Here is a 144,179-nt window from a genome sequence, read left to right as displayed (position 1 = left end):
TGACATGCAAGGGGTAGACACATGCCTTACAGACACCACACACATAACCATTAACATTTAGTAGAAACACATGTCTAAAATAAGGAAAGACAACTGATGAGAGCTGTTATGTCTGCTTGTCAATCCTCCATGCCATGAGCGCCTCCAGAACCTTTGTAGCAACTGAAATATCTGCGGCAACAGCACAACGCCTTATGTACCTAGCCATGTTCCAAACTAGAGGACGATTAAAGGAAAATAGCCACCCTAAAATGGATGTCCAAAGCAACCTTTCCATACAAAGACAACTATATCAATACACTGCCCATGATGAATAACTACTGGCAGCTAGCTGAAAGTCTGCAATACATTACAGAAGGACCAGAGAAAGGAGAGACAAAAACTATAACGCTGAACTATCTACCAGGTAAATGGAGAGCAAGAGAGATAGGAGGAGAATCAGGGTGCTGGGAAAGACCACATATTAATCTACGGACAAGTATACACAACTGAAGGATAGGTGGATGGAGTGGTAGGAAGCAAAGCAGTAACACTTGCAAAAGTAGCAGTGAACAAGGTACAGGAGGAAAATGAGAAATGCCTCAAAGAATGGGACAAGAGAACTAAACATGGGTGGACAATGAAGCAGGTCCCATATCAATAATTCCGTTAACAACGCCAGCTCTCTGCTTCCAAAATAATGGCGAAGATGAAGTAGGAGAAAACGTTTGATGCAAATTGATAGACAATACCAGAAATGGGGATAGGGACAATTGTCTTAATGGACCATTATTGGGCCTGCGGGACAAAGGCATACGACAATTTGCCCCAAACTGTGGAGGGATATGCCCACTAGCACACATTAACATGCCCTCCCTAGTAGTGCCACGAAAAGATCTGCAACTAGGAGAGTTCCCAAAAATGCAATACGAGGAAAAAGAGATCAATAGCACTCAACTTGACAGCCCAGAAGATGATGACAATGCTAAAACGCTCAATAGGGTAAAAAAAGAAGGAAACTACCTTTGGGGACAGCCTGAAGAAGCACTGGACGAAGTACCAGCCTCCCATAGTCTATTCAGCAGAGCACAGATGTTTTTCGCAGCATTCATCCCCAGAGTACAGGCGTATGCAAATGCAAAATGGTTGCAGATCACCAGGTGGGAACTCATGGCCACCATCAACTCAACAGTGAAGGGATTCAATGCAATAAAAGAAGAGCTCCGAGCAATAAGGTTAGTGGCACTACAGAACAGATTTGTCTTGGACCTCCCGACAGCTATGGAAGGAGGAGTTTGCGCAAAAATAGGAAGTTCCTGTTGCATGTGCATTCCCGCCAACAAATAAGATAACAGAACATTATCAGACGCAGTGACCCAATTGGCCCACCTGCATGCAAAGATGGAAGCAGAAGCACAAGGAACAGGGAAAGACAAAAGCTGGTTTGCATATCTGTGGTCCTGGATGGCCTCCTGGCTGGCAGATAGTATGAATGTACTGGCTGAAGCATTGATACTAGGTTTGGCATCACTGTTTGGGATAAAGATGTGCATTGCAAGATGCAAGAACACAGCAGCAGAAGTAGTTGGGATACAACTACTGATGGAACTAGAATAGAGAGCAAACGGACGACATCAGGGAAAGAGGCTGAGGAAGCAGATTGCAGCGTCTGATACCTTTCCGCCTGGAATGAAGGTGGAAAACCCCCAAAAAGTACATCAGGACATGGGTATACTGTAAGCCGGAAGAAGGATGAGTCTACATGTCTTGGTCATTTGAAGATCATGTGAACTGCTATGGACCTCTGCCCAAAATAACAAAAGTATGGCGCCTGGTGGACGAAGGAGAAGATAATGGTGAGGTGGTCGACAAGTCGAGCAGAGGGGGGATTGAAGAGGGGAAGCGAACATGCCCCCAGTCCTAAAAGACCCTCCAGCAAGAAGAAACGACAAGACAATATGGGCACTGATCATACAAACTTACCAGTCTGCTCCCAGAATGGAAAACTACCATGGACGATACTCACCCAGCAGACCCTATAACCCTGCAGTGGTGCAGATCCTCCCCAGGCTGAATGAAGAGACTCAAGACAGAGTTGGGGATGACTATATGGACGGAATTGACTAAACGCTGAGAAGCCAAGTTACTTTTGATTAGAGACCTCACGACGACTTATCCATGTTAGACATGAAGCATACGTGCCATCTGCACATCACAGACATGCACACACACCCAACTACACAAAGAATATGGATATGCAGCCCTATAGTTAGAGGACCGTGGCATATACATACTGCATGTTTATTATTTTGTCATTAGGCCTGCTACAGCACTGCAGTAATGCAAGAAGCAAGAAAAGTTTGTATATAAACTTGCTGATGCTCATATACAAATAACCCCATGGTATGGCATGAGCACTCAAGGGACCCGCCAGCCATAACTTACTTATCGACGAATTAGAGCATATGCACAGCCAAAGCCGGACCATGGCCCACTAACTCGAGTAGACCACGATCGGCCTAGACGCGGGACACAAAGCCTCACAGGATCATGCACAGCAAGACTACAGCAACAGCAGAGAAGCCACTGCCAAGGTCGTAATGTTGCAAGTGGTATTCTTTCTGAATTTTAGTAACACCAGCCACAGGAAAAGTGAGCAGAATAAATTGAATATCCTAGACTTGCAATGACGGTGTCCAGGCACGTGATCAGACCATGGTGATGCGCTGCCAAAAGTACAGCCTGAGAAGGGCCACCAGTTCCCCCTGTCCAGACCATAACTACAACAATAGTTACAGCGTAACACTGCATTGGGAACCGGAGCGTGCTCAGCATGGCTATGGGCTACACACCGTATGATGCTGACACATAGTTACTCTTTACTGATAAACAGTATTGTTCACAGGTGTTTGCAGCCTGAGAGCAGAATTAGTCCAAGGCTTGGGATTTATCCAATCAGGGCAAAGAACCTTCGGGGTGGATGAGGGTCGCCAATCAATCATAGGGTCCAGTCACTAACTAATTTGAAGTAACAATTTTAGGGGGAACGGCTACACATACCACCCAACACTGTTTGGGCCAATAACCAAATCCATCCGTATGTCTATAGGGGACCTACTAATCGACTGCCTATCGAGAGCTAGGATAGGTTTTTGAGACGTTTCCCAGTGATGACGCCAATCACGACGTCACATTTTCATAAAACTGGCCTGCAAGCCAAGGTCCATTGAGAGATTTGTGGATGCCCTTCCATGTATGTGATCCCTGTTGCATGTTTTGTACAATAAACCGCAGTTAACCTTGCCTCTTGTGTGGCCCTGGAGTTCTTGATTAGGACTGAGGGAAGGAATTCGGCCTTCCACAGACTCGCTCCAGCGGGCCCTCAAAGCCGCTTGGCTGGACCAGGGGTCCACCCCTAACGCCCTTCAACAGGAAGAAGAATCTGTAACAATATGTCTGTCGGTCATATGAACTTGCATCCATTCCCACTGCTCCCACAATGGATAATTATCATGAGAGATACCTTCCAAGCAGACCCTACAATCCAGCAGCAGTGCAAATCTTACTCAGACTGATCGAGGCGTCAAGACGGAGTTGGAGACTGTTACAATGACAGACTCGACTAAGCACTAAGAAACCAAGCCACTTGTCAGACACACTCACACTGAAACCCCCCTCCCCATATAGTTAGAGGACAGTGACATACATGCTGTCTGCACGTTTATTATTTTGCCATTAGGCCAGCTACAGCACTGCATTAATGCAAGAAGAGTTAGTGTAAAAGCTTGCAGATACTCATATGCAAATAACCCCATTGTGTGGCATGAACACTCAAGAGACCCGACAGCCATAACATGCTAACCAACAGACTAGAAGACGTGTACAGTGGAAACAAGACTACGGTTTAGGAAATCTAGCAGGCCGCAATCGGCTCAGGTAGGTGACTCCAAGCCTCTCAGAATTATGTGCAACCCGAACTACTGTGGCGGGAGCGAAGCCGACACCAAGGTCACAATGTTGCAAGTGATACTCCTCACACTGAACCTGAGTAACACCGGCTGCAGGAGAGGTGAGCTCTCTGACAAAATACAGAATCATTCAAAAGGTCCTGGGCTCATAGACATGGTCTTCAAGCACGTGATCTGGACGAGATGAGGGGCTGCCAAGAGTGGGGCCTGAGAAGAGCAACCTGTTCAGCTGTCCAGAAAATTTCTGCAACAAAGTTGTTAGTCACGTTACTGTTCTACATTGGGAACCGGAGTGCACTCATTGCAGCTATGGGCTACACACCATCATGATTCCGACACAGTTGCACCTTGCAGATACATAATTGCACGAGGCACCATTCACAGGTGTTCCGCGGGCTGGGAACAGAGTTTGTCCCAGGCTTGGGGCCTCACAGCTCACCCAATCACAAACACGGACCCTAGGGGTGGACAGTGGGGGTCACCGACCAATCATGGGCTTGCTCACTAACACATTTAGTCTAACAACTTTTTGGGGATGGCCAAGCATACCACCTGACACTACATTGTCCAATACCACCACCTCCATAAGTTTCTATATGGGACCTACTACTCAACAGCCTATCCCAAGTGAAGATTTTTTTAGATGGTTCCAGAGAATAACGCTAATCGCGATTGTGATGTCAGATGCCATCTAAACTGGCCTGCGAGCCAGGGTCCGGAGAGATGCATGGACATTCTTCCATGTAAGTGATCACTGTGGTGCTTTGGCTATAATAAACCGCAGTAATTCCTTGCCTCTTGTGTGGGGCTGATGTTAATTGGACAAAGGGAAGGAGTTAGACCTTCCACAGGCTCCCACCTGGGGCCTCCCAGAGCGGCTTGGCCGGACCAAGGGGCCCGCCCCTTGCACCTTGTATATACATTGTTCAGTTCTGCAGTTATGGCAGATCTCCCGATGTTGCAGGGGTAGGTTCCAGGTCTTTGCTCTTGATCTAATGGAAATGTACTTTTGGTCCTAGACTGCTATGTTTCTCAGTTGCTTATATACAATTAGGGGAGCTTCCCTCAACATATCTTTCAACTCATCATCCCTGGGTGCTATACAGTTTATTACAACCAAAGGAAATTATACTTTGTCTGCATCGTAGCAAGTTGTCTTTGGGTATTTTTAACAGTGAAATTCCCTGTCAATTTGTCTGGCTGAGTGACTTTCTGCAAGAAGGATGTGCAGTGTGGGGCAAGCAGGTTGTCCCTGGTCGTCTTGTTGGAGCATATGTGTTGGTATCGGATGGCCTGGCTGTAGAGACAATTATGTCTTGGGTTGAAACTTGCCCTGTTCCAGTATTTGTTCCTGTCAGTAGGTTTCTTGAATACAGTGGCGGGTCCGCCATGAAAAGGTTAGCACACCGAGGGGCCTTTTTTGACACCATGGCCGTTCCAGTCTTTTGTAGGAACGGTCTTCCATTGGAGCAGAAATTGGGCAGGAGAATGAATCTCATGAGATCTGTGACGGTTGTGGCCTCGATCTTTGTGTTCGCTTTTAGCAGGAATTTCTGGTATGTAGTAAGTCCATCTTTATGTGAAATTTTGGCATAAAGTGCAGAGACATCCAATGTGGCCAGGAGTGTATCTGGTGTTTCATAGTCTCTCTTGAATCTTTGAGGAAGTAGTGTCCTGTACAAAGCTTTCTACATCCATTGTCAGAGGTTTTTGGTCAAATTCAATATATCCAGATAAGGCTTCCGTTAACTGACTTACTCCAGACATGAGCGGACGGGCTAGATTTCCTGGCTTGTCTTTTTGGTATAATTCAAAAGAGGAGGTAACCCACTATAATTACTCCACTCGCAGAGGCCCGAAAGTGGGATGCCAAGGCAACAAAGATAGGCAAACGAGTCTGCGTAGTCTAAATCTGCATATTTTGAGAACATTTAAGAAAACGAATGCAAGAACACGTGACAATCCTTTAAAACCAGTGTAATTTGTTTTGCAAAAGTTCAGTTAAAAGACAAAATATGAAACATGAAAAAAATTCAAACTAAACTAAAAAAACTCCTAGAAATACTGAAAAGACTGGACACCCAAAAGTGCCACTCTCCACAGAAATGAAGCACCACGAGTGGGTACCCTATTGATCAAGTGAAGCTACACATATATAGGAAAAACCAAATACATATGAAATCAGAAAAATACTCACCCCCCTTCAGGCTGTACTTGATTATCATCCCATGCACCAAAGTATTCTATGTACACAAAGCAAGTCGATTCTTTTTTTTCAAATGCCCATGAATGTAAGCAATCCAATATTTTCCAACACAGTGAAAGAAAACCTCTTCCTTAAAGGGAAAGCTGTAGTTCAAGACAATGCCTACTTCATGTTTCAGCTGCAACAATGGACCCCAATTTGAATACTGGCCGGCCTTCTTGAGGACAGAAGAAAACATACTCTTTGGAGAGAGCGATTTTTGTTGCCAACCTGTCAAAGAATATGATCATCATGAAAGAATATATATAAATAATGAAAACCCAATAAACAAGACACAACCCACTCATAGATAGAATGGATGGACATTCTTTGTTATGTGCTTTATTGTATTTTATGTAATTTATTTTAGATTGAACTTTTACAAAAAAAAACTGGTTCTAAATGATTCAACATGTGGCTCAACTTGTTTTTCTGAAATTTGAAGCGATTTTTGCTCAGATTAGGCAGCTTTAAACTACGCAGATTCTTTCACTTAAGTTTGTCGATTTTCGGGAGTAAAATAAACGTCCCAGGTTGGATTGTATGGCATCAGATGTTGGAAGTGTTTCTTGGTGCTGCTCAGCAGTGACTGTTTGTACTCCAAACACTGTACTGACACAAGGACTAAAACTCTGGAACAAATCATCAGGGTCCTGTGAATTATGTAGAGTGTGCTCGAATAATGGTTCAAAGCAATAAAACAGCAACAATGGGGATCCTGGCCGTATTCGCTCAAGTGCTTTCATTCCCAATCCAGGAACACAAGAGGTCCTTGTTCTCATTCTCCAAACACAGGGGAGGCTAGCGCGCACACACACCTACAGAAGTCCCTTCACCAAGAGTGAGGTCCTAGAAACTGGTGTAACTGGCAGGTCTTCCTTCAGCATCAGGTCACCTCCCCCCACACCTCCGCATGCCCACCTGCCAATGTGACCTGGGGATAGTTGTGGAGCAGAGCAGAGCTTGCCTCGGCTTTGGGCACAGTCTTCAGCTCACTGGCAGAGGATTCTGGAAGGTCAACTCTACCAACAAACGGCCCAATGAATTCTTCCTTAAGTGTTGTCCAAAAGTGAATCCAAGGAGTTATGAGAAACCATTCCTTTAGGCAAATCCAACATGTTAGGACTAAAGCAAGCCTGCTTTGAGGTAGTCCAAACACGGTCCTTCAGACATGGTCTTTGCCTTGGGACATCATACCCAAAATGTATTGTGCTAGAGGAAGTGGGAGGTGTAGAAATAAACAAAATGATGGAACCTTCCTTCAACTACACTGAGCTTCCTCACTACACTACCCTTCCCCACACAGCACCCTGGGGAGAGGCTAGTCCTTTAGGGACTGGTGTGCTCTGCGATTCCAGTTTCATAGGACCACTTCCGCCGATAGGATTTTGCCAAAGAAAGGGGTTATCAGACATCACAAAGGATCAACGGTGAGGCTCAGGATGTCTGACGAGAATAGGCATAACCGTTCCACAGCTGAGCCGGGCACACAATGTAAACACATGATGCCAATTCGATGTGGATTTAATAATTAAAATATACTGGACACCATAACTTAAAACTCAAGCATGAGTTACATTTAAAGTTCACAAAAGCCGCAAGGTTTTAAAATCTCAGTTGTGTGTTCTGGGACAACGGTTTATTAAAGCAACTCCCATGCTGGTCGTGCAGGCACCATTGACATCCAAACCAGTTGTGTGCCACTGGAGAGAAGGCACTGCATCAGATACAGATTCAGCAGGACAGAGGTGTACACTGCTTTTTCATGAAGATTATGAAAAGAGGGGCCTGGTTAGCAGATGACCAGTTGAGATGTAATTGCTCACACTTGATTAATACAAATTAAAATGAAAGCCAGTGCTTCCACACAATTGCCAGATGCCAACTCCTCAAAGTGATCCAGAGGCATGATCATCCTCCTTCGTTCTGTAGGAGTTGGTGAAACAGTTTAGAAAACCAAAGTCATTTACAGTAATGCCTGTGCAGTATAACCACTCTTCATGACTTTTGTATGCAGCAAATTTAAACACATGCGTACTCTCCAACATACAGTTAGCAGAGAGCTCTCTTGGTTACTGAATTCAGATTGAAGTTTCTCATCCATTCCTAATGTTTACCACTCCTTTTGCTGGGGAAGGTGGCTAGTCAGTGGGCGAATGCCAGGAAAAATTGATTCTCACACCCATGATGGGATTTTAAGGCATAGGCGGTTTTCAAACATCCAGCACTGGATGCGTTACAAACGTGATTCTTTGGGTGTCAAAACACTTTACAGTTTGAACATAATCTTTAATACAGAAAGACTAAACCTTTGTGCATTATCCAGTGAGACAGTGATGTGCACACCATTTTATCCAATTATTCATTAAATCGAATATACTCCCGCACGCCCCCCCCTTGATCAAGAGCTACTTTCACAAAGATGCTCATTTTGATAAAGATTACGCCCCACTGCTGTAACCTCTAGCTGCTTCCATTTTCCCCCATTGTATTCATTCTATGGTGCATCTATCTCCTGAACCAAGTGTGCACACATTTACCTGATTCTACCAACACCCCTCTAGTCCATTCCACACTACAAACCAGGTAGTGTGGTAAATCGGACATTTTCAAGCCTTGTGCCATCTGAATCGATCTGGAACCAGGTCACACAAAAGCTGCATATAATGATTGGTGAGCCAAGGTTAGAGGGCAAATCCATAAGATACTCTAGTCATTGTTTTCACCAGAAAGGAACTTTCCATATTACACACAGAATTTCCAGTTTTGAAATAGGACATTTTAGGCACTGGTCTGTCAACCATATTAAGCCGCTTGAGTAGCCCATGATGCTTAACTAGGTCAGTGGACAATAAGTAGCATTATATGTCTGCAGTGCAGTCTAAAGCCATGAAGAATTTCTGTAGATTGGTAACAAGTTATTTTAAATTTAGGTTGCGTTTCACTGTACACCTAGATTGTGTGGTCGGTTCTATGTCATTTCATCGCCAGTCATTTTAACGACTGTTGCTTTTACGAATACATTCTGGCAAACAAAGTCAATGACATTTTTATTTTTGGGGTATTCTCCCCCAAGCCACCACCCCACCTATTTTTAGGTATTCTCATTGCCCGCCCCTTATCCCCCCAAAATTGATGACTTTCCGTAAAGGTGTACTCGTAAAAAAGGCAGTCATTAATGACTGTCAATGAAACAACGGTATACAATGTGATCACATGTTCTACCCCATGATGCAGCCTATGAAAGAAGTTATAGCAAGAAGGCTGTGGCTTGTAGGAGAATTACTGCAAGCTCGAGGCTGATGCAAATGTCAATGTATTTATCAATATGCAATTGGTGTCATTTGAACAGTAAATTAGGTATTCATTGATAATTGTTAAAGCATATTGCATAGGATATTGCTACTGAAAAGAATTCACTTTTGTGGTGCCTCCGGTTTCTTGCAACAACAAAAATATGTACTACTTGACTGCAATTCTACATATTTCAGTTGCCCTCTGTAGGGGGAGCAAGCTGCTCCATGCATGCCAAGTGTTTTAAGCCTTCAGCTGGGGCAGGTGGTTTATGGCTTTCAACATGTCTGGACGATTTCTTACATGAGGACGTGCTTCTTGGGTTGGGTAATGGTCAGATCACTTCATTCTCTTGTTTATATGGTTTATGAGTTATGATTTGAATGAGGGTGAAGGCCATATAAGCGAGGCCCCTAAAAAGGTCAAGCCATGTACACTTCATCATTCTACTCCACAATAGCCTCCATTGTGTAATCTAGTTTAATGCACAAGTCCCAAGGGCAGGTTAACATTACATAAAGGATACTGTGAGGAGGCAGGAATGAGGCAGTACACATTTGTGGCTACAAACCTTGTGGAAAAAGCCTCCGTTACTGATGCAGGAGGCATTTTCCTACCTTAAACCAAAACGAATGGGTCAGTCCTAATCTGGCCCTCACATTTTAAAGTAACTTCAAGGTGGAAAGGGTACAGCCTCTTGTTTTCTTAGTGTTGAAATAAAGTTTAAGTTCAAATCCAACAAAGGTTTTCACAGGCCGGATATTACCTTCCTTCAGAGGAAATCACTCCCCTCCAAGCTCCCACTTCCTCTCCAATCCTTAAGGTATATCTCTTATGGACTTTCCATCACGTACTTAATTCACAATTACAATTGTCTTTGAGATTACTCTTACAACTCTTTATTCAAGCTCATGAACTTTCCTCGAGAGATATTACTTTACATCCACACTATCTTCACCTGGTATACTCCCCTGCCAGAACTTTGTTACACAACACTTTAATTGACTTATTTAGTTAGGACTTAATAGCCCATTCACAATTAGCTTTAACTTCCTTTCTCACTGCATTTGTGAAACGGCATAGCCTGCTGGACCATCGAGTATACCTTTTGTGATGTGGCTCTTCGGCAGTGTCGGGCTTTCAGAACTTTCTGTGTAGCATTTATGAATAATGGTTTCTATACATACACCAGCAAACCTTTTACTTTCCCTGTGCTTATCAGTTGCCTTTGGCGTTGCTATGATTCTCCAATGTGGCTCGGCGTGCGTCCCAATAGGTGCAGTCCTGCTACTGTGCCTCCCTCTTCAGTGCACAGTACGTTCTTTCTCTGGGTGAACTAGCAGCATCAGTTTCTCACCTTCCTGCCATCAAGTTCACTCCCCACAGTCTGCCACAGAGTACCTATCCTCAGCATGGCCCTCTGTTTCGCTACATGCTGTATGGCAGACCCGTGTCTCCAGCACTCTTCTTCTCACTATCAGCTGAGTGTTATTTTCCAACAACTAAATCATTGCATTGGCTGCACAGTCCTAGTAATCAAACCCTTTTTCTTTCTCAGTCAGTGGTTTTTCCTCTTTAATGGATTGAGGAAGTGAAAAAACCAAGCTCCATTAGGAGTGATGGTCACTGCTGGCAACCTCTTCCTAGCCAGTATGTGGCTCCCCAAGGGATGTTGGGAGCATATCTACCAGGGAGTTGGGGAGGAGTATGGAATGTGCTGGGAACAGCGGAAACATCCCTAAAAGGGAGGAATGCATGTGGTTTCCTCCAAGAATGTCATCCCATCTCAGAGATTCACCTCCCCCTGGTGGTCCTCCATCATATAAACTCCCCCAGGATCAAGTTCAGCTGCCGTTCCCTGGCCACATGGGGAGGGGTTGACTCCCATCAGATACATCACAATACCCTTACCAACATTCCAATTCATACTTTGTTCTCATGAGCTGCCCAACCCCCTTGGCAGGAAACTAAATGACCAGGCTCCCTAGTGACTAAACCTTAATTGTCTTTAGGAATTCATAGTGAACATGAACTGGCAGAACAAAACATGCTAAACGCCAGGCGTTTTCTTTAGTACCCACTCTTCAGCCATCGGCACTACTGAAGATTAACGCAGTTCCACATGGCTTCTAAGTTAGTTACTTCATAGCATTGTCCTTCATTGTGGGCACCACCTCATACACCCCTAGCAAACCCCTACCAATCACTTCCCCATACTTTTATCCAGCCACATTATGCCTCCTGCTCCCGAAAGACTCCCCTATACCGCCACAACGTAATTTCAGTGAAGTACATTACAAATGAATTTACTTTCTTGAAACAGGCCAACGGCTCAGTCCAGGTCCCCCAATTGGCTTGCTTCTGGAAACTACAAATGCCTGTTCTGTTGCTACCTAGTTCAGAGTCCATACTTTAAATTGCTTGGAGAAGATGCAACCGTTTTGTGTTCAATGCAAATAAAATCAGTTAGGGTGTACGTTGTAATCCACCCACTCAAGATTGCGAGATGTTTCCACACATGGTCCAACATAAAAACAACAAGCTAGTCATGAATACTGAGCAGGACCAACCTAGAGAAGGGGAGGATCCTGTGACAAAATCACCCCCCAGAAAGAGAGACAGTTCCTAAGAATGAAGAAGGCCCATGTTAAAAAAAAAATTGAAAGTAATTCCAAAAAACAAAGTCACGCCCATCGAAGTCTGATGAGCAATCTGATGAACTTGTCAAGGTCAACGGGACGCCAAGAAAAAATGGCGACGAAACTTGCGATGGTACCAACACAAAAAAACAGCTGGCCAAACTGACTACCAGACGTATAATAAAATAAAAAGAAATCACAAGCGGAAAACACTCCACCCACAGAAACTTTGAAAGACTTTTTTTGGGAAACGCCATAAAAGAAAATACGAAAACATCTGTGAAATCAGCGAGATGCTAGAAATAATGATCTGTTCAGAGGTTCCATCGGGGCACACAAACAACAAACCTACGGTCCCTTTTGCCTCTGACCCTTCCTGTCAAAAGGACACAACTCAGCCTGAGGTCACTTCCTCACCTGAAGAGACGGATAGTCCCTTGTCCAGGTCACGCAATTACAATGAAGATGCCTCAGCCGATAGTTCGACTTTACCCCCAGTCGATAACAGCTCGGCTAGTCTGGAAAACACGCACCCCGACACAGCCAACACTCATGAGGAGCTACATGTGGAACTTGGCACCCGCAAGGACCAAAAGGATCCAGGAAAAGACGTAACCATGCCTAGTACGCCGGCATGGCCAAAATCCAACAAAAAAGACTCTCGCCCTTCAATGGCATCAACTCCTTTTAAGGACAGAAGACAGTGAACTGCTAGAAGCCACTTCTGCCGAATCACCTAAAAAACGTTGGACATCTGACAATCATGTCAGCAGTGACTTTGGCTCTTGCACCTTTTGGAAAACTGTATGAGGCCATCAATGATACTTTAAAAGTCCATAGTTCTCTCTCAGCAATGATGCACTCCAAATTGCTATACTTGGAGGGCTACATTGCTGCCTCAGAAAAAGACAGTCAGAGAACAAAACACGCCAAACTGCCAGGGGTGTAGGGAGGAAATTGTACCCAAAAACGTGGCAGCTACTACAGACGCAGCGTGTCAAACCCAAACTATGGAGACCACATTTGGTCAATTACCCTCCAAATCACCCGATGGTCAAGAGAAGCGGGCAAATAAAATCAAGCTCCTCCTCGAAAATCACTGCGCCACCTCCCAAGACAAGCAGTGACACAGAACAATAACAAGGCAAGCGCCCAAATTGTTGTTCCATCGTCTAACCCAACCCTAACTAAATCAAAACATGTCCTGCTCCTCTCCACAAGATGCGGCTGCAACCCAAAAATTAAACAATAGGCCCACAGGGTATAAAACAAGTGAGGGGCAGCGGCTGCCGCTTGACGGGGGGTAAGAAGCTCCATAACTGTGTATGCGAAGACAGTGATCAAATACTCTCGATTAGTTGGAAAAACCGCAGAAGAAGGGAACGGATTCTGCGACAAACAAAGACTGCTCCATATTTGCTGACCGCAAACCAACTAGCGTTTCAACAGCCAGCAGTATAAAGCAACTAGTCTTCTGCTTTCCAGTCGCAGACAGGGATTTGGCGCCTCAAGTAGGCAGAAAGGAGGAGCAGAACAGCGCAACAAGGACAACTGTAAGCCCAAACAGTAAAACCCCTAAAGAAACGGAGGAAGGCTAGACAGCAATCTGCATCGATCTAGAGACATCATGCTCTTCAAACATTTCTAAATCCACTGAGGACCTCCTGATGGAGGAAGCTCTACAAAATCTGAGCCAACATGGTAAAAACAAACAAACTCAACGTTGACGCCACAGAACCAGGAACAACCCAGAATGGCCATTTGGTTAAACCCCAACCAAACACAGACAATCGAATTAGACTACCCAGCATTTCTTTCATTGGAGGACTGCTGTAAGAAGGTTTCTCGACTTGAAAAATGGAGTACAGACTAGAGGTGTATGAAGAAAAACACCAAACTTAGCAAAGACCACCGAAGGTACCACTTATCCAGAACAACTTACTCCCCAAATAACAGAGGAGGGAAGAAACCAAGCAGCCCAACAGAAATGAGGAAAAAACCATGTCAAGAGACGTCCAATGCTAATTGGAGGAGAGGCAAGAATTCACAAGATCAAATGGGTCCGGCAAGGAAATACGAGGTGTTTACGTCTCCAAATCTAGAACTCACTCACTGAAGTAGAAGACTCCTGCATTCAAACTCGAACAAATTCACACCAGCCGAGACCAGATTGTCCTAAACAGAAGAACTGTGATGGAACTGTTACACCGTATCCCGAAACTTCGATCAATCGATTCAAGTGACCTGCAAATAGTAGAACCTTTCCACAGAGGTCGTCAGGCAAACACCTACCTTTACATCACCTCCGGGTCTGTTAAACAGGCGGGACGCCTTGAAACACTTGCTAAAGTTAGGATACGACCTAAAAGAAATTGAAGCTGACGAGTATGAGCAATCCCCGAAAAAATGCAGAACGTACTCAAGTTCAGAGAAAATGAACAAAAATTCCATACATCTAAGACTTTCAGAGGCCAAAACACAGAACTTTCCTACTGGACGGCGTCAAAATGGTCCCGCTACCGGAAACTCGTCAGAGAGGCAAAGCAGACATGACAGAGAACTGAGGCTCCCATTATTATAAAAAATGTAAGAGCCTCTACTATTGCGAACCATGAAGACTGCCAAGAAGAGGGGTAACGAAATATGAAAGACACCCCAGCGGCCCACTAACTTCACTTAAAAGAACCTGCACACAGCATACCGAAAGATCAAAAGCAGCTCACGGATAGGGAAAAACTTAATCCCCTTCAAAACTTGTGGGCTTGGCTCCCGAAATCCCTGGCTCTCCAAAGAAAGTAGCAATCCAAGCACCTGCAGAACCGATCCAAAGAACCGACACGACCTACATCAGATTATCGTGAAGTTGGGCTCGTGTAACACTCGAGGATCCGCTCATCTGACTGTACCAAGCGATGTCGACCTGGCTCTGACATTCTGTGTCTCCAGGAGACATGGCTAACTACCAAGCCCGCTCTGGATGGTACGAACTTGTCCGGGCCCCGGCAAAAAAAGGACCAAAAGGTAGACCAGCCTCGGGACTACTAATAGCAATCCAAATTGGAAAGGGGTGTAAATTGTCAAAAATTCTAACTACTTCTTTATTCATGTTAATAGTCCAGGTTAAACGGACCTACTGGAATGAGGCATTGAAGAAATCAGTGACAACTTCAGCTATTATCAACGTCTACTGGAACCCAGATGCCATCTCAGATCAAGGCTTGCTGGACTCGCTAGAGAAGGAAATCGACAGAGCTTACATCGTCCACTCTGAAACCTGCCTATACATTTGTGGCGACCTAAATGCAGTTTGCACTACGAAGGCCCGCAATTCAATAAAAACCAAGGCGAAATTGCGGGGCGAAAAATGGTCTACCTTGATATACTCGAAAGAACTCACCAACCTGGACACCATCTTTCCGAGCCCAACCCGTAATTCCAACTTGGGAAGGCCACACCTCATCGGCAACAAGAGATTACATCTTTGTTTCATCGGTCCTACTGACCATGATTACATCCTTTACAGTCATCAAAACCACAGCAAGTGACCATAACCTATTGTGCACATCATGGCCAATCACCCACACCGAAAAGGCAACGTTCAACTCAAATGTGGAAGTAAATCTGAAAGGCAATCGTCAGTCCTTGACTCTAGAAAAATCAACACCCTAACAAACAAATACGGTTAGCTTGAGAATCAAGGAGATGATTGCAACCTACCGGACTACGGCGCCCTCCTCAACATCTTCAAAAAACACAGAAGTGTGTAACATCTACTGAAAAACCAGTCCACAACTACGACCTGGTCTTGGTAGCTAGAAGAGGCACTCTAAGGAAACTTCAAAGAGCATTCAAAGGAGACAGCTCTGAGGTAAACTAGCATGGCTGTGCGAAAAGAAGAACCACAAATCGTGGCTAAAAAACTATCGCCTCTCCTTGTACCAAAGTGACTCGGAGATGTTGAGGCTTGTGTGTGGCAAAAAGTCCCGAAAATTCTGGGCACTGATCAATTCAATGGAAAGTACTACCACAGACTCACTAATTAACAGTATTGGAGCAGATACCTGGAAAACCCACTTCGAAAAGCTCTTTTATGATCCAACCATACCATCTACTTCCATATAGGACCATAGTGCCCAGCCCTTGATCGAGCGTCACGATAAGGAAGATATCGCGGACATCCTGAAAAAACAAAAAAAACCAAGGGCCACGGGACCGGACGGCCTGCCAAATATGCACCTAAAACAGCATCCTGAAAAGCTTGGGCGAGCTTTATTAGTGAAGTCTTTCGAAGATCAACATTAGCAAAGGCACTACCCACATCTTGGACCACCGCGGTAGTAGTGCGGATCTACAAGAGGAAAGAGGCGACCCTACTAACTGTAGACCGATCGCTCTTTTAAATGTGATAAGCAAAGTTTATGGATCTCTCCTTCTGCTTCATTTTCAAAGTTGGGCGAGTGAGGCACCCTGCAAGAACCCGTTCCAATCAGGCTTTAAAAAAACGTGGGGACCAATATCAACATGTTAACATTGAGTGTCCTAAAAAGAAAGTCATCAGCAGGGGGCCTAGACTATACATGGCCTTTATTGACTTAAGTCAAGCATTTGACCAAGTAGACAGGCAAAGACTTTGGAACAAGCTGAGAAAGTGGAATTGGCCAGCAGCCTTACTACAGCCACTCATCGCTCTCCATACGAACACCAGAATACAAGTGAGGCTTGACCAGCAAGGAACCCTTTCTGAAGATATTACGACCAACCGCGGGGTCAAGCAAGGATGTCCATTGGCCCCGGCGCTCTTTCTGAGCTTTATAGGAGACTATAAGGACACAGAGCATTTGGTTAGAGCCTTTCCGCCACATCTGGGAAACACAAACATTTATAGAATTTTGTATGGAGATGACGTAATCCTGGTCGACCAAACAGCAATAGGGCTACAGCGCCACCTTAACAATTTTGCGAAATTCATCTCTGAAAACTGCCTGGAAATCAACAAGGCCAAAACAAAAATCTTGTTTTTTGGAAAGGGGAGAAAAAAAAGCGATAATTATGTCTGTAATCTTGGAGGTGAACGTATTGAGAAGGTCGCCGAGTTCAAATACCTAGGCATAATGATAGACAATACTACACATGAAGATGCTATGCAAAAACAGCTGTTGCTCAAAGTAAAGAGCCTAATCTCGCAGGTTAAAGCGATAGGAAGTTTGGTCGTTTTTCTATAACTCCCATTGTGGACTTCTATAAAGCTAAAGTCGTTCCTCCGTTGGTTTATGGTGATGAAGCCATGCTAGGGATACCGAAAAAAAACCTGGCTTAAATTGGAAAGTCACTACTGGAGAGAAGTGCTGAATCTACCCAGTTTGACGCCAATTGTCCTTATTAGACGAGAGATGAGCCAACTCTCACTATTAGCAATATTGGAGAGAAACACAATGATGTGGTTTAGAAAAATCCTTTTAGAAACCCGCCCAAAGCTACTTGAAGCGGTAAACAATGAGGTTGAGGGTGGCCGATGTATTGCCCTAAATCAGTGGTTTGAGGAACAAGAACTAAAACTGATCATGTGCTCCAAAAAAACAGCTAATGGAGAATCCAACGAAAATCCACAAAAAGCTAAATGATCTGGACTGGGCCACCACCTGTGATAAAGCTGCATCATATAAATTGGCTGTTCACCTGCCGCCTATGCACTATAAACCCCATGTTCTACAACCGTTTGTCGAAAAATACCCAAACCGGAAGATGAGGAATACTTTTCTAAAAGCTTGCCTAAATTTGCTATATACGAACAAAATCATGAAGATCTGCGGCTTGGCGTCCTCAAACAAATGCAGATTCTGTAAAGATCCAGCTACAATCGAATCAGTGAGACAACTCCTATCATGTTCGGGAGTCTAGTCCATCAGAAAACCATACTTGAACCCAGCCTTGGATACAGCCTACATCTTTGACGAAGACGTCTGGTGGTCAAGATTAATTGGGGGGATGAACCACCTGGATAACTGCTACAGTGAACATTCTGGACTTGATTCTGGCAAACAGACAAACAGAAAACTTTAGGATCAATGGACATGACAGACCATGAAATACAAAACTTAAAAACCTTTGGGTTAAACAAAGTATAATAAAAAAATTAAAAAAATTGTCACCAAAAATGAGGGGCTAGGCTACATCTTTGAAGTTTAGGCAGAGCCAATATAAGCCTCCACCCAGACTTTCCTACCATTTATCCATGGCTTTGGTGTACCCTCAACAGGGTGAGCACAATACATGCCAGCATGTTAAAATTAATGCTTGCCATGAGGTTTACCAACATACTTCTGAATAGTAGAGCAACACTGACGCCTCATTCTGCAGTCTCCAGTCCAAATCTAAGGTCACTGCAAAGAACTTCAAAGCCACATCAAGGAGATTGGACCTCAGTGAATATAGGTCTTTCTATAATTGAGGACACCTTGCCAAGATCTTCACAGAAGCAATAGTAGTGTTACACATCACTCCTAGGCCAACAGGTTTACCAAAACCAGACCACTAATGGTTCTACTGGACAAATCCTACTGCATGTTTAGACCCAATTGCTAAGAGCATACAAGTGGCACACACAACTCAAGTACTTCCATCACTCATCCCCAGCACATTGCACTATAAAACCACAGGAGTGAATCCTGGTTATGCATATTACAGGCCAACATGCATCTTCCTTCCAATAAGAAGAACATGTAATAGCTTTTGCATTTCAAACTTAACGCCACCAATGTATTAAAGGCAGCACTTACAGTTTTGCAACAAACCAACCTAAAGCCATTTAGAAATGGCTTCCATAATCTAGCTGTAGTCAGTCAACGATTCACTGACTTTCAAATACTGTTGCAAAAAGCCACTCACTCAAGGCGTAGAAGACCTGTAGTAAGAACATTATTTCTGAATAAACGCTATCCCAACATACTGCTTTGAAAGTGAATGTGTTTCCAATGACTGCTCCTTCTACTTACATTTGCTAGTACAGCACTGTCTATATTTGGGCTAGTTCACCATAGTTTAAGCAAACTTTAATCACAACCACAGCCTTTGCAATCTAGAGCCAGTCACTATAGATACGGTAACAGGGCCAGTAAGCAGAAACCGAAAGATTCCTAGCCCAATTCACAGTTGTAATGAACTTCAAGCTACTAGAGACTAAATCCTTACTACCATGGGATCCCATTTGCAAACTGTACACCCTCAAGACTAGCTGTGGTACTGGGTTTTGCTACCAGTGCCAATGCAAACAAGGCCCTGACAAAATCACCTTGCACCGAAAGGAACAGCAGAATCTCACTTACTGCTAAGGGATAAGGCAGTACTTACCCTGGGTACGTTTTCTAGCAAAGGATGTTTAGGTCACAATAAAAACTACTCGGTATAAACCAAACTAGCTACCATACAACAAGAACATTTCTCACAGAATAAGAGTTTTTGCAACCCAGGCATTAGGTCTACGTTGTAAGGGTTATCTTCTGCCATATTCCAGTACAGTTACACTGAACCCCCATTCTTCAGATGAACACCCAACTGCTTGGCACAGTTTGGGCAGTGCCTGTGCAATGCAATCAGGACGGACTAGAGTGAAGATTATAGGGTCAAGCATAGGATGGCCAACCAGAACCTGTGAACCCATGTAATTGAAGAGGGAGTCCGGATCCTGCCACCACCCCCTTCAAGTTCAGGATAGAAGGCCAGAAAACACTGCATCACCCATTCTATGTCAGACAAATCCCAAGTGCACCTATGATTGATTAATACAGAGTGGTATCCCTCAGCCAACCATACAGACCAGGTACAGTATTGTAACACTCACCTGATTCCCGCAGCTGCGCCGGTCTATTTCATGATCCACATAATTGCCGATGGCACCGCTGTCGACGTAAGCTTCAATCGCATGTAATCGATCCGGATGTTCAGGGCTAATGAGGACCATAGGTATCACGAAATGCGAGGTCACGGAACTGGTTTTAACGCTCGGCAAGAGGACCTCTATTCTTGTCGGGCGAGGTAGTTTCCCTGCTCAGAGTTTGTGACCCTGGTAACTGCAGCTCCTACTGCCTTCTTGGCTGGTTTCACCGGACAATCTCGAAGAAAGTGCCCCGAGTTTCCGCAATAGAGGCATAATTGCAGCTGTTTTATCCTTTCCCGCTCCTTTTGTGTTAGTGGTCCTTTCAGGCCCCCTATTTGCATGGGTTCCCCGGAGTCTACTCCTTTGGTAGGAGTTGGTGGTTTGGAAAATACTCGCGCATCAAACTTGGAACGATCGGCCTTCCTGTTCTGCAGTCTGTGGTCAATTTGAACGACTAAGTCAATATAGTCCGAACAGTCTTGCGGGGGATTCACTACTTGGGCTTGTAGGGTATTTTGTGGAGATTTGGGGCCTGACGGTATTTTATTACCGCCGAAAAATAACTTAGCAATAATCACTCTTTGTATTCAGATTTGGCCATGTGCAACAATAATACAATGGACATGCATTATTTCAGCACCCAGACCTGCATATTTGGTATACGTGGTTGGTGGTATTTTGGTGAGCATAATTCCCTTGTTTTATTAGTGGCCCCAATGTCCAGAATCCCTTATCTTCGCTTAGATTTTTCGTGTGATCACTAGAGAGATCTCAGACCTGCATTCTAAGGATACCACATTTTCCAGTGATAGTGTTGGTGCGCCACCATGGGCAAACTCACTGACTTATTTACGACAGAGAGCTATATGTGGTAGTCTTGTGGTAATTTCCACTACCTTATATACGGTAGGGATCTATGTTCAGAGAGTCTCTCTTCCCGTTGGCTCATGTACCTCCAACAAGTTATACTACAGTCACTCACAATTATTCATACTGATTCTGACATGCACACATCTGTCTTAAAATGACCATTGCACTGTTTAAAAATCTCCCCACATCAACAGCACTGTAATGATAAACAGTAAGTACACCATCCGTCTGTTTTCAAATATTTTTCTGTATTATAAAAGTTGTGTTTAACACGATCTCATTCTTTACAGCAATAAAATGGCACAATCAAAGCATTTTCTATGACACACTGCAAATAGAGTGGCGGAGAACAGAACTCAAATTGCAACATTAGCACTTGATTAAGACACGCACGGGACTTTCATTTTTTTCTACTCTGACTGCATATTTTCGTGCACACACACAGCTCCCCCAGTTATGTAATTACCTTATCTGTTCAGAGGCTTCTCTTTGTGAATGTGGCTCTCTTGGATTAACTCCAGCAAAAAGGAACGCTTGCCTTCTCAAGCCGGGGTCATTGCCTGGAATTCTCAGCTTTTTCAGATAGGACTGCCTCAGCCAGTGGAAAGGTTTTTCTTTCAGCTCTCCCCAATGTCGACTGCAGCAGGACACAGGAATCTGCATTCAGTCAGGACCCCACAGCCAGGTCTTCTCCCCAGTAGTGCAGAAAGATGTCTGCCTGTCTTTTTCCCTGATACTGCCCACTAAAACTTTCCTCTCAGCCCTCTTTATGACGTGTCCCAATGAAATCCATCATCTCTCATCCTCCTACTCTTCAACAATAGCTTCGCTTATACATTTGCAATTGTTGCAAATCTGACTTCCTCCTTCCTGCAGTTACTGTGCACAAAAACACGGAGAATCAGGCAGAGAAGAGAAGAGAAAAATCTGCACACTCATTTAAATGGTTTTCAGAGTATGCCTAATTCTGCAGTAGAGAACACATTTTATTAGTGGGTTATATTAAAATAAGGTTTTATTAGTCAGGTTAATGGTTAATAGGTTAGCTGTTAATTTTCAAATGTGTCTCTAGCAATATAGGCATTTCAGGTGAAAAATAGTGTGCATTTTTAAATGAACACGTGTGCTTTTAACTGTAAAAATAGATTTGCATCTTATATGTTAAAATCGTTTTTTACTGAATAGTCTGTCTTTCCTTGTTAATCTGCTAACCCATATAGCAATGCACCGCACCCTTGTGGTGGTGGTGCTGCAAAAAAATTGTGCTACTTGTGCAGTATTGCTGTACTGTGTACTGTAACACGCCAAATATCCTTACATATACCCTCCTTTTGTTTTTAGAACTTGGCTATAATCCAAGCCAATTCCTAAAAACAACTTGTTCTATTTTTTTTTTACAATATAGCAATCCAACAAAATGAATATTCATGTGCATCAATGAAAATTTGCAATCAACATTTCATCTGAGTCCATCAGTTCATAAAATGTTCCACATTTGCCTTCTCAGTGGAAGTGGCATTACTTTAAGTTTAAATTTTCCAAGTCAATTAAAAAACAATGAAATAAAACAACTAACTAAAACAAATAAGTAATATAACAAGTTAAAATAAATAATTAAAATAATAAATACGTGGAACTTCATATGCCGGAACTTTTGCTTTGTCTCTTTTGGTATGTCCCGACCAGCGATGTTATTCGGTTCATTCGAGTACTCTTTCATCTTGGCAATCTTGAATCCACAGTATTCATCTCTTTTGGCATTCCGGTTATTTTGTCTTCACCTCCACCTGGAGGCAGGCATCTTTTGGTCTTCATCCAGGGGACTCCAGGACTCCATCGTCTCCCGTGGCCTCTGATCCCGGAACCTCCGACCAAATAATGTTAATTGTCTAAATCAAAATAGAAAATAAACAGATTAAGTACATAGCACAATACTAACTTCATCCTTTTGCCAAAAATAAAACATGCTTGGTAAAAATACTTCGTTTTTTTTTTCTTTTTTTTCTGAAATTAAACTCAAGTTAAAAGAAAACAAACACATATAAAACAGCATTCAATATTTAATACACTTTCTCTCTGCACACCAACCACGAGCTTCCATTATATTTGCATTTATTTATTTATTTATTTATTTATATTTATTTTATATTATATTCTACATATACTACAGTGTTTATGTGCCATCATAACAATCAACTTTTTTTTAACTTCTTTGTCACTGCCTCCTGATTACACCCATTTATTTTCTCAAGGGACTCTATCCGTTTCCACATGCTCAAGCTGCCTGATCTCATGTCTGGGATGGCATGGTTTGATTTGATTTACATGGACAAACTGCTCTATTGCTGTTTCACCTTCATTTTTCAAAATTTTATACACTACAGGAGAGACTTTATCTATAATTCGAAATGGCCCCTGCCAGGCTGCCAGAAATTTAGAATTTTTCTGTTTACTTTTTCCAAAATGAAACTTGTACACCTGATCCCCTACATTGTATTCCTTTACTGATGTCTTTTTGTCATAATATGACTTAGCACTTTCAGCAGCTCTTTCCAGATTTCTCTGCACAAAAGCAAATGCATGTTGCAAATGCCTCCTCAGTTCATCAATATATTCATGAACTGTGGATGCACTCACTAGAGTTTGCTCATGTGTTCTGTATAGTAGGTGTTGTGGTAACACCATTTTCCTACCTGTTAAGACCTCATGGGGGCTAACACCTGTTGCTTTGGCAGGAGTCGACCTGATTGCCATCAAAACCAATGGTAAACGCAAATCCCAGCTGGTACCTGCTTCTGCCACAAATTTCTTTAAAATATCCACAACAGACCTATTGCTTCTTTCAACTGTACCTGAAGACGCCGCCCGATATGCGATATGTAGTTTCCTTTTCACACCTAGTATTTGCCATACCTTACTCATTAGAGTACTTGTGAAATGACTTCCTCTGTCTGACTCAATTCTTTGTGGCAACCCAAACCTTGAGAACACATGGTTCACCAGCAATGTGGCTGCTGTTTGCGCACTACAATCTGGTGCGGGAATGCACTCAATCCACTTTGACATCAAACATACCACACTCAAAATATAGCGGTGTCCCCTGCTCGACCTTTTTAAAGGACCTACATAGTCTATTTGCAAATCTGACCATGGGAGAGTTAGGCCTCTTTTCATCAATGGTGCTCTATGCATTGGTGAAGCAGGTTTAAATTGGGCGCATACTAGACATCCTCTAGTATATAATTCCACATCTTGGGACATATGTGGCCAGTAAGCATAATCTTTTAGTATTTCTAATGTCTTTTGTGAACCTCTATGGCCTGCAGTTATGGCATCGTGTGCATGGTGTAGCATTAGTCCTCTGAATGAAAGGGGTACTACCCACTGTATTTGCCCTGTTATGGACTCTCTAATCATGAGCCCATCCAGTAGTCTAATTCGTGTTTTGTTCTTTAATAACACCCTCAACTCTTCTTTTCCCATACAATCATTTTCTGTTAAAGGATTTTGTTCAGGATCTATCAAATGATTATAATAGATTCCCAAAATTTGATCATTCTTTTGTGCCTCAATCAAATCTTGGTCTGGCGTGTCATGACTCCACTGCACCACCGGTTGATCTACCTCCTTTGGTGCTTTAGAACGTGTGACTGCATCAATTTGTATTTCACTCATTAAATAATCAATAGGTAGCAATTCTCCCATCACAGCCCCAATCTTAGCCAGATGGTCTGCCTTATCATTTCCCTCCTTATCCTCTCCTGGTGTTTTTAAATGCCCACGAATTTTTCTCCAGTGTATTGTTAAATTATTTTCTGACACCAATTTGTCTATGGCTTGTATCATTTTTCCATGTTTAAGTGGCTTTTTGTTGTATGTAACCATGCCTCTTGCTTTCCAACCAGGCAAATACTCCACAAAGCTATTCCGTGCATAGTCAGAATCAGTCACCAGGACAATTTCACTGAACTTTTTATCAACTGCAGTAGCAATTGCTTTATAGATGGCTGCCAATTCCGCCACCTGACTGCTCCTATCTCCAATCCTCATCCCTATACTAGGAACGCCTTCACATTTCAACCAGACATTTCCTATTCCTGCCACTAATTGTTTATTACTGTCATTTTCAATGTGAAAAGCACAACCATCCACATATACAGTTGGCAAATCCTTGCATGTTTTTTCATCAAAAGCTTTGTGTGGTGATTGTTCAAATCCCTGTAAACTAGCTTCCACATCCATTTCATTTGTTATTTGTTCAGCTGCACAGTCATGTAAGTCAGCTAACCCTTGAGCAATTGGGCTCTTTTTATTTTGTCCATATCTTACTTCTACGGGAAAACCTTGTAATGCCAGCGTCCATGAAGTGATTCTGGATTGCGCTAGATTGCCTGATCTAATTCTTTTACTCTCTAAAAATTGCAAAGGTTGATGATTTGTTTCAATAATCACCTTTTCTCCCTGAACAATGGGGCGGAAATGTTGTAGCGTCCACACAGTGGTTAATAGGGCCTTTTCGCATTCATTAAATTTCATTTCAACTTGGGAAAATGCCTTACTTGCATATGCAATGGTTTTGTGATTCAAATCGTGTTTTTGTGATAACACTGCTGACATACAATGTTCAGAAAAGCCTATTTCTATAAAGAAATCCCTGTCCTTTATGGGGTATGCTAAACATGGTGCCTTTACAAGACATTCCTTCAATCTAGCCACTGCATCAGACTGCTCTCTTTCCCATCTCCAGGGAGTATTTAGTTTAAGCAGTTTAGTCAATGGTTGAGTGATTTCTGCATAATTCTCAATGAACTTTCTGTTATAGCCTGTCATCCCTAATAAACTTTTTACTCCTTTCACATTTTTAGGATCTTTTAATCTTTGTATGGCCTCTATTTTCTTCCTTTGTGGATTTAGCCCATGTTCAGTCACTTCATGCCCTAGAAAGTTCACTTTTTTCTTGCACCATTGTGCTTTTTGCAAAGATACTTTGGCGCCTGCTTTCTGCAATTGGCCAAGCACATGTCTTATTTCATCAAAATGGCTTTTAAGGTTTTCATTTTTTATCAAGACATCATCCACATAAACTATTGTTCCTCTTTCCGCTGCATCTGGCATGGCCTTTCTCAAAAATATGCCAAATTCACTCCCACTATTGATGTACCCGAACGGAGCTCTAAGCCAGGCATATTGAGTCCTGTCAAATGTAAAGGAAAATAGGTGTTGTATCTCCTCTGCCAATGGCACACACCAATATCCAGATGTGAGATCTAACGTGGTAAATACATTTGAACCATGTATCTGAGCTAGGCCCTGATCAATGAATGGTAGTGGCCATCTAGATACTGGTACTCTTTTATTTAACTCTCTTAAGTCTGCACACAGCCGCCATTGACCATTTGGCTTTAACACACCTAAAATAGGCGTATTGGATGTGCTATGAATGGGCCTAATTATTCCCCGTGATTCCAAATTTTTAATAATCTCTGCCAATGATTCTAAACATGCCAGCGGTAGTCTATACTGGCGTACAAACACTGGATTTCTGCTACAACCTTCTGGTAGTGTGGCCACATGTAAATCAGTTAAACCACAATCATAAGCATCTTTTGCAAATACATCCTTAAACTCCATAAATATTTCCCTCAGATTGCGTCGATCCTCATCGCTGTCACATGCATCCGCTAAGGAGATCTGCTCTTCTACCATTCTGGAAAATTCTGGAAACTCTTCTGGTAAAGGAATCTCAGCGCTTTCCTCTAACTGTGTGGCTGTGTCTTTTTGTAGAGCTGCCACTTTCAAATATTTTGGCAGATCAGCTTCCACTTCAATGGGCTGATTTCCTGTTTCATTTTCATTTAAATTAAATATTATGCAATCCTCTTGATGGCAGCACACTGTCTCATTTGAATCATAAGGATACACAGAATGAATTTTAAATATTCCTTTGGGCTGAGAGTCCAGGTGTTCTGGCAACTCGCCCTTGGCATCTACATATTTTTCAGGAATTTTCCCAATCACCATGTTATTTAAATCTGCCGTATAATGTGATTTTTGTATGGCCATTCCTAATGGGGAGTTTTCCTCTAAATGAATGTCCTGACAACCTTTATTATTTACCATGATTTTTACAGATCCTTCACCAATATCTACCAATGGAATGTATTCATAATTCAGGCCTTGCTGTTTTATGGATTCATTCAGGCATACAAATGCATCAGAGCCTTTCATCTGCTGTCCATTTTTGCATTTCAGTGTTATTGCAAACTGTTTTTTAAATGCAGGAACAATAGTATTTTTCCTCATCTGTAATTCGACTGCATAAGGAACTAGTTGTGCACAATGATAAGCCCTTCTTTTGTCTTCAAATTCAGGCGCCGGCCCACCTAGGCGTGACCATATTTTTTGATTAAGGAAATCTAACACCATACACATTCTGTGCATGATGTCATTGCCCATGTAAAATTCATTTTGTGCTCCACTCACTATCCATACATTATGGTAAATTGTTTTCTGCCCAATGCTAATTTTAAGCATGCATCTGCCTGTAATTCGGTTTTCAAAGTCTGGACTGTCCAACCCAGAAACATATTGGTTTTTAATCCTAAATTTCGGGATTTCTTCCCTCTCCATAATTTTTTGCAACAATTTCTCATTAATGAAACTCCTTTCATGTTCAAGCGCTAAAGTGGCTTTTATTGTTTTAAGATAATCATTTATACCAACGTGAACCCATGGTTGCTCATCTTCCATGTGTATCTCTGCCAGAGTGGTAATGTGTTTTTCTGAATCTGTTTTAGGAACAATATTCTGTTTGCATGTATTCTCTTTTAAGTAAAAACGTAATGTGTGCTCATCTATAGCAGTCTGCCAATCTTTCCTTGGGTCCAAGTAGATTTGTACAGGTAGTTTTTCATTGTCGCTCTGATCTTTGTCTTGACACATTAATATAACAGTGACACTAGGTATGCAGCTATTCTGGAGATATACCTCCACAGCATCATTTGTTTTGGCAACGGTGTGACATTCTTTTATATTGCTGTTTTGTGATTTTAGTTTCTTAGGCCTCAATGGTTTTTTGGTTAAGGACCACAGCACTCCATTCACCCCATCTATGAGAGGAGACAATCTTTTCAGGCAATCTGTCCCCATCAGAAATGGAATTTCACAAATAGATGTGATCAATACCTCTTGTTTCATTCTGTGCTTTCCTATTTTTATGTCAACCTCAGTTACACCTATGATGGGCACCTCCTCCCCATTAAAGTTATGCACTGGGCCTTGATTTGCCTTCACTGTGATCTGACTCTGTGGAGGCCTCCCTTCATTGATACTCTTTACCAGCTCCTTGGACATAATTGTGGCCTGTGCGCCAGTGTCAATCATAGCAAAGGTGTGGCATTTTTCTTCTACAGTGATGGGTGCATAATATCTGTCCTCAACTTCCTCTAATACACATAAGAAATGTGAATTCTTACTGATTTCAGGGCTCACCTTTCTCAGGTCTTTTTCACTTTTGGCTAAGCACATTGGTAAATGAAAAGACATTTTTCCCTCCTTTTTACCCATTTCTGTGCGAGATATTTTATTCATTTCTCCATGTTCAGAGGTTTTTTGGAGTGTGGCCACCGTTCGCCCATCCATCTGGGTAACATCAGAGACCACATTACAACCTTCCAACTGAACATGTGTAACAACATCATTCAGCAATTTGTCATTTTTTAATTCTGTGCATTTGTGATCATTTAGTGTAATACCAGCCCTTTCAGCCTCTTCAAAAATATGTGGCTCAAAGAATTTTTCAGGTGATTGACTTGTACCCTCCTTGTGAGTATTTCCTTTTTCTGTCTGTGTTTGGTCATTGTTTTGCTTGCCCAGGGAAGGAGCTATGGCATCCCCACTTACTCCCTGTTCACCGGTATTCCCCATGCATGAGTCATTTTTCTTAAATCTGTCCCTTTGTTCTTTTGGAATTCCTAATGTTTCTTTTTCATTTGTGCAAATCTTTACTGTTTTATTTAGCTCTAAGTTAAACCGTACCTCTTTTTTAGAAGTATTTACACTTTCTATCACAATTTCATTTACTGGTACTTTCATTTTTAATCCATTAGTCATCTCAGAGTCGTTATGCAAAGTTATATCAGAGCAATCTGTCATTTTGGCACTGCAGTTATCATGAGTACTTAGTCACTTTTCGGAAGCCCCCCGGTCATTGCTATGGCCATCAGCCCCCTCTTTGGAAGGTTGTTTTTGCGCTGTATAGAGCTTTCCTATTTGCTCAGCTAACATTTTCACTTGGGCCTCAAGGCATTGGAACCTTTCCACCTCTCTAGGATCCTCTTTCTGTGGCCTAGGTCGATATTGGTTGTTTTCCCCCTGATTGGATCTATTCTGATACCTCTCAGGTGATTGATACCGGTTGGGATGGTTTCTGAACTCTTGATTCATTTGTGGAGGGGAGCGGGTTGCACCCATCCTTTGATTATAGTCCCCTGGTGGGGAATCATTGTACTGGCGTGGACTGTAGTTCACGTTTTGCCTCATGTCCTGTCTCTCAGATTGTGGGTACTGGCCCCTATGTTGATTTCCATTATCAGTAAATCGATCCACATATCGGGGCCTATCCTGATTACCATATATCATGGTGCTGGGATCAAATCTGCTCTGTGTCCCCAATGACTGGTAGGGACCATCATTTCTTTGATCTTGATTTTGTCTCTGGTTATTGTTCATACCTGCCATATCAGACCGGTATCTTACCCGGGGTCTATCTCCTAAATATCTAGGGCTGATGTAGCTCTCTCTATTACTAGGATCATGTGATTGGAACATTGGTACAGGAAATGGCGATCTTTGTTGATTACCCCTTTGTTCAGGTGTCACATTATTTTTACCTTGGCTTTGAGCAGACTCAAGGGACATTTTGGCTGACCTGATTTCCATTACTGTGGCTGAGGGTTCTTTAGATTTAGGCCTAGTATATTTCATTTTATCACTTTCTCTACCCTGACAATAGAGTACCTCATATAGCTTGGTGCTTTGATGTACAATCCATTCAAGGGACTTGTCACGGTCAAATTCACGGACCAATTGGGATATGATGTCTTTCTGTAGCCCATAGAAGTATGCGGTTTTAAACTCATTGGAATTTGAGTCAAAAGATACATCAAAGCGAGAGAATGCTCTTTTTAAGTCTTGTAAAAATTGGCGAGGTGATGTATTAGGTCCAGCAGTAATAGTGTACGCGACTTTCTTTGCCTCCTGCAATGACTGAAAAGGAGAAAAATGACGCCTAATTTCTTTTTCAAACTCCAGCCATGTCATATTCTGCTGTTCATTTAATCCCCTTATGATGCTGGCCGTCGGGGCATCTAAAGTTAAATGAAAATATTGTCTGTACTGTTCCTTAGGTATCTGGAGTGCTTTAAAAATGTCATGCACCGCTTCTAAGTGATCCTCAATGCAGCATTCACCTCCCTTTTTAAATGGTTTGATCAGGGCTTTAATGGATTTCATTATTTTTATGGGGCTACTTGTTGCAATGCATGGAATTGCACTATTTTGTGATTCAATCCTGTTTTCAGGTGTATGAGATTGGTGGCTGCCCCCAATGGGAGTATCAAATCCCCCAAGGGCGCTGCAACCAAGTTCAGTCACCGGCCCAGTCACTGGGGCACTAGCTCTTTGGGCAGAGCTAGAATTCACCTCCACTCCATTGAATGTGGTACCCTGCCGCCTCTCTTGGGACCTGGGAATGCACATTTGCTGTTCTAAGTCCTTACACTTTTTAAGGAGTCTAGTTGCTTCATTCTGCAAATAATTATTTTCATCGCTCATTTTATTAATCGCCTCCTGCATGTCGCACATTTGCATTTGGCATTCATTGAACTCTTTATTTCTTTTGTCTCTTTCTTGAATCATTTTAATCATTTCTTGTTCTGCACTCTGGAGATCACCTTCTTTTTCACAATGTTCTTTTTGTAAAATCTGCATTTCTGAAATAACCTCATCTTTATCCTGCCTAATGTGATCCACTAATGCTTTTAAGTGTGTCAATTCTTGCTCACTATCTTCAAATTGTTTCTTGCTTTTGGATAACTGAGTATCAAAGTCTCTGCATTTTAATTGCATGTCTTTTTGGCATACATCCAATTCTGCTCTCAACATTTCCTGATTTTTACTTGTCCCATCTAATTCAGTCTTTAACCTGTTAATTAGCTGAGTATCATTCTCTTGCATTCGCAGGGACTTGTTTAAAATAAACCATATTTTGCCGCATAGCCGTATTAAACAGTCTTTCTCTGCACTTTTATCGGCTGCATTCAATAATCTTGTAAGGCAGACCTGAATTATGCTGCCTTCTGCAAAAATATTGTCTAGTTTTTCTTTCTGCACCTCACCTTGAATGCGGTTACTCCATTCTAACGTGGTATTCGAAGACCAATTCCCATGTGCAAATAACTTTGCCTCTAAATATTGCACTAGATCTGAGAATGTGGTTTCCCTTTGTGACATTCTGAAATTCGTTTTTAATGGCACACTGCTATTATAAAATGGGTTCCCTTTAATGTGCAAATGGCAGTGTGAGACACGCTTGCCACGCCCAGTAGGTACTCTGTGATCACTTTCCCGGCCAACGCACCATAAATATGTAGGGTATTTTGTGGAGATTTGGGGCCTGACGGTATTTTATTACCGCCGAAAAATAACTTAGCAATAATCACTCTTTGTATTCAGATTTGGCCATGTGCAACAATAATACAATGGACATGCATTATTTCAGCACCCAGACCTGCATATTTGGTATACGTGGTTGGTGGTATTTTGGTGAGCATAATTCCCTTGTTTTATTAGTGGCCCCAATGTCCAGAATCCCTTATCTTCGCTTAGATATTTCGTGTGATCACTAGAGAGATCTCAGACCTGCATTCTAGGGATACCACATTTTCCAGTGATAGTGTTGGTGCGCCACCATGGGCAAACTCACTGACTTATTTACGACAGAGAGCTATATGTGGTAGTCTTGTGGTAATTTCCACTACCTTATATACGGTAGGGATCTATGTTCAGAGAGTCTCTCTTCCCGTTGGCTCATGTACCTCCAACAAGTTATACTACAGTCACTCACAATTATTCATACTGATTCTGACATGCACACATCTGTCTTAAAATGACCATTGCACTGTTTAAAAATCTCCCCACATCAACAGCACTGTAATGATAAACAGTAAGTACACCATCCGTCTGTTTTCAAATATTTTTCTGTATTATAAAAGTTGTGTTTAACACGATCTCATTCTTTACAGCAATAAAATGGCACAATCAAAGCATTTTCTATGACACACTGCAAATAGAGTGGCGGAGAACAGAACTCAAATTGCAACATTAGCACTTGATTAAGACACGCACAGGACTTTCATTTTTTTCTACACTGACTGCATATTTTCGTGCACACACACAGCTCCCCCAGTTATGTAATTACCTTATCTGTTCAGAGGCTTCTCTTTGTGAATGTGGCTCTCTTGGATTAACTCCAGCAAAAAGGAACGCTTGCCTTCTCAAGCCGGGGTCATTGCCTGGAATTCTCAGCTTTTTCAGATAGGACTGCCTCAGCCAGTGGAAAGGTTTTTCTTTCAGCTCTCCCCAATGTCGACTGCAGCAGGACACAGGAATCTGCATTCAGTCAGGACCCCACAGCCAGGTCTTCTCCCCAGTAGTGCAGAAAGATGTCTGCCTGTCTTTTTCCCTGATACTGCCCACTAAAACTTTCCTCTCAGCCCTCTTTATGACGTGTCCCAATGAAATCCATCATCTCTCATCCTCCTACTCTTCAACAATAGCTTCGCTTATACATTTGCAATTGTTGCAAATCTGACTTCCTCCTTCCTGCAGTTACTGTGCACAAAAACACGGAGAATCAGGCAGAGAAGAGAAAAATCTGCACACTCATTTAAATGGTTTTCAGAGTATGCCTAATTCTGCAGTAGAGAACACATTTTATTAGTGGGTTATATTAAAATAAGGTTTTATTAGTCAGGTTAATGGTTAATAGGTTAGCTGTTAATTTTCAAATGTGTCTCTAGCAATATAGGCATTTCAGGTGAAAAATAGTGTGCATTTTTAAATGAACACGTGTGCTTTTAACTGTAAAAATAGATTTGCATCTTATATGTTAAAATCGTTTTTTACTGAATAGTCTGTCTTTCCTTGTTAATCTGCTAACCCATATAGCAATGCACCGCACCCTTGTGGTGGTGGTGCTGCAAAAAAATTGTGCTACTTGTGCAGTATTGCTGTACTGTGTACTGTAACACGCCAAATATCCTTACAGGCTAACACATCTTTGAGCTCTCCACGTAGACCTCTATAAAACACCGTAATCCTTTTGTCCTCAGGCCATCGAGTTTCCACTATCAGTCTGTTGAAAGACGCAATATAAGCCAAAAGGTCTTGATTACCCTGTCGCAATGAAAGGTGCTCATTGTCCAAGGCCTGCCCCTGTGAATGTCTTGGAAACAGTTTTTCCATACTGAGCTGAAAAGCTTGAAAATCATGGAGAACCGGATCATCTTGGTTAACTAGAGGGATCGACCAGTCTGCCGCATTGCCACTAAGGTACGAAAGCACGAAAGCTACCTTAGCTTGATCAGTTGGAAAGGCTGCTGGCCGGCATAAGAAGTGCAACCGGCACTGATTAATAAATACTGCAAACCTCTTTGGGTCACCAGAAAATCGTTCGGGCGGAGCCAGAGGTACATTCCCAGGTAGGTTGATCTGCACTGGGTTCGTAGAGGATGTTGAAGGAAGATTTGCCCCTGATGCGGGTAACGGAGTTTGTCCGGCTTGTGACTGTAGCAATTGTCTAGCGAGATCGTCCGTTCGCTCCTTGGAAATAATCAGTTCCCTTAGAGCATTCGTTTCCTGACGGGCTGCATGCACTTCTGCTCTTAGTTCCCCAAGTAACTGGGCTAGCTGGTCGGTATCCGAGGTTTCCATAGCGCCTGGGTGGGAGTTTTGCGGTAGGCTTTGCGTTCTGTAACGCTCACCTGATTCCCACAGAGGCGCCGGTCTTGACTGGGTGAATGCCGTATCTTCAAAGGTGATGTGTAACACACGGTTGGCTCTTTGGGCTGGACCTCTGTGCACTGTATGTCTGACTCGAAGAGTAAGATGTCTGCAGATAGAAAATATGGGATTAATGAACTGGGGTTATTAGGTGCCTCTCTCCTCTTCCCTTTCTCTTCTCCTGTAGAACTCCAAAGGTTAACGCCCTCACCTTAGGTAAGTGAACGCCGAGCTCTCCATCTGCCTCGGGGCAGGGTGCCGTAACCAGTTTCTTCACTGGATAAGGGTGCAGGCCTCTTGACCTCAGAGGACTGCTGTCCGTCGTTAACTGCACAAACGGTAAGCTCTGGGCACTTCAAATGTCTTAAAAGTCTTTTGTAATGCTATCCCTTGTTTTGCAGGGTTCCGGCGATGGCGGATGGCGGGCTGATGAGAGTTGAGGATCGAACCCGCGTGAGGAATAGTAGCGCCTGGAAGCACGTAAGTAAGCGCTTGTAGCCTGCTTCACAATGCGCACTAACTGTCCCTTTTATCTTGCAGGTACAAGTTCGGAGCTTTACAGAAGCTGAAGGGTGCTGGAATACCCACTGGATTCGGCGTGGGAAGGAGTAATGGCACGTGAGTAATAAATTTGCCCAATGTCTTTAAATGCACCTTCTTTTGTCTTTCAGATGCGGGATGCAGCGCCGAAGGCCTCCGGAGCGTGCGAAGAGCTGGTAAGCTTTTGTCTTTCAGATGCCGGAATGCAGTGTGAAGACCTCCGGAGCATGCGAAGAGTAGGTAAGCCTTTGTCTTTCAGATGCCGGAATGCAGCGCGAGGCGTTGGTGACAGCCGATGGACCAGGTAAGAGATGCGCTGCCACTGAAGACCGTAGTGCTAACCTGTTCTTTCTTTGTCTTTACATGTGCTGCTGAAGACTGGATTCCAGGATGGTAAGCCTTTGTTCCCTTAGGCCCAGGATCAGAAGCAGAAGACACAATGAGCGTTCTGCTGCAGAGAATGCAGAATAACGCAAAGCAAGATTCATCCATCAGGTGTGGTTTAAATAGCCTCCTGTAGTGCTTAGGTGTCTCCTTCCACAGCCACGCCAAGGTAAGAAAAGAGTTCCTGCTTTCCAGAAGAGTTCCAGTGTTCTGAACCTAGGGAGTGGCTCCTGCCCCACCCAACAGGAAAAGTAGTCCCAAACAGAAGAGGATCAGGGGTTCAACTGGGAGGTAAGTAAGCAGCATGGTCTGCTGCAGGTAAGTCCACCCAAGCATTATGAGCCCGGCGCTTCCAGCGCTGGGACTGGGCATCTTTATGAGCCTGGTGCCACTGGCGCCAGGACAGGGTCCAAAAGGTCCCAATTGGGACTGGCTGGCACTCGGAACCGGGGTTATGGGTCTGCTTCCAAGGGAGTCGGGCAAGTCCTGATCTTTTGGAAGCAGAGCATGACAGCACCCCCCCTCAAGGCCCCTCCCAAACCGGGCTTCTCCGGGGGTTTGGGCTTGTTAGGAAATGTTCGATGAAATCTTTTGATTAGACGAGGCGCGTGGACATTCTGCAGGTTCCCAGGATCTTTCTTGGGGACCGTAGCCTTTCCAGTCAATCAGGTAAAGGAGATCTTGGAATCCAGGATGCTTTTGACTGCAAACTCGAGTTCTCCATCAACTAGAATAGGTTTTGGAGATTTAGTTAGTCGGGTTTGAGGTTGCACGGGTTTTAATAGAGAGACGTGGAAGACCGGATGTATCTTCATGTGAGGGGGCAAGTCCAACTTGACCGCTACTGGATTTACTATGGTAGTGATGGAATAGGGACCAAGGTATCTTGGGTTGAATGTGCGTGGTCCTTTTAGAGGTAGATATTTGGTGGATAACCAGACTTGATCTCCTACTTGATATTGGGGGGCTTCCTTCCGATGTTGGTCTGCTCCTTTCTTGTATTGTTCTTTAGCCCTTTGAAGGTGAGAAAAGGCTTGGGTGATTGTAGAATGCAGGTGGTCTACTGCTGGTGTTCCAAGATCTTGGAGTGGATCCAACTCCGAGGTTCGAGGGGGACTACCGTATAAATGAAAAAACGGGGTCTTCCCAGTTCCCGAGTGGACAGAGTTATTGTAGGCATATTCGGCTATCCAAAGGATATCTTGCCAAGTTTTTTCAGTTTGTTGTAGCATGCAGCGCAAATACTGTTCCAGAGTTTGATTGGTCCTCTTGGTTTGTCCGTCGGTTTGAGGGTGGTGGCTGGTCGAAAGTCTCACATCAATTTGAGCCGATCGACAGCAACTTCGCCAAAAATGAGAAATAAATTGACTACCTCGGTCCGAAATTAGAACTGAAGGAAAACCGTGCAGTCGGACGATGTTTGAGAAATTCTCGGGCCAGAGTTGCTGCTGTTGGTAAGCCTTTGAGTGGAATGAAATGCGCCATCTTGGAGAATAGGTCCACGATTACTAGGATCGTATTGTATCCGGAGCATGGAGGTAGATCGGTGATGAAGTCCATAGAAAGCGTATGCCAAGGGCGAGGCGGGATGTCAATAGGGCGTAAGAGGCCGGCTGGTTTTTCCTTTTGACTCTTGTTTTGGGCGCATACTCCACAGGACATTATAAAGTCTGATATCTTTTTTCCAAGACGGCCACCAGAAGTAGCGCTTGATCTTTTCCGAGGTCTTGGTCATACCGGGATGTCCTTCCATTAAAGAATCGTGATAACAAGAGATTACCTTTTTCTGTAAATCTGTGCTGGGCAGGTATAACCGTTCTTGGAAATATAATAGGTTGTCCTTCACCGTAAAGTCCTTTCCCTGTAGATGCCAATTCTATATGTCTGCTGGAGTTTCCAGTAGCCTGGCTTTATCCTAACTTCCTCTATGGATTGTGTGGCGATTACACCTAGAATTCTTTGTTCGGGAATGATAGGTACAGGTTTAGGATTGATCAAATGTTCTTCCACTCCCATCCGAGAAAGGGCATCAGCTTTACCGTTTTTTGTACCAGGTCGATAGGTAATTATGAAGTCAAACTCGGCAAAGAATAGTGCCCAACGGAGTTAGTTGCCTAGAGGATTGAGCTTTTGCGGTTTTCAAATATTGCAGGTTTCGGTGATCTGTAATCACAGTAACGGTGTGTCGGGCCCCCAGAAGATAATGCCTCCAAGCCTTAAAGGCGGACTTGATAGCTAGAAGTTCCTTATCAGTAAAAGTGTAATTGATTTCAGGAGGCGAGAATTTGCGGTACCAAAATGCCACGGGATGCAACTGATTGGTTACTGGGTCCTTTTGTGATAGAACTGCCCCTATGGCAAGGCTCGAAGCATCAGTTTCAACGATGTAGGGGAGTTCTGGGCGAGGATGTTTTAAGATCGGTGCAGAGATAAATCTAGTCTTCAAATTCTGGAAAGCTTGTTCCGCCTCGGTAGACCATTCAAAACGTTTGTTTTTCTTTAACAAGGCGGTGATGGGCTGGACTATTCGAGAGAATTCGGGGATAAACCTGCGGTAAAAGTTAGCGAAGCCTAACATGCTTTGAACACCTTTTACGGAGGATGGCGATGGCCATTTGAGAATTGCATCGACCTTCTTTGAATCCATACGCACTCCGCTAGGTGATATGAATCCCAAGAATTCAACTTCAGTCACGTTGAAAACACATTTTTCCAATTTAGCGAAAAGTTTGTGTTGACGCAATCTCTCGAGGACCATTTTCACGTGTTTCCGATGTTCAATTTCCGATGAAGAATAAACAAGGATGTCGTCAATGTAAACAACAACACACATCTATGAGCTCTCTGAGGACATCGTTCATAAAATATTGAAAGGCGGCCGGGGCATTGCAAAGTCCGAAGGGCATGACCTGATATTCAAATAGCCCATACTTGGTGCGGAAGGCAGTCTTCCATTCATCGCCCTCTTTTACTCGTACCAAGTGTTAGGCTCCTCTAAGATCCAGCTTTGTATATATGCATGCTTTTCTGACTTGGTCCAGGAGTTCAGGGATCAAAGGTAACGGATATCTATTCTTATCGGTGATCTGGTTCAGGGCGCGATAATCTATACAAGTTCTAAGGTCCCCTTCTTTTTTTGGAACGAAGAACAAAGCTGAGGAAGCAGGGGACTTGGAAGGACGAATAAACCCATTTGCTAGGTATTGATCCAGGTATTGTCGGAGGTGAAGATTCTCAGGCTCAGTGAGGGCATAAATTCTACTACAAGGAGGAGTAGATCCAGGTATCAGGTCTATCTGGCAGTCATAAGACCTATGAGGAGGTAGAGAGTTAGCCTGATCCTTCCGGAAAACATCTTGGAATTCTAGGTATTCAGGAGGTAACTGGGGAGCCTCCGAGGAAATTGCTGCCAGAGCAACACCAGGTCGAGGGTGACAAGTAGACACATTCTGGAAACTGAACCGTTCTTGCTCGCCAATCGATCTGAGGATTGTGCTTCTCTAACCAAGGAATTCCTAGAATAATCTGGAACTGAGGGGCCTTGATCACATCGAACACGATCTTCTCATGGTGTCCATCTTGACTTACTAGCGTCACTTCTTGGGTGGTATGCGTTACTGGTCCGGAGGCTATCTCCGTACCATCCACCGTAGTAATGACGTCCTTTACAGCCTTTGGACAAAGAGTCAGATTCATCCTCAAAACTATTTCATGATCCACATAATTGCCGATGGCACCGCTGTCGACGTAAGCTTCAATCGCATGTAATCGATCCGGATGTTCAGGGCTAATGAGGACCATAGGTATCACGAAATGCGAGGTCACGGAACTGGTTTTAACGCTCGGCAAGAGGACCTCTATTCTTGTCGGGCGAGGTAGTTTCCCTGCTCAGAGTTTGTGACCCTGGTAACTGCAGCTCCTACTGCCTTCTTGGCTGGTTTCACCGGACAATCTCGAAGAAAGTGCCCCGAGTTTCCGCAATAGAGGCATAATTGCAGCTGTTTTCTCCTTTCCCGCTCCTTTTGTGTTAGTGGTCCTTTCAGGCCCCCTATTTGCATGGGTTCCCCGGAGTCTACTCCTTTGGTAGGAGTTGGTGGTTTGCAAAATACTCGAGCATCAAACTTGGAACGATCGGCCTTCCTGTTCTGCAGTCTGTGGTCAATTTGAACGACTAAGTCAATATAGTCCGAACAGTCTTGCGGGGGATTCACTACTTGGGCAAACACATCTTTGAGCTCTCCACGTAGACCTCTATAAAACACCGTAATCCTTTTGTCCTCAGGCCATCGAGTTTCCACTATCAGTCTGTTGAAAGACGCAATATAAGCCAAAAGGTCTTGATTACCCTGTCGCAATGAAAGGAGCTCATTGTCCAAGGCCTGCCCCTGTGAATGTCTTGCAAACAGTTTTTCCATACTGAGCTGAAAAGCTTGAAAATCATGGGGAACCGGATCATCTTGATTAACTAGAGGGATCGACCAGTCTGCCGCATTGCCACTAAGGTACGAAAGCACGAAAGCTACCTTAGCTTGACCAGTTGGAAAGGCTGCTGGCCGGCATAAGAAGTGCAACTGCAAACCTCTTTGGGTCACCAGAAAATCGTTCGGGCGGAGCCAGAGGTACATTCCCAGGTAGGTTGATCTGCACTGGGTTCGTAGAGGATGTTGAAGGAAGATTTGCCCCTGATGCGGGTAACGGAGTTTGTCCGGCTTGTGACTGTAGCAATTGTCTAGCGAGATCGTCCGTTCGCTCCTTGGAAATAATCAGTTCCCTTAGAGCATTCGTTTCCTGACGGGCTGCATGCACTTCTGCTCTTAGTTCCCCAAGTAACTGGGCTAGCTGGTCGGTTTCCGAGGTTTCCATAGCGCCTGGGTGGGAGTTTTGCGGTAGGCTTTGCGTTCTGTAACGCTCACCTGATTCCCACAGAGGCGCCGGTCTTGACTGGGTGAATGCCGTATCTTCAAAGGTGATGTGTAACACACGGTTGGCTCTTTGGGCTGGACCTCTGTGCACTGCATGTCTGACTCGAAGAGTAAGATGTCTGCAGATAGAAAATATGGGATTAATGAACTGGGGTTATTGGGTGCCTCTCTCCTCTTCCCTTTCTCTTCTCCTGTAGAACCCCAAAGGTTAACGCCCTCACCTTAGGTAAGTGAACGCCGAGCTCTCCATCTGCCTCGGGGCAGGGTGCCGTAACCAGTTTCTTCACTGGATAAGGGTGCAGGCCTCTTGACCTCAGAGGACTGCTGTCCGTCGTTAACTGCACAAACGGTAAGTTCTGGGCACTTCAAATGTCAAAAGTCTTTTGTAATGCTATCTCTTGTTTTGCAGGGTTCCGGCGATGGCGGATGGCGGGCTGATGAGAGTTGAGGATCGAACCCGCGTGAGGAATAGAAGCGCCTGGAAGCACGCAAGTAAGCGCGTGTAGCCTGCTTCACGATGCGCACTAACTGTCCCTTTTATCTTGCAGGTACAAGTTCGTAGCTTTAGAGAAGCTGAAGGGTGCTGGAATACCCACTGGATTCGGCGTGGGAAGGAGTAATGGCACGTGAGTAATAAAGTTGCCCAATGTCTTTAAACGCACCTTTTGTCTTTGATGCGGGATGCAGCGCCGAAGGCCTCCGGAGCATGCGAAGAGCTGGTAAGCTTTTGTCTTTCAGATGCCGGAATGCAGTGTGAAGACCTCCGGAGCATGCGAAGAGTAGGTAAGCCTTTGTCTTTCAGATGCCGGAATGCAGCGCAAGGCGTTGGTGACAGCCGATGGACCAGGTAAGAGATGCGCTGCCACTGAAGACCGTAGTGCTAACCTGTTCTTTCTTTGTCTTTACAGGTGCTGCTGAAGACTGGATTCCAGGATGGTAAGCCTTTGTTCCCTTAGGCCCAGGATCAGAAGCAGAAGACAAGATGAGCGTTCTGCTGCAGAGAATGCAGAATAACGCTGTAGGGTGTCCTGACCCACGTTTAAGCTATCCTGCTACAACATTTGGTGCTGTGGGCTTAGGAAATTCAAGATGGCGGAAAACCCACATGTGCGCCGAAATCCAGGAAAGCTGCGCAGTTTGTGCGCCCACCAAAATGGTTGCCTCACTTGCCACCCACCAGTGCGAGAATGAAAGGCCGGGTTGCCATGAGGGAAATGGGTTGCCAAAGGAAAAACAGTAGCGCCGGTTAGCTTAAAAGCGCTTTAAAACCACCATTGGACTACCCGCACAGTAGTCTGAAACCATTGGGAATGGCAATGCTGATTGCCAAATGCAACCTAGAAGTGTGGGGAATTCATTTCTTAAATCCCAAAAATGAGTGCAGTACCAGTACTCACCACTATCCAAAAGCCGGCGTTTTAAAACCACTCTGTGTGTTTCTGAAGGCAAGTCAAAATGCCTATTTCTAACAGTGCAACATGTGCAAAATATTTACTGAACACCAGCAGACATTGGCAGAATGGAGTTTTGTGTGCCTACAGAATCTGGGAAATGAAGATCATAAGACAAGGTTTATAACAAGACTGGCTGAGCTGTGGATTGCAGCAGTTTAAGTTGCACTGGATTTAAAGACACTAAAATCGAAATGTTTAGATTAAATGAGTGACCTATGTTTGGTGTCACATGCCTTTGTAACTGTTGAAATGTCATAGTTTTGCACTTAGAATCAGCATTCTAGCTGCATGTGTAAAATTGCAAGTTAAGTTAAAAAGCAACAAAAAAACCTGCCAGTTAGCTGAAGGTCTGGCTTAAGGAACTTGATTTTGCCTAGCAACTACCCATCAGGAGTGAAACTTGAGTCACCACTGTGTTCCCAGGCCAACCTTCCTTTTGCTGCCCAAGCTAAGGATATGCCATCTATCTGATAATTGAATTATCTGTGCTCTGCAAGAGAGTGAACAAAGCCCTCTTCACTCAGGCAAAGGTTTTTATTACCGCAGTCGTAAATTGTAGCTTCCTCTTGGCAGGAGCTGGGAGGAGCACTGCCTGTGAGAGCAAGCTGGCTTGGCAGAACTGGAAAGAACCAGAAATTCAACCTTGTGCTGAGGGTAAACCACACCCCTTTGGAGCCAGAACATAACTTTAAAAAGATGAATAATTCATAGTGCGGACATGTGAAAATTTTATAAATGATACCATAATTCTTGTGATTTTTCTGCCCACAGTTTAAGACGTGGTAGGAACCGGTGGTATGCTCAGGGGGGTTTTAGCGGAAAAGTGGATATTACTCTAAATGTGTGCATGTTAAAAATCTGAAACTTCATCAGTTAATGTCCCTACCCCTGCACACATGTATGTAAAGTTGGGTCCATGTCGGAAATTGAAAAAGCAGTTAAAAAGTCAATTATGTACACTCTTTGAATGCAAGCTCCGAGAATGAGCAGATTTGGACATAGACATGGCTAAATTCAGCCACACCATGTATATGTAATTTTAAACAAATGTGTACCTGTGCAAATATGTTTTTAGGTCAGATATAGATTGTGTGTAAAGTTGACAGGGGTGGGTTCTCTGTATCATAAACAGACCTCATCCTGATGACACTTCATTTCATTCCCCCAATCAAGTAAGAAATGGAAGTTTGACCAATTAGAAGCTGAGAGAGAGGTAGGGTCAGTGATGCTAGAACACACCCACATTCTAAACACATAAAAGCAGACAGACAGGACAGATAGGACATTCAATTTCATCTGCCGCTGGAAGCCCTGCCGGAAAAATCCATACTTACCTCCATCAAACTCCAGAAAGCCAAACTAGAGACTTCAATCTATCCAGACCAGAGAGAAGGCAGTGCTGTGCCTAGCAGAGACCAGACCAGAGAGAAAGCAGTGCTGTGCCTAGCAGAGACCAGACCAGAGAGAAAGCAGTGCTGTGCCTAGCCGAGACCAGACCAGGCGCTGTGAGCAGAATCCGGAAAGACCTGACCAGACTGAAGATCGTGACCAAGTCGCTTTCCTGTTCAAAATCTCTTGTGAGTACTTAGCAAAACTCAGAACACATCTCTTAGTTTAAATTCATCTAATTCAATCTATTTAACCTAAGTAGAACTGCCTCCTATCTGTCACCTGTCAATTCTAGTAAAATTTGTCACTTGTCAAAGTGTGCGTTTAAAATTGGCAAAACCAAAAACGACCTTTACTAAATTACTCATATCTCCGCAACCGTTTGGGCTAGAGACTTGCAATAACTTTCATTTTGAAGCTGAGATCCCAGGCTTTCCTAGGACCCCAAAACGGTAGAGATAGTCCTTGCGGTTCCTTTGTAATAGCGCTCGGCGCATCCGCGAATTTTGCCGCGATTTGCAATTTCTTCACATGTAAAAAAACTGCTGCTGCCTGATTTCATTTGCCAGAAATTCGTTTAACCTGTTAACTATCCCTGCATCATTGCTAGTGTGAGCCTGGACTAATATTAACTAGATACCACTCACCCTGAACCTCTAAAAGGGAATTAAAAGCGTTTCCAGCATATTTCTCATTCATTGCCAGCACATATCAAAGCAATTTGGGCCTGTGATTTCAAAACTCCTATCTGTTTTCTGTTGTCTAAGCTTGCTGGATTGAACTGATTACATTGATTGCATTTCTGAGAACTGTGTGTTTTCCTCCCATTTCCTTGCATTGCATAAGGAGGGGGGGAGTGAATAGCCAGAGAAAAGTGATTACATTGTTTGGTTGAAATCATATTGAGTATTTTCTGTACTGCATTCATTGAATATTGCATCCACCTGAGCTTACATAAAGCATCCTCTACCACATTATACTTTTGTTCCTAATTACCAGTGTGCTACCTTATCCATTCATCTCAACTCCTTAGTAATTATAAAGAAGTGTGCTAGTGCCAGATTCTCCGTTGTAAATCTTTATCATATCAGATTAAGTGTGCTATTCAATTATTAATTTATTATAAAGTGTCATATATATATCTATTGTTTAAATCATCAAATAAACCCTTTTAACTTGCAAAACAGAACTACTTCTTGGCTCAGTGGGGTCAGGGGGATTCCAAGAGAGGGGTGTTATATAAGGGTAGTCATCCAGAACGCATGAACTGGACCTAAAGATATATCAATAAGGGTTTTCATTCAGTATTCTAGACTAGGCGTTAACTTAGCTGTAGTGCTGAATTGAATCCTCTTACAACGCAAAGCAAGATTCAATCATCGGGTGTGGTTTAAATAGCCTCCTGTAGTGCCTAGGTGTCTCCTTCCACAGCCACGCCTAGGTAAGAAAAGAGTTCCTGCTTTCCAGAAGAGTTCGTGTTCTGAACCTAGGGAGTGGCTCCTGCCCCACCCAACAGGAAAAGTAGTCCCAAACAGAAGAGGATCAGGGGTTCAACTGGCAGGTAAGTAAGCAGCATGGTCTGCTGCAGGAAAGTCCACCCAAGCATTATGAGCCCGGCGCTTCCAGCGCTGGGACTGGGCATCTTTATGAGCCTGGTGCCACTGGCGCCAGGACAGGGCCCAATTGGGACTGGCTGGCACTCGGAACCCGGGTTATGGGTCTGCTTCCAAGGGAGTCGGGCAAGTCCTGATCTTTTGGAAGCAGAGATCATGACAAGTATAGATCTATCCATGTGTGGATGAAGAGCCACAGGCCATGGTCAGAGATGCCTATTATGGACAGTCTGGACTAAAGCACCAAGAAGCCATGTTGCTAACGTTGTTAGAGACCACAACATAGCAGATAAGACATGAAGCACATGGGACACAACCAACTCTAATTACATGAACACAAGTGTACAGTACAGTTCTATAGTTAGATACATACTTTTATTATTTTGCCATTAGCCCAGTGCAGCAATGCAGAAACCACAAGAGATCCCGTGCAAAGCTTGCAGATGCTTAAATGTAAATAACCCTATGGAACAGCAGGAACTCCTGTGGGACCTGACAGACAAGTGTGAATAACCTATGGAGAATGTAGTATAGCTTGGACAAAGTAGAAACTGCACTATACGGTTGAAAATTACAGCAGGCCTCCAAGCAAAAGACAATCCAAGCGGATTCAGGCTGGACAGAGCAAGATGTGCGCGACAGAACTCAGCCAAGGTCACTAGATAATCCCCAGATGACAAGGGACCAAATACTCATAATTTCGTTGTCTCCAAACACATGATACAGCTGAAGCAGCCAATGGGTAGTGATCAGTGGTGAGACAGGAGAGCCGATCACAGGCAGCCAGAAACAGACTGCAACAAGTGTTGCACCAAACAGGAGAAGATCCTGATAAGGCAAAGGTGGTGCACACGTACCAGCACCTTGAAAAGGTACACAGCGAGAGGAGAAACATTTTGGGTCCCAGTCCTGGGGACGCCAGCTCTAACCAATCACAGTTAATACCCTAGGGGTTGGGTAGCAATGGGCAAGAACAAATGGTTAAGTCCACAACACTGCAACAAGAATTTTTGAATTGGGATAGAACAGGCCAGCCACCAGACATGGACGAACCAGTGGAATACATGTACCCATATAGGTGATGATCCCAACAGCCAATGTGGCGTTGCAATTTGGAGCAGTGCCATGGTTCTTAGACAAAAGTGGCTAGACCGCCATTTTCTGGGTGAGGATGCTGTAATGTGTGTTCTTTTATCGATCCTGTGGTTTTTGCTGTAATAAACAGTCGTTTGAACTTGCCGTTGACCAAGTCCTCCATGTATTCTGGAGCAGGTGTTGCGCCCTCCCAAGTCCATGAACTACCAGTATCCCTGGCATATCTGAAGTTCTCCCCAGCATACTAGTACTCCCAGGATGCAGTTATTCCATGTGGGCTGTTGATACAATGTCTGCAAAAGGCAGTGGTGTTCTGCCCAGCTTACAGTGCACAACAGCTAGTGGAAAATTTCAGGATGTGGGGGTTTTATCCAGAGAAGGGCATCAGGTGACTAGTAATGTTACAAGTTAGTCCTAGTTTAGTGCTCGGCAGCAGTTACATGCTTGCTGAAGGCTTGGTGTTTCGCAATAAAATTCAAATTAAAAGTATCTGGACCATGCGACACTAAAGCTAGTCCTCAGAACCATTGGAAGAAGGCAGTGTTATCAAGTCATAAAAAAGTAGGAGGTGGCTGTGCTGAAGTCAACAAAAGGTTCTAGGGTAATGTGCAATAATACACCCACCACTTATGCCAGAGACTGGCACAAATGTACTGGCCATGCTTGGCACATGGAGGTGGGGTCATCTTGCAAACACGGCTATGCAGACATGTCTGACAAATAGCAGGATATGTAATCTTGCCAATGTGGGACAGACGGTACTACAGTTTTGGCTTCCAACAAATATTGCCATCATTCTAAATGGAGCAGAGAACCTTACTGCGATTAGAGTCCAATAGAGCTAAACATGCCTATTGGAGATGGCAAAAAATAGCCCCTTCCATTGTTGCTGCCATTAGTGCATCGTCAGCATGTATCAAACATTCCTCGTTTGCCACCACGCATAAGGCAGTTCAGCGCTTTCCTGGTTCCATTGCAAAGCCTTTCTAGCTCTTCCATCTCCTCACTGGTAAAATGCATGTAACGATTCCATTAGTAAGTTAAAACTGCTCATCCTGCAGCCCACATGTGGCACACTTGGATATGTACTAAAGTTAACTAGGCAAGTGGGCGAACGACCATGTAATCACCTGCACTGGGGGGTACATGAAGTATATTGATGGGGGTTCAAAAGAGCATACTGCACATGCCAAGGCCACACCCCGAATGCCCTGAGAAGTTATTTCGAGAAAATAGGGGCCAAAGGCAACTTTGCGCTTGCAGTGTTTGTCAAGGAGTGCGATTTTATATAGTCAGCAATGTGCCAGCATATTTAGTATACACAAGTAGCAATGACTTGTCAGACCCATCCTTGTGCTCGGTTACAATTAACACCACAGAAAGCAAACCCAAAGCGTGGTATAGGATTAGAAATTGCAATAAAATACCACTCTGAAATATTCTTGCTTAGATGCTGGCAACCAGTTTTGCCCAGTATCTTCAAATGGCAGTAGTAAAGCAATTAGGCCTCAGCATTCAGTGTCAGCATTGGTTGATGCTGAGACAACTGGCTTGCCATGGCAGATGCTGTAGCCACCTGAGGCAATAAACCACAAAAGGGACAAGGATGTGTATGCGACTGCGATTGGGGCGAGGTGTCCCACAGACAATGCCATGCAACTTTAGGTGACGCGGAAATTAGTGTCAAACCCTCCTGCCCCTGGTCTATGCCGCCTGGTTGAAGTTGGTTTGCAGTGCATGCGAGAAGCTCATGGCTGCGGGGGCGGATGAGGCAGTGTTATGTCCACCCCTCTCACATAGCGAGCCGGCCCTGCGAGAGGAGACAACTCGAGTTTTGGAAGCGGATCTGAAAATGGGTGGAAGCCCACGAAAAAAAAGTGTAAACAATGGTGTTAATTTAAAAAGGTTGCCTACCTTGCAACCCTGTCCTTTTTCTCCTGCAGCGAGAGCCCGTTGGGCGTCCGTGGGCTGGATGTTTCCCCATGGGACCCGGTGTGAGCTTGGCGCATGGCGTACAGGGGGAGGCGAGCTGGCGGAAGGGACGGGATTCTGGCCAGGGGAGCAAACTGCAAACATAGAAAGAGGACTTGCAGAGCAAGTCCATTCTGAACCCACATCATATTATGCCACATCTAAACAAGGAGGAAAATGAAGATCAAATTTCTGAAAGTGGCAGAAAAAAAAGCGTTGAATTAGAGGGTGAAAAGAAGGTTTTCCTTTCCACTGAAATGAATCAGTCTGCAGTATAGACCAAGGTGAAAGAACTACAGACAAGCATTCCAGAATTGGAAGAAATAAGGCTGGAAGCTGCAGAGACAGTTGCTGGTCAGGTTATAAAGGATTTTATTGCCATAAATAGGAAACTCAGTATTCAAAAGCAAAGAGATGTAACTGCTACAGGAGGAGAGAGACTACCAAAACAAAAAATAAAAAATGAAAGCCATGACAATCCACTCGAAAATGTTTAGAGGGAGAAGGAGATTGTACTTGTCCTAATGTAGCTGTGGCATGCTCACAGAAAAGAAATTCAGAAAGATAGTGAACTGTCCAGAACAGAAGTCAGTCACCTCTAGAGAAGAGATCGGTTTCCTATACAACGGATGAATCCTCCGAGAAGACGACCTCCGATTCCTCAAAGGGAATTCCCGAAAGTGAGAAGGCCAAGACATGGGTTGAAAAAGAGAACTATCCAACAGCACAAGGGGACTCTAGGGATTGTGGAACGAGATTGGAGCAAAGCCTGGCAGAAAGGACCTGCAAGACTTAAATTTCAGATTATGTCGGTCATCGGAATTTCTCTGGGCGCCCCCCCCTAACGAAATTATGAGCAATTTCATGAACCATACAGGGATCAAAATCCCATGTTGGCGCTCATGATCTACAAATTATCAAAGATGGATTTTATTATGGGAGCAAGTATTAAAAGAAATTAGGAAAAACGATGACTCCAACAAAACGATCTGAACAATTAAAAAACACTGAGGAAGAGGCTCTTGCAAGAGAAGCAATGATCATTTTGAAATCAACCAAATGGAAGATTCAAAAAAGGGAGCAAGAAAATAACAAAACTCAAACACTAATAAAGGAAACAAACGTGGGTCGGTTGAAACATGTAGCAGGAGTGGTGGAATCCTGAAGGTTGCATATGGATGATCTGCGCAACAACATTGAATCAGGTTATAAAGATAACTGGCCTGAACTTAAGTCAGACCTCTGAATTACCAGAAACTGGTGTGGGGGACTGCTAGACCAGGACAAACAAACTATCTCCATTGATCAAATAGCCCTAAACCCTGAAGAAGCTGATGAGAGTTCTGACAGTCACCATCAAGAACCTAAAGTGACTGAGCCAGCGAATAAGGAGCATGCAGCCACAACCTCTGCAGAAGGAGATGGACAGGAATCAACAGGACATGGTAGATGGCAGAGATAAGAAAAACTAGCAAAATGTATGGGATCGTTGAAAAAGGCAAAAAAAAGAACTGCTAGATCTAAGAACGAACGAAGTAACAGAAAGAGGCAAAGAAAACAAAAATCATGGTGCAAAATTAAATGTCCAAAGGATTGTGCAAGTTCCTGAGGAACCTGAAGGCCCTAAATGTAACGATACGCACTGAAATCTGAACACAGGGACGGGGCCAAACACAGGGCCTAAAAAGTGGCCCTTGTAGCACCGCAAAAACGATCCCGATTGAAGATGATCTTGGTGGAGCAGAAGAAAAAGAATTAAATACAAATGACCTGTTGAACTTCTCTATCCATGATTCATAAGGAGGTGAAGACTGAGCAAAGTATCCAAATACCAGAAGCAAGATCTGCGATGCTTGTAGGAGCAAAATATGAGGTCAGAAAAGGTTGAAAAAAATGACCTAAGAGTCCAACAGAAAGTCTGTACCTTTGTATCACCCCCAAAAATGATGATACGTGATGCAATTGCTGCACGACATCCTGCATCTAAAACTTCTCTTCGAATGATGTGAAGATATCCTAATTGAAAGTCAAAGCGAGCCAAATTCTCTGGGATTCAATAGAATAAAAGGAAATCTGCCCAGTGAAGAGGCGAAAAGACCCAAAAAAAAAAAAAAGAGCCTGAGACCATTGGAAACGAGAGCCAAAAGGTTGGAAGAGGACAAAGAAAAAAATGGAGGAGAGGAGACGGCGATATAAACTTGTGTTGAAAGTGATGCCGTAAATGAAGATGTGAGTCCCAAAAACAGATCAGGATAACTTGCTGGGAACAGTCAAGAGCCGGGTCTGCAAATGGCAAAAAAGAATCTATGGATGAAGTAATGGAAGAAAATTGGTCCTGGATGTCAAGAGCCTGATCTCTACCACGACAAAGCTAACGCCAGAACGTGGAAAGACATGATAAAAGTGTGCGACATAGAATACAAGGGGACACAGGCATCTATTCTCTAAAACATCGGAGTCTAAGACCTTGGACATCATATGCTTCCAGGAGACCTGCTTGATAAATCCTCCCTGTGTGGAAGGTTTTGCGGTAGCTTTTAACCTAGCATCCACGAATAATGACCCTGGTAGAGAAGTGGATTGCGGATCAAAAAAAAAAAGTAGTAAACCTTGATGTCTATAACCAACTGACCTCGATTTACATGGAAGGATGTCAAAGATGGAAGCCTTGTCTCCACATATTTAATATATACCGGCATCATCAGCAAGCCGGTGGATCAACATTTTTAGATAATTTGCGACATCTTTGAACAAAGGATCCTGATTCCAGATGAAATAAGTGGCGATTTAAACATCGACCTGACAGCCCAAAGCAAGGAAATACCAAGAAAGCGCAATATAAAAAAAAAACCTGAATTCAATAAAACAAGGATGGAAGAAGTAGGTGCGACAAGTATGCTGAATGGAAACAGTATATACCTCCAAAAGCGACATGGGAAAGAGGGTCTCAAAATTCAATAAGATTACTTCTTGTGAGTCCATTTCCAAACAAATGTTTAGTATGGAAGTGAAGAACAAACATGAAAGCGGTCATAACAACCTGGCAAACAAATGATAAAGTGAAGCCTGATACCAGGCCAAAACAGAATAAGGCTGAGTAAAGGAAACAGCGAAGAACTCACTAACTACTAAAGGCACAGGACCTGGTCGGTGATCAATCGGCCTATGATGCCCCAGTCTTGAAATACTTGAAAATCTGTAGTAGTGGCAGAAAGAATGGTGCCAAACGCCATGTATACAATTCAGCGATAGTAAGGACGAGACAGAGCCCTGGGGCATTGGACAAGAAAAAGAAATTAAAATCTCGTTGCAACAATTGGATAAGGAGTCACATTATGCACCAACAAGATGCCAAAAAAATGACACTGGAGTTCTTAATGCAGGAGTCCCACAAGGTGACTCAACTAATGGTCTCGGAACAGCAATGTATAGAGCACTACTCCAAGCTCTTCCAAAAACAAAATGGAATTAAAGGATTTGGGGCACCTCCCCTATGGGATATTGAGATAACGAGGAAGATATCCTGCAAACCATTAAAAAAACAGTACGAGAGCCCCAATGGCATTAAGAATTTAAATGCTAAAAGAACATCCAAATGAATGGTCTGATTTTTTGTGCGATACCATTAAAAAAATAGTGATGCCACTGTTCCGGCTTCATGGAAATCCACAATTATTGTTCCCATCTAAGAAAGGCAAAAGATCTCATCCAAAAAAACTAATAGCCCTGCTTGATGTGGTAGGAAAAGTGTTTGCTTTTCAAATACTACATCTGACAGCATGGATCACTCAAGCGGGTGCCTTTGATCGTTGCTTCGGCTGGAGGCTAAATTTGAAAGCTTTCAAAAGGAATTAAAATCTATGCAGCCTTAGTTACAATGTCTCCCCAACCCCCCTGTTGCCATAAGGAATTACACAAACAAATGTTAGAATTTGACTGGACAACGTGGAACTCCAATGCAATGGATAAAAACCACGAGGGGTTAAAAGTAAGGCCGCCTGCTGGGATCCACTGGGTTTAAACTACTTGCAGATGTGGGCAAAGTGCTGGAGGCAATTCCAGCTTTTGCTCCCAACAATATAAGCCGGTTGATATATGCAGACGATATGGTCTTGCTGGACGTAACCCCAATAGGTTACTAGAGAAAATACTGCACTGGAAATTTACATAAAGAATGAGGAAAAACAGATCCCACAGCTATCGGACATGAAAGAAATGGACTGTGGGAAAGGAGACAGGTATGAGTACGTCCCAAGTGCCATATTTGGCAGTCCAATTAAGTCCTAGCATTACAGACGAACCATTAAGTAAAATGGCAAGGCACTAGCAGTGCAAGGAGCCACACAAAAATATGGGAAATTGGACTTTATACAATTGACTGGAATGACAAAGTCATTCCGGCACTTATACATGGAGCAGAGGCTATGTTCAGCTGTCCATTTAGGCTCTGGTCAGTGTGAAAATGTTTTGGAAGAGGATCTGTAGGTGCCCCAAATGGATGCATAAAGTGACTTGCACGAGTACTGGAACATGCCATCCTTGTACAGAAAACATTGAAACAAAAGGCTCACTGCAGTTGAAATACTGAAATCGGAGAGACCTTTTAATCCAAATGAAATTTGGGACCTGAAAAAAAAAAAATCTGGATCAACTGTCAACCAAGACGACACTGGAGAAAAATCCCAATGCAGTAAAGAAAAAAAAATGGACTGGATCGAAACCATTGAACAGCAGGCAAACTGTGCATGAAAGATTATACATCAGGGAACAAGGCCCTAAATGTAATTCTGAAGTATCTGAAAAATTCCCATGCCCGAGGAAGGCATATTTTCCTAAAATGATTTCACACGATGGAGATTAAAAACAGGAGAAAAATGAAGGGCGAGAGGATGGACCCAAATTGTAGATTAACACCGAGATAGAGATGCTAAAACATCTCTAATGACAGCATGCCTGAAACGGAGGGACCCAAGAACTAAGCTGATGGGAACGGAGCTCACATTCTCAACATACGGGGTGATAGAACGAGGACAGGAAACTTACCTTCGCAATAACCTTCCTGGAGGAAGTGGATCTCTTAACAGGACACTGGTCTTTGAGACAGACCTGAAAGTAGAAACATTGGGCACTGCCAACTATTTTGCATTGGCATGGCCACATCCTCCCACACAACCCCATCCAAGGACTAAAACGGCATGAGTGCAAGACCCCACTTGACCAAGACCATTCTAGGTTTGGAGTCTTCGTTTGGTTGCTAGGACACGTCATAATTTGGATTTATGTCGATTTAGAGGAATTTGGTATTCATTCCAGCACTTGCAGCAGATTTGAGGGCAATGGAAAACATGCCCGAGTCTCTGCCATTTTACCTCACTTAACTGTGCCTTCAGTTGCCAATACTGTAATTCATGCAGCCCTCGATCCCTCAGTTCAAGACACTGGAGCATGGAGTTTATAGTGCTAGAACACTGGAAGCTTATTTGGAGACTCATGAAATACCTTTTGAAACCGACTCACCATTTAGTTGGTGCTTCTACAACATCAACAAAAGTGGCTTTCAAGCTCCTGCTTCTATCAAGACAAAAGGGAATGATCAGGCTTCCACAGGAGGAAGATCATTCAGCTTTGCTTTTAGGCAAATCTGCTGAAAACTCCTACCATGCCACATTACCAAGGGAAGCATTGGTTTCCAAAATACACATGTATACCTGTACAAAGGGCTAGAATGCTACATCAATATAGGTCAATGGAGCCAGTGCAGTTGGCCAGGTCGTCGGTATGGGCAACTGTCCCCAAAGGCTCTATGGGCCTGCAGCACAGAGGTCGACAACTATCATATCCCTGTGGTAAACAAAATGAGCACAAGGTTACAGACCTCTGCCATAGATTTCCAGTATCCCATAATAGGCTTCAGGCGTGATGTGCCATCTGAAAACTGGTTGGCTTGGGTTTAAAAACGGCAAACAGGAAGTGTGTTACAGCACTAGTTTATTTGTATTGAGAGCTGTTATAATACAGTAACTTCAGCAGGTGCATACTAACCATGTAAGGTGCAGGACAAGTGCATTCTATGCTGTACATTACACCTAGTCAGGAAATTGGTCACATCAAGACTCAAGAAATGAGCCCCTATGCTACTCTTCATGCAGTTCAGCATGGGTACTATGTATATGGTTACCTTTAAGGCACAACATCACGTACATACAAGAATCCTTTACCAAGGTGGGTCTCGAGGAGTAGAACCACAGTACATGTCTACAGGTTGGAAGACTACAACATCAGCTTATAGCCTTTAACACAAGTGCTTTCTAACAAGTTGTGCAGAGCCGAGTCCAATGAAGTGCTAGCTTTGCTGCTAGAAGAGTGCAAAGGCAAATAGTTCAAAGAAGAGTAACATGGCTGGGTTCTCCTGCAGAACTGCATACTTGATGGCTGCCATCAAAGGCTTGACCAGCCAACGATTATTCACTGTCCTGGATGCTACACTTGTATGAAGTCCTTTTATTGCTTGGCAGTCTTCCAGCATTCCTATTTGAGGTAGGTGTCCAGTTTTTTCTGGATGTTATCAAAGGAGTCCTCTCCCATGTAATCAACTTGACCCTGTTCCCATCGCTCTTTGCGTTCCTCAGACGAGATTGATGGTTGTGGAGGTGGATCAATAGACAGCTGAGCCACTGCTTCTGCAACCGCCTCCTGGAAGAAGCAACACCACAGTAAGACTTGCTTTAATACATGAAAAATGTAAAGCGATAAAAAGTTCCCATGCAAAAAAAAAAATAATAAAAAAAAAAACAAGCATAAATAATAAAGACAACATTCCAGGAACAAATGTGTTCCCAAAGTATAAAACAAAAGTACACAATCACATGTTTCTGCAAACAAAAAGCAGAGGAATGCAATTAGAGCATGTTTCCCATACCTCTCTACAGAAGCCACAAGAGAAAGCCAGTGTATAGACCAAGTCAGAAAGCTGCAACAGTTCACCAAAATAGGGTAAGAAGTACAAAGGAAAGCATAGCCAAGATGTTCAGAAAGGTTGAGAACTAACAGAATCACAATTACTGGTTTTAGCCGTATCCCACCATATGCAAGCTACATTTGTCTCAGTCACACCCCCCCCCCCCCCCAAAAACCCCTGCCCATGACACATCCAGTGCGGTGTCCATGCATTGGAAATATTCTGCCCCCATGGGCATCAGCATTCCCCCAGATCAAGCAAACAGTACTCCTATTGCCTGCTTCCACCAACCACCCACCAGAAGGGTCATTCTATGTAGCATAAAAATGGGCCATTACAGGGTTGGAAAAACGTTCACCATTAATACATGCAGACTTTTAGGCGAGATCACCTAGTAATTAAAAATGTACACGTCAAGCAATTATGGCTAAATGTGCATGCATATTACACAGCAAGGTGCCAGCCTGCATGTTCAGAAGAGTCATGCCCGCACAGGCACCCCCCTCCATAGATCTAACCCTTGGCCGGGGGGATTGCTCTGTAGCAATACACCCAATAGCAATTACTTCAGAAGGTTGCCACATGCTAAAAGGCCATGCCTGAATGCTAAAATAAGGTTACTTGTTCACATTATGTATTAATATTTCTGGGCAAACAAAGACAGCTGTACAACACCAAAACGTACATAGAAAATAAAACTTACTGCTTTTAGGCCTGTAAATGTGTCTTTGACAACCCCATGCTCTGTCAACAATGGCAAAACGGAAGTAGTATATGAATCCCACCACATGTTGAGGAACTCCGGATGGATCATTGTTGGATCATGCACTTCACTGGTCACACATTTTGTTTTGGGGTCGTAGGTGTAGTTCCATGGTTTGACTTTTCCCAAGAAATGCACCACCTTGGCATTTGCACCAAACCTGTAAAATACATTAGCAAGAAACTCAAAGCATGTCATCTACATATCTAGCTAAGGAAGCTGCAAGGTGTATAGAAATGTACATTTGGAGACCATAGAGTGCCTAGAATGAACAGCACAGATCACACCTCTCCCACTAAAAGTGGGAGAGCAAAGGTTTAGAAGGTGCACGTGGTCTGGGAACATTACTGTATTAAAAACAGACATTGCTCTTCCACCACACTCCTGTTAAACACATTTGTTGAGTGGCTTTGAGCAGCCCAACAGTGATGGTGCAAGATCAGAGGGGCAGTGATATCACCCTGTCAAATTAAGTCCGCAGACAGGTGCAGTAAACTACAGCAATTTCTACAGGTGCAGCAAACCACAGCAATTTCTACATCATGTAGAGCCTAGGCTTTGGCCCAAGTTCAAATGCCGAAACATGTTCCAGCACACTAGTTCATGCACAAAAGAAATTCCAGCACTGGATGCAGATGTCCACAGGCCTAGCAGTGTACGCGTTCTCAGGCCCCTACATAGCGGTCGTACCATTGGTGTACAGTAGATGCCAATGAGTCAACCTAGCATTGTGTGACAGGATAAAGTATGCTGCACAACTAGATGCCATAGTTCTGTTTCAGCGCACTTGTAGAAAAAGCAAAGTGGGACCCAAAAGGCAGGTGCCAGGGAGGCAGATCATGACTATTAACATTCACTAGTTTATACACTCGGAGAGGTATATAGAGAAGAACTCAGGGTATATCGTGATGGAGATAAAGTTGGAGCTTAATACCATAGAAGTTTACCCAGAAGCAAAATGCACTGCGAGACACGGGATGCAAGGAACTTGCAGGCATATTCACCCACTCAATGTGAAGTAAACCCGAGCATAATTCCCTTGCCACAGCTTTAATGCACAAACACATAGAAACCCACCTCAATGAGGCTACCAGGGCCCCTGTGCAGATATCTGATGTCTCAAGTCTACTAATAGACTGTACAGCCAGTAGCTGTTTGGTAGGCCATATTTTGCAGGCAGCACATTCAATCCCAGCAGATTTAGGAAACCACCCACTGCTCAGGTTGGAGGAAGTTACATGCTTTGCTATGCCATGTGTACACACCTAATACAGTAGCAGTCCATAACATGGGTTTAAATCAAGGTCACAGGTAAATAACCCAGGAAAAGAGTACTCTGGTTGTGTCCTACCATAATACTCCAATACAAGAAAGTATTGGAGAACAGCTACAAATTAACCCTGAAAATCACCACACTGTGAAACCTAAGTGGAATACAGAGTCAAAATAGATGGGGACTATACTTGAATACGCACCAACACTACCAAACAGGCGCAGCTACATCTAACAACTAAACTAGCAATACCCTTGAGCCCCAGTCGGTTTCCATGCTGCAACTGCAGTAACGTCATCCAGTTGACTCTGCAGCCAAAGACTGGTGAAGCCATCCTACAGATGTAGGATGTACCATTAGCATAATTGTTTGAGGTGGAAGCTAGCAGCAGCTATGCCAAATATTCATGCCAACGCTGCATACATAAAGTCACTGAAATATTATTCAGACACAAGGTTCTTACCGAGCTCAGATCTTCAGCAACGCAAGTAGATTTATGTAATTGTGACAAGTAGGACACTAACGTCCCTGGATTTCCACAAATTAAGGAGGATCCAATGGTGTACAGCTTTCAGATAATGTGCAAGTGTGCCTAGTAAAAAGATTTGCAGAAAAGTCTCCAGGTCTACGCTTCGTGCACAGGCCCCCATTTTTAATCAGTAAAGACAGCATTTTGTAGATTCCCACAGCTTTACCTTTCACTGCAGCAACATGTGAAAGTTATGGTTTGACAGCAGATACTCGTCTACTCTAGGTTTGACAATTGAAGTGCCCCCACTGGATAGCCACATTTAGTTCAAAGGGACAATGTGCTGGAAATCAATCCAGTTAACAGAAGCCAACTGAACCATTTAACACCAAAGACTGTTCTGAATTGGCAGCCACGGGGGCTAAGGAGCCAGTGCAAGTTGGGTTGAAGCTGGCTTGCATAGAAAAAGGTCAGGGCGCCCCTCTGCGAGAACTGTTGCATGGGAATGTACCCACTCCGTCTCCGTCCACAGCCACATGTTTTGCTCACTGTACCAAGAGGCACAGTTCCCCCTCACTGGTGAGGCCCAACCGAAACATTTGTCTGGGGTTGCTGTTGGCACTTGTTCAAAGGAGGCTTGCCAGGCATTTTGGTTCCGCCTGCCCTTGTGGGCAGGATGAAGACCGACATGCAAATGGATATTCCTCTGTTGTGAAAATTGAATTAGTGAGCAAAAGGCAGTGGCCGTGGACTTAAAAATCATGCCATGTAGAGAGGGGTGCCTGCTACCTGTGTGCCAAGTCAACCTTTATAGGCATAAGTCCCAAGACGTCTCCTTCCCCCATTTAACTGCAATCCTTAAATTCCTAACCTCCCTTTACCTCTTCCCTGCTAATCACAGTACTGTGACTGATGTGCAGGGCCCTTATGCATTCTCTGGGCCTTGTCCCCGTCCCCCTCACCACACACAACTCATCCCAGCTGCTGCTGTCTTTTTTGTACTGCACTTATCCCACAGGAGATTGCACTCAAGTCCTCTTCTTGAGCACCACAGCACCTATCCCTTACCTCCTACCACCACCACCGCACCCATCCCTTACCTACCACCCCCCCTCCTCCCCCCCGCACTTGCATGTTCTGAACACAAGGCTTAGTAGGTTTGTCTCCCCACTCCGTTATTTGTTGTAATTTCATAATACACCTTTATTGTAATGGTCTACCTTCCCCCGTCCCAAACATGTGGGCGCTTTGAAACAGTTTATTGCTAATTGCATATGCACTTAACGAATGACCACAAGTCAGCTCATGTAGCCAAGAAGGGAAGATAACCATCTGCTTCCAGATCACAGATCGGGGATTGTGAAGTCACCTTTTTTGTGTCTAGTTAACATGTTAACCATTACTTGCCCACATGGTATCCTCATTGGGTCCAGGAAAGAGTGTCCTAGACCAGCTCACTAAGGATTTAGGCTGCCACCAGACCCCATTCTTGGGGTCAAGAATGTGCTCAGCTTACGTAGGATCGTGGAGCAGATAACATAGGGGCACTAAAGATGGGCCACGAGGCAGCACAAGCTCTTGAAGTGATTTGCATGGTACTCCATCCTGTACACCAATAGATCTGACCAATGCACATGAAGAAAACACTGAACCAAATTAATGTGAGTACTGGGCAGCTCCGCAACGATTTAAGCTGAGTATTTTATTTGTAACACGCTAAGACACAAAAGAAAATATGGGACAGTGCAAGTTAACACCTGGTCTAGGCAAAAGGACAGTTCAGGTATTGGGCTGGAGGCGCAGTTCGTAGATGATCTTGTCAAGGTTAGCATTAGTCGACCTTAGGGAAGGTAGAGAGTTTGCCTTCAGGTAGCTGGGCGCCTTCCCATATAGGCATTTGTGAGTGACTGCTTAAAACTGACATCTACCCCCGAGCAGTTCCTGCCAAAAATGGCACCTTCCTCATCCGGACTGGGTCATTTTCAATAGTCTGAGTGTGGGGTGGAGGGGCGGCACTTCTCTTCAGCCCCGACAATGAGCACATGACAATAATTATGCTTGACAGATAGTGGCCACGTTTTCTTCAAGTAAGGGCAGATATTCCTAAGAAGCTTTAGATGGTATGCACAGCTTTTGGAAACTAAATGCACATGCACTCACATGCGTTTCGGCAGTAGTGTTTTAACCTTCTCCCCTCGATAGGATACTCTTGAGATGGAAAATCTGGCAATCCCTAGCTTGGGATGAGTCAAAGATAAGAAGCTGTCTCACATTTATTAACATACATCAGTTCATCTAGGTGTCCATTCAGCATAGATATTGCGCCTCGCCACCCCCCCCCCCAGCCCAAGCTCTAGGCCCGGCTGAGTGTCGTCAGTGTAATTGGCCCAGAGTTGAACAGTGGGGGGGGACATACATGGTCCAAGGCACCCTACAGGGAGGGCACAAAGGAAGCATCCTCCCAGCAGAGTAGACGTTATGCCCGTCATTATCCATTTCCAATCAAGGACTGAGATATTACATTTGTCCAAGGATCTGCACAAGTAGTTTGTGGTAGTCCACAAGGCAAGATTTCGATCTATAATGCTTAACATAGAGCCTGAAGGTCTACAGGGGCTCCCTCCATGCTATGTGCAGGGCAGAAACCAGATTGCTTAGGGTTAAGGATATTCATGGTCTATGTAGGACTGGATCTTGCAAGTAGCTTATTTATCTAGTTGCAAGTGGTAATGGGGTTCCAATCCATTTAAGGAGGGATGACCATGACATTTTTGATGCTGGTCTCAAAACATGTACGCACAGGGAGACAAAAAAAGCCAGGAATGGAACAAACGGATCCCTATTGTCTAGATCAGTTTGAGACAGTCCAGGAGTCAAGTGTATGGTACCCAGGGTGGCTTACAAATCCAGATAGGTCACCGGCATGAGACAAGTACGAGTTGGGGGTGGGGGTGAGGCAGAAAGGGAGTGAATTCTTAGGGCTGGAGTACTTGGCTTACTCAGAATGGATTGTATCCCTAGCTTTGAGAATTAGATCATGAAAGTTGTTCTCCATTCTGATAGTCCAGGTTAGGTGTGATGTAATTGGGCCTGTGTATCTGATAACCATATTTCTATAGGCTGATCAAGGGACTTGCATGTCAGCCATTGTTGGGTGTGTAAAATAAGGTATGTAGCCAAGACGACAGCTGTGCATATTTTAATACAATTCATGGGACGTTACAGCCACTATTGTCTAAAGCACAATTCAGTTTGTCATCTAATGTGAACTGTAGGTCTATTTCACAAATTGCTGAACGAGCCCCATCATGCTCAAGAAGTCTTACAAAGTAAATGTTGACAATGCCCAGTCTGTTGGGCGTGATCTTAGTGCTTTTGTGGCAGATGGGTTAGCATAGGATTAAAGTCTTGCTTCAGGCTCGACTGGGCAAAGTTGAACAATGTAGTCCCAATTGACGTGGATGATCTTCATAGTTTATTGAAGAATACCAAAGTTAATCCGTACAATAGCTGCAGCGACTGCATTAGCTACCACATTTTGTACATGACAGTTTAGCCAAGCAGGATCATTGTGCCTGCTCTTTCAAAAGTGCAGACAAGGGAGTGCAACACAAGTTCAATAAAGGGAGTATTTCCTGCATGACTACATGTCACACCAATCTTCACAAGCTGCTGCAGCAGTCGCGGCAATTGGTCTGGCAAGCTTTTAATACCAGGATTCATAGAAACCAGGGCCAGTCTGTGGCACCACTCGTTGACGATTAGGCTTATGCTGAGGACCCAGCAGTCTTGCCAGTAGCTGCTGGGCAGAAGTGCATTCTGTATAGATCAGAATTAATCCTGCACATATTTGAAATGCTTATCCTGCCAATTATCCGCTGCAGTGAGTATGGATTTCCTGCATAAAATTTGCATCAGGGAAGGGATGCTTACCCAGGTTCAGAACAAATTAGACTTCCTGGTGCACCGGAACCTCACAAGTAGCGGGGTGCAGAGAAGAACTGACAAATTCCCCAGTTCACAAATCATTGCAGCTGCTCAGTGCCTGGGTACCACAATGTCTGCAATTACCACACAAAACCTGGACTGCAAGTTCTGTGGCACCTGCAAAAGTACAATATTTCTGTAGTTAAGGTGTATAAAACATAATTGTATCTGGGAAGGTTTGCCTTGGAGCCAGTGGCTAGTTATTCTGGGGTCAATTTAAAGATAGTGCTTCAGATGCTGAATGTCACCTTAATAAACCGGAAGACACATGGAACCCTTCCATTGGAAGGAGTTGACCATGTCCCACAGACAAACTACTGGTCAGACAATTTAGAGGCCAAATCATGTGACCCAACTACTTATTCTCCACCTGCAAACCCTGCCAACTGCACCACACACCAAGCAAATAGACCCTTCAATAGACAGTTCCTCTCAAATCTATGCTTCCCAATTCAAACCCCCACCCCACTGGAATGGGTATACTTACGCTTTGAATGCTGGGAGGTAGGAATAAATAGAAACGCTGCTTAAGTTGTAAACAAATGGTAAGTGCTTGTTGATCTCAGTAGTTGCCCAGCGGCTGAAAAAGCTGTTCAATAATCCCTGGTCGCCTCCTAAAGAGCAAGATTTTAAAAGTCAGCTTCTGCACCAAGACATGAGTTAAAATCAACCTAAGAGGGACATACATATGAAACTGCCACTCTACACCACCCAAGGACATAGCATCAGACTTGGTATGAAACGGTCGGTGTACAGCAACAGGCATCACAGTAGCTCCACCACCCCCGCCCCAGATGTGCTGCTCCCAGCAAATACACCCAAGTCGGACCACAGTTACAACACTACTAACTTTCTCTACACTGGATACTGATGCTAGGCAGGCCAGGTTTCAGAGCCAGAGCTTGAATACACGGACAATCCATGCAACTGCGTCAATAGCAGTGAGATCAGAGTGATGCATGCACAGTTTTAACAGCACACTAGCCATTACGTTTTCAATGACATCAGATCATAGTGACTGATGTGGGCATGCAGGAGGCAGTGATGTGGCAGGTCAAGGCATGGTTGAGCCTGCATGCGTTCCAAACTGATAGTTCCAATCTGCTTATGGTGTACATTTAAGTGAGGGGATCCACATGCATAGGTACAGACTAAGTCACTTAGGCCCGATACAAATTCCTCTAAATGGGTTTACATTGGACTCAATCACAAGGGGACAAGAGTTGCAGACCGAGTTAGTTGGGTCACTGCAGTTGATCTGAAGCTCCGAATACACAACCAACAGAACGTGTTCAGAGAAATAGGCCGAGTCTCATTACAATAGTGAGTTCAATACGAACTCACTCACCATTTGTGAGGAAAAGGCCCTGGCTGTAAACCGAGCCACCACAAGCTGCTCATAAATAAGTATATTCTCTGCCTTCCTTTTACAGGCAGCCATTGACAGCTGTTGAGAACCCATTTCCTCTGCAGTACAAGCGGTAGCACCCCAGAGGGGCAAAGCAGCATTTTACCCCATGTCTGAAGATCTACATAGTGGAAACCCAGCAAGCATACAAAATGTGCTCAATACAATCTTGAATACTGTCAATGTAGCTGAGCGGTTGGTATGGTACTGAGGTTTCTGTAGAAACAGTACATATGGCCGCTCAGTTTCACACACTTGCATCCCCAATTGGGATAGGCGGAGTGTAACCCCCACAGTGTCCAGAAACACATGTCAAAGAAAGTGGGGTGCATCAATACTATACCATATCCACTTACGCTGGATAACTGAAGTTAAGCCATGTGATGCCATCAGGAGGTGGCAGGGGTAATCCAAAGTGAGTGCCCCTAGATAATATAGGTAAACTTGCACCCGCTTTAAGGAAATTCTTCGGTTTCTCATTCGGGGCAGGGGTGGCAGGGTTAGGACCAAAATTAGTTACCAGTTAGCTAGCCTAAGACAACCATGAGTGTGCAAACGTACTCACTGGACAAGACTGTACCATGACGTGCACATGGATATATATATGGATCACTTTCCACAAAGTTTAGGACCTCGTGCCTATATAATGCTAAAGGCTCACGAAACCGAAAACACTAGTGCCGATTACAAATGCTGCAGACCTGTGAAGGTGTAAGGTTGGAGACGTTCTATGGGCAATGCAAACCAAGCTACTTTTGTTGGCAGACGGACAGCTAAACTTACTGATGTTCAGTTCAACAAGTGGCAGCTGCCATTCACGTCACCTGTCAACAACTTGGCTAAGAAACAAGTTTGGAAGATCCTTCAGTGTGTGTTGGCAGACACAAGTAGTTTCAGAGTAACTGTTTCAAGACGAGGCCAAGTAGGGTTTTGCAGCATCCCTGCCACTTTGACCACAATACATACCATCAAAGCTTCCCTTTTCTGTTGCAAATTGTAACAGGCGATTGTAGGTGTCAATGGATGGCTTGAAGACGAACACTCCAGAATTAAAGCAGTCTGGCCAGCCGGGATCTGGTGCAGCAGACAGCTCTTCCCTCTCAAAGAGTTCATCAACATTTGATAGCACCTGAGATGTGAAGCAAACATTCCTGTAACTTCACATTGTCAGCAAGATAATGACTGCATCCATTCACTGAAGGGATTCTACCCCACGCCCTTAGATGGTTCTTCAAACCAAGAGTAAACATCAAGTTGCAAGATTCTAGCCAGCCATAACACGCCGCTCCACACGAGTGCACACATGTTAATCCTAATACAAGGGTTCTGATCCACTAGCCACATTTAAAATGGGGTGTCTTAATAGACAAAGGGCACTGCCAGTGACCAGCATTAGTGTGGGAGGCATTTAGTGTGTTCTGCTTTCCGCAGTTTATAGCCACCCACTTGCTAGTGCCATTGTTCCAGCCCCTGCATTCAAGCCAGTTACCTGGTTCTGCTACACCCTGTAGATTTGTTCTGGGCATAGCTCAATATTTGAGTGAGCAAAACCAGTTTTCCAACATGGTCAACAGCCTTCACAGGGACTAATGTAGATATTGCCCAATTTTAGCATTAGAGACAAAAGAAAAGTGGCCATAAGCTTGCCACTTACAACACAAGTCACCCAACACAACATTCGAGGGAACAGTAAAAGCTAGTGTCCCCGCACTGGTGGCAATATAACCCAGTAGATTCCAAAGATCACACCAAAAGCAAATCTAATGCACCCCCTGACCCCCTCGCCCCCCCCACCAAAGCTCCTGCTCAGTCCATGTTTCAACTCATTAATATTTGCATGTGAAACTGCACCTTCAGGACCAACATTAACTACATACATCGGAATTCTGGTTAAAGTGAATTACCATTGTGTCTGCATCCATGAACACACATTTTGAATACTGGGTTAGAACCCAGCAGTGTAGCTTCGTTAGAGTTACACCCAATTCTGGTCTTTCCATCAAGGCAAGATGAGCCGAATCCCCACTGTCCAAGACATCCACTTGTTCCACTTCATCAAAGAGCTTGTTAAGCACTTTCCTAGAAGACAGAAAGTACTGTAAGTGATAAGAATCATGAAGCTACCTAGTCCTTACGAAAACAAGACAGATCTGCTGGTTAATGAACACAACATTTAGGCCAGAACTGCGGCCGTAAAGACTCACTGCTGCTACACACCACACCAAGAGTGCCTTGTATCACAGGACACATTAGGGGAGTAATTGCCATTTGGCCAGCTCAGTTTCTACAATTTGCCAAAAGTCTGAAAAAAAACTGCATTACAGCGACAGGACTGACTGCATTTATTAAGCCTAACTTGCAGGCATCGAGATTAGTCTCATAAATTTGAAAGTCCTGGTCTATGAACGTAGACACGACTAAGCAAGGCCCCACTTCGGATCTGCAAAGAAGATCAGAAACAAGACAGGTAAAGATTAGATTGCAGAGGTTTACACAATTTAGGCATTAGACCCATTCTGTGCCTGCGGTAGGACTGCCATTCCATGCCACCATCTTTGTTAGCAGTTGTGTATATTTTACAAACTCTTGCAACTAAATCCCATGCCACAGTAACTGCTAAAAAAAAAAGCCAGCAACAATCCAGTTCCTCTACCATTCCTTTAACTGCATGTCCAGAAAGCCCAATGTTGCCTTGCCATTTCCAAGTGGTACTGGATATCATTACTGTGCATGACAGCGAATTCTAGTCTATGGTGTGGCCGACTACAACTGCCATGATCCTTTCCAACAGTGTAGTCAGTGTGCCTCACACTTGTCCTTTAAGGCAACAAGGACGTGCCAAGCCAAATGCGATCCTCCTGGTAAGAACCCGCTTTCCAGCTCCTGTAAAACAAACCTCCACTTATGTAATCCTGCTGGAATTCTTTCGAGCATCAAAAACCATGGCCAAGTGTGATGATCCTCCACACCCCCCTGAACTGATTTAGTAGACTTAATGGGTGTTTATTATTAAAGTGATCTTTGTCATAGTAGACATAATATACTTGCAATGCAGCTTGCATGGAGTGCTCATGGTGCAAAGGTTGACATAGCAATTGCCTTACATCATCTGTCCTTGGAGTTGTTGCCTACCGCCACCACAAGACACTTGGTCCTTTTCTGCAGGTTGCCACTACTTAACTCTGGCCCCTCAATGTATGCTTATGAATATCAAGAGCATGTGGAATGAAGCACCATCTCAATCCTACAAAAGTGTTTAATTTACTTGCAGGATTTTGCATTGGTCCTCACTATGAAAGTTCCATTGCATGCATTTGCAGGGTCGAGGCTGATGCAGAAACATGTACACAGCCTACTAGTAAGACACAAAAGCATTTCAACTTGCCAACAACTTAAGCAACACATTAGGTGGATCCAGGTTGAGACCCAGTTTGAAGAACTGACGTCTCCTGGTGGAAACAGTTTAGAAATGCCACCTCAAAGCAAATAAGCATACAGAGTTGATGCAAATGTAAATGCTAACAACCCATTCCACCTGCACACACCCAATGGGTGGATGCTTTATTCCCCCTCCCTCCATGCCCTGTACAAGTTGTGACTTGAGGTTAACATTACCCTAATGGTGTGCGATTCCAGACAGTGTCTTAGAGCAACCCTAGATACCCAGTACAATTAGGAAAAGCCCAACCTGCCACGTAGTGGGTCAGGAAATTACCATCGTCAGCCCAAGGCAGACCTAGGCATTGGTCTGCAAGTTTAACTAGGTCATCTTGGTGGCAATTGGATTTTTGATTAAGTCAATTCAAATCCTCGCTTAAAATTGAATTACTCTTGACCACAAGTCAGTTTCTGTAAGTGAACCACTGGCAGAGTCCAGGAAACTGCCCCAACTATCCCCAGAAGACTGCATGTGGCAGCAAGGAGATTTTCCCTGATGCTTTCAGAGAGGATCAGGGGTGTCATCAGTTGTCAGGCCAAGCAGATCAGAGCTTTGACATGAGATGTAGTCATTTCCACCATCTTGGGAGGTTAATAAAGGGAGCTTCACTGCTGTAAAAGGTCAAGCTATGAGTCCTGAAAGTGGCTTAACACCTTCACTAGACTGAAATGTGCCTCAGGGGATAGACTGTTCTAGAGTAGCAACATTAGTAATCTCCCTGGGAGAAAAAACCTTGTCCCTGGATCCCAGACACCAAATACATAAAAAGCAAATCAAGGAATCAATGAAACTAGGGAACCCCTCGCCGGAGCCCACCTCAGGAATGCTAGAAGGCATTCAAAATGAGAACATAAGGGGCAGTGCTCATACTACATTTCAGGCACCAAGGGCAGTGCTCATATACTACATTTCAGTCACCTGGGAGTGCTCCCGTGAAGAAAAGGTCTGGGAGTGGACTCCAAGATGATAATTTCCCCGATTAAGGCCAAAGCTTGGTGGCCCCCAGAAAGAACAGTAGAAGAGCTGGTATACAGACCGAGCTGTAATGTCTTGCTGAAATCCAGAGCCTGAATAACCCCTTTGCTTCTAGCTCAACTAGAGCTGGTGTTAGCGGACCAGTATCAATCCACACATGGCCTAGCCACAATTAGGTTTAGAGCTCCACTTTTTTGCTGCAAATTCTTTCCACAATACTTGAGAATGTTGTGGCTGGGTTGTGAGCCCATACACCCGACAAACTTGCGTGTCCTACTCCAAGTGTTGCCTTTCTGAAAACCCGAACGGTTAGTACCTTGAATTTGTCAAAACACGATCCAGCATCAGTCCTCTACTTCTTGACATTTATATGAATTATTCCACCATTTCATGCAGGGTGAACCACTGTTTTAAGCCGTCCACTTCCATCTTCTACCAGAACGAGGAAAGCATATCCTGACTGAGCATGGCTTCCAAGGTCAGTGACTAGAGCCTTCGTTCAAAAGCCTGTGCTGCAACCCCAATTTACAATGCACCCCATACTTCAGCTAAGACTGATCGTGTAATTCCGTAACAAACAAAAGGCCTGTAGTTAAGCAAACATGTGGCAAAGCTGTTGGACTTTTTGCACAACTTCCCATGCTGACATAGGCCAGTGAAACAAGTACATCCCCAGTGACACGACGGCTAGGTCATCATGTCAGTAGCCGCTACTGAAAGGAATACTCAGTTGTAGGCAAATGAAATCACAAGGACTCCTTTTAAGCCCTCGGCTCCCATCACTGACCCCAAGATTGTCACCTTATGAAGCATCAGGCACCAATCTTGTTAAATCGGTCTGAAAACACAGCATAGTATATCAGGCCAACTATGACTGTTTGCGGTGCATTATGACATTAACAGCATTCGTCATATGGAAAATTTGCACCAGGATACATTTAAATCCTGCTCAAATATAAGCTTACACCAGAGGCAGAGCGACAGGCGTTGCAATGTCATTTGCACAGGTATCTAGGCGCAGAAACCTTTGAATTACAATACACTATCCTTGCGTTTGTTTCACAAGGAAATTCAAAATCAGGCGAACAGGTGCCATTCAGATGCAAAGATCATTTGTGACATGGGCATTACAACACACCATTGTAAGTAATATGAGGGTGCCATTAGCTCATCTACACTCTAGAATAGATCACAAGCACATGAGGACCTTCCCACAACAACTCAGACTCCACACTTCATTCCAAGCGTGCAAAGCAAGCACAACTCATCCATTCCTTTGCCCAGCTGACAGATGCAAAATAAAATAAAAAAAATACACACGAGAATAAGGCTTCAGATACTTACTTCATGGACTCCGAGACCTGAGGCGTTATTAGCACAACAAGCTTCCGTGTGGTATGGTAGCGTCGTAAGGATGAACCCAAAACCAAAGCACCTTTCACGTAGGTGTCATTTGTAGCAAGGGTCACAAAAGCTTGGTCTTGAAAAGGGAAATAAAGAAAGAAAAAGGTTTGCACGGCATGACTATGTTCGAGATTTCCCAAAGCAACATTCCACCCACAGTGCCCTGCGACACGATTCAAGTACCTAAGAACTAGCACATGCTCAAGGAGCACTGCATCAGTGTATTTTTGCAGCCATGACATCATCTTTAAATTACAATGAGAGTTAAGTCAAAAATAACTTGCCCTTGCGACCCTTGCAGAATGCCGAGCGCCCCACACCACGGTCATTAGAAAGGCATTAACGGCAGCCACAAGGCTTCCAGTAGCAATTCGTATCCCTCGAGGGCAGGCAAGCTCTCGTGTGTGCACAAGGTGCACCCAAGTGCAGATTAGAAGAAACTAGTTTACATAACACGCAAATGTGTAGACCTGGCACTTCATCCGCAGCTATACTCAAGAGAATCAGGGTACCTTCTCGGGCTTCAGTAGGTAACATTGTGCCAACGCAATGCCGATTTTAGTTCAGGTCTAGAACTTCTCCTAGTGAAACGCTGGCCCAAATCCGTAAATGCTAATTTACAGCAAAGCACTGCAGTCAGAATAGCCCCAAGAGGGGGTGAGATGGAACCACCATTACTTCAGCCGAACACTCCATTTAGGAGGGAAGACATGTGCAGGTAGGTCAATTCTGAAGGTTCATCCCTTGAGGCTTGGCTTTCACAACTCCAAAAATGTGCTAGTTAGTCCCGCTTATTGTGGGACCCCGTACTAGGAACAATCGAGCCCAAAATCCACAGTCACAAAAACTGCCACTCCCAAAACGATAATGCTGGCAGGCATGTAAAATGCTTATCCATAGCTAGTCCTCTGCAGCCGCTGGTTCCACTGTGTTATGTTGATTTGTACGACAACCACCCAGGGGCAGTCTCCAGGCACTTGGGCTATACAGCTGCTGGGGGAACATGAAGCCAATTCTATAGACCTGCAGCCAAGCCATAAGGGCAGCAGGTTCGTGTGTCTGGAAGGGGGCCATTCTAGAGCATTTTAACATTGGCTACTGGTCCACAGGTCAAAGTGTCCTTAATGGGGCAGCTATAAGGGCCAAGAAGCAATTCTCTGCACCCCACACTGAAACTCTAACAGGATGGGGGCTTGGCAGATGGGGTTGTAATGAATATCACATCATGAGTCCAACCGTTATGTATGTTAAATGTCATGTTAACGTGAGCGTTCCAGAGCAGTGCTACTTTTTTTGAAAGACACTATGAAACATAACTTCAAGCCAGTTTGTATAGCTAAAATATCCATCTTAGATGAGGCTCAATTTGCGTTTTAACAAGCTCCCACACTACCAAAAACCGCATGTGGCGTTGCATTTGTATGGTGCCCAGTGCCACTTATGGCTTCGAAAGTGCTGTAGTTGGTGGTCCATCAGACAGTCTGAACAGAAGAGAAATGGGGCACCAGTGCATGCAGAGGTGGGCAGGCAGTGTGTGGATTACCTATGCAACAGCTAGACATTCTACGGGGGCAGTGCTAGCAGTGGAAATTTGAACCCAGATCAATCCCAAAAGGCAATGACCTACAGCCGAGGTTTCCACTATATTTTACATGCACAACGAAATGCAGTCACATGCACAGGTGTCAAAATATCACGTGATAATGACCTTAGTTGAGCCCCATTCATTCAAGGCGCACCGCTACCAAAGTGGTGCAGGCTGAGAACAGTAGAACCGCCCCAGCCATGCGCAACATGACATGTATGGAGGCTCTGCATCCATGATTGATTCTCCGGCCGTGAAGAGTGGAACCAGGCTTCTGAAACACTGAAGCAGTGTAGGCCGAAAGCCATCAGAGTTCAGATTAGGAAGGCATTTTAGGAGTAGGTACGCATTGTATGCAGGTCACCCATGAAAGAGGGCGGAGGAGTTGTGAAAGTCACGTTGTGCAGGAAGGCAAGCACATGGGTGTGGCAACCAGATCTGTCAGACAATTTGCAACACTGAATCAGCAAGCACTTGCTTTACCTACATGAAAGGGCAATGGGATTGCATCTCCCCCACGAGTCATGGCATGCAAACAGGGGGAGGGTCATTTTTTTTTTAAAACAAAAATAGTCAGTGAGGTGCATTTTGTGGAATTTACTAATAGAGTATCGGTGCCAAAGAGCCTCTTCACTCCCCCATTTGAATCGTGGCAATTTTGGGTCACTAGTGCCAATTAGTTGTAGTTACAGTTCATAGATTCCCAGATCAAGTCTGCCATCATAGTAATGCTTTTTCATCTCCGGATTATGTCAATTAGTAATCGGTTTTGTATTTTAGCTATTTAGGATGAATTAGGTTAGTGAACTACTGCTGCTACCCTCCGGTATGATGCATTTTAATGTGACAATGCTGCTGTGCCTTGGTCTCCTTTTCCTTGATTATAGGGGGATAATAAACCATTCGTGATTTTTATTTTACTATGGAAAGTTGGATTTTAAACTACAACACATTCCTGGATGATAAACAAACGCCTAGTTCCAACAACTCTAGTTCAGATAGTACATCATGGGGACAAGTTGCTAATACACAACCACTTGTACCCATGAGTGGTATGGACCCCAATCATTTCAGTTGGCAAGTTCTTGCTGTGGCTTCAGAGCTAAACCGTCCCGTAAAAATAAAAGGTTAAGACACTTAAGGAAATGTTCCCAGAGATACTATGCCACCAATTCTTACCCAGGATAAGAAATTGGCACAAGCAGATTCGATGAAATGATCCTACAAAATATCAAAACAGAACAAATAGGCTCCGATTAATTATATATACAAAGACATATGCCTTGCTGTCAAGGGTGATGCGTTCATAATCTGTTGTAGTAAAGTTAGTGCAAGGCATTAAACACGATGTGCCGCTACAAAATGATCCTAGAACAGGGGTGGATACTTTTCTATTCACTAAATAACCTAAGCCACCATCACATCGTCTTACCAAGATCCACAAGACCCTGGGTCTTCTATTGTAGCAGATCTTACCACTATTTATCTTCCTGAATCCCCTCAGACACCCAATACCACCAGGTGACATGCATAAGGTATGTATACCAGCATCCCCATTATTTGGGCCTTACTGTGCAGCCAGGGAATATATAGATTTCATATTTCAAAATATCTACTTTGGCTATACTTTTCTAAGTCACTGATATGGATGGGCACATCGATGGCACCTGCTTATGCCAATACTCAAGCACAACTTGAGACATAACATATTTTAGAACACCATGTTACATGGAGGAGTCCCCTCAAGATTATGCAATAGATTCGGATTGATCCTAGGATGCAGTCAGGACAGTTTGTCCACTTTCTGGATATTGTCACACCTATGAGACAATGTAATACACAATTTTGAGCCTTTACCCACAAAACTCAATTATAGCCAATTGCTTCACTTGGGTCAAAATGAGAAACAGTAGATTGAACTGAGAATCGGGCTACCATGAATCGGGCTACCATCCCCAGTGCTCCAGATAAGATTTTGAGGTGGGAGTATTTTAATTTATTTTTAAACGAGTCTAAATGTGATTTTACGAGAGTAAAAATGACTTCTCCTTTGCGAGAGTATAATGTATGTGACATCCAGCCAATGTGCATGGAAATACTATGCGGCAGCTTTCTGCATTGTAACAGAATACACCTTGCATTATTTCTGGCCATTTGATCTCTCCTGTATATATTTAAAAGTTGAAATCACAATTGTAAAGCATATATGAATTTGTATTGTGTAGAATTGTCTTTTGATGTTTAATGAAAGTCCTAATTTCCTGGAGCTATTACTACCCAATGGTATGCCAATGTTATGATACAACAGTGCAGAGAGGCAAGACTCCATGCTAAATTCTATATCTAATCTAGTGGTCAAATGGTTGTTTTATATAGCTCTTTTGGCAAAGCGCTGTACATAGAACATATTTATCATAATTACCACCAAACCAAAGTCGGTACTCCCTACAACCTTGAAAGAATGATAGGCAATTACTCACCCTTGAGCATAGACTCTGCTGCCACTGACCATTTATAGTAATGTACCCCATTCACTGCAAGGTTGAATGGATGTAAACTAGACTACATAGTCTAGTCATCATTTTACACACTAGACTGTAAATTTGAAGTGTAAAAATGATCTGCCTCTGCATGATTATGCACACAGCACTGGGACCCTTATTATACAATACTAAAATTCCAGGAAAACATGCATAGTTCTTCTGAATCTGAAGAAGAAGAAACCATTCCATCAGTGCAGTATTTTTTTGAAAGCCTTCAGAGATGGCTTGCCATTACATCCTTATAGATAAGGATTACAAGAAGCCTTCTGGTTGCTGTCAAGTACCCAGACCTTTGAACTGCCCTCTGCACTACCTGTGTGTAAGTGTACCTGGGAAAACAATAAAGCTGGGGTATTTACAAGATTAGAGCCCCGACCATCCCACCGAGTTCACTCCACTAAGGGACAAAGTGTTGGGGATTGAAAGAACAGCCTTGAATCCCAATAGGACACATGAAGCTATACAGAACAATTCAAACATTGAAAAACACTGACAATAGAAGGTTCTCCACCCACATTTCCATCTTACGGATTAGACACTGGGACAGTGTTAGGCACACTATTCCTAATCAACCAACCTGGAATTTAATCCTAGAAAAAGCACAACTTTGATTAACGTGCAAATTCTATTGTAGCATATTATTTGGGCCAATCTAAGTACACTACTAAGACTTGATGGAATGATCCCATCTAGTTTCACAAATCTGGTTCCAGATACAAGTCAACACAACCAAAGGCCATGAGGATGTAGACATTGGATTGACTGTTGGCCCCAGGTGGACGGGGGCATGAACAAGGAAGACAACTTGCACATTTGCCCGATCTGTGTATATTGTTCATGACACATTTTTGCTGTAGGCAGCAATCTTTAGATCAACATACACATTTCCCACAGTTCATTCATTGGCAGGGGTCCTATAGAGATGTCTTTATCTACACAGCAGTCCGTGCCAACATTATGACACTGTTTCAACATGACGTCACCATGTTGAAAAACTCCCCTCCTCCCCCATGTTTTGGTTTGTGTTCGTTTTTCTGCATTTTTCCTTAGTCTTGTTGGCAGTCTCATCACTAGGTAACATCAGTACCATTCTTAGACAACTCCTGAAATGAGTCTGAACACTGCATTTTAGACACCAGTCCTTTAGAGGATTCATCTCCGAGGTCCTAGTTTTAATCTAGATTCTTTTGCACGATTTCAATTTTGGATGAATTCTACACAGTTTGTGGATGCCAATGAGTTTTGATTTTAGATATGTTCCAAGCTAGTGCACAATGACTACCATTTTTCGTTAGAAGGTACATGGGATCACTATTGTAGCTTTGCCTTAAAGAAAGATTTGGCAAAAAAAGCATTAGCTGCTGTGATCTGTCTGCATCAAGCTTGTTGGACGTTATTATGAATAAGGACCAGAAAAAAGGTGAATCTTACTTTTCACTTAATTGCCTAACTAGCATGGTTGTTATACAACCAACAGAGCAAATGGCAAGAAGTAAGAGCTACCAGGATCTTTTGTAATTGGGGCCCCCAATCATGGCTATACAATCACCATATGGCATAACTTGGAATGTTTGTTATGTCTCTGGAGGATCGCTCAGGGGCAACGTGCTCACCTTGGAAGCAAGACGACACGGAGCACCACAGGTCCGAACCCTGGGTCCGCACTAACCCCTGCCTGGGTATTAAGCACATTATAAATAACCCATCATACCGTATCACAATGCATCGAGAAGACAGAAGTATTTTGACAGTTAGTGCAAATGTACACTGGAAGCGTAAAATGCAAGCAACCCCAAACCACATGATTCAGTTTCAATATCCACATGTATTGACATTAAACCCATTTCTGGAACCAAGTGACTGCAGTGGTCACTGGACCATGATCAAAAGCATTACCTTTGTAAATCCAGGACACTACTAAACTGCTAACAGAAACACCTGGTCGACAACTGCAGTGGCAGTAGAATGCATGTGTTCATCCATACCTCCCGCACGTGTCCCCCTGTATGTTGTGGCATTGTGTTAAACTAGAATGGATATCCCAAGCCAGTGCAATGAAGCAAGTCTAGTTTCTCAACGTCTCTAGTATGCATGGGGATGTTGGAATTTGTGCTGGTAACTTCAGACAAATAGTTCTGCTGTAATAGGCCAGTACGCAAATGCTGCATCCCAGCATTTGCTTAAATGAACCATGGCTGAACGAACTCCACGCTAAAGGCTGTACAACAACAACCAGCAAGGACAAAAAACCATTTGCCAAGAGGGCTTCAGATGCAGACACCAGTTCCACTGCACCCATCTGTGTGCTACTATGCGGATTAGATTGGTCAGTCAGCCTCCAATGGACCATGTCCCAACTATTGCAATGTTTAGAAACCCCAAACGAATTTTAGGAGCCACAATACATGAATAGTGTGCCCATGCAACTGGCAAAAAACTTCCGAGTTGAAGAAAGACTTGGATGTCAGACTGAATCGAGGTAATTACTTTGATGAGTTTCCCGCCCTCTGCCACATATGCCAAGTAGAGTTCAACCATTTGAACACCAACGTCCAAATCCATGCACAATTAGCAGTAACAAAGAGGCAGTTTAGGCGTGACAAATTACATTTGACACGTTCATTCACATCACATTTCAAAAATAAACTGGGTTGGGAAGTTATGCAGCTATAACCTCCAGTGGATCTCTGCTGCAAATGCCCCCCATATGAAAAGTGGAGAATACCAAACCATTATGTGCCACAGTTTTCAATTATGACCCATGCACATATTCCTTCTCGCCACCTTCTGTTCACAGCCATTACTCCTTGGCAAGGAACGCCAATCTGCCCTAGTCCATTTATGTCTGAAGGTGCAGTGGAGTTATTACGAAGGCCCCGACTTTTGATCTGAAGTTGTAATTCAGGAAAATCCGGCTCGTGAACAGTGTCTTGCAATCGAGGAAGCTGCAGGTAAGTACATGCCAAAAACCATTAGTTATAACGAACCACACCTGCGGCAAGACGCAGAATGGTGCAAAGCTAGGGCCCATCTGCAGCACACAGAGCTGTTCCAGTCAGAGCCAGTCTAACACCAGCCACAAGGTCACTTGCAATGGCTTTTGGAGCTGCACGTGCTAGTATTAGTCAACATTCCATTGCAACAGGGTCTCTAGAACAAAGTCACCGGGAAACATGGGGTTGCATAGCTCTGGGTGGCTCGTTTCCTAGATCAGCAGTTACCAAAAGCCACGGGTTTACCAGAAGCTGGTGTATTGTGCCATTTCAGTTTTACTGAAATCAACCTGTGCACACAATGTTAATTATAAAAGGAAGAGGCTTGCACAATCCAACCACACAAAACCCCAACTGCCAACAGAGACATACATTCACATGCCAGGGCACCGTTATTTTCTCAAAACTCTGAATATGTAAAAAAAACTAATCAAGCAACAATTAAAGTGATGATTCGACCATCAGTAATTGCTGCACCCCTCACTCAACATTAAACAGTTAGGGCCTGAAAAGGGAAGCTATACCCACATGGTCTCAATCTGCATAGTTTGCCACTTCTGTGCTTGCTTGGTAGGCTGAAAAGCATTGCCAAGTTAATTAGGGTTTCCCAGAGCAGTGGTTATTGCAAGTTGAAAACCTTGCAGCAATCGCCTATCGCAGAAAAAAAAAAAAAAACACTAAATTTTCCTCCAACAGAAAAGCAGTCGCCCCTTCCATCTGAAAAACCCAGTTTCAAAGAGGACAAGAGCACTAGGACTCATCACTATACAAAAGAAATCACACAGCAGTTGGTTCGATCTCGGGACGTTGCCATGTGTGTAGAGAGCAAAGGCCGGCAAGTGCAGGTTTGCTCATTTGGGTCACTGACAACTAACGAACCAGTCACTGCACTAGAATGTTCCAGTTATGAGAATTAGGTTCGCTGTTAGATTGTGCAGGCTTGCAACTAGCAAGTGTTACAAATCACCTCAGAAAGGAACACGACCTACTGCACTGTTCTGCAAGGCGCTACATTCAGGAGGCCAGAGCAGTCCTGGAGTCTGGGCCCAGCAAAAGCCACAGAAGTCCATGCATGTGGCCCGAATCTAGGCTATTGGTTTTGGAAAAACAAAACCTCCAAACAGTCATCACTAATTAGCAGCAGCCATACATACAAGCTTTGCGCCCAAGGTTAGAGGACTGCAATACATACAGACAGTAAGGCATAAACAACCTCAATTATTGCTACCGAGCTACTCTAGCAACCCCTATGCCAGTGGTACTGTGCTAAAAGTCTGGCTGATATAGGTTGGCTTCTTCCAGAAGACCTGCGTTTCATTTTTTGGGGGACGGGGGGAGCGTCAACCTCTTGCTATTGGTCACGTAAAGAGCATCATGAATTGTCCAGCTTGGACCGCTGACCAGAAAGCCTGCAATGGCCAAGAAACACAACCCCCCCCCCAAAAAACTAAGTATCAGCCATGTTGCAGGCACCATAGAATTTTGTGACTAACCCAAGACGTCAACGCCAAAACAAATAATCCTTACCACCAATGAGAACTTGTACTACTTCTATGTGAATAGACAATGACCAGCTCTTTCAAAGAAAGGGGCAAGGCACAGCAGCTTCCAGATCTAATAGCAGAAAGTGCCTTGGCTAGTAGGAAAAGCCCGTTTGGAGAAAGTGATATTTCTGCATCAAGATACATGACACAACCAGAAGGGATGCCATGTTGGTAGAATTCCCTCCTCACAAGTTGACCAAACACTAAAATTAAGTAGGCCCATCCAGTGACCGAGACGATGCAACCTCTTGAACATAGGAAATCCTGTATGCACGTAGGGTTTTATGAAAGGAGAAAATCATGTTTAACACTGCCACTTTGGGAGGTCTCATCACAGTCACTGGTCGAAGTGAGCGTGAACGGTCGGGAGCAGTGTTCCACTGCTTTACAAGCTGCAGTACTTCTAGCAACCACTTCATCACCGGACATGAGTTACAGCTAAAGTGAAACGTAATTCAAAAAATTGGTAGTCAACAAGAATGCAAGCAAAGGTGTTGCACGTTGTTCCCTTCCTACTCTGTCTGCCACCGGAGTCACGGTTGCACTACATTTTTATTTTTGGTGCACTTCTACCACTGCAGCGAGTAGACCCAAGAGTATTGTTGAGAGGCAGTAGTCGTGTTTAAGTGCAGGTGTTTACAGGCGGGATATATTGCTTGGCTGAGTGCACTGCCATTTCGACCGCCCCCCCCCCCCCCCAGTTAGCCATGATTGATGGTTGCATTAAGTAACATTGTTTTGGGCAATTAATAGTAACTACCAATAGCTTCGTTTTTGTTGTAGCAGAAATGTTGCCAGTAATTGGAGGCACGTGTTACATTGGCCCTGCCTGCACTACAACGCATACTGTTGTGTGTAGGCGTACTTGGAGAGTAACGCGGCGTGAATAATTTAAAGGTCGCATGTAGAACCCCGGCCGTACACTTAAATCAGCATCTTCAAGCGTGAGAGAGAGGGGCAGCGATGGGAGCGGGCATTGCTGCCCCCCCTCTCGCCATGCAGAGCGGCAGCAGCTGCGGCTCAGGACCCCGGGCTGGAGATGCCGCCATCCCCGCCCGTGACCCAGCTAAGGTTTCAGTTATATCGCCGTGACCCGTCAAGGGGCCCACCCCAGGGGTAGCAGAGCCCTACCAGCACCGGGGTCAACATTAGTGCCAGTCCTGTGCTTCTGGAGAAGACTACGCAGGAGCCAAGGCGTTTAAAGAGGAGGGGGCCGAGCAGGGTTGCCCGCGCACACGGGTTCACCTATGCACGGGTAGCAGTAGCGATAGGCTATCGGCTACACGCTGACTGAAGAGGCGGCAGGAAGCGGTCCTCACTTCCACTTTCGCCTCAGGCTCCGGGAGCCATGGCGCTGCGCATTACTGCAGCGTCCGCTCGGAGAAGTGAGGCGGAAGCAGCAGCACCTGGCAAACTTATAGAGTTTGACGCGTCCCCTCCCTCCTGAAGGTCTCCACCCCATAGGAAGCGCCAACGTTTGGCCTACCTGTGCAGTCAACCCTACCTCCCCCCTCACAGAAGGCGCCAGGGAAGCAGAGCGGCGGCTGGGTCCTCGCACGCCCTTACCTTCCATGGTGCTGGCTGAAACTGCACTGAACCTTGGCTGCTGTGAGCCCCTGGCTGCCTCCAATGCGCTGAATGCTGCTGGGATGGGAAACAGAAGGGGCAGGGCCGGCCTCTTATACGGAGCAGTCACATGGGCGGGCGGGCAGCAGGCTGCTGTCAGCGCCACAGAACACGCACCCAGCCTCTCTCTCACACACACACACTCCCTGCCTCTACGCACGCCTGCTCCGGCTCCGCCCCGCCAGGGCCTCGGCTGATTCAGCTGGGGACCCGAGCCAACGTACTGTCAGGTTAAAGGGCTCAGGCAAAAGCCCCCGGACAATTAGAGCTTATCTCGTACATTCAAGGGCCAGATAAAACGGACTTACCTCCCATGTGTCAAACACACTCGAGGCATTCCCAGAGAGAGACAGCCGAGTCTCCCTGCCGCACTAGCAGGCTACTAACGGCTCGCAACGTCTGTAGTAAAATGAGAACAGCCCCACAATCTCAATCTTAAAGAGCACAGCCAACAGCCACATGAGGAAAGCCACCTGTGCAACAGACAATCATTTTTCGTTCGCATTTGTCATAGTAGATTCATTTGCAACCTTTTAAAGTTGTAATGAGGGTCTGCTGACATAAATGCTGGTGCAAGTTATGTAATGTTATGTGCCACCTTGTGGGGACAGGGCCCTCAAGCAGCACATGCAACACCAAAGAATGCGATCACACACATTGGCGTTTAATCATCAACTGCTTTATTCGCGTGCTGGGCGCGTTCACATTAACTTCGATTAGTGGACCAATCCCATATGTGACATTGTGCCCCCCGTCATTTGACCACAGGGATGCTACATCTCCCCCCAAAAAACATTGTTCTACCCCATTTCCTCGGTCCATCTTCTCGATTTTCTGATGGTACGACTGGGTCTGTTGCTGCAGTCGTGGCACGTGGCATCTCTTCCCTCTGGACTTTCTTCTGCTGAGCTCTGTTCCCCTTAGTCAGATTCCTCTTCGTCTCCTGAGTACCCTGCCTCAACCCATTAATAGTCCTCCTCATTCCATACCTGAATCACTGGTTAACTGTTCTCCCTGGCTTTTCTGAAAAATGAGCTGTTTCTTGTTACTTTCCACCCCTCTCTCTCTGCCGTTACCATGGATCCTGTTAGAGAGAAGGTGGACCCCCACCAGGGTTTCTGGGGGTCCCGGGGTTTGGGAGGCCCCAACACCTCCAATTTTGCCCAAAGAAATGCATCAGAGTTCCAAGCAAGCAGCATCATGTTCCAAACAGTGTTTTATTTCTGGGCAACAAAAAAAAACACACAGGGATTCTTGCACACAAAGAAAGTCCAGGCACACTCTCAGAGAGACTGGCTTGCAAGCCAGCTTTGTAACACGCTGCAGGCTGACATCACAAAATTGGACCAGCTCCCAGAAACCTATCTCATCCTGAGATTGGCTGCTGAGTGGTTGGTGACATATACAGGCCGATTCATGGAATAAATGTGCGCCGAAAATCCCGGCGCAGAGGGGCCAATACGTGCGCTGCGCCGAAAATTAGCGAAAAGCGCAGGGAAACCAGCGCACGTCGATTCATGGAAGTCCGTGCGCAAGAAAAGCAGAGGACGTGCGCTGAAAAAGCGCGCGGCGCAGGCCGGCGCACAGGTCAACCAACGTCGTGCGCCACGGCCACTGCGCTATCACTCCGAGCGCAGCGCACAGCTCTAAAGTAGGCGGAACACAGGGCGGGACACTCGGAATGGGGAATAAAATGGGGCACAACACTCGGAATGGGGAAGAATGTGGGCGGCACGGGGAAAGTTTAGGAGGCAAGTGCGCGGAACGCCCACACGCTCGCATACAACACGTATTCATGGAATAGAATAGGGCAAAAAAGCGCACGCTCAAAGCAGCGCACAGGCACAAACAGGCACAAACACGACCGCCACAAGAAAGCAGGCGGTAGCGTCTCTGCGCCTGCAAGAAATGTGCGCTAAAAGGTGCGCCAACAAATAGCACCTATATACAGACATGATCAATGTCCAATACTGTGGCCCTCCAGGACAAATGACGTACAAAGGGGTACCCACAAACACAGACACGCGCTGAGAGAAAAAATAAACGTGTGCGTGTATACCGGGGTGCGCGGGAAGTTGCACACGCGATATGGCCGGGTACGTGGATTTCAGGGGTGCGCGGGAAGTTCCACACGCGATTAGTCAGGGTACGTGGATTGCAGGGGTGCGCGGGAAGTTCCACACGCGATATGGCCGGGTACGTGGATTTCAGGGGTGCGCGGGAAGTTCCAAACGCGATTAGTCAGGGTACGTGGATTGCAGGGGTGCGCGGGAAGTTGCACACGCGATATGGCCGGGTACGTGGATTTCAGGGGTGCGCGGGAAGTTCCACACGCGATTAGTCAGGGTACGTGGATTGCAGGGGTGCGCGGGAAGTTGCACACGCGATATGGCCGGGTACGTGGATTTCAGGGGTGCGCGGGAAGTTCCACACGCGATTAGTCAGGGTACGTGGATTGCAGGGGTGCGCGGGAAGTTCCACACGCGATAGGGCCGGGTACGTGGATTTCAGGGGTGCGCGGGAAGTTCCACACGCGATTAGTCAGGGTACGTGGATTGCAGGGGTGCGCGGGAAGTTGCACACGCGATATGGCCGGGTACGTGGATTTCAGGGGTGCGCGGGAAGTTCCACACGCGATTAGTCAGGGTACGTGGATTGCAGGGGTGCGCGGGAAGTTCCACACGCGATATGGCCGGGTACGTGGATTTCAGGGGTGCGCGGGAAGTTCCACACGCGATTAGTCAGGGTACGTGGATTGCAGGGGTGCGCGGGAAGTTGCACACGCGATATGGCCGGGTACGTGGATTCCAGGGGTGCGCGGGAAGTTCCACACGCGATTAGTCAGGGTACGTGGATTGCAGGGGTGCGCGGGAAGTTGCACACGCGATATGGCCGGATACGTGGATTTCAGGGGTGCGCGGGAAGTTCCACACGCGATATGGCCGGGTACGTGGATTTCAGGGGTGCGCGGGAAGTTCCACACGCGATATGGCAGGGTACGTGGATTGCAGGGGTGCGCGGGAAGTTCCACACGCGATATGGCCGGCTACGTGGATTTCAGGGGTGCGCGGGAAGTTCCACACGCGATATGGCCGGGTACGTGGATTTCAGGGGTGCGCGGGAAGTTCCACACGCGATTAGTCAGGGTACGTGGATTTCAGGGGTGCGCGGGAAGTTCCACACGCGATATGGCCGGGTACGTGGATTTCAGGGGTGCGCGGGAAGTTCCACACGCGAATTGGCTGTGTGCTCCCAGGCATTACCTGTACACCCTCCACGGCCCCTGCAGGCAGCACACACCACAGGGAACTACCCTGCACACCTGCTCATGTCTCCCACCACCCCCACCCCCCATCCACCAGGGACACCCTCCACCAGGCCCCCACCCATGTCTCCCACCACCCCCACCCCCCATCCACCAGGGACACCCTCCACCAGGCCCCCACCCATGTCTCCCACCACCCCCACCCCCAGCACTGTGGGGAACCTGCCAGCAGGCCCCCACCCATGTCCAACCCATGTCTCCCACCACCCCCACCCCCCATCCACCAGGGGCACCCTCCACCATGCCCCCACCCATGTCTCCCACCACCCCCACCCCACATCCACCAGGGACACCCTCCACCAGGCCCCCACCCATGTCTCCCACCCCCCCCACCCCCCATCCACCAGGGACACCCTCCACCAGGCCCCCACCCATGTCTCCCACCACCCCCACCCCCCATCCACCAGGGACACCCTCCACCAGGCCCCCACCCATGTCTCCCACCACCCCCACCCCCAGCACTGTGGGGAACCTGCCAGCAGGCCCCCACCCATGTCCAACCCATGTCTCCCACCACCCCCACCCACCATCCACCAGGGGCACCCTCCACCATGCCCCAACCCATGTCTCCCACCACCCCCACCCCCCATCCACCAGGGACACCCTCCACCAGGCCCCCACCCATGTCTCCCACCACCCCCACCCCCCATCCACCAGGGACACCCTCCACCAGGCCCCCACCCATGTCTCCCACCACCCCCACCCCCAGCACTGTGGGGAACCTGCCAGCAGGCCCCCACCCATGTCCAACCCATGTCTCCCACCACCCCCACCCCCCATCCACCAGGGGCACCCTCCACCATGCCCCCACCCATGTCTCCCACCACCCCCACCCCACATCCACCAGGGACACCCTCCACCAGGCCCCCACCCATGTCTCCCACCACCCCCACCCCCCATCCACCAGGGACACCCTCCACCAGGCCCCCACCCATGTCTCCCACCACCCCCACCCCCCATCCACCAGGGACACCCTCCACCAGGCCCCCACCCATGTCTCCCACCACCCCCACCCCCAGCACTGTGGGGAACCTGCCAGCAGGCCCCCACCCATGTCCAACCCATGTCTCCCACCACCCCCACCCCCCATCCACCAGGGGCACCCTCCACCATGCCCCCACCCATGTCTCCCACCACCCCCACCCCACATCCACCAGGGACACCCTCCACCAGGCCCCCACCCATGTCTCCCACCCCCCCACCCCCCATCCACCAGGGACACCCTCCACCAGGCCCCCACCCATGTCTCCCACCACCCCCACCCCCCATCCACCAGGGACACCCTCCACCAGGCCCCCACCCATGTCTCCCACCACCCCCACCCCCCATCCACCAGGGACACCCTCCACCAGGCCCCCACCCATGTCTCCCACCACCCCCACCCCCCATCCACCAGGGACACCCTCCACCAGGCCCCCACCCATGTCTCCCACCACCCCCACCCCCAGCACTGTGGGGAACCTGCCAGCAGGCCCCCACCCATGTCCAACCCATGTCTCCCACCACCCCCACCCCCCATCCACCAGGGGCACCCTCCACCATGCCCCCACCCATGTCTCCCACCACCCCCACCCCACATCCACCAGGGACACCCTCCACCAGGCCCCCACCCATGTCTCCCACCCCCCCACCCCCCATCCACCAGGGACACCCTCCACCAGGCCCCCACCCATGTCTCCCACCACCCCCACCCCCCATCCACCAGGGACACCCTCCACCAGGCCCCCACCCATGTCTCCCACCACCCCCACCCCCCATCCACCAGGGACACCCTCCACCAGGCCCCCACCCATGTCTCCCACCACCCCCACCCCCCATCCACCAGGGACACCCTCCACCAGGCCCCCACCCATGTCTCCCACCACCCCCACCCCCCATCCACCAGGGACACCCTCCACCAGGCCCCCACCCATGTCTCCCACCACCCCCAGCACTGTGGGGAACCTGCCAGCAGGCCCCCACCCATGTTCAACCCATGTCTCCCACCACCCCCACCCCACATCCACCAGGGACACCCTCCACCAGGCCCCCACCCATGTCTCCCACCACCCCCAGCACTGTGGGGAACCTGCCAGCAGGCCCCCACCCATGTCCCCCTGGCCCCAGGTCCTGACGATACACAATCATGGCAGTAATGGCCAGCATACCCAGCACAAACACCCAGGCAAGGATTGCATGCACCCACATAGTGAATGCAATCACATGACACAACCCCAAAGGCAAGTATGCAAAAGAACACATGTCCGTCACACACACATACACAATGGGTGCAAGTGAATGTCAAAACCCATATCATGACATGTAAGAAACCAAAGAGAAAATAACACAAGTGTAAGAAAATATAAAAATGTATTAAAAACAAAAAATAAGTAAACTAATAAAACATACAACTATGTGGCAAAGTAAATAAAAGGTCCATGTCCGAGAACAAAAATGATAAACCAAAAAACAAAGGATTAAAAAATTAATAGAATTTGTCCAAAGCAAAACCATGTAGTAGGAAATCAAAGAAAAACCATTACGTCATGGTGTAAACAATAAGAAAATAAAAAAATGTATCTCCCAAAAAATAACAATATATACAGGAATGTTCCAGGGTCCATGAGCCCAACACCACAAATGAAACCTAATACTAACTAATAAAAAAAATATGTACAAAAAAGTGGCCATTGTCCGAGCGGTCCAAAATAATAAAAATAAATAAAGGAAACCTAGCACTAACTAACTAAAAAACTATATACAAAGGCAGCGGGCAAGTCCTGCGGCTCACTTGGTGATGCTGGCCAGGGCATCCTCGAACTCCATGTCAATGTCCTGGAGGCGGGACTCTGTCCTGGCCCCGAGGTCTCGCAGGGACAACCCCATGTGCTCACCAAAATCCCTGCGAGCCTCCTCGAGGCACTCAGCCCGCCTCAATGCCCGACGCATGGAGATCTCCGCCCTGGCCATGGCGAGCCGCTCCTCTTCCGCCCGCTGCCGCTCCGCACCTATCCGCTGGCCAAACTCCTCCCACACGGAACACACCGCCATGCCAGGGTTGCCCTGCCCTCCGGCCGATGCCTGCCCCTCTGATCTTGATGGCCCTGAGCCATGATGGCTCCCACGTCGAGCCCGCTGCTGCCTCCGACGCCACTGCCTCTGCCAGCACGACGGCATCCAGGCTGATGGTAACCACCGACGCCGTCGTGCACGTGCCCTGCCCGATGATGCCGGCACATCTTCCATCTGCTGGGGTCCACTTGCTGTGTTGTCCACCCCTGCTGGACCTCCGACTCCCAACTGTGGCAGGGATGGGATCCCCACCGAGCTGGCTGCATTGGTCGGGGCAGGTCCACAGGGGGCCATGGTGGCATCTGGGCCGGAAGACGGCAAGGAGAACGACCGGTGGATAGCCTGCACAGAGGAGGAGAGGGCCGTCAGATTGGCCAACACATGCAGGAACCCCCCGAACATGGCCGATCCCAATTGGGCCACGTCGGCACGGTGCACTTCGTGATGACGTGCGTGCTCCTCCCGGGAAGCACGCACGTCATCACGAATCACAGCCGTGCGCATCGCGACCCCAATCAGGACCTGCTCCACGCGGCCAGGGGTTCCCACGGCCGCAGGTGGAGGGGAGTCAGTTGACATGGACATCCCCTCTACCTGCGGATGGGCCTGGGACGGGGCATCCCTGCTGGTGCATGGTGGTGCACTCACAGGGTCAGGGACAGCGACATGCACAGGCACCTCCACGGTGACCTGTGCTGCCTCCTGCCCCTGGCCCTGGACTGCACCACTTGCACCAGCAGGGATGCTCCCACCAGGCCCCATGTGTGCACCAGTGTCGGCCTCCTCCTCCTCTGTGCAAACCACCAACCTGGATGGCTCCTCACCGTCTCCCGCCGTAGCAGGCCCCTGTGGGGGCTCACCCACCCCTTCCGCTGCAGCCGTGGGGGCATCCCCGCCGCCTTGCTCCACAGCGCCGTCTCCGCCCTCTTCTTCACTAGCCGCTGCGTAGAGGGAGACAAAGGACACAAGCATCAGGCTACTGTACAATGGTCCCCTAGACAGGAAGCAATAGCAGATGAGCACCCCTGTCAAAGTACACTTCCATCATGTCCCTCCACAACACATGGGTCAGTCCAGGCAAAACACACACAGTAACAGGCATGGTGCATGCCATGCACATTTCCATGCATGTCCAATTGAGTCTTGAAACATTCAATGATATGTAACTCACATGCATCATGGCTCATGCATATCACATGCACACACTTCACCTCAGTCACATCCATCTGGCCCCAAACACACCGAACACAGGCGAAACAAGGGTAAGTTGGGTGCGTCACTGAATCTGTGCATTGTCACACACATGTGTCAAGCATCCATGGCATGCACAAGTCACAGACACGCAGGTCAGGCACACAGACATGGCTACCATATATGTACCTGGCATCAGCACCCATCCTTCACCCCCATCCATGTCCAGGTACAGAGACTGGCATGCTCTCATGTCCTAAATCTGCATAGGGCTCCCCATGCCGCATTTCAACACATGCAACAACCATGTGGGTCACACATCACTGGTCGCACATGCATTACCATGATGTCCCTGCACACATACATGCATACATGGCCCATGGCACACATACAGGCAAGTATCATAGAATAAGCACACCGCAACATGCCCTGTCTCACACAGTAATGCTTGCACACTTACCGCTCAACTCCAGACGGGCCTCCCTCTCAAGGACCTGGGCGTGGAGCGCTGGGCGTACGCGTTCCAGGACCCTCTTCTGGATGGAACTCATGCGGCCCCGGCCCCCCTCCACGAGGCGCCGGGCCTTCACAAGGGTCCTGGACCTCAAGTCCTCCCAGCGCTTCTTGATCTTCTGGACGTTGCGGGTTGCCACCCCCTCCGCGTTGATGGCAACCACACAGTCGGCCCAGATCCTCTCCCGTCCTTCCTTGCTGGCGCGGGACGATCCAAAGAGGGCATCATACTGCCCCAGGACATGCTCCACCAGGACACCAACTTCGGTGGCAGTGAAGCTGGTGCCCCTCTGCCCCTCTGGCCTGGGGTTGCCACTGGTGCCAGATGTGGAAGTGCCCGACATGGCAACCCCAGAGGCAGGTGTGGGTGGGCAACTGGGTCCTGGGGCTGGGCTGTGGAGCGATGTGATCCCAGTTGGGAGTCTTCAGTTCCAGCAGGGGTGGACACAGCAACTGGACCCCTGCAGATGGCTGATGTGCAGGCACCAAATGGCAGGGCACGGTGGCAGCAGGCAGGCAGGCAGGCAGGCAGCAGCAGATAGCACGTGGGAGGCTGCTCAGGGCACTGGGGGGGCAGTAACTCGGCCTTCTGGGCAGGAGCGTGGTGTTCCGTGTGTTTTCGGGTGGCCAGCTTGATACGGAGTGATTTGGCACGTGAAATTCCTGCACGTCAGCGTGAAATCCGAGGAAAGGCCCTTAGCGCGTAAGTGCGTCAGCACGCATACGCGATTCTATTGGACCAGAGTCCCTCAGCGCGTAAGCGTGTCTGACGTGATCCGCACGGGCGTTCCCCACTCAGCACGTGATGACGGAGCACACGTGGAAATACTGCACGTCAGAGTGTCATCGCGTGTAATTGGTCAAAAGTGCGCGTACACGCGATTGGCCTATGTACGTGTATTTCATCGCGTGTAATTGGTCAAAAGTGCGCGTACACGCGATTGGCCTATGTACGTGTATTTCATAGCGTGTAATTGGCCAAAAGTGCGCGTACACGCCATTGGCCTATGTACGTGTATTTCAGTGGTGCGCGGGCACTTACACACGCAAGTACGTCAGCGCACCTGTATGCCTGCTGCGTGGGAATTTCCACACGCTATTGGAGTGGGAACTAGATTCCAGGGGTGCGAGGGTCACACGCTCGCCTAGAACACGCGCAAAGCATTAATTTGCGCACTTTTCAATAAACATGCCAGATGCCAGGATGAACATACCGTTCCTAGCAGCAGTGGCAGTGGGCTACCAAAGGAGGAGGAGGAGGAGAGTCAGGGCCAGAATATTCACACCCAGAACCAGCCTATTCGGGATGCCTGATGACCAGGTGTATGGGAGGTACAGGTTTCCAGCACACATCATACTGGACCTGGTCAGTGAGTGGGAGGATGACCTCACATCACCCACCCTGTGCTCCCAAGCACTCAGCCCCCTGCAGAAGGTCCTGAATGTACTGCACTTCTTGGCCACTGGATCCTTTCAGCGGACAAGTGCCATAGTGGGTGGTGTGTCACAGGCCACGCAGTCACGCTGCCTACACCAGGTCTTGAACATCATCACTGCACGGCCATCAGTCCGCAGGCACATATATCTCCCCAGGACTCATGCAGAAAGGAGGACGTGCATCCAGGAATTCTATGGTGTGGCTCAATTCCCCAAAGTGCTTGGTGCAATTGACTGCACACATGTGGCTCTACGTCCACCCAGGGCAACAGAGCACATCTATAGAAACCGCAAGCACTGGCATTCCATCAACGTGCAAGTTGTATGCAATGCCAAGGGAATAATCACATCAGTATATGCCAACTATCCCGGGTCCACCCACGACAGCTTCATCTACAGAATGTCTACCCTATGCCGAGACCTAGAGGCTGGCCAGCATGGAGATACATGGCTGCTTGGTGAGCATGAATGCCACTGCACATGCATGCATGTCAGATACTGGGTCATGACACAACACCACTAATGATACCCATCACCACCACCGCAGGGGACAGTGCCTACCCTATCAGCCCCCACATGATGACCCCAATCCGGAACCCCACCACGCCACCCGAGGTAAGGTACAACACAGCCCACATTGCAACACGGGGCATAGTGGAGCGCACATTCGGAGTGCTGAAGTCACGCTTTCGCTCCCTTGACCGTTCTGGCGGGCAGCTGTTATATGCTCCCCGAATAGTGTGCAGGATCATAGTGGCAGCATGTGTCCTGCACAACGTTGCAACACGCCGGGGCCTGCCCGTGGACATGGTGGTGCCCCCACATCCACAACCACATGCACGCCCGCTGCGCATGGGAGGGGAAAGGGCACGGGGGGAGGCAGCCCGTACGCAACTGGTGGCCAACTTCTTCACCTAGGAATCACAGTGCTGGCTAGTGCACACTGCTCTGGCACATACCATCTGACAATCAATGATGACACTACCTGACAATGTCACAAAATTACTTGACAATAAACTGTCAGATACACATCAGCCTGAGATTGTTAACATGGAAGTGTCACTATGTGTGCACCCCTACCTACACATACACCAGCAATGCATCACAACGAAAAGACACAACTCCATCAATCAAATATGCATTGCCACAGGCGATTCACTACATGACAACATTGCCATGTCACCCATTCCCTTCACAGTCCCGCCACTGAGGACACCATGTCATGGTATGTGAGAGCAAACAAACTGGCCATCACAACATGACACCGGTGTCACAAATAGCAGTGCCCCAAATGGAACATAGCCGCACTTGAACAGCTAACCGCGCTGGAGCCACTACTACACACCTGTGTAAGAGTAATTTCAATCAAATTACACACCAACCCACCCTGAAGCCCACCCAAACAAGACACAATGCATGTAATCAATGGTAGTCTCATTACCTGATTCTGCTGGTATGTCCTCACCGTCCAGATGTACAGTGATGGCGCCACGCAAAAGTGTCAGTGCACATCTACCGACATGTAGTCTGACTCCAGAGAGTATGCCCGTGTGAAGAACTGTGTGAAATACCTGCAAAACATGAGCAACATATGTAAGTAGAGGCACATATCAAACCATCATGCATAGTTAGGTGCAACAACAATGTACACTATGAATGTCTACACAGTATTGACTATGGACTGGCCAACAGCTCATGGGAGTCCAATGTCACCGTGTAATTTGCTGTCACTTGGGCACACCCTTTGCAAGCCCATGGAAACGGAAGCAGGAGGGGTGTGGATGTCTGGTACCCAAGCATCAAAACAAAACTCAGGACAAGCCTGCATGTGCCCAGCCACAATACAGTGTATGCCCAGGTACCCACACAAGGCAACACTCTTGAAAAAGAAAAAAAAATTGAGAAAAAATGGCCATGAAAGGGCCGGCGGGGGGGGGGGGCACCTATGAGGTCCGAGGACAGGATGCACGCCACAATCCACCTGTGTGGATCATGGGAAAATGAAACACCCCATAGGCTCGTGGCCCACACGGCTACTCTGTTGTGGGAGATGAGTCGCTATCGCTCTGGCCAGACCCTGCAGCTGACTCAGGAGGTGGGGGAGCTGCCTCAGAAGATGGTGTGACAATGGGAGGCAGCCCACGCAAAGCACGAGTTTGCTCCTCCATGGCTGCAAGCAGGCGGGTCTGGTAGTTCTGGTTCTGGGTTATAATCATGCGGAGGTCCCCATGCAGTAACTTCCGGGATGACCTGACCTCCGCACGAGTTGCCTGCATCTCGGCCGAGAGCGTCCGTGTCAGACGCTCCAGCTGCTCCTCTGTCCTTCTATGGGATGAAGCCTCAAGCTCTAACAGGGTCGACCTGAGGTGATGGAATTCTTCCCTCAGGCCTTCCCTGTGGCGCTGGGACTCCATGGAAAGTGATTCCCGCAGAGTCGCCAGTGCCGCCCGCCTGTCCATGTTGGACGCCAACATGTCCTCCCTGTGTGCCTGGCAGATGGACTCTGTAGCCTGCTCCAGTCGCTCCATCAGCCTTTCTGGGGGGACAATGGAAGTGGCCACCCTATCCATGGCCTGTGCAATCATCTCGGATGATGCTGCCTGTTGGGTGGCCATACCGTAGATGGATTGCTCCCAAGCGGTATTGCCAGGTGGCATACGGCCACCACGTTGACGGGCACCACACCTGCCTGGGGCAAGGCGGACTGCGCCTTGCTGTGCCGGCAAGGCCTCAGGCTGCAGGACTGCATTCCCTCTCTGATCTGCAGCCCCAGGAACAGGATCAGAGATTCTGTGGTGTGGCCCTGCATCCGTAACCACCGGAGGCTGAGCTGCCGACACTGACATCCCCATTGAGGGCAATGGCCCGGCTGCAGGTGGGTCGGACAGAGGAGATTCTCTCCCAAGAACACTCACCTGCGACTGCACATAGGTGTCATCCTCCGAGTCTACACCTGAATACTGCTCGGGGGAGGAACCCCCAGAGACACCCCTCGACAGCACGACCTGCAGCACTTGTGGGTTTTCACCCACAAACACACCACGTCCCTCACTTGTGGAAGGTCGGCCCGGGTTGCCCTCCTGGGATGGCTCAACCACCACATCCCCAGCATCAACAAGTGCTTCGTCCCCTGCAAAGACATGAAAGAGAAAAATGGAAACAGGCATTAGCACCATGGCATACAACAAGGGCTGATGAACAACAGAGGCAGTAGTTCTACGACACATGTCCCACATGACTGGGAGACCTCCTATGCATTCACCATCACTGGGTCTGTAGGGGAGGCTCAGGGCATACAATGTACAGATTGGAGAGCAACGCCTGCTCACCATGCTGCCTAGCACTGCCATCACACATTGGCCGGTGATTGCCATGTCAAAGGCACATGCCATCACACACATGGCATGTGACATAGCCACCAAGTGAAGAGGGAGAGGAGGGCAACTTTTTTGGATTTCAACCACTCTGGTCCTGACATTGCATCATCACATCAATAAGTTAACATGTTGTACATGGATCTGCTAGTCCCAATAGTACATCAACAAAATGCAGTAAACAATGAGATTCCACCTCCCCATCACCTGTAAAGGAATCATATAGCATTCGTGAAGCACCGGTCCAGAAATGTATGAAGGTACAGCGGAGCACTGAGGGGTGGTGGGGCAGAAGGGGATGCCAGTCAACAATCCTACTGGTGCTGGTGTCATTCATGTCACGCAAGTGCAGGGGTGGGTGGCACAATGAAGTGCAAGGGGAAGTGGCGGCTGGAAGTGCTGTACAAGGTAAGTAGGACTTAACGTCAAGGCCAGATGGTGTTAGGCGCAGACAAGTGCTGGGGGGGGTGGCCTATAGGGGTACAGAGACAATCATGCAGTGCTGTGGGCTCGGAGGGGACAGGGGAGGTACACACTGCATATGGCTCGGCAAGGTCCTTGCAGATTTCTATGTGTCCTGCAGAGTTGTCACATGCCGCAGATATGTGCCCTTGGATTGGGGATCTCATCTTGGTGAAAAGGGTGAGGCGCTATTGCCTTTGGAGCATGTGGCAGGCCAGTTTGCCAGAGGATGAGCATGATGCAGGACATTCCCTCTCTGCCACCCGGCACCTGTGGTTTGGGTTCACAAGATCCGAGTCATGCCAGGACTCTGCATTGGCATGGGGCTTCAGACAGGTGGTCATGACCGTGGCAAAGACATCCAGTGTACCTGACATAGAGTGGAGCATGGAGTGGGCCCTGTCAGGATGGGAGTGAGCCTAAGGGGGAGCTGGATGGGGGGGAGATTTTGGCAGCATAAGCCTCGACTGACACACACTTCATGGGTTGGAATACCAAGAAGGTGTGTGACAGTGGTGAGGGTGGCTTTGCCTGTGGGGTGGTGAGGGTGAGCTGGGAGGAGAGGAGAATGTGATCACTCCAGGAGAGAGGAGTGCAGAGATGGACGGAGAGGGGAAAGTCAGATGAGATCAGAGCATCAAGAGTGTGCCCTGCAGAATGAGTAGGGACAGACGGGAGTCTAGAGGGTGAGAGGGAGTTGCTGAGGTCACAGAAAGGTCACGTGGGGGGGTCAACAAGCATGCAGGTGGATGCGTACAGCACCAAGGAAGAGGATTTCTGTGTCTGGGGACATGAGTGAGGAGGAGAGGTGAGGACACTCAGAAAGGAAGTAGTACATTTGACCAGTTTTCCCAGACACAGTACGCACAGTTAGTGAATGTCAAGGTGTGGTAGAGAGAGACGTCACACAAGCCATTCCAGAGTGGAGTAGGTCTAAGTAGGAGTGACAGTGGCAGGAATACCCTCAGGGAAGCCAAGGGCACACCCCCCCTGCACAGTAGTGGCGGGCCAAGGAGAGGATCTCCTGAACATCAGGTAGGAGTGTGTGAAGGATGCAGACAGAGCTGGCCGTCAGACATGTTTCCATGAGACCAAGGATGTCAAGGTGCATAACCTCATGTAAGTGACAGATATCGGAGGAATGCCTGATGCAGCCGCAGTGAAAGGAGTGTAATTGTGGAGGAGGTTGACAGCCTTGTAGGACTTACGGGGAGTGCTAGAGATCAGAGGTGCAGCATGTGTAGGAGTTGGAGTGGGAGGCGGAGAAGGATCATGGCAGGGTGCAGGGAGGCAGTGCAGGATTGATGAGGAGAGAGGAGGGGGGACAGCAGGAGAGGAAAGGAAGTTGATGAGATGTGGGTAGCATTTCTCAAGGAGAATGAGGTTGGCCTAAGGGCCTTGGACTGAGATGCTCCCATTACCATACACATCAATTGTGGCCTCTGAGGATTGGAAGGAGGCCAGGAGTACACCCCAACGGGTCCCACCATTGATGGTGGAAGAGGAGCAAGGAGAGAGGACAGGGACCATGTGAAGGGTCTATGGGACAGGCAAAGGCATGTATGAGCAGATGTCAGTGAGAGTTAGCTTTGAGTAGGCTCAGATGCACTTGTCAGCAATAGGGTGGGTCGCATTGGAGGGCAGGGTGCCCTCATTTGACTGTTAGCAAGCAGGTGTCGTGAGTAGGGCACGATGGTCTGAACTGTAGAAGTCAGGGAAGATAGACCATGAAGAGCAGCATGGAGTGTGAGGGAATGGGGCTCGAAACCAGACGGTACCAAAGCACACAGGTAGGAGGTGGATGTCAAGGCAACATCCACAGTATGACAGCATGTTGGTTGGCATTTATATACAGAGGACGCATTAGCATGTGGTATCATTGCATGTCAGGCATGTGAAGATGAAACTTGAATGGCTAGGGGAAAGTATAGGAATGGTATGTAAGACATCAGATGAATAGACAGGGGAGTATGAGCAACAATGTAGTGACAAAATGACAATTCAAGGGCAACTTCCATGGTGTAGGGCCATATGTGCACTGTTGCCAGTAGGGATAGTGCTGTGGGCAGATGGTGTTGCACTGAACATACTGGATGAGGCACATGGGTGCCACTATCAACTCTGCCACACACCCCCTTGACAGGCACCCAACATGAATGCTTCACACACACACCATGCACATGGATAATACACACATGCATGTGCACTCACCGGATGATGCCTCGTAATCAGGGAGATCTCCCACACCTTGGAGTTGTCCCTCGGTGACGTAGGATCCAGCTACGGACTCGTGTGGTGTGAGTTCTATTTCCTGTGCTGGGGACCCACCTCCAGTCACCAAGGTTGCGGCATGACTTGAGGCCAGCTTATCCTTTGCCCTGCGCTTAAGGTCATTCCAGCGCTTCTGGCAATCACTAGCTGTGCGCCTCACTACTCCAAGGGCACTTATTCTGTCAGCAATGGTCTGCCAGTGTGCCTGGCGTCTGGCATGTGTGGTCTTGGACCCTGCAACGATGACCATTTCCCTATCATGATCTGACACATACTGAACAAGTGCATTCAGTTCGGCGTCTGTGAAGCTTGGCTTCCTTGATGGGCCGGACTGTGCAGCCGTGCCTGGGGCATCAGCCTGTGCCGGACGTGCACTCTTCCTCTTGCGCTTGGAAGGGGGTGGGGATCCAGAGTGTCCTACGCCGCTGTGGACACTAGGGGCAGGAGCCGTGGTGGACTCAGTACTGGGTGTGTGGGATTGCACACTCAGCATGGGAGTAGGTGCAGGCATTGGGGGTAGAGGGATGGGGTCAGGCCTGATCTGAGGTGCATGAACTAGGACCGACACAGTCTTGGCAGGGTGTATGAGAGGTGGGGTGGATGGAGCCACACCCTGGCTACGGGGGCCAGCAGATGACCTATCTGGCATAGATGCGCGTGCCCTGATGACACCAATGTGCACCGGTGCACGTGCAGTGGACCTGCTGACCTGGATGTCAGCGATGGGATCACCCTCGGACAGGTCTGGTGCCACAATGGGCTGGTCCGACAAGGGCTGATCAGGGTTGGTATCAGCCACATGACCCTCAACTGGGGGGGGGGGGGGCATGGGTGTCCCTGACTGGTCCTCCAGACTGGGGGGGACAGGGGCACCCTGCAAGTCACAACCACGTCCCCTAGTGGATCCTCCACGGCCACCACGTGTGGCTCGGCCACCTTTGCCACCCTTACGGCTTGCACGCCTCCCAACCATGGCACTGATGTTATTGTGCGTATGGGAGTCGGTGTGCACAATTGTCCTGGGCAATTGGGTGTCAAAGGGGTTGGGTACCAGATGGTATTCGTACCCTAGTGCAGTGGCAAGGCTATATGACACCCCTGGGGAAAGATGACGGGTCACGCAACGCACAGGCACCCCAAAAAAGTTAAGGAACGTGCACAATACCCCTCCTAGACCACGTGTGCTGATGGAAAACCCTGCACTACGCTGTGGCATCCAGTAACACAAAAATGAACGTATGCGTGTCACACGCAGACTAGAATGACCTCTGAAGGGGTAGGCTACACACGGGGCAAGCACAGAAGTTAGATACGTGCGTGACTCACCGTCTGCCAGGTAAAAGAGCGTGAAAAATGAGCGCGTTTGGTTGGCAACACCCCCGCCAAAAGAAGATGTGTACGCTGTCTGAGGAGACAGGACAACAGTAGAAGGGGACACTGTTTGAGGGAACAGGCCCAGGTAAACCAGTACAAGAGGAAAAAGAGAAAAAGCTGTCAGAGGTAACAGGGAGTACGAACTGGAAACGCCGTGAAGTAAATCGCGTGTGAAACGACAAGAAGTACAGAATTCACCCACTCGCTCTCCACGAAAAGCACGTACAAGGAAATGGTGTTCTACACTACCTTATATACAGGCCCACACGTACAGCGTCACTTACGGCGTGTACGTGCTTGGCCCATGTTCACCAATCACACGCTTTGTCACTTCTGCGTGTGGATCCTTTTTCACCAATCACACGCTTTGACACTCCTGCGTGTAGCTCACTTTTCACCAATCACACGCTTTGTCACTCCTGCGTGTAGATCCATTTTCACCAATCACACGCTTTGTCACTCCTGCGTGTAGATCCATTTTCACCAATCACACGCTTTGACACTGCACGTGCAGGTAACTATAGACGCACATATGCTGGTGACGGGTTTTCGCGCGATTCGCTGAGTGTGGGATTTTCACGTGCAAAATCACTCCCTATCAGGCTGTCCACGCGTTCAAACACGAAAGACCACGCTCCTGGCCAGGAGGCCAAATTACAGTCCCCCAGAGCCCTGAGCACGCTCCCACCTGCCATCTGCTGCTGCCTGACTGCCTGCTGGCCACGTGCCCCACAGTGCTGGTGGGTGGGGGTGGTGGGAGACATGGGTGGGGGCCTGCTGGCAGGTGCCCCTGCACTGCTGGGGGGTGGGGGTGGTGGGAGACATGGATGGGGGCCTGGTGGAGGGTGCCCCTGGTGGATGGGGGGTGGGGGTGGTGGGAGACATGGGTGGGGGCCTGCTGGCAGGTGCCCCTGCACTGCTGGGGGGTGGGGGTGGTGGGAGACATGGGTGGGGGCCTGGTGGAGGGTGCCCCTGGTGGATGGGGGGTGGGGGTGGTGGGAGACATGGGTGGGGGCCTGCTGGCAGGTGCCCCTGCACTGCTGGGGGGTGGGGGTGGTGGGAGACATGGGTGGGGGCCTGGTGGAGGGTGCCCCTGGTGGATGGGGGTGCAGGGGGACATGATCAGGTGTGCAGGGTAGTCCCCTGTTTTGTGGGCTGCCTGCAGGGGCCGTGGAGGGTGTACAGGGTACACCTGTGAGGGCCCACCCAGCCTATTCGCGTGTGATAATTCCCACGCACCCCTGTAATACACGTACCCTGGCCAATCGCGTGTTGAACTTCCCGCTACCCCTGTAATACACGCACCCTGGCTGTTCGCGTGTGATAATTCCCGCGTACCCCTGTAATACACGTTCCCTGGCCTATCGCGTGTTCTACTTCACGCGTACCCCTGTAATACACGTTCCCTGGCCAATCGCGTGTTGAACTTCCCGCTACCCCTGTGATACACGCACCCTGGCTGTTCGCGTGTGATAATTCCCGCGTACCCCTGTAATTCACGTTCCCTAGCCTATCGCGTGTTCTACTTCACGCGTACCCCTGTAATACACGTTCCCTGGGCAATCGCGTGTTGTACTTCACGCGTACCCCTGTAATACACGTACCCTGCCTAGTCGCGTGTAGAACTTCCCGCGTACTCCTGATTTGAAGATTGCCCGCTTTGCTTTCCTTGTTTGCCTGCCCTGTGAAGTGGTCCAGGGTTAGCGCAGCCCTTAGCGATGATTTAGCGATTTTGATGGCTTTTCCTTGCGCGAGGGCGTTCTTGGGGGCGTTACTGGCGCTGCTGCAGGCTCGCTGCGATTCTCTGCGCCACGGCTGGTTTGGGAGCATGAAATCCATGAATACGCTGTGCGCGGAAATCAGTTTTAGCGCACGTGCCTGGCGCAGACTATCGCAGGCGCACGCTGTGCGCCAGCCGCGTGCGCTACTTGTGCGCTGGATTCTATGAATTACCCTGATAGTGTCCTTATAGGAACTCTGATTATTGTACCTTTGGACCTTTGTGTCAGATGGCTGGCTTGGCTGCTCCTCCCCCATTACCTAATTCTAAAATTGTTGCTTTGTGAATTTGTTCCCATTAGTTTTAGTTGAGCAGGCTTTTCGCCCCGGGCCCTCGGCGTTCATTGGCCAGAGCTGAGCCATTCGTGTTACAATTATGTTTCAAATGATGTCTGGATCTTGCGAAAATGTCTTTCGTTCCCAGAGAAAAACACTGGGCCATGGGTGTTCTGCTCTGAATTACTCGTATTTATGAAGAATTAAAAATGCTTGTCTGCCAGAGTTCACTGTCGTTCAAAGAAAAGAATCTTATCTTACTGCAATGCCTTGAGCTGCTCCTGGGTTTGTGAGGCGCATTCCTGCAGCCAGCATGAATCCCCACTGCGGCTGGTGTTCAGTGAGACAAGTGTACTTGGCTGTAATTTTCCTGAAGCATGGCTTTACACTGTGCCATTTGCATGAATTGATGAGTTATAGTGTTGTTAGGTTAATTCATGTGAGCATCTGCAAGCCTTTAATTAGGAATTCTTGTGTTTTGTAAATTCTGTATGGCGGTACTGCTGCATTTGAGGCTAATGTAGCATGTAGGTTGCAGTGTTGGTGAGTGGGTGTCTTTCAACATATTTGTCACCCAGAGGCGCACTGGGGCCTGGTGCAAAATGATGAGTGCACTCCTTATTCTTCCTGCTGTTCTTTCTGTTGATGTGCCTCGGGTGAGGGGGCAGGAGTTTGATCTCGATTTTTCCTCTTCAGTCCCCCCTCTGGTCGACTTGTTGACCACACCACCAGTCAACATTCACCTTCTTCCGGTAGGCATATCTTTGTCAATTCTCTGAGGTGTCCATATTTGTTCACATGATTGTGAAGGACCAGTACATGTAGGAGTATTCTCCTTCTGCGTTCCATCACACTCACTTCCCTTCATACTTCCTCAGATCACAGGGAGTATCCACCTTTATTACTGCTGGAACCAGGTCACTCACGGCTATCTTCTCCCTTAGTCCAACTCTTCCTTTCACCATGTCTTTTATTGCTCCTCCTATGCTCACATCCACCAGTATTTGTATTCCGACCGCTTATTCTGCTGTTCTCTCATATCTTGCAATGGATCTTGATCTTGCACAATGATGCTGCGTTCAGTACTAGTGCTTCAGTTATCATCTTCCATCCACCAGTCAGTCATGATGGCATCCATGACCATGGAAACGCTAGGCAGTTCTTGTCTTTCTCTGTTCACATGTGTTTTCTGTTGAATTGTCTTTTGTGTGCTGGTACTTCATCCAATGTTGCTTCTGATTCACTCAAGAAGTAGTTCCCCCTGTTTTCACTCCCTGGTCTGTTTTTCTTCTTCCGTTGTTTGGTCTTTTGGTGCTTTGTTCAGTCATCTCTTCTTCCTTCGGTTGTTTTCCATCTCGGGAAAGTCGTCAGGCCTCACGTCTTCCTTGGGCATCACCAACAAGGGCATGCTGATGTGCACCAATGAACATTCTCCTCCCCAATTCGGTGGCCCTTTCTCTTGAGCTTTAGATCCATATGCTCAATAGTAGTCCATAAAGACTGCTGTTCCTGCTCTCATCTCCCTACTTGTCTCAACCTTCTTGCATCCAGCATGTTCGTCCACTTCTTTTTACTGTTGTGTTAGTAACATAAGACTGGTGCCTTCAGAGTATAGGTCCTTCTTCATTTTCCACCCAAGCTACCATCTTCACACTCCTGGTCCACTCTGTTAGGCACCTATCATTTTCTTCTTGCAGCTTGCTCACTGGTGCATTTGCTAGTTGTTTCTTCTCTCTCTCGCCCCTTTGCTACATACAGTTGTTCTTCAATGAGCTCCCAGTAGTTGTTCATCATGGGTAGTGTCTTGATGTAATCTTCTTTCATAGGGGATTGCCTCTTTTTACATCAATCTCAATGTTGCTGTCTTCCCTTGCAATCTTCTTCACGTTTGGAACACTTTGAGATACATGGGCGTTGTGCTTTGCTGTAGGTATTTCTGTTGCAATCAATTCTCTCAAGGCACTCAAGGCATAGGGGATTAAAGAGCAGACAGGACAGCTCTCCCTAGTGGTGTCCCTACTAATTCTGTACATGTGTGTATGTCGTTGGTTACTTGTGCTATGTGTGAGGTGTGTGTTTACTCCCTTTGTGTATGCATTAACACTGCGCTTACCTCTCCTTACCTTGGCAGCAGTGTTTTCCTCACCCTATGACAAGGTAGGCCTTCCTGCTTGGGTCAGGGAATGTTAGTAGGGGGTACAGCGGTAATGCTCACCACCACACATAATTTTCAAATGACCACTCCCTCCCATTATTCCGTTTACCATTAACAGTCCCATCATGAGGATAAGAGTCCTTATTGGCTCGCCCATAACCACTTACGCTGCTGGGTCCTTGCAGCTGATGAGATGATAAATTTGCCCGCCTGAAAATCGCAAGAAAGACGTTAATACGTTAGTACTTGTTAGTAACCTCAAGCTCCGCAAACTAAACAATCACTGAGGACAAAAATGAAACCTCCCCCCAGACATTTCGTGTTGAGAGTTTCTCAATGTGGGTAGGACAGTATATGCACTGTATTCAATTTTGGGAAAAGTTTGGGCTGGGTATTCAATGGAAGCAAGGAAATATACTCCAGGTAATCGTGCTCTGAAGAGTCTGGGTTCTCTGATAGAGTGGGTAAGTTGAGTGGAAAAAGCTTCAGGGTGATTAGTGGAGGTAACATCAAAGAAATTCCCTACACAATTCTAACAACATACATACGCAACAACCTGCATGTGCGAGGAAAAGAGAGAGAGAACAAAACAGTGTTACAGCTGTCGGGTGCACAAAATATAATTTTAAACTTATTTCAGCAAACTATGCACACAGGGGTGTCGGTCTCTATTCTAGTTGCTTGTGTGCGTTGGACCATAGGATGACCAGGTTTCCCTAACTCGAGAGTGTTTGTGCTGTCTTGTAGTTCATGAAAATCTGTTGCGTTGGCCCTGTTGATTGTTGCTTCATCGTTGCCAGGGTGGCCACCACTTTGTAGGGCTTGACGCCTTACACATCTAACAAAGTCTGTCGGGAGGACACAATGTCCCACTTGCACTAGAGTTTTTTCAGTCTCTAGTCCCTAATCATTGGAATTTAGTTGTCCGTTGTCTTCAGGCCTGCCCTAGGTCCTTTGTATCTGGTGAGAAATGAAAAAGAAGCGCTTGAGACTTGCGAATTGACATATTCTTCAATTTCTTGACCTAACTTCTCTGCATCTCTGCACTACTCTCACACTATTCTGTGTCCTAGTGGGAGGAGCCAAGGGTACATTTATGCACCGTCCTGTCACCGCCTGGTGGGTGTTGAATGGCGGTCTGACTCTAACTTATTGCATAATTCGAAATTTACCTGGAAAATGGGTAGACAACCACTATCCTGTAGCTGCCTTAACACTTCTGGATCATCTGCACTTAATTTAGGTGAAGAAATTCATGACACACTTGGATCATATACACGTAATTTAAGTGGTGGGGTACAAATGGGCCTTTGCGTCTTTGTATTTACTGTACTTTATTTGAAGCTGTTTATAGTGCGCGCCTTTGACCCGGGGGCATTAGGCGCTGACAAGCTAAACAGGGAAGCATCAAGGTGGTAAATCTGTCAGATAAAGTGGCTGTGTGTCTTAATTAAGAGGATCAGGTTCCTGAATTAAGCGAATCGCAGGGTTTTTAGATCTTTCTTCTATGGCTCCTCTCACAACTCTCCGGGTGTGCCCCACGGTGAACTGCTGGCACTTTAAGCTGGTACTAATGAAATTTGCTACCAAGTATTCACTACCTGTCAACCCACCCCCTTTTTATCTCTTTTTCTGTATTTTTTTGTTTTGTTTTTTTTTGTTTTTGTTTTCCATCAATCCCAACCATCACAATTTACTCCCATGCCCTGTATCCCACCACATTTCCGCTTGTTAAACCATAGTCTATTAATTACTCATTTAAGTCTAGCATTGTATTACTCCACTATTTTCATTACTGTTGAAGTTAGACAAAATATTTCTCCCATCAGTATCTACTCCCAAATCTTAATACAACCATCATTCTCCAATTCGTGCAGCAATGACCTCTTTCCCTATGTGTGTTGGCTAATGCATTTGTGCCAGTGCTGTGTTCAAAAGCGCTAATGGCATTACTACTTGCACTGTGTTATTTTGTTGCCAAAGGGTGTCTGTTGGTAACATGGATCATCCACCGTTTACCCGGAGTTCTCTCCTCCCGTGGTGCAGCCCCTTGCAATTTCATAATGTGTTTCTCTGGTGGATTGTTGTACCCTGTTCCCATCACCATGTCCCTCACTCCTTTCAGTAAGTGTGTCTCTCCTCCAGTTTCTGTGCTGTGTTCCAGTGCCAGTTGTGAGGGGAACTAGCTTTTCTTCCTGTGTCAGTGTGCATGGGCAACTCGTTTTGTTCTGTGTGCTTAATAATGTGATGGCAATCATGCATCCCCCCATCACTCGTCCTTCCTTCCCTCAGTCTTACCACAGCATTTCCTAACCTCTTGACCCCATCAGTGTGATCGATAGTTAGCGAACCATCAATGAAAGGCCAGTCTGCTCATGATGTCAAAAAATGTCCCTTCCCTAATGCATGGCCTAGTCGCCCCACTGTCACCCAGAAAGGAAAATGTTTTGTTACCTATCACCACCCCTATGCAATTGTCCTCCGCAGGATCCAGTGAGTGTGTATGGCAGAGTGAGACACATCAAGTTTGTCTTGGGGCTGTCCTATTAAGCGTATAATGACAATCTATTCTCTGTGAAAGGGTTGTTCCCCACCAAGATGACCCCTCCCAGTCATCAAACCGGCACTGTTGCAATTGTGTCAGTGTTCTGTATGTGTGCTGACTGCTGTGCAGTACCCCTGGGTTGTGATGCTTGTAAGTCCTGGGGTAGTGGTGCTGTCATTTGTTGTGCCTGTACCTGTAGTGGTGACAGTGCCTGTATTGGTGTTGGTGCTTGTGGTGTGCTGCTGCTGGCCCTGGGCACAATAATTTCCCTTTGCCCATGCATACTGTCATCGTTGACCCACCCCCTCCTTTGTTTTGCTCCAGCACAATGACAGGTTCTTGAAACATGTCCCAACTGCCTGCAGCTCCATCACTGTGGTGGCTCCCTCCCTTCCATATCCCATGCAAGCTGCTCCACTCCCCACTGACGCTCTTCCATGTCTGGCTGTGCTGTCTTGTTCAGTCCTTCTCTCCGCCCATCTCTTCCTTTCCCATTCCAGTGCCATCCAGTCACTGGCTGCTATTATGGCACGCTCATCCTACTGCTTTTTATGCCATTTCCCTTGCCAGTCTTTGTAATTGCAACTTTCTCTGTTCCCTTTCTGCTAGCTCATGTTTTTCTTGCTCCGCTATCTTTCTCCTCCTCTCTTTTCCCTCTAGTTCCCTTCCTCTCTTCTCTCTCCACTCCTTCTCTACCCTCTCCCTTTCCTTCAGTTCCCTTTCTATCCCTTCTCCATGCTCCTTCCCCATAAGCTCCCGCTCTTCCTTCCTCCTCTATTTCCTGTCTTCTCTTTCCAGTTCTTCCATTCTCTTCATGTCTCTCACCTTACTCTGCACCTTCATTACCCTGTCCCTTTCCCTTCTCTCTTCTTTCTTCATTTGTTCTGCCCAGTCAAGCCTTTTCCGCTCCTCCTCCCCATCACTATTGCTGTGGTCACTACTCGCACCTCCCTCGTTATCTTCGCTTTAATTTTGAGAAAAATAAAATAAAAACTTGTTCTGCTAGTAGGTTGTTCTGCACACTCCTGTTTGTTCTCTTTAGTATATGATGGTATTTAAATGTCCTTCTGCTGCTTTCAGTTCTCTCATGGAATGCATTCCTTTCTTACCATCTGTGTCATCAAATATTACACTCCCAGAGGTGCAGGAGGGTGAGACCCTCTTCCCTAAGCTCATGCTGGTTCAGAATCTGCTGACCCCTCGCAACTTTCTTTTCCCTCATGCGCCATAGTTCAACTATAGCCAGGCGCCTTTTCAGCTTCTTTCCTGTCTAAGTTATATGTATGTGTGTCATTAGCAATTGCTACACGCTTCTGGAGAAGCTGCATGTGGCGGCTATGGTCTTATTTATTTGTCTTCAGTACTTTTGACCCATTGTACACTATATTTTACTAATTTATCTTGGCATAGGGGCTGTGTCCTACATAACAGTTGAAGGGGAGTCATTTCTCTATTATGTGACACCTTTTACCTCACCTCAAGTTGAGAATTTCGATAATCCGCTGTTCAGGGAGCAAAAGTTAGAAGATAAGTTAACATTTTAAAATTTCTATGAGCCTTCTTGGCTCTAGACCTTGGCCAGTGTACTACATGTACAGTCCATCTTCACCAAACCATTGCCTTCTTGTGCATGTGCCTTGCGCACACCGTCTCTTCTGCCTCTCCAAATCCACACCACTAGCTCCTCACCATCAAAACTCTGTGTCCTATGCATCAATCTAAAGTTGACGTCACCAAACTAAAAACACAGTACAAATGAACAGACAAATGCGCATACAAAGATCAATAACCCATTGCTTCCAACCCCACACGAAACCCCACAAAGATCCCAAAATAAAACCCCACAATCCCCACAGCCTTCTTCCCACTTCACCTGCAATGGAGTATCCATGAATCAATTTAAAATATAGTCAGTCTGCACACGCTGCGTCACCTCGCTTGTGATACACACCCTCACCAGCGGAACTTAATCAGCCAACTATCATCCGCAATGTGAGGCAGACTTTAGCTATCCCCCTTCGGGAATCAGTCATCTATTCACTGAGCTAAAACACTCAATTAATAGGAATCCTCATCTACTCATCGAACTACAACGCCGACTCATAGGAATACCACACCCCCGTACATGTGTTTGCCTTCCAGACCAATCAGCGCGGCACTCCATCCGACACGTGGGGAGTCACTACCCCACCCAATAGCCTCATAAACACAAGACGGGACCACTACAACAGCTCCAGTCCCGACTACAATTCACATGCCGATCACCACTGAAACGCCAAATTTCACGACAATGTATAACCACCCACCACCCTATTTACAATACCTCCCCCCACAGCTGTCTTCCCACCCACCAGGGTGGAGTAATCTCTTTATTCTCTTGTGTGTGTTTTAAACTGCACCCGTTGCGTCACCTCACGAATGATACGCCCCTCTCTTGGAGACTTAATCAGTCAAACACCTTCCGCAATCTAGGATAGCTCCAGCTAACCAATCACTACGGGAATACATCATCCATGATCCAGACTACAACGCCCGACTCACAGGTATACCTCTATTTACATACTTCTGCAGTCCAAGCCTGTCAAGTCTATAGTCCTGGTTATTCACCAGAACCTTTTACCTTGAAGACCGAACACTCCCTACACACAAAAGCTCCAGTCCCTATCCAGATAATACAATTTAACATTTCTACAACATACTGATCAACAATACTTCCTAATATTTAAAACATTTGCCCATTGTTACCCCACACAATCACACCCTCCCCTCAAAGCCCATGTTGCTGGTTGCTTGAACTTGTACTTACATTTCCTATGTTGCACTGACACTTGCTCTGCTACCGGACCCCCCATCAAGGCGCTTCACCGGACCCCTTCTTCTGCAGAGCTCTCACCTGCCCTTAAGCGGGGTATTTCCAAGTGGCTCCAATGCCTTTACCCGGTAAATGCGTCTTCCAGTGGTCTTCAGGTGCAGGCAAGGGTCCGACAGCTTCCTTGGGTCGGCGGCAGGGAGGGCAGTTCAATGCAGGGCTTGTGCAGGCAGTGCCCATCCACCAAGGGCCTTACAGTAAGCAATGAGCCTCAGAGAGGGCACCAACCTGTTGGGGAGAACTTGGATCCCCACCAGGGCTTCTGTGGGTCCCGGGGTATGGGAGGCCCCAACACCTCCCATTTTACCCAAAGAAATGCAGCAGAGTTCCAAGCAAGCAGCATCATGTTCCAAACTGTGTTTTATTTCTGGGCAATAAAAAAACACACAGGGATTTGTGCACACAAAGAAAGTCCAGGCACACTCTCAGAGAGACTGGCTTGCAAGCCAGCTTTGTAACACACTGAAGGCTGACATCACAAAATTGGACCAGCTCCCAGAACCCTATCTCATCCTGAGATTGGCTGCTGAGTGGTTGGTGACATATAGCGTCCTTATAGGAACTCTGATGATTGGACCTTTGGACCTTTCATGTCAGAGGGCTGGCTTGGCTGCTCCTCCCCCATTACCTAATTCTAAAATTGTTGCATTGTGAATTTGTTCCCATAAGATTTCGCTGAGCAGGCTTTTTGCCCCTGGGCCCTCAGCGTTCATTGGCCAGAGCTGAGCCATTCTTGTTACAATTATGTTTCAAATGATGTCTGGATCTTGCGAAAATGTCTTTCGTTCCCAGAGAAAAACACTGGGCCCTGGGTGTTCTACTCGGAATTACTCGTATTATGAAGAATTAAAAATGCTTGTCTGCCAGAGTTCACTGTCGTTCATAGAAAAGAATCTTTTCTTACTGCAAGGCCTTGAGCTGGTCCTGGGTTTGTGAGGCGCATTCCTGAAGCATGGCTTTACACTGTGCCATTTGATAATGCATGAATTGATGAGTTATAGTGCTGTTATGTTAATTCATGTGAGCATCTGCAAGCCTTTAAACAGGAATGCTTGTGTTTTGTAAATTCTGCATGGCAGTACTGCTGCATTTGCGGTTAATGTAGCATGTAGGTTGCAGTGTTGGTGAAGTGGCTGTCTTTCAACATATTTGTCACCCATGGGCGCACTGGGGCCTGGTGCAAAATGATGAGTGCGCGCCTTATTCTTCCTGCTGTTCTTTCTGTTGATGTTCCTAGGGTGAGGGGGGCAGGAGTTTTATCTCGATTTTCCCTCTTCAATCCTTTTACATGAGTGACTGACAGTGGTCGTGGATCAAAAGGCGGGATGTCCTTGCTGAACTGTGTCTGTCATACCAGCACATGTTCTCCGGCTTCCAGATCTGCTGCTCGTGCCCTGTTCCTTTGGTCTGCATACGACTTCATTTTTTCCTTTGCATGTCTGTCCTTTCTCCTTACTTCTCGCTCTTTTGCATTCTCCTTTGCCCTCTCACTTTCCTGTGGCAGTTTTGCTCTCATTCGGGAAGGCAAACATCAATTCAGCTGAGCCTGTCCCCGTGGAGTCTTGCAGTGTGTTGCAGTAGTCCCGCAAGAGCTGGTATGGCACTTGTTCCACTGGCATGTGGGTAATATTGGCAATGTGGATAGCCCCTTTGATGTTAGACAAGAATCTCTCCTTTTCTCTGTTTGCCTGAGGCCAAGTTCATATATGTGGCAAAGTCATGAAAATCCCTGTTGGTGAAGAGGGTGGGGGGGGCATTGTCTTATTTGACCACTTTGTGGACTCTGAATGCGGAGAATATCCAGTCAAGTGCAGGAATGATGGTGGTAGCTGCTCTGGAGGGTACTAATTGAGCTTCTGGATATCTTGAGTGCTCGTCTAGCACCACTAGTATGTACTCTCCCGACCTCAGTGGTCCGTAACAGTCAATTGCCAACTCCTCCCACACCTCTTTCGGGAGCGGTCCCATTTGCAGAGGTTCAGGGAATGCTGGTGGTTGCAGACTGAGACATATGTGACAGGATTTTAGTGTCGAGTCGTTTCAATCATTTTCTCCATTCCTGGGAACCATACTTTTCTCCTGAGCATGTGTTTGGTGGACACAATGCCCCTGTGGCTTTCATGCACATCGGTGGACGGCTGCTGGTAGTACTATTCGATCTCCCTTGAGCACTACAGATGAGGGGGACATAGACAGCTCGTCTTTGAATTCAGTGAGTATCTTGATCAAATGTCCGTCATAACTCTTGTTATCCCCAATGGAAGCTTCAGCCGATGTCCTTCGTCCATTTTAATGCACAAGGTGACTTGCGTCCACTTGTGTGTGTTTCATTTTCTCTGCAATCGAGATGGCTGGTGGCACAGCGTGATGGATGATGTAATTTATATAGCCATCCGCCCCGTTATTTGATGTCTGTGAGCCCACAAGCGGGTGTCTCGGGAGAAAGCCAGCCGGGTTTTCATTCTTCCCTGGCTTGTATAGAATTATGTAATTGTATTCCTGTAGGGACAGTCCCCATCATGCTATTCTGGGTGGCATCTGTGCAGTTGACTTCCTGTGGATGTTGACGAGAGCCTGATGGTCTGTGATTATCGTGAACGGCTTTCCTTAGAGGAACAGATGGAAATGTTTGCACACCGACACAACTGCCAGTGCCTCCTTCTCTGCTTGGGAATATCTTTGTTCTACTTCAGTGAGGCTTTTACCGGAATAAGACACAGTTTTTCTTTTGTGCATGATCACTCTCCGAGTGTTGCGCCAGGATTGCCCCAAGACCTACCGTGCTTGCATCCATTGTAACATTGGTATGCATGTTGGGGTCTAAGTACAACATGCACACCTCTGCAACAATGTCTCTCCTTATCTTGTCAAAAGCCTCCTGCTGTGATGGACCCCACTCGAAAGGTGTGTCATGTTCCGTGAGAAGGCAGAGGGGGACGGTCGTCGCAGCAAAGTCTGGCAGGCATCTCGTGCATGTTCTACGTGATTTTGGCGAATGAAATGTCATCGTGGGACAATTCATCGCCGAAATCTCATCGCCAGAAACCCTGTATTTTTTAATTATTTTATTTCTGGGGGGGTTACTCCACCAAGACCACCCCCCTACTTTAATAATCATACCCCAACCCGCACAAAACACCCCCCAAAAAATATCTTTTTTAAAAAAAAGGGTTTCTGGCGATGAGAATTCCGGCGATGAAATGTCCCACAATGACATTTCATTCGGCGAAATGTGTGTATACCCGGGTGCAGTAGCTTGCCAAGCCTATGAATTATCTCACTTGTGCAACATTCTCTCGGAGAGGGGTATCCGCCAATGCACAGATCTTGTCTTAATCAGGTTGTATTCCTTTTTCAGAGAAAATGTGATGGGAGAAAATATGACCGAAGAATTTTAATGTGCTCTTGTTAAAATCACATTTGTCCTTGTTGAGTGTCAGGTTGGCCTTGCTGACCACTGCACAAGCTTTTGTTAGGGTGGCATCATGGGCCTCCTGGGTTTGTCCGATTATTAGAATATCATCACTGTAGTTCATACAGGGTGTTATGTGGCAGATGATTTTGCATATTTCTTCCTGGAAGAACTCTATGGCAGACAAGATCCCAAACTCAGGCATTTGTAGCAAAATAGCCCGAGGTGGGCGGTGAACACCTTGATGCACCTCAACTGTTCACTGAGTTCAGTCTGATGGTAGCCCTTGTTCAAGTCCAGGCGAGAGAAGACTGTGGCCTCATTTAGCAGGTGTATCATATCAGTGATTCATGGTGACTGATGGTGTTCCCTGAGGATGGCTTGGTTTGGGGTTCTCATGTCCACGCAGAGTCTAATTTGTGCTTCTGGCCCCTTTTGGGCAATGGTACCACTGGGGAAGCCCATGGTGTTGGCCCTGATGCCGGTTTGATTATGTCCACCTCTACCAGAGCGATGAGCTCCTTTTCTACCTGGTGTTGAATATTTAAAGGGATCCCTTTAAAGTGTTGGGCGATAGGTTGCACAGATGAGACAATGTGATGTCAGATTTGTTGCCCTTTTAGCATCCCAATTCCTTGGAAGAGGTTTGGAACATGTGCTGTTATCTTGGCTGCGGGTGAGATGTATTTGTTTGCCATAATCTGATAGAGGATGTGTATTAGTCCCATTTGAATAGCCGACTTGAAACTTAGCACACATCCACTTGCAGCTTCGGTTTCTAACACGTGTATTAGCAGGCAATCCTGTTTGTCCTTATGTCAGCAGAAGGCTGTAAAAACTCCCAGACATGGAAGTGGTTCCTTTGCTCCATATGCATAGATGGCCACTTGCGCTCTTTTCAGTTTAGTTATATTTGCTAGTTTCAAATACTCTGATTCCGGCATCACGTTTATGGTTGCTCGTGAGTTGATGAGGAACTCAAAGCCTTGTCCTTGTTTGGATAGTGTGAGAGTGGGACTGTGTCCTGTATGCCTGGGATTACCTAGGGCATACAGGCATCCTCTTCCCTCCCTGTCCATGCTGGATTGAGAATCCGACTTGCTTGAGTATGGCGTGCTCATGTGGAGGTGGTGAATATGTCTTCCCGGTGACGGGAAGGCCTTTCCTCCCATGTGGCGTCTTTCTTTGTGGTGTCATCTCTCTGGGATCCTTGTTCTCTCATCCCGACGATGTCGGGGTCGCGATTTGAAGCAATATGGATTTCTTTTCGGGCGATCCAGCTCTCGCCATTTTAAGATTGCGGCACATGGCGTGAAAATTATCCTCACCCCCACATGCAGAGCATATTTGGCCGGTTGCTGGCCATGATCTGTCATGGGGGAGATCGTACCCACACCGAAAACACTGTCTTTTCTTATGTCGAATGTCTGATGTGTCCTGTTGTTTTGAGGTGAGTTTTCAAAATCCCTCTTTTTTGATGGTTGGCAGTGATGAGATGTGGGTCTTACTCAGCGTGGATATTTGAAGGTCCAGCGCAGACAATGTTCTTGCCAGTACTAGGATCTCAGCTGTAATTGTAATTCCAGCTGTAATTGTATATTTATAACCCAGAGGTTTCTAAGCACAGACCCGGGCGTCGAACCTGTTTTGCTCTGTCTAATCTTGCTTCCAAGGCGAGCCCGATGCCCCTGAGCTATCCTCCTGAGACAACCTGTGTTGCTTTGAAAGCCAATGTGTGTGGTGTCTGCAATAGTTTTTTGTTTAGGATCAGGGACTCACAATATGCTATGACCTGGGACATAATGGCCTCATCGTTGTTGTACAAGTGGAATTCGCAGTGTTTTACCCTGCATTTGAGGTGCGTCACAAATGAGTCCAGGCTTTCACCCCCGGAAGTTGAGTCATAGTGTGTAACACGTGCCTTCATAATCAACGTTTCTGTGTGTTGCAAAATGTTGCTTCAATATTTTCTTAAGATCATCATATTTATACAATACATTTTCTGGTAACTCAAAGGTGATGTCCCTGACCTCGGGACCAGCGTGACCGTGAGTAATCCAATGATACATTTGTCTTCTTACAGGCCTACTGCGTCTAGGTAGGTATTGAATTCTTTCATTCTCCTGGTCCACCTCGGACCCAGACTGGTGGTGTCTATGGTGTCAGGAAAGCACCCCTCCCTTTTTGAGTAGGGTTCCGCATAGGCACAGCCTGGTCCTGGCCTTGCTGTGGACTGGACATGGTGCTCTGGCAAATCGGGGTCTTGTCCCTTGTTGATCAGTCTCACTTGTGGTCCCTTCCAGTGCATTCTGTCAGGAGTGTGAGGCTCTGGGCTTTGGCGGGCTGGTTTGAGCACACAATGGCCTTACGCAGTCTTTCTGCTCAACTTCACCACTCACCTTCAGATGGTTCACTCCTGTTGGTGTTGCAAGGCAGGGATGTGCTCATCCCTCACTTCCGTGGCTGCAGGATCAGCTAAGATTCCACTCCCCCGTGTCACTGTTCTCCCGAGCTGATGAGGAGTGAAAGCTGATTTCCAATGCAGCGGCGTGCTGTTTCTGGCTGCTGCTGCGGGTTCACCTTGTCCCCAGTGTTATGTCCCACCTTGTGAGGACACAGTCCTCATGTGGGCACGCAGCACATGCAACACCAAAGAATGCAACCACACACGTTGGGGTTTAATCATCAACTGCTTTATTCGTGCGCTTAGCGTGTTCACATTAACTTCAGTCAGCTGACCGATTCCTTATGTCACATTGTGCCCTGTGTCATGTGATAGCGGGGATGCTACATGTTACTGTACTGACTTCACACAAAACTGCACAGATTGATGTTTAGAGGCGGGGTTTGTTTGCACAGATATAAATAAACATGGAAATAATAATCAGTATGTTGCCCAGCAAGTCCTGTTAAATGTCCTGCAGTTACATCACTGACAATAGGACCTGTGATTAAATGAGGGTATATAGTGAGCCAAGTTTCTAGTATTGCAATTAGGCTCCAGTCAGAATTAGGAGGAGCAATGGGGAGCATCTGCCTGGTCCCTCGGTCTGGTCACCTCTCCCTTGCACGCCAAGCCCGCACTCCTCAGTACAATGGTCTTGCGAGATCATGTGCGGGCCGTGATCTCGCGTGATTATGTCCCTACAGTAACCAAAATCAGTTCTTGTCTAAAATGGAGTTTCATCTTGTATGTAGTGTACATTTCCTTTTGTCGGTTTGTTGCTGATTGGATTCTTTTGCTCATTGAGCTTTCTTGGCTTTTAATACTGCATTTTACAGTTGAATTTGTTGCTTTTATTTCATTTTGTCTGGTTGATTGTAATGTTTCTATGTTTTTCAAAATGTTAGTTCGTTTTTTTTTCACGCGCTCTCAATTCCTCTGCAAACCTTCTAGCCACTACTTTTTTCTTGGCCGTTTTAAGGGATTTCAGGGGTGTTGGTTGATCTGGCGCGTTTGCAATCCAAAATGTGTAGTTTCTCTTCGAAGGCTTCTAGCATCATTTCATCCAGTTGGTGCATATCGAGTTTAGTGTTTTCCAATAGTTGTACTAGGCTTTCTAGATTGAGCTTTTTTATGTTTTTTTTTCGATTTTCGTTGGTTAGTTTGTGTTTGTTGTCAGTGCATGAGTTGAGATTCTGATAGTGATATCGATCATGTGGTGGTTGCTCCAAATGATTGGTATCAGTGAAGCAGTAGTAGTAAGTCCATCCCTGCAGAACATTGCATCAAGTGTGTCCGACTTGGTGGATGGGTCCATTCACCATTTGTGCCAGGTGAAGAGTTACCACGTGAGCACTGTAGGTATTTGATGATGTCTAGTTTTCTCTCTTGAATCAGATGTTACAGTTGCAGTTTCCCAGTACAATGATGTTGTGCTTTACCGCTAGACTATGACATCTGTGTGTTTGGCAGCAAAGTTTGGATTGTAAGCTGGGATCCTGTAGATGAGTAGGAAAAGTAGGTTAACTTAGTCGCTGAGTTTGAAGTTGATGAGGAGGGATTCACAATCCTCTATGTCTGTTGAAGGTAGAGATGTGTAGCTGATGTGGTTTTTGTGAGCCACGGCAATGCCCCCTCCCCTTTTGCCTTTTTTGTTCTTTTGTAGTAGTTTGTAGTTGCTTGACAGGGCTTTGTGAGCGACTAGTCTATAGTTGTTCAAAAGCCATCTTTCTGTGAGGAAGAGGGCATCTGTGCCACCTTCACACAGGAGGTCGTATATGTTGGTTTTGTGTATTCCCATTGAGTGTACATATTATGATTAGGTGTTCCCATGGTAAAACATTTGGGGAGGAAGGATAGCTCAACTGCTGGCCACCCGCCTCCTGTTACTCTAAAAGTGAGAAAGAGAATAATCAGTCCCAACCGCTCCATGAGCCTAGGGGTGAGAAACAATGCAAGTTGAGGCAGATTTTATAAAACAGTTAAACCATTAATGTACATACCTCTGTCATAAAGTTTTATGTAACGGGGAAAACAGCACCTACAGGTGACACTTCATTCTCAATGTGTCCGTCTATTCCTATGTCACCATTCCAACCATTTTCAATCTAATCACACCATTAGTTCAGGAGCTGACCCAGCCTTTCATATTTTTGGTGGGCGGGTGCAAGTGGATTTAGGTCACCTGGCCGAAGCACCACCCACCTTCTTAGCCCTGCCTGTTCCTTTCTGCTCTTAACTCTTTGATCAAGGGTGTCTCTCGCCCGGGCGTCCGAAGTTAAGGGCAGACGAAGAAAAAGGAAATTTCTTTTGGCATGTACACTAGAGCAGCGCCCACCCTCTTACAATCTATGGTGATCAATATCTAGGGGTTCAAATCTAAAGTTCACTCATGTTGTAGCTCAGTCTCAGTTTTAGGTGACTATTGTTATTGGAGTATTCAACTTAAATAACAAAGCGTATCTATCTCTATATTTGGGAATTAATTCTCTTTTATTCAATACAAAAAATAAATAAAACACAAGCTCAGTTAAAAACATCTTAAAGTGACTTGTGCTTGATAAAGTGACCAGTGCATCCCACCGTATCAGTGACTTTGTGCAAAGATGCAATCAAATACAAATGCAAATCACAAACAATACAAATTTCACAAACAGCATTTTCTAAAACACTTCTTCAACCGAACAGTCAACAAATGTATTTTTCACCAATAACAACTACTCAAGTAATCTGCAACTACTGCAAGATCTTGAATGCATATTAAGGCACAATGTAGTTGTGCCTCAAGTCTACTCATTAGTGTTGTTCACAAAAAAACACATCATTGTAAGTGTTTATCAAAAAACCCAACATAGAGTGTTACTCTACTCTGCTTTACAGACAATTGTGGGAACTTTTCTGGGGTGGAAAACAATGCTAACGGCCTCACTGGCCTATCTCCTGGTAACTGCTCGTGGCAATGAGGAAACTAAATGTCACACGGACACTCTAAATTGTATTGTGAATAGCACAATGGAGAGGAGTATTTAACAAACAACCAGTGTGCTCTTGATTTGGATTGTTCGATGTAGTCATTTTTTAGTCGGACAATGTCACCAATTGCAAATACGGCTAATGCACTGATTCTTGCTGCAACGTCATCTCGACTTCCCTGATAACTCTCACGGGTCAATAGTGGTATCAGTCTGGTCCTGGTTGGGAGCAAAAAAGGTCACTTAAATCCTGGAACTGTGTACAAGAACAGTCGTGCTCCGTAGTCGTGAGGTATCAGCGAGAACCCCACGTTCTCGCTACCTCTCCAGTTCGTAGTCTGTGTACTTTTCTTGGTATCGGAATATTCCTGTTTGGGCCTGGTCGGACCAGGAGGACCCAGGTCCTGAACCCCTGCTCAGACAGCAGGTAAGCATGCCCCATCATGTGTTTTGTCCCTTTATCCCCACAGGCCATCCCCACCATCTTCAGGCAACCCCAATGTCAACTTCTCTGGTGCTGGGGCGAGGACAGGTGCTCCGTGGCACAGCAAGGTTTGCATTTGTAAATGTTTTATTCTCACGCTGCAGCGTGTGTGTGCTTCTCCCCCTCCCTTTGTCCTGTCGCTTCCTTGCTTGTTGCCCCCCGGCACTCCCACAGTGCTCTCATTGGTTGGTGGGCCCTTTTAATCGGCCACCCAAGGCACTCCCCCTGCCGTGGCAGCCCGCTCGGCCAAGGACAGCTCTGGTGGTGTCTGCCAGTGTCAGCCGTGGTAGCACGCAGCCTGTAGCCATCGACCTGCTGCGACTGATCCGGTAAGTTGAATCTGGGTGTGTTGTATTGTGTTAAAAAACATAGCTTTTTTTCCCCTTTTGGGAAAATCGAATCTGGGTGTGTTGTATTGTGGTGTGCTAAAAAACATGTCTTTTTCCCCCCTTCTGGGAAAGTCGAATCTCAGTGTTTTCACACCCTCTGCGGCAAAACCCTCGCAGGACAAGGCCACAGTGTTGAACGACGTAGGTGTTTGGCGGTGATGGGGTAGCGGCGCAGACTGCGAGCCCCGATTTCCTCACTCTCCTGTCTGCAGCCACACAGTAAGAAGGTTTGGGGAGTGCTAACTTTGCTTCACCCCACGCAGCCCCCATGACCTTGTGCCCCTTCCACCTCTTGCATACACATTGCTCCCCCTGCAACCGATCCTCCCAAGCACTTGCATCTCCCCTCTTCATGTGCTCCCTTCAACTCATGCTACGTGCGTTCCCCCGCAACCTCAGGCCACGTGTGCTCCCTCGTTTCCCTAGCCCTGTGCTCTCCCTTGCATTGTAGGCCCCCTTATCCTATTTGCGGGCGTGTGCTCCCACGCAACTTGGCCACATGCACTCCCTTGCTTCCCTAGACGCGTGTGCTTCCTTGCATCGTAAGCCCCCTCATCCTGTTCACGTGCATGCGCTCCCTCACAACTTGGCCACGTGCGCTTCCTTGCTTCTCTACCCATGTGCGCTCCCTCGCATCGTAGGTCCCTGAATCCTGTTCCATTCCCCCTCCAGCATTTCCTTTCCTTCCTCTCACATCTTAGCCCTTCCCTCTTCAATCTATTGTGTCCTATTCTGACATTGTCTCATGCACCACTGTTTTTCTGGCATTACTTTGCATTGCCTGCATTCTTCTTCTAGGTTCCTGTTGTGTTCTGTGCCTTGTTGACTGTATTGACTTGTATTTGCTCTCTACGGTTCTTGATATTGTGTTGCTATCCACGGTTTGTGGCATCCCATTACAATGGCCTGCATTCTTCACTTCTAGCTTCCCTGCTGACCTCTGTGATTTGCTTTTGGTCCTGTATTGATATGATATGATATGATAAGTTATTTATGATGCGCTTAATACCCGAAGGTTTCTAAGCGCGGACCCGGGGATCGAACCTATGGTGCTCCGTGTAGTCTTGCTTCCAAGGCGAGTACATTGCCCCTGAGCTATCCTCCCGAGATTGCATCTGCATTCTTTACTTCCAGGTTCCCTTTTGTGCTTTGCCTTTGTTTCTGTACTACACATGATTTGTAAGTCCATTGTTCTTGTTCTTGGTTGTGTACCCTTCCCTTTTGTGTCCCCCCTGTGCCTGCCTCCTGTCTGCCCCCTTGTGTGACCTCCCCTCCCCTGCCTGGGCTCCCCTCTCCCTACCTCGTTCCTCCCAGCAACCCCTATGGTGCTCTCTGTCTCACCTATCTTTTCCGACTGCTTTTCTATGGACTATCCTAACCCTCTTGTGCACTAGGACCCCCAACCGGCCCATAAAGCTGGGGATTGCCCAATAGCACTTTAAGATGAGTAGCAGCACCCGTGAGATGGATGGAGATGCAGATTAATACTCTAGCATCAAATCAATAATGACAGCTCAATGGTTTGGCAAAGGGAGTCCATTTAATGACAAGTACAAAAAACAGGGAGTTCATGAACATCAGCTATTGCTTGATCTTCCTTCTCGCTTCAACAACTCCAATGAACTTCATAAAAACACATCTTTTATACTAAAAACTCGTCATCACTGATGTGTAACGCTTAGAATGTTGCATGCAATTCTATTGGTTATAGGAAGGTAACTTTAATATAGGTGCTATGTCTGTATATGGTAACGGAGTGATGAGATTGGACAAACATTGTCAGGTGGGGCATCTAAGCCCTACCTTCAAAATGGCTACTGTAGACGTCACTAAAAGTACGACGTTTCATTGGTTCTACTAACTATAGGACCCTAGATTACTTGGTCCATTATGATTGGGTTGGCACCAACCCCACTCATACTTTTCCACTAGCTTAGCAGCGTGCAGAATAGCCGGCCAGGTGCAGGGTGTTTGTCTGCTCCCCCAGCCTTCCTCCAATAACTGTTACAATCAATCATCACCTCAGTGGTCATGTGTCAATTATTTCTTTGTGGTTGGTCTTCAGACTGCATCTCTGTCTGGAAAAGTTCAGATATCTGTGCATGGCACAAGGCCACGTGTAGGTGTGAAAGTTTCATCTCTTCTCGCTTGGCTGGTCACGTGATTCAGAAACCATGAAATCATCTCATTCTCCATGCAATTCATGTATTTGATTTAGGTTTGCCCACAACCTGCCTTCTGCGGCTTATCTTGACCTCTCTGAACAGGATACTCTGTTCTTTGCTTCATTAATTATATCTACTGTTAGTCTATTTCAGCCGATACAACCTTGTCTTCTTGGTACGATTTGCATGCATCTGAGTTTCTTTCTGTCTTTAGTTTTCAATTTGCTTGCTGAGGGGCTCCTCTCCTGAGACCTTTTGTAACCTTTGGTTGATTCTGCTTTTGTGCATAGTGGAAGTATACTTATATAAAGTGCTCCTTTTTGAGGTAGATATGTATAGGTGGCGCTTGCCGCAATCTATCTTACTACTAACCATAAGCAAGCCTCATGATTTTCTTAGCTTCTTACGGTTCCAAGCATATATACATGTTTAAACTAACTGAATATCTTCATTGTGCTCATGGCATTATTTCTAACATTTTGACATCGTTATTTTACTTTAGGCTCAGGATGTCACTTGTCCATGGTGTTTCGTCTCTTTTCGTCATTCGCAGGTCGTCATATCTTCTTTATGTGAATCAGTCTGGGTTCTTGTGACATCACCATTAGTCTTCCTTTAGGACTTTCTTGGATTCTTCAGGCATTGTGTTTTGACAATCGTCCTTTTGTCTCACTTGTCGATATGGTTTTCTCAATGGATACCTTATTGTCCAGGTTTTCTTAAGTGCAGGTACTTCAATAGGTGCTGTCAGTCTGATAAATACTGGGCAGAGCCCCACTGCGGCTCTCTACTGGTTTATTTGCTCATCATACGTCACATATTTCGGTGTGAAAGTTCGTGGTAGTTCAAAATGAACGATTGGAGTGCGGGCCATGCTTGGGGCCTCCTCTACATTCCACTCTCTGGGCGATTCATCAACCACTTTCACTTCTTCTTTTGTATCCATGTTTTCTGCATCCTCTGTATTCACTTTCACTTCATCTTCTGGGTCCACATTAACTTCATCTTCTGGGTCCACACATGAAGGTCTGAAGAAATGTCTCTTTGGGGTCCATATTTTTATGACTCCTTTCAATCTTCCTGCTGTTCTCACGTGTTCATCTTTGTCCCATTCATTAGTTGACATTGTCCATTTGGACTGCAATAGATCCATCTTCCCACATAGTTTCTGTGTTTCCTTGGATACCGAAACTTGGTTCCTTCTGGCGCATGAATGCTAGCCTTCACAAAGTCTCTTATTCCTTCATCCGTCAGGTCTTTGGGGTTCCATCCTGGTTCGACATCAATCATGATCTTCATCCCTATGGCCTTTTTTGCAGTTATCTGGCACTGGGAGATTATTATCTTGATAACACAGAATCCGAGCAGTATCATCACTAGCAGGGCTCCTAGGAATTTGAATGCATCTGCCATTCATTGTGGAACCCATGAGAATAGTGCTCCAAACCAGCTGTCATCGTCCACTTCGTCAGTTTCATCAATCATTTGATTCTGTAGTTTTGTCAGCATACCTATGGCCTCTGTTAAGGTTCCATTTTCTTTGTCTTGAGAAGGTATAAATGTGCAACACGATTCTCCAATTTTTGCACAAACACCTCCATCGATAGCTGTGATCATGTCAAGGACGTATCTATTCTGGAGAGTCATTAGTCGGATTGCCTTTAACTCTTCTTTGATTGCGTTGAATCCTTTTATGGTCGTGTTGATGGTTTGCAGTAACTCCCATTTGTTTATCCGCAACCATTTGGTATTTGCCCCAACTTGAACTCGTGGCATAAAAATGGTTGTGTCTGAAGAGATAGGACCGGATTACTTCCGTTTCTGAGCGTGCTCACTTCCGGAGTTATCATAAATTCAATTTTCTTACATTCATTTACTTTACTGTCAATGATGTTCAGTCTCAAATTAAAAAACAGAAGCCTGTTATATGGTATTTCAAATAACAGATGTTATATATTTTTCTGCCTGACTCATCAGTGCCCAATCATTCTTTGCCAATGCATTTCAGACTTCCGTCCATCGTCAGGGCTATAGGCACTGTTAATTATTTTTCACCACTGTGGAGCTTCAACTACCCAGAGTTTTTCAAATCTCCAGATATCAATCTGTGCAGCTCGTTCATTCTCGATGTCTTCCGCGTACTGCCAAGGACGAGCTTCTCAATGGGCGTGAACACTGATGAGGTCAGGCTGAACAGTCTGTGTTCATACGGGATTGTTACGCTCACCTGGTATCCACAGGGACGCCACCCAGCCGGGTTACTCGCTGGTATGCTTCTCAGCTTTGCCCTGATGTGGTCTGCGGGGAAGGTTCTGTCTTAAAATACAGGAGCACTGTGTTCAAGACTGACCGACTGGGGTAGGTATCCTCCCTCCACCCCCGTATGATTTCAGTCCCTCTGGCGCCCTCTCCGCACCTTGTGGTAGAATTAGGCATGTTCTCTGTCCTGCCTTCTTTGCAGGGCGTGTTGTCTTTCATGGGCGAGTGCGGTCCAGTGATTTCACTGACACCAGCCCGTTTGATATTGTTCAGGTAGGTCTTATTGCTGTTCTTTAGTTTCGTTGCTATCCTGCATGCCTTTCTTTGTTTAAAATGTCTCTTTTTTCTCCCTTTGGTAGGCGAAGCTTCAGTGCGGCGAACTGGCTTGGTTGAGCCGCACTGGTAAATGATGGCGCATTAAGAGCGCTATGATGTGGCAAGTAAGCGCTATGCGCAGCGCTGCGAAGTCTTGCCTTTACTAACCTGTGTTTTCCTTCCTTGTAGGTCGCGGTGTCCTTCAGCACGGGTGGAATGTCCGGAGTGGTGCCAGCCGAGAGGCGACCAGCCAGGTAAGCCTTTTGAGCAGTTTGTAATTTGTAAATGTCTCTACTGCTTTTTTCAATGTTGCCTCTATCTTCCTCTTTCAGGTCGTTCTGTCAGGGAGGCTTGCAGATTCAAGGAAGCTGTTCTCAGTAGCTGTGAGTGTTTAAAGATGAAGACTGCAGGTAAGATGCTGCTGCTAATGATGTTCCTTTTGTCTCCTTGCAGGTTCTGCTTCTCCGAGGTTCGAGGGAATAGCTGGACACAGTGAGCGTCACGTTGCAAGCTGCAAAGTAACGCGAAGTGTCTTGTTTTGCTCGGGTGTGGTTTAAATAGCCCTAACAAAATAGTCCAGGTAAAGTAGTCCCTAGGCTGCCACACCTAACACACTAGACTGCATAGCTTGGTTCTTAGGAACCAAGGTATGTGGATGCCTCCATGTTGGCTGATAATACAATAAAGTAGTTCCCAAGCACATTGTTTTTCATGGTGTATGAGACTGGCGCCATAGGTGCCAGGACTGGCCCTATGAGAGCTTTGGAAGAGGATGCCAGGCTCTAGAGGCCCGAGTCCTGACTCCACCTGGCCAATGGGTTTTCCAGAGTGGGTTTTGGGCGAGGGTTGTGACAGGATTGCATGAAAAGCTTCTTCTGATTTAGCCAAAAAGTAATTCTCTCTCTTTATTCTATTCATCAGTTTCACAGATCTTCTCTTCCTCAGGTGAGCATTTGCTTTTGGGAAGCTGTCAATATTCAGATCACTTTTTGGAATCACCAATGCTGGAACATGGACATTCACTATGGTGCATATACCTCCCCAGTTACTCGGCAGTCTGATATATGCTTTGGATCCACATGCCCAATAACGATCCATGATCACTGCTGTACCATGTACCACTCATGGAGCGTCAAAAACTCGTCCACAGTTTTGATTCTCCCCCATTTTCCTTGTGCCATTATTCCTGAAGCAGAATTTTGGGCTTTCCAATGGCACTATCTGCAAGGGTCCTCCCCTGTCTTCGACCCATGTCAACAGTTTGGCAAGTTTTGGCCATAATGGCTTGTATCCATTCTGTACTACGTCAATGGTAGCCTGGTAACGAACAATGACCATCCATGCTCTGCAGATCACTACTCCTTTCTCCCATCCGTCTGGTGAAAGCACTGTTCCCCAGATATGCATTTGATCTCTGTTCTTCCATTTTGTGGCTTCTTCTGGAGTTTTTCCTTGGACGTTTAATTTTTGATTTGCCTCTCTTCTGATCTCTGTTCCTTTAACTCTTGGCTTCTCATATCTGATCACAATGTGCTTTGTCTTCCCATTGTTCCTTGTCTTTATGTCCTGGACATAATCGTCTTCATTTGGATCAGTTGCTTCGGTTGCCCATTTCAGTGAGGCATCACTTCCCATGAACTGGCCTCTGGTCTTGCACATTGCTATGTGTGATAAATAGTGCGCCGTCTGTGCATCTATTTCAACAGCTACAAAGTTCTTTGATTTCCTCATGCTGTAAGGTAGGAGTGCACAGACAAAGCATTCCTCCTCTGAATTCTGTCTTCCAACTTCTTTCATGTGTTGGTACCATATGTTATTTCCCAAGTGTGCTGTGCTGCCCAAGTAGTCGTTTAGTTCATTATCATCTCCTTATATGCTTCTCTTGATTCTCAAGGTTTCCATGTAGTTTGCTATAACTACATCCTTGAACACATCCGTATGGCTTCTTCTTGCGGGAGGATTCTCAGGTATCTCAATCCATGGTGCAGGCCTCTTCATCTGTACTAATTGAGTAGGAAAAAGTCTGGCAATTCTTTCTTTGTCCTCTTGCCTTTTCCTGGCTCTGGTTATGAACGGCCATATTGATTCAGCTATCATTTGTGCTCGTGAGATTTTGGCTGGGCTTGCACTTGCCCTTTTCAGTGCTGGATCAGGGGTGCTTATCAATGCTGTCTCAGTGGCTTCCTCTTCAACTCCTTTTGTTTCTTTAACAGTCCAGCTTTCTCCATTTGTATTTTCACTTGACTTGTAGTAGAGCTTCTCATCGTTGGTTGTCCAACCTTCTCCCCTTCTTGGCCTGTGGTTCTGCAATTATTGACACTAGACCTGGTGTGTGTGCACTCATCGTTTGAATGCGTGTGGCTGTCGGTAACCTTCTTTCATTCTTACTCTGCAGACCCTGTCTCTGGCTTTTCAACTTGCCTGTCACTGCATGTGTGTCATTGCTAATCACATCCATTTCAAGTTCACTCACTCCTTTGTCAGACCTTCTAGGAACTGGGATCACAATAAAGGGTCTGGGTGCTTTTGTGGGTGTCATGCATACGTCATTAGGTGGGTGCACTGGAATCGGAACACTTTGTGCACCTATGAAAAATGCAGTTCGAATCATCAGTGACAATAAAACAACAATGAATACAATGCATAAATACATTATTCCCCTGTAAATTAGGCGGCCACACTTATTTCTGGAACAATAAGTACGTCTCTCCTCCTGAGGGATGACGATACTGCAGTTTTGATTTCCCATCTCTATCATCTAAGGAAAAAAGCCTAAGGTTTATTAATACGTTCATATGCAGCAATATCTCTGGATTCTGATGTCTCTGCTTGTCGGTTGTAGGTACTGGAACAATTGTCCTCCTTTGTCTGGACAATGGATTATCTATTATCTCTTGGTATAGTTCTCTTTTCTGTATTCAAAAAATGTCAATTAAGGCAATAAGTTCAGCAAGTCCTTTTTTACTGTACGTGTCCAAAATACACAAGCTCTCAGTCTATTCCTCTTATCTGCTTCACTCCGGAAGACATGTTGTGTCCTTGTTAGTATAAACAAGAGTGAAATCTCTGGCAACACTTTCTCAACCTGCATCACAATACCATGCAAGAGCAGACTCATCTGTGTAGTTAGCTGAGTCTCTGATGAAAGTGAAGACGTCAACACTGGCAGGCCTCCCCACAAGTTCTGGAAAGTCCTCAATTAGGCAAAAGAAGACATTGCTCGCCAATCTGCTGTCTTCTGGTGATAGGGACATTTGTCTTGCCCTTGCTGAATTCTGGAACTGCTCGGTACTCACTGTGAGCAGCTTCTGTGATCTCGATGGGTGTGAAGAGCAACCTGAATTATGATTCCATTCAGGATTACACTCAAGCACTCTGTGTTTGCTGGATCTCGAAGAAATGTCAAGACGTCAGTGTGTCTCCGACATGACCTGGGCAGTTTTCAATTAAACGAAAGAATAGCACGCTGACAAGCCTACTCGCTTCTTCTTCTGCTTGGGACATTTGTTTTTTCCTCTCTGCATTCCGGAAGCAGGAGGAACTGCTTTGCGATCACGGTGAGCAGGCTCCTTATTGTCTTTTCCTTTTCAGGGTCTTGAAGAAATTCATTGATGCTAGTGAGCCTTCCCACTAGTGACGGGTATGATCTCCAGACTAAGTCAAAATAGTTCAGAACGTCTTTAGTGATGTCACTGCTGTGGGACACCATATGTGGGTCCAAACAATGCTCCTGTTTGGAACAAGCCTGGATACTGTATTTCCCTCCAATTCGTGTGTCTGCGATCAAAATTTGGCATATCCTTTCTTATCAAGGCTTCAGTGTGCCTCAGTCCAAAGTTCAAAGTCAACAGACTATGTGGTGGCTTATACGTGCAATTCTCTTCTTCACCCTGCAACTAGGATGCACAGAGTGCCCGTATTTTATGTCCTTATCCCCTTTTTTGCATAGAGGAAATGTCTAAAATTAAGCCACAACCTTGTACAAACATTCTTTTGCCTTTGCTTTGCTGGTCCTGCTTCCTTCTTCCTCGTCATGGATCTCGTCTGCGGTTCTTCCCTGCCGTCTGTAGTCTTTACGCGTTGGAGTGTGGGCTGGGGGCCTTCTCTGATGTATGGCTTGATGTCACCCAGGAAGATCCAAGCTCTTCTTTCTTGTAGCTTGACTGCAGAGAGAGTGATGTCTTCCACTGTGAAAGGTCAGTTGAATCTTGGCTCGTCCCACTTCTTTCTCGTGTGATTCTTCACCAGGACTGTGTCTCCAGGGAAGATTGATGATACACATAAACTCTGAATTGAGTTTGCAGTAGTTTCTCCATCTGTGATCTGTGCTGCCCTGCCCTGCACCCTTTTGTCATTGTTGCAGCTGTTCTTAAATTACAGTAAGACAAAATGTCATGCAATTCAAGTAATTTTGCATTTCTGATCCTAAAATTTCCCCTGTTGGCTTTGCATCACATCTATCTCTATCTCGGCGTGTCAAAGGATTGTGCATCCTTCTGCCTGTTGCTATTTCGTGCGGCGTAAGATGATGGTCAGAACCAGGCTGGTTTCTGAGTGCGTACAGTGACAATGAAAGGCAGTGTAGCCATCCCTTCTTTAGAGTAAACTTCAACTTGGCTATCCTTTCCTTTAACAAGCCATTGAGCTTCTCACATAATCCATTACCTTGTGGGTGATACGCCAACAAGAACTTGTGCTTTATACAAAGCAGCAAGGTGATCTGCTCAAATACTGCATTAACAAAGTGAGGACCATTATCTGACCTAATGACCTCACATACTCCCCACCTGGGAAATACCTCTCTCACCAGAAAGGTTGCCGCACAGGTACAGTGTCAGAAATCCCCTTCCAAAACTTGACCACGTAGTGAAGAATAATATTCTTCCTACTAATGTAAGCCTCTGAATGTAAATAATAACATGCTGAAGGATCAATTAATCGAAAGATGGAATACCTCCGAGGCATCTTGATGGCTGCAAGGAAAATACTTCAGGTTAGTGTAATGGATAACCATAGGCTCAAACAAGGACTAAATCGAATCCCACTAACCTGTGCACTGATAACTGTCACGCCCAATACTTCAGTACATCTGCTAAGTACACAGTCACTCAGACTATTCTGTAACAAAGTACGAGAGGGGGTTTACTAACAAAATAAATAACAAAAGTAAGTATGCAGGAGTAACAGAAGTTAGTCTTACCAAGAGAGTTTTTTGCTGTTAAGGAAGTCTATAGTTTGACGTGAAGTTCGTGAAAAAATAGCACAATCCCAACAAGGCTATTCCCGATGACACGCGCACACCTAATAAGTCTCAAAAAGGCTGCACCGACGAAACGCGGACGCCTAAGGCACACGCTTAAGGAAGTCTCTAGTCCGTGTGTGAATTCCAGATAAAACGCCTGATGTCGATGAGGGAGCTAGCAGTTCAAATGTTCAGGCAATAATGAGGCACCTTGCTGTGCAGCTCCAGAGATATAACCAGGGAAGAAGCAGAGGCAATCCGATGTGCGGTCTGAGTCGATGCCGTGCAGGGGTAGGAACGAAGCCGTGGACAAGACAAAAGCAATCCAAAGAGCGGTCTAAGTTGATGCTGTGCAGGTGTAGAAATGAAGCCGTGGGCAAGACAAAAGCAATCCAAAGTGTGGTCCGAGTCGATGCCGTGCAGGTGTAGAAGCGTAGCCGTAGAAATGACAAAGCAATCCAGGTAACAGTCCAATTCGTAGCTAGAATATCAGTTAATGAGGAGACAGGAGTAAGCAAAGGCAGAAAGGAGACCAAGACAAGAGCAATGACAAGAGCAGTCCAAGAATCAGGACAAGGGAGGACAGGAGGCAAGGGAGTACGTAACTTCAAACGTGAAAGTCAAAACGCTAATCAGAAGCAAAGAGCAATAGGAGAGGCGGTACTAAGTAGGAGTTATCACATGTGACCCTGCTGTCGACGTGCTGAACGTCGAATCCTCCCCCTTGGCAACAGAGTACTGAGCTTCCATGGCAACCTCCAGTTCCCGGGAAAAATCATCCTCCGAAAACCCTTAAATTGTACAGTACGTTTACAAAATGGCAATACCTTTCGTGCGCCATGTTTGTAATATAAAATATCAGATGGGTTTCTTCTGACAGAACAAGGCTTATGTGAACATACAGGGTGTCCTGAATACTTAGCCATGACATAGAGTCTGGGTGTGTACATGGACCTGCTTCTATTCATCTAGAGAATGGACACACCACAAAAATTAGACACCTGTACCCGTTACATACTTGAATCATATCGACATAATCGACATGCAAGTGCTGAAAAGGTCCATTGGGCCTTGGGATGACTCCTCTAATAACTCTTAGTGTATGCCCAGTCGTGAACTGTTGGCAGATTATACAGTTCACCATAAAAAATGCAACATTTTCTGCTAAGTTCGGTATAAACCAGTCCTCAGCTATCATTGCTGCTAGATTCTCTTTTGACATGTGTGCTTGATAATGCAACTGTTCCATTGCTATCTTCAATAGGGCTATAGTCATCACCGGTTTACCAGTGCTGTCTTGTCGCCACAAGCTTTCAGAGGGGTTTAAAGAACACCCCCGCCACTTCCAGCAGTTCTTTTCCTCCTGTGGTGCTTCTCCTTGGAGTTCCATTAACTAGGTTTGCCCCATGTTACTATAACCCTAAGGTTTACTTTGTGCAACAATCATTTTTTCATTTACATCAGTTATTTACGCATTCATTATGGTTTCGCCCTTGGATGCCATACGCTGGGCCTCTGTGTCTGCTGCTTGATTTCCTTGTGAGATCAAATCTCTCCCCTTTGTGTGGGCGCCGCATTTCACGAACGCTATGCCCACTGTGAGCTGTAGTGCCTTAATGAGCCTATCCAATAAGGCTGCGTGCTGCACTGGCGTGCCGTCCGCTCGGAGGTAGCCCCTCCTTTTCCAGCACGCTAGGCCTGTGTGCACTGTCGACGTCACATAGGCGGAGTCGCTGTACACCATTACTTCCTGGTCTGCGTGATTCTCAATAGCGAGTATCAGTGCCAATAATTCTGCAGCCTGTGCTGAATAGTGAGATGGTAATCGTGCACTAATGAGTACTCGAAATTCTCCATTTGCTGTGTGCTTTACCACAGCAGTGCCTGTGTTTCTTTGCCCATCATGTTGATTGATTCTCGAGGATCCGTCAATGAAGACAATTTCTCCTTCTGCCAATGCATTTTCTTTCACTCTGGGAATTTCATCATAGAATTCTTCATAGTTCCCGTAGTCATAGATTGGTTCTCCATCAGTGACTGGCTCTGCTATGAACATAGCTGGGTTCACTATCTTACATCGAATTATCTTAATTGATGGATTAGATATGATCACTTCATAAGCAGAAGCTCTCGGGGATGTCAGTGTGCCTTTCGCTTTCTCTAAAATGGCCAATAATGCGTGCTCGACATACAACGTCATTGAACATCCCATCACAATGGTTGTAGCCTTCTCTATGGCGAACGCTGCAGCAGCTAAACTTTGTTCGCATGGGAAGTGGCCTCTCATCACTGGGTCCAAATTCCCACTGTAGTATGCCAGGGGCTTGTACCCCAATGTGGTTCTCTGTGTGAGTACTGCCATCATAACACTGTCATTCGTATGTGAAAACAAGTAGCATTCCTCTGCATAATTGGGAATCCCTAAAACTGTTGCTGTGCAAATGGCTCTCTTGAGTTCAGTAAACCCTCTTCCATGGTCTCAGACCATTCCATTTTTTCTTTCGTCACCTGTGCCTTCTTTAGGGCCTGTAACAAGGGCTTGGTATATGAGCTGTAGTCAAAAACCCATGCCCTGACATAATTGCAAAGACTTAGAAAACTCTGCATCTGTTTTATCGTGTGTGGCTTGGCTGTGTTCAGTATGGCCTCAGCCCTTTCAGGGGTAACCCCTTCCCCCTCATGTGAGATCAACTGGTCTATGTACATCATTTCTTGCTGACAATATTGTAACTTCTCTTTGTCAACTTTAATACCTTTCTCAGCCAATATAGTCAATAGCTGAATAGAATTGTGTCTGCATCTTTCCTCTGTCGTGCTGCAAATTAATATGTCATCCACATATTGCAAGACAACACTCTCTAATGCACCATTGCTTAAATCCATCTGCAGGACTCTGTTGCAAATTGAAGGAGACTCACAGTACCCCTGGGGTAACCTTGTGCTTTTCAGACGCATCTGTCTGAATGTAAATGACGTCAAATCTTGTGAGTCTTTGTGAATGGTATTGAGAAAAATGCATTTTACAAGTCAATCACCTTGAAATATTGTGCCTCAACAGGTATGTTACATAGGATTGTGGAAGTGTTAGGGACTAGAGGGAAGTCGGCCTCTACAATATCATTTATTGGGCGTAAATCTTGAATTAGTCTCCACGATCCTCCCTTTGATTTTTTTATTAGATAATCCGCAGTGTTGCATGATGACTCTGACGTCACTAAGATGCCCTGTTCCATCATAGCAGAAATTGTCTTGAAAATCCCTTCATCTGCTTCGCTGGACATGGGATATTGTCGTGCTTTTGGCAAAATTGCTCCTGGTTTCAATTTAATCCTCACTTCTCTGACTCCTTTCAGTAAACCTATGTCATAGGGCCCTCTGGTCCACACTGAGACAGGCACCTGGGCCATGTCACCATCAAAATATTGGGGATGGTTCTGTGCCAGCATCATTCTCTGGGACACTTCTCTTTTGATCATTCTCACCCAAAAAATTAGATTTACCTCAACTGTTGTTTCCTCAACATCTGTTTGTTTGTCAAACAGATCGTCATCAGTGACATCAGTCAATCTGTAACCTTCCTCAATGGAGATTACTGTGCACCATTGTCTGCCTTCATCATCACAACCATCGATCAATGCCATCTTTCCTCGCACTATGGCTGTGTGTATTGTCAAGGGAAATAATTGTCCCTTTTCCTCATGCATAGGTATTTTTGGTCTGAACAGAAACTCATCGGGGGTTCTCATGGTTTTGCCTGCATGGCCTGGTAGCCCAGTCATTAACACAGGTACTCCATACGCAAATATTTCTGGCTCCAATGGGATAGCTCTCATGGCTGTTTGTCCCGCGTATGCTCTAATAATTTTGCATACGTTCAAATAATGCATTCCTGGAGTTGAATATACTATGCCCTTCTCCGTGAACGAGATTGTCATGTTTAACTTCGTCATTAGGTCCCGTCCCAATATATTTACTGGGGTTTTTCTCGAATATAGCAGTGGCACATTCATATCACTTTCTCCTATGGAGACTGGAAGTTCATTTGTAAAAGGAACACGACTTGTTGCTCCTGTGAAGCCCTGAGTATTTATGGCATTGCCGGACAAGGAAAACTTGCCTTCATGTGTACACGAGCGTGTTGCACCTGTGTCTACAAGGAAGGAATATTCTTTATCCCCTATAACGACATCTCCCATTGGTTCTTCGTGTGGGTTCGGTGTCACTGATAGGATAGAACGCATCAGTTCTCCCAGTGAGCTGTCCTAATCCATATATATCTTTGTCCCATGCTGAGTGAATGGACTTCCTCCACCACCAGTGTTATCTCTCATCCCAGAATTCAATGCATGTCTTGCACTTGTTGTCTATGACAGTTGCATCGGCGACTGTTGAAACTGTCCTTGTGGAAAACTTATCAAGATCTGAGGTTGCAAGCTTTGCTGTGCTCCTGGCGCTTGCTGCTGCACCGTGTGATTTTGTGCAACTCCATTTCCACTCTGCGGTAAAACATAGGTGGATGCACCATTCCTCCTCTTGTTCCTTGGTCGTTTTGCACCATGCCTTGACTTCTGCATGTGCATGCTAGATGCCCTATCATCCCACATATTGGCAGTGGTCAGATTATTTGCCCATTTGACATATCCTGATTGCCATTTTGAATGTTTTGAAAACCTCCCTGATTGTTTTGAAAACCTCCCTGATTACTCTATCCTCTTCCTCGAAAGCCTCTCCCTCTGGGTTAAAACCCATTACTGCCCTGATTAAGCTGCTGTTTATTATTGACCTGCTGTATGTTCGATCCATCTGTGCTAGTTATCATTGCCCCTTCAATAGCATACATTGACAATTTTTTCTGCACTAATTTTGCCTCTTCTGCTTTTCGTGCAGCCTCTTTTTTGCAATTCTTCTCCTGCAGCAATCTGCAACAGTGAGCTATGGTCAACTGTATTTCAGACCACGGTTTGGCCTCAATTCCTACCAAATTCTTGAGCTGCTTCTGTACCTGATCTGGCAGCCCTTGGCATCATATATGGTAAAACACGGGTATGGATTTCCCCCAAGATTCACCGGTTTCCAATACCCAAGCATCTTGGAAATTCTGAATGTAAAGCAAAGGATCCTTTGACTCCTTCATTTTTCGTGTCATTATGGCTCCCATGTCAGATGTATCCAGGTATAGCAAACGTAATGCTTTCCATACCACGGCTCTGAAATTGTTAAATGGAGCTCCATCATGTGCAGTATTAACTGTAGTCACGCTAGGGTAACCTGCACGTGTCCACACATCGTCAGCTCGATCACCAAGTATGGCGATTAAAATACCCTTAATATCCCCAATAGCCAACGTGTTCCGTCCTGTCATTTTTTCCAGCTCATGTATCCATTTTCCAGCTTCCGATGTTAACATTGGAAGCTTATTTGTCAGATTTTCTCGATCCATGTGTGGCAATGGAATATACTCTGGTCTCGTTCCTCCTTTCTCGAGCAACGGGAATTGTAATACGTGGCACTCCTTTTCCTCTCTCATCATTTTTCTATCCACTGAAGGGGTGATAGTTCTGCATCGCCATCTTCCTGGCAATGTCCTTAGTCGCTCACATAGGAAGGTGGAGACACCCCCTCTGACCACAAAATACTCCTTCGTATCGGTCTGAATGTGTTGCTGACTCTGATGCCTTAGGTGCAGACTCGCTAGAATCTGACCATCTTATCCCTTTTCCTCCAGAGAAGCATTTTTCGCGTCTTCTCTCTTCTTCGTTTTCCTCATTTTCCTCTCTTTCTGCATCTGATATTGTCTGTGCCCAACTCGTGCAACTCCTCTCATGTTCCTTGTTCCTATTTAGTGTCAACCTTTCTAGAGACAGCTCTCTATTTCTACTATGTCGGGAGGCGTCCTCAGTGTCATACAACTGAGTGCTCTCAAGACGCACGTCCTCTCCTCTCCCTTGCGGTACTTGTTCTAGCCCCATTTCATCATATATTATATCGATTGTCTCTCCGATGCTTCTGGTGTCGAAGTCATCCTCAAGATTTGCCCTAGACGTGCCTGGTACTGAATCGTACTCAGGAAAGAATTATTCTATGTCTTCCCAATCTACTGCTGGATCAGGTTTTTTAACCTCTCTTTCCAGATATTCAAGATCACATGCTCTCTGTCTTCGCTTACGTTCTATGTCGTCATCAAATTCTCTGCACTTCCTCGCTTCTTCTCTGACCCTTTCTTCTTCCTGTTTCTTTGCTTCTCTATGTTCATTTGCCCTTCGTATTTCCTCAACCCTTTTGTCTTTTTATTCTCTTCTCCTGTATCTTTTGTTCTTCTTCTTCCATTCTCCACTGTTCCTGCCTACTCTGTTCGTTAGCTGCTCTCTGCTTATGATCGTGTTTCCTTTCTTGCTCCTCGCGATGCAGCTGCTCTCGTCTCTGCCTATCTTTTTTCCTGATCCTTTCGTCTCTCAATCCTTTTTCCTTTCCTTCTCTTTTCTTTGTAAATCGTCTGGCTCTCCCTTTTGTCTCACGTCCTCAATGCCTTTACCATCGAGTTTCAATAGAATCTGACCTCCCATCCATTCTTTCAGTGTGAATGCTATCTCATCAGTTCTATCCTCATCTCCTTTCCATCTCTTGCCCTCTCTATACGTATCTGGAGGTGTACTTGCTTGCGCTTGATCTCCTTTTTCTTTCTTGCGCCTCTCCTTGTCCCTCAAGACTTTGGAGGTGATATCTCTATCTCTATCTTTGTCTGGGTTTTCGTCACTACTTTGTGTAGGTGACTCATATGCCGGATTGTTATATCCTGTGGCTGTTTTAAGTTCCCTTAGCGGGTATAATCCTTCGTCTTTACTGGCTTCGATTTTTGTTTCAGATGGGGTGGGTGACGCAGAAGGCTCTCACCCCTCTCTGTGCATATGTTAAGTATCCGATCTAACGGCAGGTCTTTCTCCTTATCCTCTCTGTACATCTTCCAAAGTTCTAAACTAGCTAGGTGTCTGTCTAACTTTTTGCCAGTGTACGTGCCGTGCAAATATGTCGTCATGTGTTGCAGGACCATTTTAGATAGCGTTCCACCCTGTAGCCATGGCATAAACATTTTGTTGGTGGATCCCTTAACCCATTCTGCACTGTACTTTTTCAGCTTAGGTGCATTTTTCGGCAACTGTTTGCACAAGTGTATTAATGGTGTAATATCTTCCATACTTAAAATTATTTCTCTTCTCCTACATTTTACGTTTTTTAAACAAAATCAACAATATGAGCGAGCACCAATCGTCGCAAACTCCAATCCCGTTTTTTAACAAAAATTATTTTGTTTCTTTTTCACACAACAACCATCAATTCATACTATACAATATCTTAGTTAAACAATCGTCTAATATTTGTGCTAATTCCTCCAAAAATGTCTTATTTTTTATGATGTCAGAGAGAAAAAAGGAAAAAAAAAACATAAGACAGACATGACAGACTAGACAGAGTCCAGCCGGCTACACAAATCTCCTCCCCCTATGATTTACCCCGACATGGAGTGTAAGCCCATTCCTTTCAAAAACGTCTTTAACCGTTTTGGTCTCCTATTCCGTCCTTTTTTATTCAGGACTTTGAATGCAGGCTTCTTCTAACCACTATATTAAATCGTAGGTATTTGTGCGTATCCTCTCTCTGCTCGGGTATCCTCCTGGTATCCTCCTCTATGCTCGGGTATCCTCCCGGTATCCTCTATGTATTGCTCGGTCACCCTCGAGTCACTATTTCCTTCCTCTAATATATATACATTCTACTCTATCTCTAACTTTATTTTTGTCAGGCCTCCCACCGTTACCTTCCCTTACTTGTTCTAAGGCATGCAACTTTTTGCCAAGGCGTTCAGTCTTTTTCACTCACCGTTCGGATGTTTTCCTTTCTGGATCCTCCGGATCACCGCCTTCGTCACTGCCTCTCCTGCCTTTTGCTCGACCGGCTGCTCTTAGAAGTGGGAAGGGACTGTGGGTGAAACACAGGTTCCTTCAGACCTCAACCTGCAGGTTTTACAATTTAAGCGAGCCACTATCTACGGGGAGCTTCTCCGTCTATTTGGTTGGATGGCAAAGGACTCATGATATTGTCGAGGACCTAGAGTTACTTTATGTCGACGGTCAATGGGTGTCTTGTCTAATCGATAATTGGTAAACCATCCTCTGCTACCAAGTGTGCACTAGGACCCAAACCATCCCATAAAGCTGGGGGTTGCCCAATAGCACTTTAAGATGAGTAGCAGCACCCATGAAATGGATGGGGATGCAGATTAATACTCGAGCATCAAATCAATAATGACAACTCAATGGTTTGGCAAAGGGAGTCCTTTTAATGACAAGTACAAAAATGGGGAGTTCAATAACATCAGCTATTGCTTGATCTTCCTTCTCGCTTCAACAACTCCAACGAACTACATAAAAAACACATCTTTTATACTAAAAACTCATCATCAATGACGTGTAATGCTTAAAATGTTGCATGCAATTCTATTGGTTATAGGAAGGTAACTTTAATATAGGTGCTATATCTGTATATGGTAACTGTGTCAGGGGTTTGGACAAACACTGGCAGGTGGGGCATCTAAGCCCTACCTTCAAAATGGCTACTGTAGACGTCACTAAAAGTACGACGTTTCATTGGTTCTACTAACTATAGGACCCTAGATTACTTGGTCCATTATTAATGGGTTGGCACTAACCCCACTCATACTTTTCCACTAGTTTAGCAGCGTGCAGAATAGCCAGCCAGCTGCAGGGTGTTCGTCTGATCCCCCAGCCTTCCTCCAATTATTGCTACAATCAATAATCACCACAATGGTCATGTGTCAATAATTTCTTTGTGGTTGGCCTCAAGACTGCATCGCTGTCTGGAAAAGTTCAGATATCTGTGCATGGCACAAGGCCACGCATAGGTGTGAAAATGTCATCTCTTCTCGCTTGGCTGGCATGTGATTGAGACACTGTGAAATCGTCTCATTCTCCATACAATTTGTGTATTTGATTTAGTTTTGCCCACCACCTGCCTTCTGCGGCTTATCTTGACCTCTCTGAACAGGATACTCTATTCTTTGCTTCATTAATTGTATCTACTGTTGGTCTATTTCAGCCGATACGACTTTGGCTTCTTGGCACAATTTGCATGCATCTGAGTTTCTTTCTGTCTTTAGTTTTCGATTTGCTTGCTGAGGGGCTCCTCTCCTGAGACCTTTAGTAACCTTTGGTTGATTCTGCTTTTGTGCATAGTGGAAGTATACTTATATAAAGTGCTCCTTTTTGAGGTAGCTATGTATAGGTGGCGCTTGCCCCAATCTATCTTACTACTAAGCATAAGAAAGCCTCACGATTTTCTTAGCTTCATGCGGTTCCAAGCATATATACAAGTGTAAACTAACTGAATATCTTTATCGTGCTCATGGCATTATTTCTAACATTTTGACATTGTTATTTCACTTTAGGCTCAGGATGTCACTTGTCCATGGTGTTTCGTCTCTTTTCGTCATTCGCAGGTCGTCATATCTTCTATATGTGAGTCAGTCCGGGTTCTTGTGTCGTCACCATTCATCTTCATTTAGAACTTTCTTGGCTTCTTCAGGCATTGTGTTCTGACAATCATCATTTTGTCTCACTTGTCAATATGGTTTTTTCAATGGATACCTTCCTGTCCAGGTTTTCCTATGTGCAGGAAATTCAATAGGTGCGGTCAGTCTGATAGATACTGGGCAGAGCCCCACTGCGGCTCTCTGCTGGTTTATTTGCTGATCATATGTCACATATTTCGGTGTGAAAGTTCCTGGTACTTCAAAATGAACGATTGGAGTGCAGGTCGTGCTTGGGACTTCCTCTACACTCTCAATATGTCTGGCAGGAAGAAGCTCAAAAGGGACATCCTAGTCTCCCACCCAAGGCTCCCTATCACTGATACCTATACCAGTTCTTCCTCCAGACAGACCCTTACCAACATACTCTTTGTTGTTCCCTCTACAGGCCTATAGACCCCCCATATGGTCTCTGTTCTCTCTCCTTGTTCCTCTTCTCCCATTAATGGTGGCACCCGGTGGGAGGCCCTCCTGGCCCCCTTCCACTCCGCTAAAACCATCATTAATGTCTACTTAAATGGCGCTGTCTTGATCCAGGACCCTCCGGCCAATCTCCTCCTCTTTGATAGACGCTTCCCGTGCCTTATCAACTTCCTTTCCACTCCTGCTATCCCTTCTTACCCCTCTCTGGCTCCTCTACCTCCTCCTTCCTCTGCCACCTCTTCGACACCCTCTGCTGCTTCCCTGGCCACCCTGTTGCCTCCCTCCTCCATCACCCCTCTGGCACTCTCTTTTCCCTCTCTGAATACCCTGACTTCTCTTTCTTCCTCCTCTGCCCATCCTCAGGCACCTCCAACACTTCTGCAGGGTGTACCTCTGGCCTGTACCCCTGCCCGGAAGTCCTTCAAATGTGGCTACCTGCTCCACATCGCTACTCTCAACTCTCGTTCGGCTGTCAAACACTCCTCTGACATCTGACATCTCCTGCAAGAGCTTGATTTGGATGTACTCGGTCTCACCAAGACTTGGTTCATGGCTAGCTCTGTCATGAGTTTCAACACTCTCCTTCCCGATGACTACAAGATCCTCTCCAAACCCAGAACCAACCGTCCCAGTTGGGGTGTAGCCTTGATTTTCCCAGAGTGGATCCATGCTTCTATCATTACAATGCAGCACTACTCCTCCTTTGAATGCCTCTCCTTGCCTCTACCTCTCAACTTCTCCTCCGCAGAGACTTGAACATCCACCTGGGTACTACCAGCCCTTCTTCAGGACTCTTCGATTCTCTCTCTCTCTCTCTCTCTCTCTCTCTCTCTCTCTCTCTCTCTCATTCTCTCTCTCTCTCTCTCTCTCTCTCTCTCTCTCTCTCTCTCTCTCTATTCTTCCCTTTGGCCTGACTCACTCTGCAGGGCACACCCTGGATGTTCTGATCTCCTCAGATCTCCCCTTCGCTAACCATGTCACCACTCCTCTCTCTTGGACTGATCACTTTCTCCTTTCTTCCCACCTCTTTCTCTCTTACATGCAGGTCAAGCCAACTCCAGCACTGCCACCTACCTTCTTGGTCATCAGACTCATGAAGCGTGTGTCAGTTGAGGCTTTCACCACTACTTTCTTTCCTCCTCCTGCACCTTTGGCTGACTCACACCTTGACACAGCCCTCTCTAAACTTCATCTCTCCATCTCTAACACTCTCGATGTCCTTGCCCCTGCCATGAGTATCCGCTTGAAGCCCAAATCCAAGAGCAACTCTTGGTACGATTCCAACCTCGCTGCCCTAAAACTCAAGTGTAGGGTGGCGGAGAGGAAGTGGAGGACATTGGTCGCACCCCCTGACAAACTGGCCTGCTGCCTTCTCCAAGAGCAGTACAGACTATCTGTCCTCTTTAAGAAGAGAGTATTCATCCAAGCCAACATATCTGCTGCATCTAACAACTCGGCCGAACCTTTCAAAGCTGCAAGGAGCTGGTCAATGCTGCTGCAGTCTCTACTGCTCCTGTTCCCTCCCAGTCCCTCTGCACGGCTTCGGCCTCTCATTTCACTACTAAAACTCAGTACATCCTGACCACCCTTTCTTTCTCTACCTCCTCTTCCTTCTCCTCAACCACTCCTGGCACGTCTCTCCTCCTCCTTTCTTCTTCTTTCCCCTCCTTTCCCCAATACGTATCTTCCCTCTTCAATAGGACCAAAGAAGTCAGCCACCACTGATTCCCATATCCCCCCCAACAGTTCAGACATTCTCAATGGTTCGGGATGCTGATTCGGCGTGAGAAGGCAGCATGTGGGGCTCTGTTTCAGGAGTTCCTCCACCATGATGTCTAGCTGAGGGAACCACACTTTCTGGCGCAACATGCGCTTCGTGGAGACCACTCTTCGATTCCCTCATGACCCAACTCTATCACCTTCCTTTTTAGAGATGTTGGAATTACTACCTTGTGCCCCTTCAGTAGGCGGTTGCCCTCGGAGAGCACTAGCTCTTCTTTTACCTGTAACAGCCTGTCCACCTCCTGTCGCACCTCTTCCAATGTGAGGCGACCCCGTTCTTTGGCCCTCCCCCATTGACCAGATCTAAGCCCCTCGCACATAATCTGGCAGGCCTGATCTACTTCCATTTCCTGGGCCAAGTGGGTTGGTTCAATGCCCTCGGGCATGGCTGGTTGGATCAGGTATCGAAGATATCAGTCTGCCACTGATGGTTCAGGGGTACACCCTGTTCTCGGATGATGGAATAAAAAATCAGCGGGGTTTTCCTCCTTTCCTGGTCTGCGTACAATTTCAAAAGTATAGTCCTGCAGCCGGAGCCCCCACCTTGCAAAGTGGGGTGGCTTTTTTGCTAGTGGGTTGCCATAAAAAAGGAGAGTGGTTGATGGTCAGTCACCATTCGGAATGGCTTACCGTAGATAAACAGGTGAAAATGCTCACAGGCCCACACCACTGCAAGGCTTTCCTTTTCCGCCTGAGAGTAGGCCTGTTCATTGACTGAGATACTCCTGCAGGCGTATGCATCGATGTGTGTTTGCGTCGGGTCTTTAGTGTCAATCTGGGCCAGGATGGTGCTCAGCCCCACTGGACTTGTGTAGGGAGGTTTATTTACTAATATGTGGCTCACGCCTCCCTCGCTGTCTGCCTCGCGCGTGTGTTTACATTCGATATGGTACAGGCGCGAGGCAGAGCAGAGAGACGGTTGGCGAGCTGGTGTTAACAGTTCTCCATTGCGGGGCCGGCGTTAAATAAGGCTTGTGTTTCATTTTCACCTACCCGTGTCAGTATCCTCACTTCATTGGTGATGAGCATGGGATGGTGATTAGCAGGCCCGCCAGAGAGAAGAACACAGAGGGATCCGTCCCTCCCGGATCGTCCAGTGTTGGGCTGCCCAGTTGGAGCTTCGTGGTCGGGTACTACGGCCTTTGCCTCCCCCTGCGAAGGATCACGGGGAGGTCTGCCTGCGCCGTCCTCTTTTATTCAGCCGTGGCCTCGGCACCGCTCCAGTGAAGAGTGTCACTTGGGCAGGAGTACTTCCTGCCTTGTGCAGACGCCTGTGCTCCCCAACTTGGGTCGAGTGTGGGCTCATCGCCGTCGACACCACAGAGGACTTGCACTCGTTAGCGTATCAGGTGAGGGGGGCCCGGCATCTGGGGGAGGTGCAGGCCCCGCCCCCCCTTTTTCTCTGTCCACCTATCACATTGATTGGGGAGGCCCTCGGGCTAAGGGAAGTGCTGGTCCCGCCCCTTCTTCCTTTGTGTCAAGCAACAGTGATTGTTTCTCTGTTGTGCTCGCCCACTGAGGGGGAGTGGAATCGTGGATCCATGGGCTGAGAGGAGGTTCTTGGTTCCCTCCTCCTGTCCTCAGGATAGTCAACGGAGTGAATATTCGACCAGCTGCTGATAAGGGTGCTTCAATAAGCACTGGCAAGGAGTCCTTCAACAAAGGGGATCTTATTTGGAAAAGGCTGCGCTGCAGCATTCATCAGTACACATATTCTAGTCAAAGTGCAATTGAGTTTTCTGAACTGTGCATATATAAAACTCTTGTCAAACTGTAGGAATATTACACCTATTAAGAGCATACCAGTCAAACTGAGATATATATATAGCGGTTATTCAATATGGCTGCAGCAAGTATGGCAGCACCTCCACCATTCTTGCCAGAGGCGGGCACGCCTATCATTAGGTGGGATAGTTGGAAGAAACTGTTCGACACGTATCTTATTGCGATTGGAGGAGACAAGTTTTCTTCTGCTAGGAAAGAAGTGATTCTCTTGCACAATTTAGGCGCCGAAGGACGAAGTGTGTTCGATGGTCTGCCTGAACCACCACAAGAAGGACAAGGTGAAACTGACTCATATAGCATAGCTGAAAAGAAATTGGAAATTCACTTTGAGAAAAATACTATGTTTGAAAGACACAAATTCTTCAAAAGAGTGCAAGAAGCACAGGAACCAGTTGAAAACTTCATAGGTGCTCTGAGGACATTGAGTCATTCTTTTGATTTTGGGTTACTCACTGATTCACTAATAAGAGATCAATTGGTTCGTTGCACGAATAGTCCCAAAATCCAAGAGATGTTATTGTCTAGAGACTTTATGCTGGAAGCTGCAGTTGAGATGGCATGAAATATGGAACTTACAAGCAAGTAAATGATAAACATGAAGGCAGACAAGTCAGGAAGTGAAGTTGCAGCAGTTAAGAATATAACCTCAAGGAGACCAAATACATTCAGGGAAATGAAATGTTTCAAGTGTGGCAGTAATCGTCACGTCGCCTCAAGCATATTCTGCCCAGCAAGAAACATAAATTGCTTGAAATGTAAGAAGAGGGGTCATTTTTTGCAAGAGTTTGCAAGGAGACTGGGCAGGTTAATAGTGTAGAAGTGGGAGTTCCTGAACAGGAAGAAAGTCATACATTTCCTTTTCAAGGCAAGCATGTATTGGAAGTGGCTGAGCTGTAGCCCAAAGGGAAGGGACTGACAGATGTATTCTTGATCGAAGGTAGAGTTGTAACCATGAAGGTTGATAGTTGTTCACCATGGACCCTCATTTCTAGGAAGACATTTGAAGGTTTTGGTTCAGGGCAAAGTTGAACAACTAGATGAACATATGATCGAACCATACGCCTATGGGAATGTGAGAATCAAAGTACTGGGAAAGTTCAAGGCATCCATAAAACACAAGGGTCACAGTTGTGAAGCTGATGTGTATGTTACGCATGAAGGATCATCCTTGTTAGGGTGGACTGAACAGAGGAATTTGGGAATAAAGATACAGGCCAATGCTGAAAGTCACATATCTGTTGCTGAAGTAAAGGATAAATGGTAACAAGAGTATCCCAGAGTGTTTTCAGAAAACTTGGGAATGTTGAAAGGATTCCAGCATGAAATTTTTCTCAAGAAAGGGGCAGTGCCTAAGGTGCATAAAGTCAGACCCATACCATATCACTTGTATGAAAAGGTGAAACAAGAAATACAAAATGTACTGCAAGGAGGTATTATTGAAAGAGTTGAAAGTTCTGAGTGACTTTCACCGTTGGTGGTAGCGGCAAAATCAAATGGTGAAATCCGATTGTGTGTGGATTTGAGGGATCTGAACAGAAGTATTCTCATTGAAAAGCATCCACTTCCTAACATCGGTGAGAAGCTGACAACACTCGAAGGTGCCAACGTGTTTTCAGTAATAGACCTATTCCAGGCGTACCACCAAGTGCCATTATGGGAAGAAGGTCAACAACTGACAGCTTTTATAACACCGCTGGGAACATTTAAATACCGTATGATGCCTTTTGGACTAGCATCGGCTGCTGCGGTGTTCCAGCGAGTAATGGAGACTGTATTGGAGGGAATACAAAATGTAATAATATTCCAGGATGATGTTTTCGTACATGCTACCTCAGAGAAGGAGCACAATGAAATTCTTTCAAAGGTGTTGAAGAGGCTGGATGAGGCAGGGCTGACAGTGAGAAGAAGCAAATGTAGAATAAATGTAGAGTGTGTGGAGTTTTTGGGGCATGCTGTGGATAAGAATGGTGTGAAGCCTAAAGAAAGTTTGGTGGAAGCAATTAAGAATGCACCCAGACCAGAAAATAAAGAACAAGTAAGATCATTCTTAGGACTTGCAGAATACTATCACAAATTTGTGAAGGATTTTGCCAGTATATCGACACCCTTACGAGTATTGCTGGGAAAGGGGGTAAAATATGTGTGGAGTGCGGAATGTGGAGAAGCACTAAAAAGAATCAAGGAAGCAATAATAAGTGCACCTTCAATTGACAAATGTATGAGTTATGACAAATGTGTGCTAGTGGTGGATGCAAGTGGTATTGGATTAGGTGCAACCCTGGTACAATACAACAAGGATAATGTTGAAAGAGTAATTGCATTTGCCTCACGTTCCTTAAGAGGTGCTGAAACAAATTATTCTGTTATCGAAAGAGAAACACTGGCGATGTTTTGGGCTATACACCACTTTAAATTTTTCCTGTGGGGCAGAAAATGTGTAGTGAGATCAGACCACAAGCCCATGGTTCAGCTGTTTGAGAGTTCCAGGTGGTCAATGGGATCCCCAAGAATCAACAGGTGGGGATTTGGATTACAGATGTACAATTTTGAGGTGAGCTATTTACCTGGAAAGAAGAATGTAGTGGCAGATTACTTGTCCAGGCTACCAGTTGAAAAAGAGGAGGTGTTTGGAGCGATTTTGAAAGAAGAGATGTTGGATGAAGCTGTTGTAGCAGAGGTGGAGTGTGCAGTAACACAGGAGATGTGGTTACAAGAAGAGCAGAAAGATGAAAAAATGAAATAGTTGAAGACATGGACCATGGAAGGGTGGCCAGAAAAGAAAGATTTAGATATAAACTTCCAGACATGGTGGGAGGTTAAAGATGAACTGTATTGGTTAAATGATAAATTGTGGAGAGGAATGTTTTGTGTACCACTGGAAGGAACAAGAAGCATGTTGATAGATTTGGCTCACCAGGGTCATCCAGGTGAGGGAGCTATGAAGAGTAAGTTGAGGCAGAGTTATTGGTAACCAGGGTTGGGCAAAATGGCAGACATGAAAGTCAAAAAGTGTGTGTTGTGCCAGTCCAGTGATAAGTGTAAAGTAGTACGGGAAACCCCAATGATTCCTAATACTATTCCGAGTCAACCATGGGTGAAATTGGCTGTTGACATCATGGGCACCATTGCGGGGTTGGGAGAAAGTGGTAAATACCTGTTGGTATTTGTAGATTTTCCTTCTAAATGGATAGAATGGGAATCAGTGAGAGAAGTGACTGCGAATGAGTTGATTTGATTTTTGTAAGGAGTCTTTATGAGAGAAGGTGTTCCATCTGAGCTAGTAAAAGACAATGGAGTGCAATTTGTATCAGCAAGAATGAAAACATTTTTGTCAAGTTATGGAATCAAGCACACAAAAACAGCACTGTATCATCCCAGAGCAAATGGCCTGGTAGAGAGAGTGAATAGATATCTCAAGGGAGGTATTCAGATGGCATTGAACAAGGGGCAACCATGGAAAGAAGTTTTGATACATGTGACGTGAAGCTATGTAACAACTCCACACTCTATAACTGGTGTTGCTCCGTTTGTGCCCCTAAAAGGGAGAGAACCTGGCACCAAGTTGTGTCCAGGTTGGCTTGGATTGGCTAAGACAGTTGTTGTGGATAGGGAAGAGATAATGAAGTTGATTAAAGAAGGACAAGTGAAGAACAAAGAACATTTTGATGTCAGGAAGAAAGTGAAAGCACATGAGTGGAGTGTTGGTGAGGTAGTATTTATAAAGAATCCCAGGTTTGTGGAAAAGTGCACAGAAAGCAAATTTCTTGGACCCAAGAGAATTTCCGCTGTTAGGGAGGGGATTGTTGTTGTAGAACGAGGTGAGGTATGGTCGAAAGGAAGGCTGGCAAAAGCTGATGAGGTACATCAATCCATGGATTGTGATGGAAATGGTCGGAATGAAGTAAATGATCAACCTATGGATGGAAATGACAATAGTCAGATTGTTACTCGGTTTGATACAATGGGGAGAGAAGTGTGGATAATGAGAGTGAGAGTGCTACTTCGAAAGGAAAAATAACGAAGAAACCGGGTTGGCTGAGAGAGTATGTAAATTGATATTTATTTATTTATTTATTCATATACTTGACTTTGATTAGATTTTTTTTGATAACATTTTTAAGTGGAAATTTGAAACAACTATTTCTATTGTTGTTGTTTAATCTAAAGGGGGGAGATATGTAGGGAGGTTTATTTATTAATATGTGGCTCGCGCCTCCCTCGCTGTCTGCCTCACACCTGTGTTTACATGCGATATGGTACAGGCGCGAGGCAGAGCAGAGAGATGGTTGGCGAGCTGGTGTTAACAGGTCTCTGTTGCAGGCCTGCGTTAAATAAAGCTTGTGCTTCATTTTCACCTACCCGTGTCAGTATCCTCACTTCAATTTGCATCCACAGTTAGCTCTGTTTTCTAGTCTGAGTCGTAGTAGGGCATGTTTTCAGCTCGCGCCACTCTTTCTCGAATGATCTCGAAAGCCCATTGGCACTCCTATGACTCCTACGACCAGCTGGATACCGCATTTTGCTTGTTCAGTGTTCTGAGGGGTTCGCTGACCGTAGCAAAGCCCTTTTTGTACCTCGTGCAGTAGCTGGCGAGGCCCAAGAAAGATCTGAGTTCTGAGACATTGGTTGGAGGTGGTGTCTCATTGAGTGCAGTGACTTTGTCAGAATCAGGCGTCATACCATTTTCTGAGAACACATGGGCAAAGAAGCGCAGCATGCCTTTTCTAAATGCAAATTTTTCCTGGTTGAGGGTAAGATTGGCAGCTTCAAGAGCCATAGACAACTTGGCTGGGGTCTCATTGTGTTTTCCCACATCTGTCCGGAACACCAGGATGTCGTCGCTGTAGTTTATACAGTTCGGGATGTGCTTGATAACGTTGTGGACTTCCGCCTGAAATATCTCGGTCGCCGACAAGACCCCAAAGCTCAATCTTTTATACCTGTATAATCCCAGGTGTCTGACGAAGGTCGTGATGTTTCGCCTCTCTGTGCTTAGTACCAACTGGTGGTAGCCCTTCTTTAGGTCCAATTTTGTGTAAATGTATCATATCAGTGATTCGTGGGGCCATGTGCCTTTCCCTTTGGATCGCTTGGTTGGGTTGCCGCATGTCCACACACAGTCTGATTGCATCAGAGCCTTTCTTCGGCACCGGAACGATGGGTGAGACCCACGTGGTGGGGCCTGTGGCCGGCTCTATGATGTCTTGTTCTAAGAGCTTATGCAGTTCATCCTCCACTTTCTTCTGGATATTCACTGGTATGCCCCTGTAAAGTTGGGCTACGGGGCGCACCGTTTCATCAATGTGCAGCTTTATTTGTATGTTCTGCAGCTTTCCGATGCCTCTGAATAGAGTGGGGTATAGATCTTTTATCATGAGTACTGGGCCTATGTGCTTTTGTACCATGATCTTGTAGAGCACATGTGTTGGAGCCATTTCAATGGCCGTCTTAAAGCTAAGTACACAGCCGCTTTCGCTCCCTGTCGCCAGCACATGTATGAACACTTTTTTTTCTTGCCCCTTGTACTGACACAAACTTTTGAAATGACCTGTACACTTGACCGGTGTGGTGGCTCCGTATGCATAAATATCTACTGTCGCCGGGTTTAGCTTTAGACTTTGTGGCAGTTCCTTGAATACCTTTTCACTGACCACGTTCACCGTTGCCCCAGTGTCTATGAGAAATTTGGTGGGTCTTTTGTTCAATTTTATTATCAGCGTTGGACTGTGTTTGGTGGCCACTGGGTTGTCCAAGGCATATACATATGCCTTCTTTCGTTGGTCGCTCCCAGATGAGCTGACTTTGGATTCCGACGGGGATTGCTCTACCAGGTATCACACGGGTGACGTACCTTCTACTTTCTCTTCTTTCTCTCCTATGTCTCTCGTCACCAGATTCCTGCTCTTTTGGTTCAACGTCGATTGGTCTCGGTGGGGGATGTGATGTTGTCCCCGATGGTTGGGACGTCGAGGGAAGAGATCTGGGGTTATAGCTGGGGAATGCTTCTCTGTCTCTCTCCC

General features: G+C 46.1%; 1 protein-coding gene across 2 annotated transcripts; it reads right to left on the bottom strand.

Moving 5' to 3' along the window:
* Nucleotides 1-53,269: 53,269 nt before the first annotated feature.
* On the bottom strand, nt 53,270-78,463 carry GYG1 (glycogenin 1). 2 transcript variants are annotated; one of them, XM_069618320.1, is made up of 8 exons: nt 78,206-78,363; nt 67,915-68,050; nt 64,061-64,235; nt 63,123-63,285; nt 61,236-61,362; nt 54,960-55,179; nt 54,218-54,268; nt 53,270-53,991 (listed from the first exon to the last, which is right to left on the bottom strand). In XM_069618320.1, the coding sequence occupies exons 1-8, from the start codon at nt 78,210-78,212 to the stop codon at nt 53,827-53,829; spliced, it is 1,044 nt and encodes a 347-aa protein (XP_069474421.1). In that variant the 5' UTR covers nt 78,213-78,363; the 3' UTR covers nt 53,270-53,826. The 2 variants fall into 2 exon arrangements, with proteins under 2 accessions (XP_069474421.1, XP_069474420.1); XM_069618319.1 differs by lacking the exon at nt 54,218-54,268 and having other exon boundaries at nt 78,206-78,463.
* Between the last annotated feature and the right edge of the window lie 65,716 nt (nt 78,464-144,179).

This window comes from Ambystoma mexicanum, chromosome 10, assembly GCF_040938575.1.
Source record: "Ambystoma mexicanum isolate Mex_15411 chromosome 10, UKY_AmexF1_1, whole genome shotgun sequence".
Lineage (NCBI taxonomy): Eukaryota > Metazoa > Chordata > Amphibia > Caudata > Ambystomatidae > Ambystoma > Ambystoma mexicanum.
The sequence above is the reverse complement of the archived record's forward strand: the minus strand, read 5'-3'. Positions and strand labels throughout refer to the sequence as shown.

What these genes read in the sequence shown, in the direction of transcription:
- GYG1 (XM_069618320.1), bottom strand. An exon ending in CATTTACAGGCCTAAAAGCA is followed by an intron (nt 54,269 to 54,959) that starts GTAAGTTTTATT and finishes GAACTGTTGCAG; the next exon opens with CTTTCTGACTTGGTCTATAC. An exon ending in CTTGTGGCTTCTGTAGAGAG is followed by an intron (nt 53,992 to 54,217) that starts GTATGGGAAACA and finishes TGCTTCTTCCAG; the next exon opens with GAGGCGGTTGCAGAAGCAGT.